The sequence below is a fragment of the Xiphophorus maculatus genome, chromosome 1, assembly GCF_002775205.1.
Source record: "Xiphophorus maculatus strain JP 163 A chromosome 1, X_maculatus-5.0-male, whole genome shotgun sequence".
Lineage (NCBI taxonomy): Eukaryota > Metazoa > Chordata > Actinopteri > Cyprinodontiformes > Poeciliidae > Xiphophorus > Xiphophorus maculatus.
This window is the reverse complement of record NC_036443.1, coordinates 15,096,109-15,219,442: the sequence shown is the minus strand read 5'-3', so window position 1 is coordinate 15,219,442 and position 123,334 is coordinate 15,096,109. Positions and strand designations below refer to the sequence as shown.

The 123,334-nt window shown below is 38.4% G+C and overlaps 3 protein-coding genes across 5 annotated transcripts; 2 read left to right on the top strand and 1 right to left on the bottom strand.

Moving 5' to 3' along the window:
- The first annotated feature begins 514 nt into the window (after positions 1–514).
- Positions 515–7,185, top strand: LOC102221171 (glycoprotein-N-acetylgalactosamine 3-beta-galactosyltransferase 1-A-like). Of its 2 annotated transcripts, XM_023325214.1 has the most exons (5): positions 515–752; positions 1,159–1,292; positions 3,040–3,295; positions 5,009–5,673; positions 6,296–7,185. In XM_023325214.1, the coding sequence occupies exons 3-5, from the start codon at positions 3,085–3,087 to the stop codon at positions 6,644–6,646; spliced, it is 1,227 nt and encodes a 408-aa protein (XP_023180982.1). In that variant the 5' UTR covers positions 515–752; positions 1,159–1,292; positions 3,040–3,084; the 3' UTR covers positions 6,647–7,185. The 2 variants fall into 2 exon arrangements, with proteins under 2 accessions (XP_023180982.1, XP_005815392.1); XM_005815335.3 differs by lacking the exon at positions 1,159–1,292.
- Positions 7,186–34,376: 27,191 nt separating this feature from the next.
- On the bottom strand, positions 34,377–106,165 carry LOC102224412 (zinc finger protein 385A-like). 2 transcript variants are annotated; one of them, XM_014469643.2, is made up of 8 exons: positions 105,487–106,165; positions 68,393–68,544; positions 59,723–59,833; positions 51,876–52,050; positions 43,826–44,179; positions 40,271–40,455; positions 39,911–40,003; positions 34,377–38,698 (listed from the first exon to the last, which is right to left on the bottom strand). In XM_014469643.2, the coding sequence occupies exons 1-8, from the start codon at positions 105,494–105,496 to the stop codon at positions 38,447–38,449; spliced, it is 1,332 nt and encodes a 443-aa protein (XP_014325129.1). In that variant the 5' UTR covers positions 105,497–106,165; the 3' UTR covers positions 34,377–38,446. The 2 variants fall into 2 exon arrangements, with proteins under 2 accessions (XP_014325129.1, XP_023192640.1); XM_023336872.1 differs by lacking the exons at positions 68,393–68,544; positions 105,487–106,165 and adding an exon at positions 63,974–64,396.
- Positions 106,166–118,340: 12,175 nt separating this feature from the next.
- Positions 118,341–120,802, top strand: LOC102224158 (baculoviral IAP repeat-containing protein 5.1-A-like). The gene is made up of 4 exons (XM_005801371.2): positions 118,341–118,575; positions 119,526–119,635; positions 120,425–120,545; positions 120,626–120,802. Exons 1-4 carry the CDS (start codon positions 118,450–118,452, stop codon positions 120,713–120,715), a joined length of 447 nt encoding a protein of 148 aa, XP_005801428.1. The 5' UTR covers positions 118,341–118,449; the 3' UTR covers positions 120,716–120,802.
- The last annotated feature ends 2,532 nt before the right edge of the window (positions 120,803–123,334 follow it).

Below are 123,334 nucleotides of genomic sequence, written 5' to 3'. Positions count from 1 at the left end.
TATTGAAACGCTGTCTGTGTTTATTAACCTTAATGTACCATTAGTTTATGTTTACAACCTTTTGCTAATGTTTGTGATTATCTTCTGCTTACAGACAAGACTTTTATCAGACCATTAAAAATAATACAGGAATATTATATTAAAAGCTGTCATTCAAAAGGTATTTAAAATCTGACAAGCGATTAATGTTACGTGTATTCTAATTTTTTAAATTATGATTTCACTGAAAGGTTTAATACTGCCTATTCCTGGATCCAAACATCAATTCGTGTTGCTTGAGGTTAGGGCGACCTCCAGCGGTAAAGAGTTGTACAGCTACATGTTTGCCTCCATTTCTTTTCCTTTTGCATCTCGCATTTCTAATAAAACGTGTCTTGTTTACATTAAACAAAACATCGCATATCTAAAGCATAAACGAAATAAATAAATCTATACATATATTATGTACATATCTTAAACGTTGAAGCCTTCTTCCTTATGCGTCACTGTCTGTTAGCCAATGAGAAACCGCATATGCAGAGCTAAGCCGTGTGGGTTTTGAATGGTGTAAATCTGGACGCTGTGTGGCTTTTCTCACTGTAATCATCTTATTCAGCCACGCAAAAAAACCGCAGAGAACCTCAGTCATGAAGAACTGTTCGTTGGCTGAACGTGTGCAGCATTTACCGATGCGTTGTGTGCCCATTCGAGGAAACACTCACAAGCTTTAGGAAAGCAGTCCGTGTGCACAAATGACTGATCCCACAGCGAAGGTAATAAAACACACACACTGGATTTATATTGGTCTTTAGTCATCTGTGCAAATAGAAACATGATACTTTTGCTATTTCTGATTATTTACGGCGAAACGTGGAGTTCATTTTGTTTCTTTTGTGAGCTCATACCGCATGTCAGATTACTCACTATATGTGTATTTTCTTTTCTTGTGTGAGGATTCAAGTAAAAGACAATAAATACATGCAAAATAAATCCTTTCATTCCAAGAAAAAAATTATAATTGGGTTCATTGTGTTTATTGGGCTGCTTAGTTGACAGTAAATCATAATATTTTTAATTCAAGAAGCATCAAAAGTGAAGCTGAATTACATAAGCCACCTTTTCAGTTGCAATATGCAAAGTTTTTTAGAATCTCTTTGTAAATGAGTCTCTTTCTTTCAGCTGGAAATATGTAGTTGTACACTATCAGGCCATGACTCCCTAAGCCACAAAACTTCACTGGATTCCTGAAGGTGAAGCGTGTCTGACAGCAAGATGTTTGCAGCGGAAACTTTTGGCCTTCTCATAACTATTGTGTAAGTGCAGATAGGATTTGACATTTGGGATGAATTGTTGCTTTACCATTAGTTCTGTGATATAAATGTAACTGCATAAGTACTACAAGTCAAAAGTATTATTATTTTTTTTTAAAGGTGAAGACACACTTGTATATTAAGTATTTTAAGTTGTAAAGCCAGTTGCACTTTTTTCCCCCTGCACATAGCCAATTACTTTTGCTGGATTGCCAATATATCTTCCATGGGTTATTTCTGATAGTCATTATGACCACTGCAGATCAAAAGGACTCCAATAAAGCTGTGGTTGTGGAGAAGTTCGACTTGGAAATGACCCAGACGTCTCGCCGTGACCATTTGACCCTTTCCAAACTCTAACAGCCAAAAATTTACCTTTACTTTTTTTTTTTTTTTTTTTTTTTGCTCCAAACACATAATTTTAAGTCCAGTTTCGCAATGTGGGGAAGGTCAACAGTTAGTGTTATTGTTCTTGTCATTGTTTGAAAACCTGTCAAATGCAACTGTGGCAGAAAGCAGCAGGTGAAACAAGAAAACCCAGTTTGAGTAGAACATTTTTCTCACCACAAGCCTAACTTGACATGAGGGTAGTGTATAGTTTCTCAACCTTGGGAAACTGTCTCTATGATCAAGATTACAGACGTTAAAGCAATACGAGTAGGCATTGTTGAAGGAACGGTAAGTACGCAAAGTTTACTTATAAAACGCCTCTACCGATAAAGAGAGTCGCAAAGTCCTGTACAAGAGGGTTAAAATCAAACTCCAACAGTATAAAAGTGGTGACTTGTTGAGTCAAGGTTGGATAGAGTGGGGGGTGGATACATGGATTTTACCTTGGTCTGCTCTCAGATCTGCTGCTCCAGTCTGTCATGGAGAAGAAAGAACTTTGTCACAAAGGAAAACTCTCAATTTACCAGTTGGTCTATATTTTGACCCCGACCTGTTATGATGAGATAAGCATTGTGGTTGTTCTTGTAGATTTTCTGAGACTATCCAATGAGAGAAGGTCATTGATTCAGCACTTTCTAAGGGGGCAACTTGTGGAAACAATTTAAGAGTTTATCTGGTGTGGGTAGATTTAAATGTTTGTAAGTTGGTGAGTAGGAGAAGAATGGCAGGGAATCATAATATCTTGTATCTTCTACATGCTCCTTTTTGAACAAATGATGTAAAATTGCATGCCAATGGGCTTCATTATTTGTTTTCACTTTCTTTCTTCTGTCTTTATTGTTTGTTTGTTCAAAATAAAGAAATTGTCATCCATTGCTCTTAACACCTTGGGACAATGAGACAGTGCTTACACACCGACGACCTTTTCATATGTTTTTACATTTTTTATTTTATTTTTTTTAATTATTTTCTTAGGTGCCAGATTTAACAGTTGCTGTTTTCATGGACCTCTAGAGCTTAGGTGTCCAGCGTAAGTTACAATTGTGTCAGACCGAGACAAAAAGTTAACTTTCTTTTTAATACTGGAAATCCTAAGCTGCACCTGAACATGGCTTGATAAACAGCTAATCTTATTTCATAGTTCTACCCAGAGTTCCAACCAAAGGCATGCTGGTGTTTGGATCACTCAGGAGACTGAGTGATCTGGTGCAAAACTACAGAATGCTCTAAAGATGCATCACCCTATGTTATTGTCCATTGAACTCTTTAAGGAATAGAGATTTGCCAGATGAGGGTTTAATACTAATGAAATAATAAGATGCTCATCAATCTGATTAATTTGTGCTTTTGTTCCATGTAGGCATGCAATAAGTTGGGACTTTGCAGAACAGGAGAGATTTTCACCATGAAGGGCCCCAGCTCCAAATGGGCCTTCTCACTTGGCTTAGTGGTGGGAACCTGCAGTATGTACTTCTTCCTGCATCAGCTGTGGTTCGAGCGAAGCTACCCTGTGCTCTCTGAGGCTCAGGAGACAGCCACAGTAGCAGGGGAGCGGCCAACCATTTGGAGGAGAGAAGGAGGCGCACTCATCAACCTGCTCCACCCTCACCAAGCAGGTGCTGTGCATGCATGTTGTGGTAGATTTAAATGCTAAACGGCCATTGTGGTTCTTTTCTGTTGCTTTTTTAGTTAGCAAGACTGTCTACAGAAGGAAGCACTTGGTAGTTTAACTGTACAGACAAAATAACTCCTTTAAAATAAATAATCTTCTGAAGTTATCCAACTTAAGAACTGCAAGCCTCTAATTTGAACAAACACCCCGAAGCAAAGTTTAGAAAATAGAGGCTAAAAACTACTTAAAAATTGTCTCGTTGTAGAGTAATTATGGTCATCCCATTTTCCTGTTAGTCAATGAAAATATTATAACTGAAGAATTTCAGAGTACTGATTGATTTGACTTAATTAATAAAACATAAGATGGTGTGCTGTCTTGCAGAAGAATTGAACTACTTACCCTTTTACAATTTAAAACCACAAACTTCAGAGTTATTTATTGGGATTTTATGTGATACCAACAGAAAACTGTAAAAAAAAAATGGTTACATAGTGTCCTTGAACATCTAGACACCAATATCATTACCAATTTCAAGCTTAGTCAGATTAGTTAGAGAGCATGTTTTGTTCTCAATTAGATTTTGACCTCTGCTTTGACTGGGTCACTCTAACACATGATCTGAACGCCTGAATTGTCGCTGTGGCTGAATGTTTAATTACTTAATCTGCTGGAAGCTGAACCTCCTCCTCTGTTTGCAGCGTTTTACAGTCTGTAATAAGTTTCAGGGTGATGTGTTTTGGCAATTGGTTGCACAGGATGTAAAGGTAAAAAGGGCTAAACACATTTTTGATGAAAGGTTGTACTGTATATCTGCTGCCTTGCATCAAGAAGTTCCTGGTTTCAAATCCTGGCCCCTCATTCTGCATGGACTTTGCACGTTCCCCTTATGCATGCATAGGCTCTCACCGCCAGCTTCCTCCCACAGTCCAAAAACCGTGGCTGTTAGGTTAATTGGTCTCTCAAAATTCTCAGTAGGTGTGAGTGTGTGCTTGCATGGTTGTTCGTCCTGTGTCTGTGTTGCCCTGCGATGGACTGGCGACCTGTCCTTTGACTGCAGGAGATAGGCACCAGCTTCTCTCATGACCCTGCAAGGATAAGCGTGTTTGATGATGAATGGATGGATTGTTAAAAAATATTTTCCACTTCACAATTATGCAATACTCTTTGTCGATTGGTCACAATAAAATCCAAATGATATACATAAAGGCTGCTGGTAATAATGTGACTAAATGAGGTTAGGCTTAAGGTTTGCCTTATGAAATTGTAGAACCACACATACTGTGCTTACAGAGTAGGATTTGTCTTGGAAAATACAATTTTGGCTTATTTACTGGGAAGAATGAACTAATAACAAAGGTTTTTGAGCAGGAACTGATAATGGAGGTTTAAGTGAAGATGTTTTTCTTCTTTTTTTCACTGAAACTCCTTTGAACCGGGTAAATGAGAGAAACTCCCAGGGGAGAGATGGTTGGGAGGTGCTGTGTACATGACTGGAAAGATATATAAGAGTGCTTTAAGTTTCACTTCTGTCTTCCTTTTCTTAAATCACACGTTGATTTCTGAGCCTTTTTCTGATTTTCTAAATAAAATATCTAAAGACAAATGCGCATTTCTCTGATTGATTCAGCATTTCTCAGCGTATCTCCCTTTATCAGAACAAAAAATAATTTTCCTAAGCAGATTGTAACACTGGTGTTTTGTTTTCTGTGTCTAGATGAAGACAGCAAGGTGGCAGACATGCTGTTCCAGAGGGTTCGCATTCTCTGCTGGGTAATGACAAGGCCATATAACCTCGAGAGCAGGGCCAGCCATGTCCGAGCCACCTGGAGTCGGCACTGCAACATTGTGGTGTTCATGAGCTCCGTGGAAGACCCCTCCTTTCCCACTGTGGGGCTGGGCACCAAAGAGGGCCGCGACCAGCTCTACTGGAAAACCATCCGAGCCTTCCAGTATGTCTACGAGCATCACGTGAATGAAGCAGACTGGTTCCTTAAAGCTGATGATGACACCTTTGTGGTGGTCGATAACCTGCGTTGGCTTCTGTCCAACCACACTCCTGAAGAGCCTATCTATTTTGGTAAACGCTTTAAGCCGTACACCAAACAAGGCTATATGAGTGGAGGTGCGGGGTACGTGCTCAGCAAGGAGGCCCTTAGAAGGTTTGTCGAAGGTTTCCAGACCAAGGCTTGCACACACACCACCCCTGTTGAAGATCTGGCCTTGGGGCAGTGTTTGGAGAAGATGGGTGTTCTGGCAGGGGACTCTAGAGACACGTTGCATCGGGAAACCTTTCACCCGTTTGTGCCGGAGCACCATCTCACCACAAAGTTCTCCAAGAGCTTCTGGTATTGGAGTTATTGTTTCTACCCGATTGTTGAGGCAAGTCCCTTCATGTGCTATATCCGGTACTAGGGTTCAACGCTGTAAAGTGGAACTGTGGCAGTAACTCTTAGTATAACTAATCAACATGAAAGCCAATTACTGATAGTTCTCATTAGGCAGACATCCTCTGAGTGGATTATCCTTATTAGGAAAGGGCATTTCGGGTGAAGAAGCCATGCGGATGAGAGACTGCATGGAGAAATAGAAAGACTTCATAAATTCATTTGATTATAAGCTGAAATTCTTGGTCTAGCTTTCACTCCAATTATTTTCTGTGAAAAGTCAGATTTGTTTCTGATGAATGGAAAAGAACAAGCTGTTCAGTCAGATGTGAATCAATTTATGGAGGAAGATGCCAGTTTTTCTGTTTTCTTCAAACTAAAAGTGCAGTAACATGAACACAAACCCCACAGAATATTCATTTCATGCAATAATTGTAAGCATATGTTGGAGCAGCATACCAAAGTCTTCCTAATAGGAGAACGCCAATGCTCACTTTTGCATCTTGCTCATAAATTGCTGTTCTCGTGTGAGATTGGCTGACATTAAAATGCTAAGCATGATGTTTGTTGTGTATTCTATATGCTTGATATGCACTTTTCTTTTTGTGTTTTTTCAGGGTCCACAGTGCTGCTCGGACCTGGCCGTGTCATTCCATTATGTGGAAGCAGAGCTGATGTATACTCTGGAGTATTACACCTACCACCTGAGAGCTTATGGCTACGTACCACGCTACCTGCCCTCCGCGCACCGCAGGCCGAGACTGCACCCGCAGACGAAGATGGCCGCTGCTGTGAGCGTTACAATGTCTCAGGAGGTGATGGACACAACCAATCGCACAGCCCCTGTTCTGCTTGTGAACAGAAACCGAACCATAGAACCGACACTAGCAGAGAGGGGCAGGAAAGAAGATGCTGATTTTAATTTACCCATAAATAAGACTGTAAGCGCACAAGGCAGCCATCACTGATTCCAGACGCTGCTGAAGAATCTTCAACTGCTGTTTATCTGCTCTGGTTACAGCTTCTTCCACACCATGACAAGGTGATCAAAGCCAGAATGGAGACTTTTTGCCCTCAAAAGGTTTGCTGCTCTGTGAAGTATATTGGCCACGGTAATATTATAATACCCCCTTGGATATAATCTCAGAATATTTCACAGTATTTCTCAGACAGCGCTCCCAGTGGGAGTGGAGACAAATTAGTTACGGCTCAGTGGCAGCTGCGTATTGCCTGGGTATATTTTTACCTAACGTAAAAACATGCTTTTTGCTTAATCATGTTTGACTGCGCCTGGGTTTGTGACCAAATCAGCGATGTTGTAGTGATGCAGAAACATTTTCACTTATGTCATCATTAATTTTATGTTATTTTTCTTATTAAATGGAGAGCAGCAGTACATTGTGAAACTGTGAAGTATCCAGGATTTTTATGGACACTTTGATTTTAACTAATTAATTATGAACTTCTTTTTCTATTTTAACCTTTTAAACCACAAGCACAAATAAACTTTGAAATATTATGAGATCATGGTCATCTTTTTGTGTTGAATTCTAGTTTGTTTTCATTAGCAGCTCAATATTTAACGTGCAGAGCGATCGTGTTTGATACAGCAGCAACTGTGCTGCAGAGATGCTTTTTGACTGATGCAAAGCTCTAAAGTCCTAATGTGCATTTAAAAGCAAGCTGTTCTGTTTCAGGGTGGTGATAAACATAATTACATATTTTCAGTGAATCCCATCATGTGATGCCATATTGTTTGAATTTCCAAATCACGAGCTTGCAAAAAGATCACCATCATTAAATAATAAAAAAAGTAGTACTGCCAATGGATAAATAAATGTAATCAGATTAATCACATTCTAATGCTGTGATTAATCACTATGATTAACATTGTAAGCCTGAAATACATTATGCATACAGTTGTGGATCTTGCAGGAATGGTGCACATAAATGCGCAGATGTAGGTTGTGAAGCGACGCAACACAAGAAAGTTGAACAAAGTTAAACCTTTGTTGCTGTCTGGTATTGAGGAAAACGTTCACCTTTCGCTGTCGTTTGTCGCTCCGCGCTGCTGTGAACAAGGTAACCCTCTGTGACAGAGACGCTTTTAGGTCAGCATCATTAATCTGCATTTATAAGATTATTATTGTAGCACATTTTTAGATCAATCGCATGTGTTATCAGGTTAATGTTGACAGCCCTCTAGAAAATATGTGAAATTTATGTTTATTTTCAACTTTGAACAACAAAAGAGAGAACAATAAAAACTGAAAATATGACTTGTAATCAGTGGCGGCGCCAGGGGGGCCCAAAGGGGTGCTATAGCTCCCCCTGGAGAAGTCATAGCACCCCCAACAAAATATCAGATTACCATTTTTCTTCTTCATCCATGTCACTATTCTTTAGTATGGGGTTGTTGTGATATTTCCCTCACAAAACACAGCTAATTAATAAAAACAACAACCAATAATCATATTGAGTAAAAAAGAAAATCCCATCTTGCAACAGGAAATGAACTTGTAAGACTATTTTCACTCCCGGTAAACAACTGAAAGGAGCAAGTAATGGAAAAATGGATTGTTTTCTACTACTCAATTTTCCAAAGATGGGATCAACAGCTCAAAAGAAAGCTGTGGAGAAAACCGGGAAGGTCACATTACCAATTTGGCAGTATTTCAGATATTTAAAACAAACAAAAAAATTATCAATAATTATTGATATCGACTGTTAAGATATCATGACATGTTTCTCAGCTGTATTGTCAACCCCTATGTATGCTTTAATTAAAGCCGCAGCGTGTAAGTTTAATAAAAAATGTGTATTTTACATATTTGTTAAAACTATTAGCATGTTGTGACAGTTTAAAATGAGAAGATCTGAAAAGAACAATCTCTTCCACCTCCTCCCTGAGCTACTATTGCTGTTTGTAGCAATGGACCGCTCCTGACCAAAAACAGCCAATCAGAGCATAACGGAGGGTCTTAGCTCTGTTGACTTCACATACTTGCTTCTCAAAGTTCTAATGGCGGAGAAACAACTTACCGCTACAAGAAAATTGTGTATCTGCCATCATTAGCGGCTATGCTAGCTAGCATAAACATTTACAACAGGCTCTGATATGTGGAAGGAGCAGTAGCAACAAGAAGGAGCTCAACCATGGATGCATATCCATGAGATGAGCAGCTCCATGGGAGATGGTGATTGACAGCACTAAGACCTTCCTCCTGGCTTTGATTGGTTGTTTCTAGGTAGCACTGGGAGCACTGGGAAAAGGCAGAGGAGCTTGATTTTTTTTCACAGATTATCTGTTTCATACCATACTGTCATGGCATATTAACAATTTCAACAACAACAACAAAAAAAAAAAAAAAAAAAAAAAAAAAAAAAAATATATATATATATATATATATATATGTAAAAGTTACATACTGCATCTTTAAATAGCAGATTACCACATATTAACTATACACTTTATTGGTCACTGGTGAATATATCTGAGTTTTGAGTGCACCTCTGTTTGTGCTTGCTTCTGTGTGTGTTGGAAACTTTAAGAACAAATGATCCTTAGCAGCACCCTCAGTAAAAAAGCTTAGCCCCCGTAAGCACCTTCAGAAAAAAAATCTCTGGAGCCGCCACTGCTTGTAATTATTCTTTGTCTTTCAGGTAAAACAGTTACAATCTGCTTGGTTTATGGTTACTTTCATCAACCAGCTGCTTGGCTGTTTTTCCATCAGACTTGTTGGCCGTTTGTGCTCCTCTGCGATTTTCAATTGAAGCCAAACTGAAAAATGTGTGACTGAGTCTCTACAGCCCCTGAAGTGACCTGAAAAAGACAAACAAAAAAACAAAGATATATGCAGAAATTATAAATCAGCCAACTATATATATATATATATATATAAGTTTGGACACACCTCTCTAATTCAAAGGGTTTTCTTTATTTTCATGACTATTTATAAGGCAATAAATCCCACTTATTAACCTGACAGGGCACACCTATGAAGTGAAAACCATTTCAGGTGACTACCTCTTGAACCTCATCAAGAAAATGCAGAGTGTGTGCAAAGCAGTAATCACAGCAAAAGGTTGCTACTTTGAAGAAACTAGAATATAAGGGGTATTTTCTGTTGTTTTACACTTTTTTGTTTAGTGCATATTTCCACATGTGTTATTCATAGTTTTGATGCCTTCAGTGTGAATCTACAATGTCAATAGTCATGAAAATAAAGGAAACTCATTGAATTAAAAGGTGTGTCCAAACTTTTGGTCTGTACTGTATATATATATATATATATATATATATATATATATATAGATAGATAGATAGATAGATAGATAGATAGATAGATAGATAGATAGATAGATAGATAGATAGATAGATAGATAGATAGATAGATAGATAGATAGATAGATAGATAGATAGATAGATAGATAGATAGATAGATAGATAGATAGATAGATAGATAGATAGATAGATAGATAGATAGATAGATAGATAGATAGATAGATAGATAGATAGATAGATAGATAGATAGATAGATAGATAGATAGATAGATAGATAGATAGATGCTTTCCTGAAACTCACCGCAGTCTGAACTTGTTGAGAAAAATTCCTCTCCGTTCTGGATACTCTCTTCTCCAGGGACTATTATCTAAGAGAGCAGACGAAAAGGTTCATTATAGGAGCACACATTACAAGTCTCATATTGTCTACATACTAGAACCGGAAAGAGGAATTTAGATGGCCAATGAAAAAATCAGCGCAGCAGCTTTTGTGCTCCTGAGATCTATAACACTCACCAGAGTCTGAGCTTCTTTTTCCCATAAGACCAAAAAACAGCTCATCTGTTTCCCCTAATAAAGAGAAATCAAATTATTGTTTTTATTCCACATACACACTCATTGGTTTATAAGGATGCAGTTATGTTGAATCTCACTTTTTGCTGCAGTTTTCGAATCTTCATCTGTAAGACACAGAGGAAATACAAAGTCAGGTAACAAATTCTTCCAAAAAAACCAAACAAAAAAAACAACAAACCTTTACAGTTTACAATTTGATTGACCAAATTTGCCATTTTATCTTCAGTTGTTGATATTATAAAAAAATAGTAAAAAAAAGAAAATACATAAATAAAATCAGCTAGACATATTAACAACAGTCTAGCCAGTATTTCTTTTGCCGTCAACCACAGAAAGCTCTCAGGATCTGGTTCTGTCTGCTCTGCTTCAGGTCTTCCAGCAATACAATTTTCCGAAAAGAAATTTACCATTTGATTCACCAATTTCACCATTTTATCTTTAGTTGATTATATAATTTTTTAACTAGTACAATTGAAAATACATAAATAAAGCCAAGCAGATATATTCACAACAGACTAACCAGCATTTCTTTTGCCCAGCATCCCGTAAAAGCTGTCAGGATCCGGCTCTGCCAGTCTCCTTAGAATGCTCTGCTTCAGGTCTTCCAGTAACAAAGTTTTCCAAAAACAAAAATTTACTATTTGATTTTACCATCACATCTGTAGTTGATGATATTATATAAACAAACTAATAAAACAGAAAATACACAAATAGAATCAGCAGATATATTCACAACAGACTAACCAGCATTTCTTTTGCCCAGCATCCCGTAAAAGCTGTCAGGATCCGGCTCTGCCAGTCTCCTTAGAATGCTCTGCTTCAGGTCTTCCAGTAACAAAGTTTTCCAAAAACAAAATTTACTATTTGATTTACCAGTGTTACCATTTTCTCTATAGGTAGTGATATGCCACAAACAAAGCAATAAAACATAAAATACATACAATAAAATCAGCAGATACATTCACAGCGGACTAACCAGAATTTCTTTTGCCCAGCATCCCGTAAAAGCTGTCAGGATCCGGCTCTGACTGTCTCCGTATGGTCCGCTGCAGATCTTCCAGTCTTACAGTCTGCTGAAGATATATGAATAAAATAGTCAGTTTCCCTGAGAGGGGGGAAAAATCATCTGTGAAAATCTGCTTAATTTACGAGTTTCAGGGAAACCTACGTCTGAGGAGGCTGTGCGCGATCCGGTTTCTTCGCGTCTGGAATGACTGAAGTGAAGTTTCATGATGAGGAACAAAGTCACCAGGAGCAACCCTCGTTTCATTTTCTGAGCAGCAACTGTCCGAAAATATTCACAGTTACTCTTTTGTTTGTTTATTAGAAGTAGTAGTATTGAGGAGAAACGAGACTTTTTTTTTTAAAGAACACATCTAATTGTTGCGAGCAAAAAAAACACCAAAAACTACTGCGTAAAGGAGCGCAAATAAAGGTTTAACTGACATGACTCATCCAGGTTTGCTTATTTTTGACATAATAAAAAAACATAAAACAGCATAAAATCAGACTGCAAACATAAATTGTACTTTATCAAGAAAAATTTCAAACATTCAGAAATGTATATTTACCTGTTGTTGTTTTTTTTCCTCTGGCAGATTTGTTAAATGCGTCAGCTGCGTGCGCCCTGGTGCGGAGTGGAGCGGATATGCGCTAAGATCCAGTCTTGATAAATGAGACGTCCGCGCTTTGCTGTATTAAATATTAGCCAGAAACCTACGTAAAGCCAATCAGCAGCTGGAGCGTAGGAAGGGTAGCAGGTCTTACGTCACGTCAAGCTTTCTCCTTGATGGTTGGGCACACCTCGCCCCTCCGCACCCCTGGACATGAAATAATAAACAGTGTTGGTAAGGTAAGGGGAATGGGTTTAGGAGCAACCACATGTAGGGACAGAAAAGACGTTAAATGAAAGTGGGCTTACATATTTTACAGCATCCTCTAGATCTTTGACTTTTAACATATGTATGAACAAAATTTTTAACAATGGCTTGTTCAAATTATTTTCCCGAGATATTTTCTTTTTCTCAAGAAGCATCATCAGAGCTAATGATGCACATATCAATCAAATCAGATATGGAAGTGGCCAACTTTGTTTTATTTGACTTTGGTTCTTGATTAGCAGACCGGAAATAAACTTTCTTTGTTTGTTCGTCAAATGCACGAAAAGTATGACCTATCATTTTTCAATATATTAATTAATTAACCAACAGCAAATACCCTGCCACTATTTAGATCTAGTGCCACACAAGGTAGCAAATAGGCTGGCCTTGAGTTACATAACAGCTGCATGTTCACTGGGACTTTTCCACACAGTAGACATAGCCCTCTGTCTATAGGGTGCCCTGGCTCAAGGGTGCCATGAGGCAAAAAAGAATATGTTAGCTGAACATTGAAGGAGTTTCTATTTGTTATTTGTGTGTCCACTCAGTGGACACTGAGCAACAGAATGAGGGGATCACCTAGTGCAGCATTCGTGTCTTTTCTGCTTTGATTAGTCCAGTGGATAAGTAATAAAAATCAATTTTTCTTTTGATGCCAACATCTATTCAGCCTGAGAAGGTCATTATAGGGCTACATACCCATGTTTCCTGGTGTTTTCACCAGGAAAACATGCAGAGTTTGCATGTTTTCCTGGTGAAAGTATCAGCTCTCTCTGAGTGCTTTGGCTTTGACACATAATCCAAAACAAGTGTATGTTTGGTTGTTTGACCTCTAAGTTAAGACTGAGTTTTTGAATGCCTGGTTGGGTGTCTCCGTATGTTGGTCCTGTGATGAACAGACAGCCTATTCAGGGTGTAGTGAATCACTGTGCAACTAATGGAATCTGCAGTCATATGTTTTGACTCCATCTCCGTCTGTCCGTCCATCCAAAGTCAATGCGCTTTACATGAGCATAACACAATAACAGATTATGAAACAAGCAACTAACATTACATTTGACCAATTTCCACAATCAAGAATAATCACCAAATATACATCTAATATAATAAACAACGTTCCAGTTTGTATTAATCAAAGTGGGATTTTAGCTGTGATTTAAAAACACTCAGTGTTTTGGGTGTTTTTCTGTTCACTTTTCTGGAAATTTGTTCCAGGTTTATGGTGCATAAAAACGGAGAGCTACTTCTCTATGTTTGATTCTGTCTCTGGTGATGCAGAGCAGGTCAGAGCTAGAAAACCTGAGTGGTCTGGAAGGTTGATACAATAACAGTTCTTTATAAAGTCATTTATAAAATAAGTATTATATTCTAATGTAAAGACTTCAGACTTTAGAACTGGGGTGATGTGCTCTATTTTCCTAGCTTAATGAGGACACATCCTAGATCAGCTGGAGCTGTCTCACTGACTTTGTTAAGTTAACTGCTCAAACACTACATTTTAAATAATTTTGCTTATGAAGGGAAGGTTGGATATTGGCCTGTATTTCTGCAGTAGTGACTTGTCCAGATTGTTCTTTTTTAACAGTAGTTTGATAGCTGCTATTTTTAAATCCTGATGAAAGGAGTTTTCTATTTGATGTAACAAATAACAGGCAGAATATTTTTAAGGAAAGTTGTGGGTATTTCCTTGATAGTTGAGAATCTAAAACACCTTGACAAATCTGAAATGAAAGTACATCATATATCTTTTTGTGCCACTTTGCACAACAACATTTGACTGAGTTTAGTAAGCACTGCAGGAAAGGCTTTTTTTAAAAAAAAAAATCATTTTCAGGGAAATGACACTTAGTACTCATTTAAATATGGAAAAGACATTTTAATGTTTTCAAAATAAATAAATATTGAAACCGACAAAATTGACACTAAAAACACCATCAAACAATTAAGAGTTCAAACCAAACCCATCATTTTTTTTTGCAATCACGCATCCATTTACAGTTGCGCTTGTGTATGTGCATTCATTGGAAATGCAAATGAGTGTAAATACCTGAGTAAAGCAAACTTTGATAACAGGCAGGTGGAATTATGTTGCAGAAATAACTGGCTGCAGCCGCTGGAGATTTACACCAACAGCTCAACAGCAAGCGAATCCGCATACGTAATTTTACTAAAAAGGTTATCGACTGTTTTACCAATGGCTTCCTTTTACTGTATTTGTTTTCCTCCTGCATGTAATGGTGCTGAAGGTGTGGTTGAAATGAAGGGACAACAGCCGTGTGGAGGTGTGGGAGGGGAGATCTAAAGGAAATAGTGAAGTCATTAATGGCATATTTACATTATTGATGAAGATTTTTTTTTTCATCTCCCGTGGTAATCAAAGTGACTCTCCTCTTGGAGCACAGTGTCAGGGGGCAAAGAGCGCCAGTGGCTGTTTATCCACAACGTACGCTTTCATCTAACCAAAAGACAATTGACTATGAGCTACAGGGCTGGAGGTGCTGCAATGCATCACAGATATTGTCAGCTGCCCTCTGGACGTCTGAACAATATGACGTGAATTCTCCGCTCGTATGTTGCTTGGATGTCACCTTTTCTTGGTACCTGACTCACTATCACATTTGTTGCACTCGTATTGTGTTTGGATTCCCCTCGGAGTCCCAGACAGCCTAACATGTTGGGGGGCAATCTCTCACCTTGACAGGTCAGCGGGATGGTCAACAAGCACTGTTCTGACACAGTATGAGATTGTTTTAAGTACTTTCACAGCAGGCGTGATATATTTTTAGGGAGGACTATTACAAGATAAACCTGTTGATTAGGTTTAAAGACGGTTCAGATTTTTTTCACAAAGATTGTGTGTGGTCTACTTTGTTTGATTAGTATCTTACCAACAGAATAACACAGAAAGACTTACGTCAAGATTGGGGGTGAGGGGAGTCTTGTTTTAGGTTTTAAGGTCTGTTAAAAGATACATTTCTGTATCAGAGCACCGCCACCTAAAATATAAAAAACTGTGTAAAACAATGCAAAATATCCAGCAATCTTCTGTGAGGTCATTAACCCAACATTACGCATGAACAATTGATCGGGTTATAATATTAAAATAAACAATGACACAAAGGAGTACACAGACATACCCATATTGATTAGTTGGGTTAATTAACAGATTGTGAGCTGCTAAGGACTCCACAATTAGCACAATGATTAACACTAAATATTCCCTTCTAGACATCTTTAATTACTTCAAAAACAAGAAGTAGCAGCACAATCGACACAATTAATTATTAACACAGAGAATCTGTGAAAAATCAGGCTCCTTTCCCTCCTCTCTGTGTTTCCTAAGATCTTAGCACTGCCAATCAACCTTAGCACATTAGCAGCTGTGCTAATGGCAGAGAAGCTACAGCTACCCTCTGCCATCATACTAACTAGCTTGCGCATTGATGCAAAGTTCTGTTGTGGGGAAGTAGCAGTAGAGTAGTAGAAAGTTAGAGGAGGGATGTGAGCAGCACATACATGAGCTTGATTGGCAGCAATACGGTCCACTTCCTGGCTCTGATGGGTTGTTTCTGACCACGATGTGTGTTTCTCTAGATGGCTGTGGGATCACAGGGAGAAGGCAAAGGAGCTCAAGTTTTGGTCACAGAATATCAGTCTCATATTATTCTGTCATATTTTTAACAAATATGTAAAAAACATATTTTCTATAAAAGTTTCCTTCTGCAGCCAGTTCATTCTGCTGCAAATCACCTCCATCTTGTGATTCTATCACCACTATGCTTCACTGTAGGATCGGTGATGAGTCGTACCTGGTTTCCTTTAAACATGGCACCGGACGTTCACACCAAAGAGTTCAATCAGACCAGAGAATCTTGTTTCTCACGGTCTGAGAATCATTCTGGTGCCATTTGACAAACTCCAGACGGGTTGGTTATATATGCCTTTTGTGAAGGAGTGGTTTTCGTCTGGACATCGTGTCATACAGATCCAATTAGTAATTTTCTGCAGAGATGGTTATGCTTCTGGAAAGTTCTCATCTCAGAGAAATGCTGGAGCTACACATTTAAAAAATTTTTTTAAACATGCTGCAGCTGCAAATAGAAACTACTTTCTTTATGTTGTAATCCATATGTTTTTATTGAAATTCCACCATGACTTGCCATCAAATAAGAACTCTTTAATGTCTCTCCACTAAAAGGTGAAGAACTGCAGTTTTCCTTTACCGTTTCAGGCACGGTGGTATCTATTGGAATAGATTAATATTAAAATCTTATTGCTTTGTAGGAATAGACCAAAGCTGTTCCACAACCTGAGCAAAACAATTTTCATCTCATCAGAATTTCACAATTTGCATAAGATTACAAATAATTGGATTCTTCAAATTAAATTTGGTGAAAATTAATTCAGAAAAACAGCTTGTTCCACAGTTAGTGTTTCTTTTTAAAAATCTCAATAACTCTACAGCTGCTGTTGTCATGCCCTCTTTGAGATGTTGTTAGTTTTTATGTTAACACAAAATTGCATGTTTGGATCAATATTCATTTTCCGAGCTTCCAATTTAGATTTGTAGTGCCTTGCAAATCCACACAAACAGCTTGAATTTCTTATTTTTCATGCTAAACAAGCTTGACTTCCTGGCATTTACATGGTAGATGATACCAATTTGAATTGGAGAACAGGCATAGTTGTACATATAGTACATACTTAACCCCTTTTACTTTGATATTCTGAAATAAAATCCTCTGCAACCAGTAGCAAGTTCATGCAAATGCAACCATGAAAGCAGACGCTCAAACCTTTTTGTCACACTTCATTTGATGTTTTAAAGCAGCAGATAGAGCCTGCAGTACCACCACACCGTGATCCCTCTCTCTGATTGAGCTGCCAGTCATCCATTGGTGCAGACTTTAGCAGCAAGAGAGTGAAAATATAAAGTAACTTCCAGTCTGGACTTCCAAGGAGAGAATAACGTAGTGGCCCCTGCACGGGAAAATGCTATGAAGAGACTGTGCAAGCCAACGCAGCAAGAGGCATGTGTGAAGGCGCGAAAACACAATAAAGATGCGAGAAATCACAGTGCAGATTTAGCTATATTCATATACAATATGGCGCTTTGAACAAAGTGCAGAATCTCTGGCCAATAACTCCAAACGGTATCCTGAAAGTGTGAACCCTGTCACAGAAAAACAGTTTGTCACACTCTTCTGAGCCATCTTGCTTTTTTTAGCCTTCATGTTGCTCATGGCGACGTGAGAACTAAAAAAAAAAAAAAAAGCAGGTCTTGATTCAAAGCCTCACCATGGTAGATCATAAGAAACACCTGACAATAATTGACTTAATGGGTACTAATCAAGTGGGGGAGTTTTAACTGTGAGACCACTTTATACCCCTCCCAGGGGGCACGCAAAATGACTTTGATGGATGCAGTTTTTTCTGCTCGCTCTCCTCTGGGATCTTTGACTCACAAGGTCCTGAAGTGTCACTTCCATCTAAATGTTAATTTGAAGGCTGCTTTTTCAAAGCTGCCATGGACGCTGATGTTTTTTGATAAGTCATTTTACATAAGATGATATTTTGCATAAAACCAAATAATGGCAATGTCTGAGCTATAATAGTTTCTTTTTTAGTGTTTTAAAATTTGTTTTTTTAGGTCCATACTGGGAAAGAAATCTTTTGTTCCAGTCCCACAATAGCTGGCAACAGAGGAAAAAATAAGATGCTTTGATGCTTTTGAGACCTTTGAATCTCTATTTAAATAAATGACCTTTTTTTGATCTGTTTTGAAACTGTATTGCCTATTTTTCAGCCACTGAGCACACTCTAAAAGACACATTAGTCTCCTGTCCTGGTTATCACAGGCGCAATCAGCGTGTCTTATACTGTCTCCCCACTTTCTTATTTACACTTCAGTACATAAAATTGCTGCAATCAGGATGACTCACATAGGAAATTGTTTCAAAACTAGAAAGTATCATGTTTGAGTAGAAACAGAGATCTGATTCAAACAAACTTTTGGCTTTATAGGTTCTTTGCTTTGGTGGCAAAAGTTTGTCTGTAAACCAGAGGTGCTGTTCTCCACATCATAAAACTCAGGGAAAGCCTGGACACCTTACATTGCCATAAAGTTAATCAGTGAAGTGAAAATAAACTTTCAGAGTATTTGTTACCTGGTTGTTTAATGTAGTTTAATGTAGTCAATTCAACTCAGTTTATTTACATGCAGTGCCAATTCACAAAGTCAAAGTGAATTCAATCATACAGAGATTCCAACATCTATCCCAAATTGCAGTCAAGTTCTGTTGATTGTTCAAATTGGTTTAAAAAATAATATCCAAGGAAATCCAGCAGATTTAAGCAAATCATTCACTTCGTCATAGCATTTCCTTTTTTATTTTACAAGTATGTCAAAATGGTGGACACAGAAGAATTTTTCCATATTAATCATTGGCAATAGTAGTTCTTTTGGTGGCTTCATCTAGGACAGAAACAAACATAAGCAGAAAAGCTCTGAGCCATTTTTCAAGTCTATGGGATAAAAGACAGTACATGCAGTTGATCAAAGTAAAGCTCAGCCAATAGCTCTGTATGAGACACAGAGTTAAACAATGAACGATATTGACCCAGCCGATGCACTGGGAAGGTGTCCCAACCAAATTCAATATAGAGTAAAAGTCAGAGCAAATATAAAATTAAAAGTTTAAACAACAGCAAATAATGCAAAATTGGAGAGAAGGATTAGAATATAGCAGTTAGGAAAAGCGCCTATTTGTCATCCAGCAGTCCAAGTCTGCAGCAGCATGACTACAACTTAAGCCAATATTAGTGAGATTTATCAAACAGGAAAGTTTTTACACTAGTCTTAGAAATAAAGTTTCTGGCACATGGGCTAAAAGTGAAAAATAGCTTGGTCATTGGTTAATCATTAATGTTTCACACATTAACCCATGTTACAGAAATATTTATTCACCAAGGTGCATAAATCTTGGTGAATATGAATTCTGAATTCTGTCCAGTTCAGGACAGAATTAGAAAAAAATCTAATGGAAATGCACAAAGATGGTTTACATATTATAACAGCAAGACTTTAACAGAGACCAATATAATGCATTGTGATCAACATAATATTAGCAACTGAAAATGTAAGAAAAGGCAGAGAATTGTACATAATCACTTGCATTGATTAGTATGCAAATACTTTGCATTAGAATGCAAAGTATTCAGAGAAACGAGAAACTGCTTTTTGGTGTGCACAGGTGACACGATGATTTGAAGATTGTAGTTTTGAGAATGTCCTTTTTTTCTAAAAAATGCACTAAAATGACTAAAAAAACCTGCAATTACCATGATTATAAATGCTGTAACATTAACAGAGTAACTGTTCTTACTCTTGTTTGATCTGTCCTGCCTGCTCACAAATTGTGTCAAGTGCAATTATGTAGTCAAGACAGGAACCATGAACCATGCTTACATTTCTCACCCTTTGAATCAAACCAAACATTTATCACTAGGATTTAATGATCTGCCCCTTCTCCGTTGGAACCAAGTACGTTCTTTTGTTCCTATATGTAAAGATGTATTTAAAGATCAAGAAGATCTTTACTAACACCAATGTACGAATAGAAAATTTTCCGGAACCATTCTAGAAATATTGTAGACCACACTGATAGTTCTTGTTTTCAAAGCAGATGATACCAAAAGGATCTGAGATAGTTTGTTTTTCCCATTTCTAAATACACACCAGTTTAATTGTAATATTAGGTACATAAAAATGTTGATGTGTTTTGAGTGAGTGATCTTAAGGTGGCTCATTTCAAAATGTATACATACGACTGCAGACTAAAGACACAAAACAGCATCGCTGCCAGATCCAAAGGTGAACTCGGCATGAAGGCAATTTCAGTGACAATGATAAACTTTGCTGTGAATAACCCCTTTTTACTGCACTTCGTCTTAGTTTCTCAGGAGACCAAGTCAAGTCAATGAAACATATTATTCATGAAACAGTCACCTAGAAACTGCTGTTATTGCTTTCACATTGAATGAAGGGTTCGCCCTCGATCAATACTGACATATCAACACTCCAGCACTTATTTTACAAGGGAAGCTGCAATAGTTATTGACAAGACTTGAACAAATTTCTGATCAGGTCTTGATAAAGAAAATAAAAAGTCATTTTCGACCTACACACAGCCTGCACACAAATTTTTGAATGGTTGTCCATTCTGCACAATCAAATTTTCCTTATGGGTCAAAAGACTAATATGTTCTACTAGAACACATTCCTACTGGGATTTTAAGAACTGGAGTCCATATTAATTTAAAATGTAGAAAACTGACAGATGAAGCACAGAAAACATCTTCCTTATCTTCGCTTTTGAGGGTGCAGCCAATCAGAGCCAGGGAAAATTCATGATGCTGCTAAACGCCGGCTGTCCAGTTATACCTAGGCGTTTCAACTTCCCAAATTGTATTTTCTTTGGAATATTTTTGATATTCTCTACTAAAAAATCTGCAAATATCCAGATTTTCCATAAAAAAATTTGAGTTACATTCCTGATGAATCCATAAATACTGAACAGGTTGGAGTCCATTCTATATCACAATTCAAAATAAAATGAGTTCCAAACCAAAAATCCTTCACTTGAAAATATTCATGTGCTCTGGTGTCTTATGTGTCTACATCTTAAATCTATGAGGCCAACAATTAATAAGCTTGAAAATTATGACAATGTAAAAAATAAAAGTTCAGCCAATCATTTTCTGAGCAAACAAATAAGTTAAACCACGCAGAAATCTCTTCCAGTTCTTAAATCCAAATAAACAGCGAATGAAAGTAAAAAAACAAATTGAAGGAAATTACTAATTACAAAATTACTAACGTAAATGGTAAAGAATATTCTTCAGGCGTTTAATAATGAATTTGCATTTTAAACTACCAGAGTGTGCCACGAGTGTTTTTTCTATAGACTATTTTTATCTTTTTCTACCAAAAAGGGGTAAACACCAATTTGCTTCACATCTCAATATTTTTCCGGTTCACAACAACAGACTGACAACCTGTACAGCGTCTATGCTTTATTGTACAAATTACTCTACCGAGATGCAGCTTGTTATGCCAACTTATAATGAGCCATTATATCACTTTATACATACCCTAATGATGTTGATGCTCATTAAGCAATAATGAAGTGCATGGAGACTCTATTTAAAAACACTTAGGAAAAGGAGGGAATGTAAACAAATTTAGATTCATCTATTTTCTTTCTGTTTAGCTGATAAATCATTACATTAGAATAATTTATTGTAGAATTGTGAAAGATTGACTGGAGGACAAATGCGGTTGATGCTACTTTGTGATTTGTTTTTGAAATGAATTTAATTCAGCTGTGGCTACTATAAAGTAGCTCGCCCATGAGCATGTGAATTGGTGCGGCATGAATGGGAATCACTGAATGTTGTATGAATAACGTTGGGGTCATCTGGACTTGATAAAGTGCTACACAAGTAGAGGTCATTTACCATGTTCAAAAAGCTGCCAAACATCTTGAAGTGATTTGACTTGTTGATCATTTTCGAAGCAGAACAAGTGACATAATTCAATTTCACCTGGTCATTACGCTCTCCTAGCACAATCTTGTTTCTTTTTTTGGCAATTCATTTCAAATTTCTTGTGAATATTTGATACATTTTTTTTTTCTTTTGCAACTTTTATCACTCTGCTCTGTTTCAATGAAGGCACATACAGACAGATAAAAGCTTTACCAACCCCGCCCCCGTAACACCTAAACACACACACCCACCCACATCCATGCACACACACACACACACACACATGACTGATGGCCTTGGGCTCTCCTCTGTAAATGACAAGTGCCATCCATAACAGACAGGCAGGGCTTGGTAAAGAGATTAAGCTCATAATACAAGATGTCCTGGTAAATACAGCTGGCACCACTTCTATAGACACGAAGGCAAATATCTCTATCCATATCGGATTGTTGATTATGTTGCAGGTTTGACTTGGGGGGTGGGGGAGTGTCCTTGACTCGGCAGATGGGCTTCACCTTTATTCCACCTCACTTACTGGAGAAAGTCTAAGCGAAAGGATGTAAGAGAGAGCTAACTGTGATAAAAACTGATAAGATACCAGGAGGAGGAGACTTACAGTCTATTGTGAGCAAAGCTAGGACATTATAAACTCATTATACATGACTATCTGATAATCACATACATTATAATTCATTATAAATCTGGCACAACTGGGTAATGACGGTTTTATCTGTCGGGGCCATCTCCTGATTATAACAATCATACTGTGATTTGCTTATGAAAATAAAGCATCCAGAAATAGACCCACAGCTGTACGGAGCAGCGCCGTTTTCAGCTGTTCAATCATTTTACCTTATTAGACGTTATGTCGCCGTTAATCGGAAGCCAGCATCACTTCAAGTAAAGTACTGATCAGCACATCTTTGGAAGCATCAGTGAGCGACGGCTGACTAAGGCTGTCTGTTCAAAAGATGAAAGGCAAAAGACAAGTGCAAAACCTTTTCATAGCTGAGCCGGATAAAGTTGAACAGAACTTACAGTGTTCGGTGTCGCACTGTTAAAGGTTCTTCTTCAAAGACTTCACACCTCGCGCGAAAAGCCCTTTGACAAGCTTTCAAACTGCGATTTGTTGACTTGCTGTCACTGTAGATTGTAATTCCTTCACCAAGGTGAGAGTCGAGGTGGAGGTTGGCGGTGGGTGCTGTTTGTGCCTCTTTCTGTGTGTCCGTCTCTGTTTGCCAAGAAAAAGTCTGAAAAATAAAAAAGTAATTTTTGTTGAAAACTTTGCAGATATGTGAGGCAGAGGCCAAGGACAAAATCATGAACACGCTTGTTGCTCTAACCTAAGCATCTCCATGACGTAGCTATGTTTGACTTCAACGACATCCATCATCAAAATATTAAGTTTTGTTTAATATTAACAGTTCTTTCTTTATTATAATTGGCAACCCTCCTTACAGGGGCAAAAATTGAATTACATTTTTTTGGGGGGGACAATGAATAGAAACATTTTTGAGTGAAAAAAGCTCTTTCCATCTCTCATCTCTGCTCCTTTGTGGCTTGCCTTGTAGGGTTGAGTCCTCAGCACGTTAAATACTGTTATTAACAGTAATAGTAGTAGTTATAGTACAGTTCTGTACAGCGCCATATTCTACCTGCGTAGTTCTATATGTTAAACCATAAATGTCAACAATGTTAGTAGGTGGAAGGTGGCAGTGGCCCACCTGTATGATTACATCTAATATAATTTAATTGCACCCTGCTCTAATATTTGCTGTAGTCCATCAGAGCTCCCTCATGAGAAATTGAAGCTCAAAGTAAGTTGCAAAACTATAAGGAAATAACTTTGAGAATAATCCAACAACATCAGACTACGTGAATGAATGCATTTATTAACAAACTAAAGCAAGATATTACAACTATGCCGGAAAATTTGCCAAATTATAAATTTGGCAACTTATACATACTTAACTTAAAGTATAAGCACAGTGCTTATACTTTGTGTGTGCATGATTAATAGTAATAACAATAGATAAAAATTAAATCTTTATTTTTTTCCCAAAGAAGCAGAAGAATTTATTTTTTATTCAAAATGGATCAATCTTTGACATTAAAAGAAATTTGATATCTGTCAAACTCTAAGTCATATGACAACTACCAGCTTACAAAAAATAATAAAAAATCTGACCTCAAGCTCTATTTAGAAACACTTTTATAAATCTGGATAGTACATATGGCTCTGTCTGTCATCGAAAATTAACATCCTTAACATCCAATGGACATTTTTGAAAAATCTGTCCTCATTATTCGTTTTTTTCTCCTTCATCTGTTATTCTCTCAGTCCTAAGTGATCTCTCGCTCTCTCTCTCTTTTTTTTTTTCTCTAGCACTTTGTGGAACAAAGGTGTGTGTGGTGATCTTTCACTAATTAAGGAGCACATGGTTTAATTTGACAATACTAAGCTAGTATGGTTACAAAAATATATTTGTAAGTGTTTCCTGGGAGGAACAACTTTTTGAAGGAGGGGTGTATTCACGCCCCCTCTACAAACCCAATTTTTTTTTCTAATTTTTCCATCTCTATTTAAAACAAATAGCTGAAAGTCTAGAAATTGTATTTTTACTTTTTTTGTGGATTGCCAATTGTTGATTTGCTCTTGTAAGATATCCCAAGCAAACTGGATGGAGAGTGTTAATGGACATAATTTTTGAAGTCTTGTCACAGATCCTTAATTGGATTTTTGATTTGAACTTTGACTGGACCGTTCTAACAGATGAACATGATCTTCCCTCTCTAGCTGGTCCTTCATGTTTGAGTCGTTATCTTTTTGGGGCTATTATTGTCCTCGCATGTGAATCTATAGTCCAGCTTCTAACATGTTTTCATCCATTTTGTCTGCATTTACTTCCATCACATTCACATCACATCTATAAAGGTAGCCAGCTGTACAGGCCTTTACTTAGTTGTATCAGATTTTAAAAAAAAAAAAAAAGGTCCCATGCAACTTTTCCAATAGAAACATTAAGTTTTGTGGCTGTGACATGGAAACAAGACAAAATAAATTAAAAAAAGAGACAAAATAAGACATGTGAGTATCTTTGCAAGGGGAAATTAATCAGATGTTGTATATGGTTCACTTTACATGCTGCTGCTCTCATTTAAGACACAGAAAGACAAATGTGGCAAAGGAATGACAGATAATTAGCGAGTGTCTGTCAGATCAGGATACTGCTGAATGACAACATTATTTGTTTCCTTCAGTCAGCAAGCCATCGCTTAATTAACAGTGGCACCCCATCTTTCACTTCATCTCCAGCGTCTGACCGTCAAGCCTCAGTGTCACCATTTCTCCCATCTCCCACTCGCCCCATGATCATTTTCATCACCCTCATTTCCTGAGATGCTGCAAGGCTTTACACTCAAGCATTATGGGGGATTTAAATAGAACAGTCACGGGAGGACATCTGTGACTCAGTGTGCCTTTTGGCCAATCACAACATGAAGGAGTTACAGTACGAACAGTAAACCTGCCGTTGGAGCCTGATTATCAAAAGATGTAGTATTTTGTTAAAGGAAAGTTGTAAAACTAAAGTTAGGAACTTGAAGTTGTAGAGATTGTTGTTTACATTTACATCCAGCTCCATCTACAACAAGCTCTGGGCATTAAGCTCACACTCTTCTCACCTTAAAACGCTACAGTCTGCCCCTAGAAGAGGCAGAGTAGAAACACACGGAAATCATGATATTTACATTTTTATCAGTACTTAGAGCAAAGAATTGTCATTTTGTTTATGAATTTAATGAATTCAACCTATTCCCACTTAAGGTAAAGATCATTTTGACTTGACTGCTCTCATGATGTAGTGCACACATACTCTTCAACAACTAAGCTTTCTGTCTTAAGATGATGCAGTGCCACAGCAGCTGACAGCTCAGGTGCAAATTTTTGTTTATTTGACAGACTCACTGCTGACAGCAAGTGATTTAATGCCTTTCTGCAGTTTTCCAGTAAAAGAAAATATGTTTCTGGAGACTCTTTACTGCATTTTTTTCTGTCACCTGAAAAGCTACTGACAGACAGGTCGCACTCGTCTCACCTCAAGTGTCATGAATTGGTGCGGTGGATGTGGTGAGGCAGACGCAGCAGACCCAGGATAGGTAAAGATGGTAATTTTAATACTGAAAAATGTTCAAAAACAGTCCACAAAGATTCTGGCGGCACAGCTGAGCAGAAACCAGGGCTCACACCGGTAGCAACAGAAAGATAGCGTGGCAAATGAACGGGCAGACAGAAATCACACAACACGTGACGAGGACCCGACAAAGACGCAGACACACAGGTGGCATTAAATACACTGGGGGTAATCAGGGAATAAGAAACACCTGGGAGTAATCAAAGGGAGACAGGACAACACGGAGACTCAGAACACAGAAAACTCGAAATTAACACACAGAAAACACAGAACACGACATCAAGACTTTCCAGTTGTGACAACTTTTGCAAAATCATGTCCACTCTCTAACTATTTACCTCATGCTCTCACTTAGGGGTTTGTGAATATCATACAATGTTTAGGATGCTTTACTGCTTTTTAAAATTGCACCAAAAGAAAAATCCATGGATTGTCTGGTACTGCCGAGGTGTGGCTGGTACTTATCTCCGGTAGTCACTGGGTAAGAAGGAGGGAACTCCACAGACAAGTCACCAGTCCATCACAGGAAAACACAGAGAAACACAGAACACACACACACACACCCATCCCCCCACATCCACACCCACACCAGATATCACAGTAGACAATCAGATGATGAGTTCCTTTACTTGTTCAGTAGGTTTCTCAGATGGACATGCCTTAAGATGAAACAAGGTATCACAGAAGCAGTTAAATGTATTTTTATTGCTGTGCACGGATTGCATGTTATCAAATTCATGAATAAATATGAAGGCAAATAAATATTTCTTAGTGAACTTGTTTTTGCTAAAAACTTGACAGCAAAACTAAACTAAAACTAAATAACAGTTTGGGTTTAGTACTTGAATTTAATTTATTTTTAATAAAGCATATTACTTAAAAAATGTCTTAATGGAAATTACAAGAACAGCTTCCAGAGACTGTACTTGCAATGACAACTCTATCAAAAACACAAATGTGCTGCTAAACTTTCCTTATTTAACAGGGACGTCCTGTTACATAAGGAAATGCAGCCCGAGAATGATTTTGAGTGGCCCCAGACAAATCCAACAAATTTGGCACATCAACACAGGCAAACAAAGTAGGCTGACAATTTTCCAACACGTTTCAAAAAGAGGCAACAAATGTAAGACTTAATATGAACAAGCGTTATAAAGCAAACTGTCTTTTTCCACTAGTCCAAATTCAGAGTCCAGAAGCGGCTGCTCCACACTCATCCCCATGGTTATCATCAGTGACTTTTCCATTGAATCCAAATCGCTGTATGCCTCTGCCACTTCCTGCCACAGGTCAGGATAAAACATCACACAGATGGGTTTAACTGAAATATAAAATATCAACTAAAATATTTAAGGCAGCAAAGACATAGAAATTCTGTTTTATCAGCATTACTTGCTGTAATCCTTTACACAGTTGAACCTGTACAGGCTTCACTGCCACCATCCTGCCATCTGGACCTGGTTCTACACCCAGTAAAATCCAGAACCAGAAACTTTGTGTTTATAATGAATGTTCATTACATGATCGAGGGTGAGGGTCAAGTACAACTTAAATTTTGATGGAGAAGAAATGACTTACTATCTTGAATGAAACACATCTTTAACCCTACAGTTCAGGGTTTCCATTGAATTGCTGTTCTGCTTCAGTAACAGCTGTGAACAGGAATAATGATCGGCACACTGAGCTGGGAAAAGTGTGCCGTCTGGAACAGAAGAGCCACTGTATGGCTGCACATAGCAGTACCAGCCACACAGCAACAGCTGAACGTCACCATTATAGCTCTGAGGACTACCTGTTGAGAGATCATTTTCAGTCGTTATGCATTTTATTAAGGCTTTCAAACTGTTGGCATGAAAAGGCATGTCCTCCTTAAAACTGTTAAAAATATTGTGTTCAAATGGAACTCGTGTTTAAAGCACGGGAAGTGATTTACAGCCATAATCAATGAATTAGAATATGCTTGTTGTGAGATTGGTCGAATTAACCTGATGTAATATTCTAGTCTTTCTCCAGCTGTAAGCAGAAAATCATAATTAACATAAGTAATAAGTTAAAACTTTCCCTTCTGTCATGTATAAATAAACATACAGAAAAGCATTTATCCATTTATCCATGATTATCCAAATGAAATAAAAATGCACTTATTTTCCAAATCTATCTGGTAGGACATGTTTGAAATAATGGGATAAAGTTATTATAGATTATAAAAAGCTTAAGCTTAGCTAAATAAATAATGGTTTACCGCTTCATAATACTTCTTCACACTCCTGTTACCAGTGAAGCATGACTATTGGGTTACAAATTATTGATCTCTCCTGACCATGATGAACAGCTTTTGAGTTGATTCTTTCCATTATTCCTTTGCTCTGGATTCATAAGCAATAAACATTAAAAGAATTATTTCATATTTAATTTTTACCAATCTGCATCTATCCACAGTTTGTGCTTGATAACATGATGATATACTGAATATATGTGCCGTTTGATACAAATATCAATAAACACATTAAACACTTCATAGCACACGTTCAGCAGCTATGAGCCGATAACTAGTACCAGAGGACTTGCCAAGTTCAGGCCCTAATTAATGGGGAAAACACTCCACATGCCCATGGCCTTTCTTCCAAAGTTTTGTGAAAGTGAATGTTAACATATTAGTCAGCAGTCCTTTTCTGCAGTTAAACAATAGAATTTTCTGAGGATACATCGCACTTTGTGTGGGCAATATATCTAATGGATATATTGTACATAAGTACAAACAAAAAGTTTGTTCTTTAAGTTTAAATGTGTTACAGCTGTAAAAGAGTTTTAGGCTCCAAAGACCAAGTTTTTCCCATTTAAATTTAATTCTAAATTTTAGACTTCTAACTTCTCACTCATTTGTCAGTTGTGTGGTTGGAAATTTTATTGTTGATGCATCATTTCTGTCCAGTATGGATGGCAACATTTCTGTAATGCAGCGCTCAGGGCCAAGTGGAGGGTGAAGCAGCCAGGCTTGGGCTGGATTTTCTGAAGCCCAAAGGTATTCTTCAGTTTCTGTCTGGGTTGAATGATGGAAGAAAAAAAAAAAAAAACAGACTATGCCTGAGGAACGGCGCAACGTAAAATCTTTTAGAGAACCCGAGTTTCTGAAATGACTGTGTAGCTATATGTCAGCGGCTTTATAAAGAGTTTCTGCAGAATGTGTGTCTTTTTTGAGATTACAAGCTAAATTTATCAATGACATCAGGTGCAGGAGATGCCAGGCTGTGGCAAAAAAAATAATAACTTGCCTGACAACTGCCAATCAGATGTATTTGTGACTCAAAGGTGACCTTTCTTTCTCTTTTTCTCTCTTTATCCTGCTTTCTTTCTCTCTATCTTGCTACCATTACTTCCCTCAGAAAGTTTATTGTCTATAATCCTATAACAATTGGATTATTTTGTGTAGTCTGCTGTTTGGAATTGACTAAATTTCCCTAAAGAGAGCATGATATTAGTCGGTGGATTCATCCCCCGATCTTTATGTCTGCAGTGCGTCTGGAGGTTTCCGCATTGACAAATGTGGCAGGATATTGCCTGAAGTGGTACCAAACAACAGAGGATATGAATGAAACTGAGATCGCTGTGATTCACTTCGAAAGAGAGAAGTGAATCGTCTAAGGCTGATGAGAAGCACCTGTTTTCCTCGGAGATGATATGCCAACGTTTTCTCTTTCTTTAGAGAAATTAAACAGGTATATATATATAAAAAATGAAGCAGTAGCATAAACATTCATCAAAATGAATATTGAACCAGACGTCAAGCTCAACTAAATAAACTGAGAGCTACATTCAGTTTAAAAAAAAGTAAAAAATTTTAACCGCTCAAGAAAACAGAACAACAGGCACATTTTTCTCCACTGTTTTTTCTCCATCATCTCCAGGACTAATGATCTCCTCTGTGATGCACCTGTACCTGCTGTCTCCTGTTTATGGAGGCACACAGTTAAAATAATCTCCGCCTCAACACTAAAACATCGACTTTCGTGCAAAGGGGCTTCTGTTGCCCTCGCTCTGTGCCTAATGTGTTGTCATATGCAAGTTTTAACGATCTGCGTTTTAATCACGTGATTAAGCTTGCTCACTGTGTCAGGATCACAGGCTGGACTATGTGGTACATGACCTGCTTACACATTTCCTTCAATATATTTAGACACCTACGGAAAATTTTATGCAGAAATAAGTTAACTTTCTATTGAAGCTGTACAAACATCAGTTTGAAAAATATGAATATAAATGAAGCCAGCAGGTATGATTTAGCGCTGTTAGTCTGCTGGAAGAAAAGGAAAACAAAAAGTCAAAAAAAGGTACAGCTTTTATTTTAACTATAATAGCATGCATAGTTGGAATCTAGTCACTCCACCACCCAATACACACTTTTAATGCTAAATATTTCCAAAAAGACTTATGCACACAGATTGCAAAGAATCAACTGCCTTCTTAGGCAACAACTAAGTAAATTTTAAATGATTTTAAAATAGACTTAGCTGAAGTGAAAACCTTTATGAGATCTTCTGATTCACAGTTTAACATTCTGTTTCAGACATTGTTACCTCCAGATAGACAAAATGAATTTCATCTGGTTTCTTATTAGTGCGCAGATTATTGGCCAACATCAGCTATAAAGGGTATTGGTGTTAGCCAGATGCCAACCTGGGCAGATGCCAAGGTTAGTTGGTGGCATAAAAAAGGGAAGTGTACAAGCACATAATAATAAAACTATAACTACAGTATATCAGTTGTGTCCTGAAAATCTTTCCTGATGCTTTTGTGTTTTGTTAATCCCCTCACTTAATCTAGGGGATTAAGTGATTTCTCTTTTTTTGTGGGACTGCATTTTGTCAAATGTCCTGGATTTGGAAGGCCAGCAAAGGGAGGGCCTCGCTCAGAGTGCTAGTCATGTGAAAACTCATGTTTGGGTTCCATCTACGTCTTAAATGACAATGACAGTAATATGTACAAGAAATTATTTAGAATGTAATATAAAAACAGAAAGTGGAAAATACCCATATTTTAGATTACACACAATCATCATAAATGCTCTTCTAATGCTTCAAATATTAGAGCATAATGAAAAATTATTGAAGCCTAAAGCAACTTTGTATTTACCTGCTTTGTACTGCCATTTTTTAATCCTGTCATATATCTAGGAGGCACATCAAAATGTATCAAAAGGTTCATAATAACTGAATATATGTGAGAAACCATGAATGACTAATTCAAAAAGCAGGGCGACTTCTCCCAGAGATTATTATTTCAAAGTCTTCTACATTGTGTCTCAAAAACAATCAGGACCCTTAAAATTAATTGGATTCAATCATAAAGTTAAAATTTTACACACACACACACACACACACATATATATATATATATATATATATATATATATATATATATATATATATATATATATATATATATATATATATATATATATATATATATATATATGTAAAAGGTGCTTTTATTTGTTAGTAATAAAGTAATACGGAACTATTTCCGAACTTTGACATTTTATAGGAAAGGTACATGCTTTTTATTGCTTTAAGTTGTAAAGATCAGTGTTAATTACACACGAATACTGACACAAAAGCTGTAGAAAATTCTAGCACCCGTTTGCTCCTCTAAGAGGCAGGCTTTTACTTTGAGGTAACCTCTGCCAAACATCAGAGCATCTCTTTCTCTTCAGTTTCCATTTGAGCACTCACAATGATGACGATCTCGTGGCATTATTGCCACATCTCAATGCATCGAGCTCTCAAGAGCTGCAGGCTCTCTTTGTAGTGCAAGACAAGTCCTGCCGCTGTGGCTTGCAGACAGGAAACAGGGGTTACAAACATGAGGTAAAAGAGAAAGGTGTGTTTAGTCTGTCATTTGTTATTTTCAGTGTAAAATATTGTATATTTATCAAGAAGTAATTACATTAGTAATAATCCATGAATGTATAATTGTGATAGATTATCAGTAGATTTTAAATGTATGTTCTTTAAAATACAATTTTAAATAACCATAAAGAATAAATGTACCTGTATTTCAGTATATTTTTATTCACTACCCTCAACATTATAGGGTAGCGAAAAAAGGGGACACATGAAGAAATAAACACACAACACTGCATCATTTCGTGAGAGACAACCACATTTATAATCATCTTTGAGTGGTGACATTTTAGTAATATTTTTTGCCTTTAAGGGTTGCAGCTTATATGCACCATTTAGTTTTACAACGCCTTTGATGGCTCAGCAACCATCTGGCCAGTTTATCCAAGGCCCATTCTCACCGAACAGCATAGAGATCTGAAAGTGGAGCTGCTTGTCAGGCACGCTATGCATTCAGTCCTGCTCTTCTGTGTGCTGTTTATATTAGTCTGTAAGGCCTTTTATCATTAGTCTTCGTTACACGGTCCGCCTTGTCACACAGCTCACTACAAACGCCCCGCTTTGTTTTATTTCCATCGATCTCCCAGTCATCACAGTAGAGCCATCTAGTGGTTACGTTTTGTATTGCTAATAGGGGGAGTAACCTGCTGATAGCGAAGGGTCCAGTGTACAAAAAAAAAAGCAGAGAAACAGCACTAGTGTATAATTTATTATTAGAAGTTAGTTACTCACCTCTCACTAAATATGTAGGCTGTCTAAAGCAGAATAAACGGTTCATGAAATTTTGTCATAGCCTACCATGTAAAAAAAAAATACAGTTGGTATTAGATGTTAAAAAAAAAGTACACAGACTGAAAGAAAAATTAGAGCAAATGTTCCTACTAACACCATCAGTCTAGATAGTGATGTGTGTGTAAAAGAGGTGTTAATTACATATTTTATCACTTATGTCAAAGTGCTGGAGTACATGTAGCAATGACAGTATCGCAAAAGCCTCAAGGAGAAATCTATCAAGCAGCCAGTGAGTAGATATTTCAGAGGGAATATCTGGAAAATAGTTTATTCTACTTATTTCTTTTAATGTGTAGAGTATGTTGTTCCACCACTAAAACTAGTGTAAACTGGTGTCATTTAAACACAAATTGTGGCTAAATGAAGATAATCAAATAAAGAATAGCAAAATAATGCTTCATAATGAAATAAATACATCAAGGGAAAACAAAAGTATGCTTTCCCCCTGACTAACATTCTCCCTATTATTGGTTTCATAAAACGCTGTACGGACACATCTATGTAAATTTCTACTGTTTACTGTTTACTTCCTCTGAAGTTGATCTGTTACAGTTTATAGGCTGTGAGATATTGAAAAACAAAGATAAATTTCTTGCTTGTGCACACAATCTTGGAAAATAAACCTGATTCTGAGTCTGTATGGTTGCTTACAATTTAAAGATATGACCCGGTAAATTATTCTTAAACTAAAAGGCCACTGACTGCATAAACACCTCTGGGTAGAATGGTTCAAAGTTTCAGCCCAGGATTTCCCAGAAAAAATAAGTTTTTTGTTTTTTTTTAGATGCACAGTTGCGTTTAAAAAATGCAATATTATAGAATCAATAATATTGATTCTATTTTATGCCTATGTGTTTGTTGAAATCACAAGAGACACATTATCAAAATTTAACAGCTGGTTATTAATAAATATTAAAATGGACAAGCAACTTTTTACTAAATTTCAGCATAAATGTTTAAGTTTTCCAGTAGCATGTGGAGTGCTTTGGACGAGATTCTCATCTGACTCATTGTTGGAAAAAGTTTTATATTGATGACCCCAAATTCATAGAGGATATTGTTGTGGATGGTAAAGTTTAAGTAAACAGCGACAATGATAATGATCATCTTCAGAACTTTAACATGTTTGTGTATATTCCTGCATGAATTTCTCCTTTTGGTTGAAATCCATCCACTCCTAAGATATTCTTTCTTCTTTTTGGTACTGCTTGAAATGATGGGAATGATATGGTTTATGACGTCTGCCTGAAAATGATCTGTTGAAACGCTGAAAATGGACCAAATGTTTTCATAGCAACCTGACCCATGAAAGAAAGGTCCATCTCTACAAAAATGCATGGTTGAACCTTTTGTTGAAGAGGATTGAATCTTGAAATATATGTTACCGGCAAACTAATAAAGCATAGATGTGTATAAAAATTGGCTAATTCACCATATGTCAAAACTAGCATGTGATTTGATGAATGTGTTTGTTATTTTTGAAGAGCTAAATAAACAAATAAAACGATAAGACAACAGTGAGATTCTGCAGACAATATCATTTCATGATTTATTGACATTTACTTTTTTCACAATAGTTTTGCTTGATATCAATATTTTCCATAAAGTTTTTTTTTTATTATTATTTAAAGTACATTTATGTTTTAATCACATACACATTTATTGTTTCATTTTCTTATTGCAATAAACAAGAGTAGCCAGAATGAGTCAGGTATTGCTACAGTTTGCCATCCAAACTCTTTATCCCTCTGATAATGAAGTTCAAAAATAATTTTATTGGCAAGACAAAATTACACCAAAGCCTCTTGGGCTCTCTCATTCTATGGTTCTGCTCGGAGAGAGACTGAGGGCAGAATAAGGCTAAGGCTAGGAGCCTAAACACAGCTAACATGACGTCCAGAAAATGAGAATCGGTTATTTATTTCCCGAATGTCAAAAATGAGGAGGATTTAATGGCTGTTTCCACTTTGTGAACATATCTAGGACAATTTGAACATTTCAGTCATGCTACTAGAATGACTGGCCTAACAGGGATGCAAACACTTTGAAATAGCCGAGTTATAAGATCAGCTCCATGATAAAATCCTTTCCGATTCATCAATCTCCTCAAATCAAACAGGATTTTTGTCTCCGTCACGAAGTCAGGACACTTTTTAGCTCCAGGTCACCTCCGTACGCTACCGGTGGAGGGTCAGGAGTGAGGATATACCATCACACACTTGAATATACATGGTACACACACCAACAGGAAGGCAAGCACAAATCTTGGAACAGCATCTCACTCAAAGATGAACTCAAAGATTACTTTCCACAACAAAAAGAGCACAATGGTGGAAGCTGACACTGAGACAACTTCTTCTTTAAGTAATGGCATTAATAATATTCTTCTGCATTTTCACTTGTGTACGCTACTCACAAACAGGAAAAAAAAAGCAACGTAGGGAATCCAAATAAAACAATTAAAAAAAAACAGCCTATTGAACAGATCGTCGAGCTGAAATCCTTTTACACCTGGTGTTGTACCCTGTTCCCCAAACAGAGATTCCCAAAGTTTAAAGGCCCTTTAATATGAAGGGTCGGTCTCTGTGCTGAGCTATGCATCTGTCTTTTGCTACTCCTCCCTTGCACCATTGAGGGTCCACGATTCTTATGGAAGGAAAAAAAGGCCTGTGATCTGGCATGCTCCCACTCTAAACAACTCCAGACATTGATGTAACAATGATAACAAGTCACTTTGATATAAATTGCTCATTGCATTGCAATATTCAGACAAAAGTAAGACATTAGAGCTCATTGTTTCTCAATGATAGGGCACAGTGTACATCTTGTTCAAAAAAAGGGGTTTCCGTTCCAAGCTGTCGAGCAGGAGCCAGTTGTTGCTTAGGTAGCTTCATCTGGCTCCTCATCTTATCTACCTATTGGTAATTCTGTATTCCAGTTGTCTCGGAAGTCGGAGCTCTGATCTGGGAATAGTGTCATAGCTGAGTTGGGAATACTACAGCTAAAAGTTGGAAAACCAGTTTTTCCAACTAAAATCGAGATACTCCTACCGGTACTTTAGGGTTGCAGCAGTATTTCTGATTTATGCCAAAGAGTTGCAGTTGTATAAACTATTTACATAGCCAAGTGAGGATATGACATATCCAAGCTATAACCTGCTGCTACTGAACGACGCAGATGACAGTTATCACTTTATGTTGTTGAGAATTGACCCCTTATATTTTTCGCCCAACAGGCATTTTAGATAATTTATCCAGCAACATTAACCCCTTCAGGTGATGCTCTTGTTGTATTTCCAACCAACTTTAGAAATGCAACATTTCTTCATACCTCCAAGTATGAAGGAAATGCTTCAAAGCTGCAAGTCAGAAAATTTGCAAATGTTTTGGCACTAGTTACTGTGTGTGGCGCTACCAGTGGAAGCCAACAATGATATACTTTTTTACTTTTTTTTTCATTTAAACGCTAAAAGCTGTTTATTACAGTGTTATGTTCCACTGATTAAATGAGAAAACTGTCAGAAATGCAAATAAATGATTTGCACAAGTTATGACTGAATGACAGCTTTATGGGACATTAAACTAATGAACACACCAACTTTCCAAAATTGGACTAAAGAAGACATTCCAGACATTTCTGTTGAAGCCCAATTCCAACACTGAGAGGGAAAAATTAATGTGGTCCTGTGATTATGAGATAGTTCAGTCATAATAATGAGATACTATCTAACAATTATTGCTAATTCAAAATGATGACTTATAAGTCAGATCTTCCAACTTCCGAGAACAAATAGAACGCACAAGTGTGTCAGGCTTGTTTATGACATCCACCAAAATAATTTCAACCCCTTTTATTCACTTCCTTCTCATGGATGCATTGATAAACATTTCCTACCTACAAAAATATTATATGTTTTATTTCCCCCCGATTTTGCTCATTTTTTAATGTGCAGTATAAACACAAAGCAACAGTCCAAACCGAGATAAAACAAAGTGCTCACCAGTCTTTGTAAAAGAAAACAAATCATGGTGCGTGTCATGGCTTTCATTTGTAAGACAGGAAGTACCAATGGTTGCCTCGAGCTGGACGTCTGGGCTTTTGCTTCTGGGCACCTTTATCGTATGACTCCTGCTCAGTATCATCTTAAACTAAGAAAGCATGCTTTTCATCTGGTTCCCTTTCAGTTTTTTTTTCATTGACCCGAACAAATAAACCTTTGGGTATCAGCCAGGTGAGGAGGAGGAGGACTTCGCAGGAACAATAGGATTCAACCCAGTGGTGCTAAAGTTTGTCCCTGAAGAGCCTTATTGTAAGGACGCATGCAGGAACAACATAAACAGATCCGAACATGAGGTCAGGTTTAAGTCATACCTGACCACCTACACAGTAATTCAGCCTGAGAGGAAAGAGCGTGATGATGATGTAAACGGAAAAGAGAACGCCAACTATAACCTATGCTCTTTTCAGTACCATAAACCACAACACCATAGAACATCCTTTACTTGAACATATTATGAGCTGTATAGGACTGTCATGTGTTAAATACAGCAGTGCAGTATGTTCACAAGCTTGACTCCAGCTGTTTCCGCCCTCCCCTTTCGTCTTCTTCAACGTTGTTTTCTGACTGTTATGAAAGCTGGCAGACATGCCCTGCAGCAGTGTTAGTTGGTGCGATCTATTTTAAAACACAGATTTGTTCTGGACTATACGTGTGTGTGTGCGTGTCGGGGTGTGCGCGCGTCTGCATGCTTCCTGTGGTCAATCCATCCACTGACCCGCACAGACCCTCCTCTCACCTCACCTTCTCTGGCAATGACAGGGGGCTTAGGCTGCGATCCCCTACAGTCTCTCTTCTGTTCTCCTAACCTTCTCCGTCTGATGTGTTCGGCTGTGAGTACCGCCTGCCTGTCAGACAAAGTCATGTTGCATCTAGTGAGGACCTAGTGTCACAAATGGAAGAGCTGCTGGCTGCAGAGAAGGACAGTGTACAGCATTGTGGAGAGCGCCACAGCGAGCTGCGGCGGATACAGCGAAGACAGAAGGAAGCAGCTACCCTACTGACGCAACACTATTGTCCTGGTTTCTGAGGTGCATAGGGTGACGAGAAGAAGTCGAGCCGTAACAACAGGAGAAACACCCCCTGCGCCAGAATAGTAATGATAACACTATGCATGGTTTGACATTTCTAGAAAGATCTGTGTAGTCTGTGTAGTGTTTTGTTTTGTTCTTTTCTATATTGAGGTGGCCTCGTTTTGGCCACAGTGCAAGGGAAGGACTAGGGAAAATGGGAAATGTACAAGAGAGTACGATGCATAATGAATTCTCTCCTTCACTCATCTTTTCTACAGAGCCATCAGAAGTCCTTTGAAAAAGAAGGCGAGTGAGTGGAGAGTTTTAGGTAAAGGGAAAAAGAGACACATAATACTTGTACTCCTTCCCACTGTTCCTTTCCCTTGCTATTCTATCAGACATTTAAACTACTGGATGTTTCCCCCCTTAGCAATTGCTGTTTGTTGATCTTTTTTTTTTTCTAGCTTCACAGTGTGCTTTTGGAGTGGATGTTTCTGACGGGATGAAGTCACAGGACAATGTGTCAGTAAGGAGAGAAGAGGATTGGCCCATGGGTGGTGCGGATGGGCCCAGGGGCAGGTCTCAAGATGGCGTGGCTGAGAGGTGGACCTTGCAAGAGGTGGTGGTGGTGGGGGTGAGGGCCAGGGGCAGCTGCGCGGAGAGCCAGCGGGTTCGAGGATGCAGCCGCGGCCATAGCTGCGGCAACGGCCAACGGGTTGGGCAACAGCCCCGCACCCAAAGCTTTGGTGAGATCCTTAGAGAAGGTCAAAGAAGACTGAAAACAGAAACCAGAGGGGGGAGAGACAAGTAGGACAGAAATAATGTGATCAGTTCAAAAGCATCAGTACGTTATAAATAATCAGATGTTCTCCAAGACCTTGTAGAAATCTAGTTTTTTTAATTCTAGGAATTTACTGTCAGTAATACTTCACCTCATTTGACTTGCATCTACAGATGACATATTAAGGAGTCTCCATACAAACTGAAATGTTTGCATCTTTGGGAATGATAAATTAGCAGTAAGGATGGATGAGATGAGCTTCCAATGTTATCATGATTTTTTTTAAACATATTTATTGGGATCAGTTATTGCAATAGCAATAAATGTGACAATACAAATCAAATAAGTCCGTTTTCTAATAGCATTTTTTATGAACTACTTATTGGAATGGCATATCTTTATAACAACCATGTGAAAAGTAAAGACACAAAGTATATTTTCAGTTTTGGGGTTTATAGGCAACATCTAGAGAATTTAGCTTTTGCACAATAAGTCCAAATTTTTATCATAACTATATTTTGTTCCACTTCATTTTTTAAACAAAATAAATAAATGTCCATTATTAAATGTCAACACATTCACAACACTTAATTTGGCACAGGCTTAGCTAAAAATGGGCTGGGCAGATTTTTTTTCACTCTATCTCAAATATGGTGGGTGAAAGACCTAAAGGAGTAGTGCAACAGTTTAAAGGCTTATTCAAATTCAGCTACTTTCCCGTTCTTCTCACTGGCTGCAGATTGTCTGACTGAACTGACGCTAGTTGATCAGAGAGTTAATTGTAGAGATTCTGCAAGTGTGTAGTAAATATTTGGGTTTTCCAACAGGCTATTTATGGTTAGGTTATTTGTGCTCCAGTCTTGAAGCATGTCATTGGGAATAGAGAGCATAACAAACGTGTTCATCTGAGAAAACGGCAAGAGTCAATGGTCTCATGAGAGAAAGCATGTCAAACACTGATGTGTCTCACAGAAATAATTGCTTTCAGTTCAAGTTATATTAAATTCATAAAATCAGTTTAAACCCGACTAGCTGACAGTTTTCTGTAAACTTGCAATATGGGTCACAGTTCCTTCATAATACAGTATGACCTAGTATTATCAATAGCTTCAAGACCTCCCTTCAAAAAATGAAAGAATCTATCAATTTTCAGAATCAATGTTTGTTTGATGAAATGTGTAACGGGGACAGAAGTCAACGCGTTACCGTCAGATCCGCCCCCCTGTGCTTCTTATGTCGGCTGAGGAGGGGGTTAGGCTTTCCTGCCATGCCGTCCCGGTGCCGCCGGCTTGATATGTGCTGAAAACACACAACAAAGGAGACCAAGTTTGTGGTTTGGATACCTTTTCTTGATTATGTACTGATTCAAAAATATTTCATTCACCACTATAAGTTGTGTTTAAAAAAATTAACTTTACTGACTGCCACAAGATTTTCTAATGTTGTGAAGTCTGAATTTAAATTCAGGAAATGTATCTTTTTTTTAGATTCAGTGTATGGAAAACAATATAATTTATGCTTCTCAGACTCAAAGGGAAGGATGATAAAAAAAAATCTTCCACCTACCTGTTTGAGTTGCAGTTCAGAGTTCACCCGCACGTTGCAAATCTCACAGTGGAAGGTTCGTTCCTGAGTGTTGGGGTCCACTGGCCCCCCTCCCTGCTCTCCAATGGGCTTTGGACCTAGGCGAGGGTATGCCTTAATAGGACCAAGCCCGCTTCGTGCCTCCAGTATGGTTTTGTGTTTAGTGCCTGAAGGCAGATAAACACAAACAAACAAACAACAACAACATTTTTTTAAAAGTCTTCTGGATAGAAAAAATTTTAACACAGAGGGTAAAATAATGCAGATTAGCTAAATCTCCATAATCACAAAATGACTAGATATCGTCTACTTCCTCAATAAAATAAATTAAAACATGATGCATCACTGTTCAGCTCAAATTACAGATGCAGAAACAATGAAATAGAAGAAAAATAATTAAACTTGACAAGAGTGTGAAGTACTGCGTGGCTTCATCAATAAATCAATAACCATTAAAGTGGAACAGAAATCTGAACTCTTCAGTTGGATAAAGCTTTTGTCCACAAGATGGCAGTAAGAAGACAGCTGTACAAATGTCAGAGTGAGAAATCAGATAAAAATATCCTCTTATGTTGATACTTTCGTAACTTATTAAAAATAGAAAAATGAAACATTGCGAACCACAACACATTATGTACCATCTGTGGTTTGAGAAAAATATATATTTCCACAACAAAAAGAAGAAACGATACTAAGAAAGTTAAAATATTGGCCATCTTTCTAAAAAATTTCTTAAATATTTTAGTCATGAAAGTACTTGATTATATAAGCTTTTAATACTGTTAAATTGGGTCAAAATACAGAAGATGTGATGAATTAGACATTAAAAATAAGTAAAAAATAAATAAAAAATAGAAATAATACTACTACACTCCTCAGAACTGAAAGAAAACCATTCAACTCTCATCAGCTCTAACTTTGACACAGTCTGAATTGAATTTGAATAATTTTTTAAATCCCTTTGAACAAAGCAAAGGTCACCCAGAGGAAGGAGAAATTTTGAGAGTGGGGTGCAGCGTGGAGAACGTGGAGGCGTCGTTGCAGGGACGCAACTGCACTGATAAGTTTTACTCGAAGCCAAAAATGTGCGCTCTGTTTTATTTTGGTCTGAGCACTGAGGATGGCCCTGGAGATCCGTTTGTCTTTGTAAGCTTGACTCACTTTATAAACACAAGTGTGGATGGCTTTCACTCCAAGAATCAAAAACAGGAAATGTTTGGAATAAAACAAAATGTTGAAATGAAATTACTTTGTAATCTTTTTATTTTTTTGCCATTTTTGCGTGTTTGGCACTTAATCCTTCTGCCACGCACTTGGTTCAAGCATCTGTCTCTGCATGACTCATGTTTTATTTTTAAACTGTGAAAATGTACAAGTTTTTTATTTTAAGAATGACTGAGGGTAATTGTTTCCATATTGTCTTCCTCCAACTTTCAGCTGGTTTGACTTTTAGTTTTCCAGGCCCTGAACTCTAGAAATACCCAGCCGGATGAGACCCAGGACTGTGATTAGGAGTTAATAAATTAAAGCACTGTGTGTTCTTTTACTTTAAACATGCATCTGCATTTTGATGAGAAACACTACTATTCACTGGCTCTAGTGGAGATAAGCAACACCAACTGGTCTGTAGATAAATGAAAAAGGAGTCAATCAAAAAGGGGTGAAAAATAAAATCGAGGAAAATTGTGCTATAATGCTGGTAGTGACCGTCTTGCTATTGCTTATCCCACATTAAAATGGCCTTATTGGCTGAGGAAGCTGGGTCTAATCACCCAGGATAAGCAGGGTGTAGTTTAATCAATAATTTGCCAATTCGTTATGGTACTGTGTCTCTTGCTGCTATTCAGTGCTGAGCATTTGCGGCAGCTTTAAGTTTTTTTGTACTTGGTTGCCTAAGTGTGAAGTGAGAACAATATGGTTTTTCAAACAAAAATCTCAAGAGTGTGGTGTGTATTTTCACCCCTGGCCTCTTTTACCCCTCGTACACACACATACTGAGAAGAGTAATCAGAATAAGGGGGGCTGGATACAAATGCACACCACTGTTTTATCTGAACAAAGTATAATTTCCTTCCACTAGCAATTGTGCAGTACATGTTTATTTATCAAATATAATCCCAATATAGTACATTGAAATTTAATAGGAATTAATGCTTTTGCACAAACTTTCTAAACTTCTAAACAGTCGTCTTACATGCAGACTTACTGTAAGTCGGTCTGGAAGGATTAAAGTGAGCAATTGGCATCTCAGGGATAATTGTAACAGTGAGAATGTGTCATGTTTCAGAGCTGTCTGGTACAATGTGTCCAGTGGTATTGTATATTCCTATTTACATCCCTCTGGAAGCGGTTACACAACCCAGCCATCATCATGAAAATGTTTAGATGGAGAACTTTTAGAGAGTATAGATAATAGACCTCATGGAAATGGCAGAAGTAATCTTGATTCAGTGGATTTGGGGTTATGACAAACATTACAGGCCTATGTGAGAGAAGAAAGTGAGCTTTCTGTTGAGTGTGAACACAAGGTTAGAAACTTTGACACGACTCTTGAGACCTAGAAAGAAGTTTTCAGTTACATGGGCCAGGAATGTCAGTGTCAAACAGATCATTTATCGGCTGATCAGAGCAGTTCTTAGTGTCCTCTGTTGTGTCACGTTCAACACTTCATTTAAAGCTTTCTTAATCAATTTCACATAAATATCCACATAGAAAGTAGCTACTGGTATGAACTGATTGAGTTTTTAGCCTAATCAACTCTAATTGGTGAGTGGCAGATAGAAACTTTGAAGTTGGAACTGAAGGAAGAAAACTGAGGCCGCCAATTTTCAAGATTAGGGAAGAATTTAAAAATTAAGTCAAAGGACATGCAGGTATCTGGAAGCTGTTTTGATGAAACCTTTATTTTCCATAATGTTAGCAGGTCACTCGGTCTGCAAGAGAGCACAGGTTTCCAGTAGGTAACAGGAAGTCTAGAAGTATGACAGCAAAGCTCCTGTATCTTATCGTCAAAACATGCTAGATTTGAAAACATACGTGTTTTGGGGAATTTTTGAGTTAAGTTAGGAGCCACATGTTCTCTACAGAGATAGATTGTGGTGTAAGTAATGCTAGCCACTTAAAGCATCCTATGAGAGTCTGAAGACATTGCAGTACTAGCAAAACCCTCGTAGGGATTTCTCTCCAACACCAGCAGTTTACAGCGTGGATTATATGACGATTCAACGACAAAAAGGCTACAAAAAATATTTTGAATGGTGAATCTCTGATTTACAACTGCTTGTAGGTTCCCATGTGCAGATTTCAAAGTTAAGAAAATCATAAAATTGCCTGTGAACATATTTGCATTTCTTGATGAATTCTATATGTTTAAAAAACAAAAAAACAAGTATTTTAAAAGAATTCAAGACGCTCACTAAACTTCTGAAGTTGTAAAATTTTAATTTCTATAAACTTTCACCTGAACTGCTCTCTGTCTACACATATTAAGCATGTTTTGGGGGTTTTCATTTTATTCAGAATTCAGCTATTACCCACCTTTGTTGTGGGCTTCCAGCTGTGAGAGTGAATTGACAGCCACCTTGCACAGTGAGCAGTACAGCAGCTTTTTGGCCTTATCTTCCTCCGTCTCCGGGTTGGACGGGCTGCTGGAAGCCGGAGTGGCTGACACTCCTGAAGCTGGTGGTCCAGACCCGGGCTGGTCTGAGCTGGCGCTGCCGCAGCCGGGGGAGGAGCTGGTCGGGGGGACCAAAGGGGGAGTCTGAGTTGGAAGAAGTGGGCACACTGACGTCAGGGGGGAATCCATGGGCGGGGTGGGTGGATTGGGTAGTGAGGGAAGGGGCCCTGAAGCCAGAAGGGGCTCGCTTAACTGCGACAGAGGTCGTGTATCATCTGGGGAAATTAAAGGAAAAATGAGAAAACAATGTGTCAAATACCCAATCTTATAGAGCCAACAGAGTAGCTGAAACAGTTAACTAAAGATATGTTCCCCCTAAAATATAATTTTATTAAATGTAACCACATTGTCAACCACTCCCTCTTGGATATAGCAGTTTTGGTCCGGTTCGTAGATCAAACAAATCAACAAAACGCTTTTGGTATTCTGTTTTTTTTTTTTTATTTACTATGCTGTAATTCATAATGGGTTTGAAGAAGGCCTTTTAATTAAAGTTATACAGTAAAGGAAATACCAGACTGCTGTATGTAAAGGGAGGAACGCAACATGTCTGAGAGCTTCATCGTTCCTTGATGTGGTCTGGTTGTGTTAACATTTACCAGAGACAAATAGGAAGCACAGACCACAGTATGTTTCTGCATCTGCCAAAACACCTGTTATTGTTATTTTTAAAAAAATTTGGTTAAAACAGTAATGATTCAGTTCATAAATTCCAGAAGCATTTTATTAAACAGTGGCGCCAGTATAGCAGCCTTGCTCCCGTCAGACTGCCGCAGGGCAGCTGTGGATACAATCCAGTAGCTGGCCATCTTGAATGGGAATGACTGATCTCATTGCAACAAGTCTTTGAGTGTCCTAATAAAGTGCTTTATAAGTCTGATGTCATTTTATTTCATTCTTTATCTTTGCCTGTGTGTGCAGTGGTGGTTCCTGCAGGAACAGTCCAGGCTTTGACCAGTCTATATGTTGAAGTTTGTGGACTCCCGTCAGTATATGGGGGGCTTGACTCTAAAATGATACAAAATTCAAGCTTTTGCGTGTTCACTAATAGAAAGGCTTTATAAATCTCAGATTCCTTTTTAATGCATCTGTTTTCAGAGCAGCATTTTCTAGTTTGGGTTTAATCAGTCAAAAATATTTGATTTTGAGCTAAAAATAATGGAAAGGCCCTTTAATTTAGTGCTGAGTTGGAAACTTTATCTCTTTTCTCCAGTCATACTTATTTTCCTACAGTCCTTATAGAATGCAAAACATTTCAGCGGCTATACAAACAAGGAAGTTGTTCATGGCCTAATCAAGAGGTAACATTGTATAATGAGCATTTGTGCAACTCCCTTATCCTGGGGCATATTGCCCCACATAAAAACTGCCTCTACATGTGTGAATCTATACTTCTGTCATGTTTTTAATCAGTTACCATATACAGTGTCCCCCCCACTCTTAGTTATGATGAATAAAAATCCTTAAAATAAAATCCTGCATTGGATCCATGCTCTTATACTGAAAATGTAGAATTTAATTTGAGTGTGCTCCATTATATTTGAATATTCTTATTTGTTTCCAAGTTAATAAAACAGGAAAGGAAAAGAAAAATAGAAAAATAAATCTTCTGGTGTTTAACCTAAATGTTGAGAATTAATTAGAAGCTTTAAAGAGCAATGGTGTCATTATCTGGGCTTTCTGTATTTTTTAAAGACTGTCCAGGAACTTCTAATTCCTGTGTCCCTTGCGGTATGACATAATCTAGACAATGGAAAATTGAAAATGGGTCACCACTGTGGTCTTTATTGGTACGATGATCCAAAACATCTGGTCAAATCAACATAGAAATGCTTCACCTGACACAAACTACACCTTCTACCAGGCCTAAAATTAAAGAAAACCTGTGGCTGTGGAGAAGAAAAAAGAAAATAAGAAAGACAAGAACTCTTGAGAAAAAGCAAAGATGAATAGTCATATATCCTTCTAGCTCCAACCAGGTGCCAATGACTGTGACACTGGTGATATTATACAACTATGATTTCTTAGGATTAAATCATTTCCCCTTGTTGAATAAAAGCACTTAAATTAAGGGTCGGGTTGTACGGAAAGTATAAATGTCAGATTAAAGGGCTGCAAAAGCAGGTTAATGTATTTGAAGGCATTTTTTACCAGGGACACCAGTAAGCAGAATAGCTGTATACATTTCCACACATGTGTTTCTGGTCAGCTACTCCCACAATCAAGACCATCGGTATTCACTAAATAGAGAGTGCTGAAAAAATATCCCCCCTGCATTTGGGTGGGGTATTCATACGCGCTCAAAAGCAGAGACTGTGTGGCCTGAACCCAAACTCTACAGAAACCAATCTGATGATCGGCACCAGAAAGCCTCCCATGCATGTAAAACCAAAGAGATGTTGTACAACATTTCTGGAAAGTAGGCATCGTTTGCTTTAAATGCTTAATTCACATCTGTGTGTTCTCATACAGCATTGGCTTTTGCGACAGACATACCACAATGATAGCTGATATGTTTATTTCATCTATAGGCTTATGTGATTATATTGTAATTGGTGCTTTTTGGTTAGTGTTCCCCTTTCAGCTGTCTTCAGTCAAGCTCTTGTAAGTTTGTTCCTATCCACTGCTTCCCAAAATCAAAATTCCTTTGTTCCATACTGGTTTCCAGTTGCAGGACTGCAATGAACATTTGTTCAACATATGTGTATTCAAGGAATAAAGGAATAAAAATATATATATATATCTATTTTCTGCTTTGGCTTCTCATGTGACATTGAGAAGTCCACTAAGAAATTCAATATTATTAGTTGTTTAACAGAACACGCAAACCCTGCACAACATATGTTTTGGTTCAAAATCAGTCAGGAAAAAACATGAGTGTGTTGCCAAATAATTAGGAATAATTTTAGAATCCAAGTCTGAGATTGCAGACAAACATCTCTCTGTTTCTCCTCATGCACTAATTAGATACACCCTACAGGGCCTGTATTAATATTTACAATAAAACAGCTTCACTTTCCAGCTTTTCAACACTGAGGACAAAAAAAATCATTCTGCAACAGTTAAAGCAATCAAAGAACAATTTTCATGAAATTCTATATAAAATGGTCATATATCAAGTGAAGTTAAGCCGTTTTGTTTGATATATTAATATTAAGCTGTAGACTCCAAAAGGAATGTTTTTCTTTCACACAATCTTTGTGCTAGAGTTATCTGACTCTCCTACAACTGTGGATGTTCTGTAAGTCTACTTAATCATTTACAAAGAGGCTCCCTCATGGCCAAGCATAGGAAGTTCCTATTATTGGGGGAGAGGTCATGAGGGGGAGATAATTCAATCCAGATGCTTTACACTTACCCTGGTGAGTCTATGCTGGCCTTAATCCACTTCGGGAAATTAAAGCAACCTATTGGATGGACCCAGGAGGAAAAGGATTTGTTGACCAAAGCATCTCATTGAATGCAAACAAATTCCACACAACAATTTGTTGTCAACAGACGATGGTTGCATACAGAGTACGTGTTGAAATCTGTTCTGAACTACAGGAAATGTTGAGGAAAAAATGTATGATTGCAAATAATATTGGGGCTGACAATTTATTTGTAATTGATGTATATTTTGCAAGTGTTAAATGAGAGATCATGTGGTAATAAATCCTGTGGAAAGAGGAGACATAAAGTAGTGATGCATAATTAATGAGAGTGAACATACGGCATCACCTTATGTCAGAAAATACCGAGAGAATATAAAGAGGATGGCAGCAAAGTTGTCCCTTGAAATAATTCTTATTTGTTAAAAATATTGGGATTTTTTTGTGATAAATTAAATACTGTGCGGTTGGTTGAACTGAGTAACCAAATTAGTGTATAGAGTCCAACTTTCTGTGATTGTATCTCATAAATGTGGCTGTTATGTGTAGGCCTCAAATGTTTGTTAGAGAACATCAGTAAACAACCAGCTGTTGGACATGGAAACGCTCAGAGCAGGATTTGGTTATGAACATCATCCCAAACTGTCACAGAGCGCTGTTCACTCCATCTTTATAACACAACACCAAGCCTCCAAAGTCATGGTCCGTCAACAGAAACTGAGACCAGGCAAGCAGAGCACTAATCCAAAAAAAGCAGCCAAGAGACTCATGTTAACGCTAAAGAAGCTACAGAGACCGCGAGCCAAGATCAAAGACTTTGTCGACAGGACAACTCTCACTGACATTTATAGAGTGGCGTGAAGAAAGCAATGAGAAGTTCTGTTCGCAGTTTTTCACAAGCCATTCCGGCTACAGAATATGCAAACATGTAAAGAACAAGTTCTGGTTAAATGGCATCAGAATTGAGCTTTTTGATGTTGATCCAAATGATGTGTAGCTGACTACACTGTTGCCATCTTGAAAGTTAATGGTGGAAGAATCATGCAGGTCAGATGAGCAAATGTAAACTTTCTGGCCTGCATGCAAAACATTACCTGCTTGCCAGTACATAGCGTTATTGGGAAGGAACATGATAGAAGCTGCAAAACGCTTGAAACTTCCAGCAAAATAGTCATCATAAACATAAAACCAGTATAACAGTTTATGGTTCAGCTCAAAGTACATTTATGTGTTGGAATGGTCCAGTCAAAGGCCATTCCTCTTTATTGAAATTCATGTTTAGAGTAGCAGCTGAAGCGAACATCAGTGTATCCAGTGTAAATATAAATGCATTGTACACTTTTCAGATTTTTTAAAGTTTAAATAAACAAAACAGCATTTTACATTCCTTTCCTCTTACAAACTATGCACTGCTTTATACTGAACTGTTTTATAAAACCTTAAAGAAATGCATTAAAGTTCATGATTACAACATGAAGAAAATGAGAAAAATTGCAGGATGTATTAATAGACATGCAGCGCAAATATACCTGTCAAGCAGGTGACTGTGGATTCTGCAACCATTATTAATTATTAAAGATCTATGGAACTCAATGCCAGACTTGCATCCATAATGCATCCGGGTGCATTTTCCCAGTTTGCTCTTAATTTGCTCTTAATGTCTTGTTGCATTCCAGCAACAAGACAGCTAGCAACTAACATGCATCTTGTTTTATTAGGTGCAACTGTCTCAGACAGATTTGACCCAAGAAACTCCTGCTGAAACAAAACATATATAAACAGACTTTGGCTCAACAAACAGAGCATGAAAGACTATCAGCTCTGCGTAACCCAATTCTACTGTCAGGTCCCCACTGTGCAACCCAAGCCATCACATGAAAGTCATCTGTTTAACTGACCTTGGGTGTGTGTGAGTGTTTGTGTGCTGTAATATGAGGGTGGTTTTAACGTGGTCCTTCATTAAAGTAGGAGTGTCAGACTGTAGGATGATAAAGAGGAAAGGCGAAGCAGGAAGGGGGCGGCCGGCAGAGCAGAGTTTCTCTCCAGTAGTGTAACAGCTGCCATGCTCTCTACTGCAGGCCTCGCCAAAACCTCTTCTCACCAGTCCAAATCCCTCAAAGCCAAGAGCCTCCTCTTTAGGGACAACAACAACCACAAAGCCTCTGAGGGATGTAAAACTCCCTCTGTGAACTGTACTGTTGAGCGAGTGACAGCATTCAGATCATAACCTCTCGCAGCTTCAGCCCTCAGCAAGGTCCCCAAATGTCATGTTCGCGGTCGTCACTTCTGACTGCATTTGATGTATTAATGAAAAATGATGGCGCACATAAAATGAAGGTCGGTGTAGACATGGTAGCCCAGGCCGTTACTGCTTTACATCTGTTTCTCTCTAAAGTCAAACAGATATAAACAAAAAGATCTTCTACAGCAAAAATAATCAAGGTCAAAAACAAAGGCAGTTAAGCCTCTGTGGGAACTTCACTCTTCTATCTGAATAATTTGCTTAACCGTATTGTTTATTTATGTTTACACAACTTTATGGCTTTAACCTCCTGTGTCTGTCCCAGAGTGGGCTCCACGTCCCACATCACAGTGTCTGTCTGTCCCCAGACAATGCTTTCCCAGTTGAGGAAGGGCACAGCTGCATGCTCCCAGAGATCTGTCTAGCCACCACTGAACTGAAGATCAATCTGAAGACACACACACACAAAACCCAGCATGCATGCTGCACAATCAGGAAGAGACAAGGTTCCAGGGTCACGAGAAAAAGGCTTGGATGGAAAAAGGCATTCTTTCACATGTTTCTACTTTCGGATCTCCATCATGGCAGGCTTTGTTTTGGTCTCTAGTTCAGTTGTTTTTTGTCTCAGAAAATCTCAGTAATGGGGACTGATTTAAGGGGCTGAGCCCATAAATCATTGAGGGGGAAAAAGACTAAAAAGAACTGGAGCTACAATTTTCTGGGACAAGCTAGAATAAAAAAAAGTGCCAAGGAAAAGGCAGGGAAATGCTAAGATGTTTACTCTGGTGATTTTATCAAACAGGAGTTTCTTTTCTTAATTTTTTTTCATTTGAATGTTTGCACTGAGGTCCCACATCAGTACCCTGAAAATGTCTTGTAAACAGTCAGCTACAGAAACCTTTGTAAATGTCAGTGAAACGTGGCAGGTCTATTCAATGCCTGGTGTTTGATCCAAACTGTCTGCGACACAGACAGAGCGGAAAACTTGACAACACAAAAGAAGATGAGATAAATGCAGACAGTACGGTGAATTATCTCTTGAAATAATAAGAAGGGAAGGAGAGCTAAGACTAAGGAAGCAGGGGGAAAGCTAGAAATGTTCTGCTAAGAAATGAGCATGCACTGTCCCTCCTAACCATTAATCATCTGTCCAAAAGTAAATAAAGTCTCATTAAAGTCAGATCAGCTGCTGTCACCGTCCTTTATGACTCTGTGGCGTCCATGTTTAATATTAGTCTCATCTTTATTTATAATCAATCAGTATTAGCACCTATTACCACCATGTTTAAACTAATAAGCCATGTTCTATTCTGATTCAGCAACAAATTACATAATGCCTTCCAGAAGGTCATTTAGGAGTGATACACCACCTTGAAAAAGTAATCACTCCCCCTTCGACCTTTCCACATATTGTCATGTCATATCTAACAACTTCAATGTATTTTATTGGGATTTTATGTAAAAGTATTGCGTAATTTTGCAGTGGAAGGAAAATGATACGATGTGTATTGATGTTAATCGTTCACTGGAGTCATAACTGCAAATCCTTTGGGTTGGGCTAGGTCTGAAATTACTGCCATTCTGAGCCTCAACTCAGTCTGACTGAACGCAGAGTGTCTGTAAACATAAATAAAGTTTGTGTTGTAGAAATAAATGCTTACTCAGTTGGACTCTGTTCGCTAATTCGATGATTATAGGCAGTTGGTTGAACTGGATTTAATTCAGGGGGTATGAGAGTAAAAGGTGTGATCACAAATGCTTTTTATATATACATTTTTTGTAAAAAAAAAAAAAAAATTGAAAATCATGTATCAATTTCCTACCACTACAAAGTTATAAAACTACCTTGTGCTGGTCTATCACACGAAAAGCCAAATAAATACATTGACGTCTGTGGTTGGAATGTGACAAAAGGTAAGACAAATATCCAAGGTGTGTGAATCCAGGCAGCTTGTAATAATTTGTTGGCTTGACTCTCAAGCTCAGTTTGATTTACTGAGACTGGGCTTAACTGTGAATCAGAAAAATATTTTACTGTATACTAATCTGTTTTCAGCAGGCTTTGTGAGGTGGCATTTCTGCAGCCAAATGCAACAGCACAAAAAACTTCCTTTTTTTTCAGCAAGTTACTGCAAAGCCACTGCGATTAAAATACTTTGTTATTCTCGCATATTTCCCATCATGCATAATGTGAACGCCAATCCCTGAACATTCCTGTGTGGAACAAGATGATTGTGTTTGCAATTAGAGAATCACACAGGCACTTTCTACGTCTGGTAACATCTTCTGCTCTCTCACCTGCTTTCCCACTATCACAGTCCTGGGAAATGCCAGGGGCTCCAAGTGGAGACGGGGATGAGGTCTGGGTCAGGGCATGAGGCTTGTCCCCCTCCTGGGGGCGACTCTTGGACGTTTCAATGCCTTTAACTCTCCTGGCATGGCGGTTCCCCTTGTAATGGGCCTCCGCCTGGCTCTGTGAGACAAAAAGGAATGCAAGTTTGTATGTTGAAAGAATACACCACTAACAACAAGTTAAGTTCAGGTAGGATTAGATTCTCTGTCATGCTTGCTGTTGAAACCATGGCCATTTGCTGCCACTTTAATTACTCTATTTAGAAGTCTATAGAGAGACAGGAAGCTTCAGGACGAGGCAGATTACAAGGAAGATAAGATAAAATGATGCAAGGATACTTTGATTATATATAAAGACAGATAGAGTTTATCAACCCAAAGTTTCGATTGGTTATGAATTTTAATATTAACATAAAACAGCATAGTTTTATCGAGGTAAAAAGAGATTGTCAACCTCACAATGTTGTTTTTCTAGAAGAGAATAAGAACAACATTTGAATACTATGTCATTTAGAGTTCATTAGAGTAACAACAAGTGGTGTAAGATCTCTCATTGTCAGAGGAGGAGGTGTAGTAGAAAGCTCAAGGACGCTGATCTGTTTCTAATCAGGTTTAACACCTGAAACCAGTTTTGATAGAAGTGTTTTGGTAATTTGAAAAAATAATGTGCACCTGCAGTGCCTCCACAATGATTGAAAAAAGCAGCTGTATTTTTTTGTTTTGTTTTGAATTTTTTCAATGTGGAAAAAAAACATTTTAGGAAATTATCTTGTCATATTATTTCTACAATATTCCTATTATATACTATTATACACATATACATTGCTTGCAACTGATTTGAATAGCTTTGTAGAGGCAGAAGAATGGATTAAGGTACACTGATACTTGCTGGAGCGAGCTGAAGTTTTATATTTGTTCGCATTTGAAAAGTTAAAAAGTTATAGTTGCTGCTATTTCTGTGGGGATTACATCAGACACAGCACCAAGTTCAGTGTTTCTGTCACTGCTGTGCAGAAACGCTCAAAGGCATGACACATTAGCACCTCTCTGAGTCCATCAGTAACAAACAGAACTTTGAAATAGAAAGGTGTCTGTTGGCAGACAGAGATTTGTGGACATACTGCGTAAAGATTGCTGCAATAATTTACAGATGTTCTAGCACACATGTTGAGCAGCCCTGATGTAGTAAAGCAGACCTGATATTTCAAAGATGAAAGGATTAGGATCAGTGTGCTGTGCAGACAGACAGGTCCAGAGAAAGCATGACTCAAAGTGTGATGAGAGGATCTGTGCTGCTTATGATGAAACAGCTAATCATGCTGCAGTTGGTTTCCTAAAACACAGGCCCGTGAGTTCACAGCTAAAGCGTTTGTTGAATGTTAGATTTGGACGGATCGAGAGAGGACTGATGATAATTTCAACAGGAAAAGATGTGTGTCAATCAGGTCTGAGCTAGAGCTCTGATGTCAGAGCTAAAGACTGCTGAAAAGAAAAAAAGTACAATTGAATAAGTGACAAAAACAACAGATTCAGAGAGAGGCTATGAAGTTGGAATGCAAACTCAATAACAGCAAGGTTTAGTTTTACCAGTATGGGGAGCAGAATTCCCCGCCGGCAGCAACTACACAGGAGAGTTTGTGTTTCATACAGTTGTTGAAAGGATGGAAAGAAGGAACACTTCATTAAAGAACTCAGTATACAGTATGAAATGTAAACATGTCAACTGTACATTTTATTTAATTTGTTCTGGACTTTTTCTTTGGCAAGAATACCACTGAGTAATGTCCAACAGCAGACGTGGTAGCAGATGTTTTTATTAAACCTGCCACATATTTTAAGACATATTTGGAATGCAAACAACGAAGGAGTTGTTGTAGCAGATGAGATTGTACGGAGTAGTACTTACACAGAGAAAGAGAACATGCTGGCCAGGGAAAATATGCTTAATCTGTGGCTCTTTAAGTGGTATTGTTATTGTTAGGTTTCCTTTTTACCTTCTAGATGCACTTTATGAACCAAGTCAATAAATAGGAGCTTGTTTTTTAACTGTAAGAGCTACTTACTTTTTCAGATTGGACGACTTGTTTAATGAATGAAAGAAAGTAAGATAATAATTTAACTACCTTTTGAAAGATTTTGTTTTGCAGCAATCTGGAGGTAGCTACCACATGTATGTTTATGGTGGAGTTTTTGCTGTAATTACTCCCAGCAGAGGACCTGCCTAGATGCACTTTGATTTGAGATTATAACATATTTGGAACCCTCAGCAGCTACTTTAAATTTTGGGTGATTTTATCGGATTTCACTTTACAGATGATTTGAATCGCTATGTTTTAGAATCATATACCGCCTCTTGATCATGCCCCGTGATTCTTAAATTACTATTTTTTTATTTCTGGTATACATTTACACAAGATTTAGGATTGAAATCATGTATATTTTTACCACCCTTCCAGTAGTATATTTGTGAGATCAGACATTGATGTTGGATGAGAAGACCTGGTTTACTCTTTATGCTCTAATTAATCTCAAAAGTTGTATGTGCTTAAGATCTGGGCTGAATTCATTCAATGAATGACTCAAAATGTTTGTCAAAACAGTGTAAATCTTTCCACATTCGCTGTCTTATATGCTCAAACGTGAAATTGGTTTTAGTGACAAAACGATGAAGGAAAACAAAATAAATATAATTTAAATATCATCATCACAATATTAAACAATAATATTGCAATGTAATTTTATCCTAATATCCTGCAGCCGTAAATCCTGGCTTGAACAAAATGGCACACAGATCATTTCCAGAAGCTAGTAAAGATGATCTCTTGATGACAGACTACGTAGCAGCTAATGTGTTTGTTCAGAGAGTCAATTGTCAGGAGATTACACAGACATTAAGACCGTCTGTCTCTAGCCACAGTGTTACTATATAGAGGTATGTGAGTCAGGAACAACATGCTGGGTGGGATGCAGTTTATGTGCAGAGCTGTCACCTAAAGTCTAAATATACAACATGGTGACAGTAAAACAAAACAGAAATCAGCTCAAAATGCACACAAACTACAACACAAAGTCTAATAATGCACAAGTCAAATATGTGTAAACCTATTTGCTGTGTGTCAATTCGTACTTATTTTATTCAGTGAAAAGCACAAACAGGCTCCTCGCTATATATATATATATTTGGTGCTCATGCCGGTTCTGCATTTGACTCCCCAAGTACGTTAAGTGAACTGATTCGCCATTAAGGAAGCTGGTCTGACCAGTTAATTTTCCCTGAGAGCCCAACAATGTCTGTATTGATTCAGGAGGCTGGATTACTTATAGTTGCCAGTGAGGGATTTGATCTCGATGAGCAGCTGACAGCTGCGATGAGCGCTGAAATGCTTAGACTGACACTTAGGACATCAAGCTGATAACAGGCTCAAGTGTGGAGATAGCCTGGCTTGGTAAAAGCAGGCAGGGGGTGATGAGTAATGTTACCAAGTCTGGTTGTTTATGTTAGCTTCATGTGTTACAGCATCTCAGACGGGAGCTGTCAGGTTGAACCGTAAAGGGATAGGCCACAAGTTCTGTTAAAATTTTATAACCAGTTAATTAAAAATTCATGTTTTGGAGCAGTTTTGCAGCAAATGGTGAGAAAATACTGACTGCTGTTTCTAAAACGAAAGGTTTTAGTAAACAAAGGATCAGCTTTAAAGGTGTGCTTGCTCATTCGAACAGTTATGTTTTTTTTTTAATTATTTACATTTTTTCTATATTAATTTGAACAAGGTGCATGTCACATTACAGGTGGGAAAAGACACAAACACCTGCAATCTTAACAGGTGAAATAACTGCTTTTTATGTTTTGACAAAATCTCCTCCAAAATCCTAAAATTGCCCTTCTGAACCTCTGCAGCAGTTTTTGGAGCAACGCATGTTTCCTGTAAATTCAGATATTAACTACTCCCTGTCAAAATGAACATGCTGAAGCACTTTGGCAAAGCCTGCAGATTAAGGTGGAAAAAGTTATGGAGCCTGCAAAGTGATGACTCAGAGAAAAAAGGGAATATAAGGAGATAGGGAAGTTTACAAATGCCATCTTATCCTCTACTATCAGCATCGTATCAGCTGCAAGAGATCTAAGTGCCATATAATGCAGAAACAGTGTAAAACTTCACCTCCACTCTTGCATAGAACTTTACTAAAATAGACATCAAATAACAGAAAAAAGTATCCCGGCTATGCGAATGCTGCTGTTCATTATAATAAAGTCTAAACAACAGGATTATCTGGAGATGTTGAAGTGTGGCTACTGAGCTCGGCACAAGACAAAGACGGGGAAAATGATTGGAAACATTGAACAAATGAGAAAAGAAGAGACGCAGTGAGGAGACAAGGACAAATATGAGAGATGTACATCAGCCTGTTTCTGCTGCAGCAACTGTGACGTCAGCCAATGCAGCTCCACAGAGACTGTGATGTCACTATTGCAGCATGCCACCAAGGTTATTCTGCATTACCCAGCATTTAGCACCTCACACCACCAAACAGCGCTCACACAACAGGGAACAAACCCCCCACTCTCCCCTCCCATCTCCTTCTCCTGTCCTTCTCTTCTACTCTCTCTCTACCAGTTTCCCAAGATGCAAAGCTGCTGCTGGAGCTAGACGCTAATCCATGCCCTTGACGAATGCATCTTATAATAAGTAGTGGCAGGCAATTTTAGGGTTTTCCACACTGTAAATAACGCAGTGTGGAGAGAGGGAGGAAAATAGAAAGACGGGGCGAAGGTTGCTCAAACAGGAAGCGAAAAACAGGAAGAGTGGAGAGAAAAGCTACTGCCAGGTGGGAGTGAGGGAGTCAGGGGTCGTGTCGAGGCAAAGCTGACAAAAATTTGTTCTAAAATTGGAAGTCAGGTTTGCTGTAACATTTGGCTCTTTTCAGAAGCAAAACATTTTGGGCAGAGAGCTGATCTTTTTCAATAAGGTTTGTTCTTCTCCAGCTTAGAGAGAAAACAAAGAAAGCATCACAGTAACAAAGTATTACTTTGCAGATGTACCGCAGTTTGTCCTCTTGTTCTTGATCACGGTTGAAATGATCATGTGAGGGAGGAGTCAGTGTATTCCTGCACAACATGCTCTTAAAAATGAGCTAGACTGACACCTAGAATTGACAAAAACTCAAAAATACTCAACATTTTTGTTTTTGTCTACAGAAAGTTTGAATCCTAATGATGATTGTTCCATATTAAAGTTAGTTCATCTCTAAATCTAGTGGACTGTTCATCATTTGAAGTCAGTTTAAAAGATTAGAAACATAATTATTTTCATCAGATTGTTGAGATTCAAGATGGCACAAATGGTCCTCCCACAATAGCTAATAACTTTGAAGAAACCGCTAACATTCTTTATATAATTAAATATCACAGTCAGTTTTATTGTTAAAGTTAGTTTTTAAATTATGACTTGCTGGATAAAATTTCACAGTCATAACAAAACCACTTTCACGTTCTATACATGTGATCCACAGAAGTCCCAGTTGGTTTTTGCCTTCAGAAAAGACAATGGACAATGAACACAAATTAAGATGATCTGAAGCGTCTACTCTTGTTTTTATCTCACATTATGTTCTACAGTGAAGTTCACTTGTATTCTGTATAGCTACAGAAAACCCCCTAGGCTATGTGTTGAGAACCCTGCTATGTTTCCAGACATTACATAAGTGAAAATTGAGTGGGAGTAGGTCATAAAGTGAACCAGTTTAGATAGGATTGATTGTAAAGAGCCAATCAAATATCACTTAGGAATCAATCACATTACATTGTAATTTCTTGTAAAGATCTCTCAACCATCATGACATGAGTACTTAAAAATAAAATTATTTAAGACATGAACAGAAGGGAGCATGATTTCCATTGTTTCTCATGAGAGTTTTTGCTCCCTGATTAATAAGTTGCTTTATACCAACTTTAAAGCAGTCATACATGTGAGTTTTGCAGCTGCATTAATGTATCTTCTTTACAGATTTGTATCTATAGCAACATCTACCATAACTTCTAAACTAAAGGGCCCCAGTGCGTGATCTCCAGCAGTGGGTCTCAAAGTATTTCTTGTGTAAACATGTCTGACTGCTTCCTGTTGCCTATGAGGAAACAAGAGAAGTCTACAAAGAGAAGATTACAGCCCTGCTGCTGCCCAACCACACTGAAACCATGATTGTAGATGTGCAGTGTATATATAGCAGCGGTCCACTCCTAAATGTTATGTACTGTGCACGGCTGGACAGTGGGGCCTCAATTCTCCCCCACAGAATCAGTAGAATCACACCTAAATTATACAGTGTGAACATATTTTGCACTGATGTTGTCATGTTTCCATCCTCATTATCCACATGACAAAATAAATAAATAAAATAAAATAGCAGATGGTTTAGCATCACTATTCGTAACACACCTCCAGTTTTGGCTTCATTCATCAGTTGGCAGTCACATATGCAGGTTGGTGATGGGGAGGTTTATAATATTTATCTGAAGTGTCCCCAACATATTTTAGTGCTCAGTCAAACTTCCTGCTGTTTATGCTGTCGTGCTTTAAGCCGCAGTGATTGGTGCTTCTGCTAACTCCATGCCGTCTTGAAATAAATTCCAGCGAGGTCAAATGAGCCAAAACATTGACCAGAGAAATGCACAACATCCTCTGCTTCACTATCTGCTATGTGGGACAGCATAATGAGACAGAGAGCTGTCCAGCATATTCCAATGGGAGACATGTGGAGAAAACAGTACAATACATTATAGCGCAAACGTAAAAGGTGCAAATTCTTTCGCAACGCAATATGAGATGTGTTGCAGTGTGTCATAACTGATTTTCCAAACATTAAGCTTCATTTAGTAGGCTGTATAACCGTAACAGTAACTGAAATTAATCAAGTTATCCGTCATTTGGATGGTCTCATTCCTAAATACTGTTTATTACTATTTAACAATTTAATGTTCTGTTAAGTGAGGTAAGTGCCTGGCTTGATTCAGACTTGATTCACTAAAGAATTTCACAAATATTTTTTAAAAATAGCAAGTTTCTTTCTACAGGTAAGCCCATAATTATTCATACCATTATTTCGGTTGCAGATTTAGATTTAAAATGAATATTTAAGATTGCTAACATCCTCCTTCTGATTGGAAGTAATATTAAAGTTTTGCAGCAGTTTTCCCAGAATACTGACCTGAATCTAATAATCTGTAGAGTGAGCTAAATATTAGGGTGAAGGCAAGGAAGTATGAAACACTTGTAGGTTATCACCAAAGACGTAAAACTTATAGTGGAAACATGTAAAAAAACAAACTGGGTTTCATTAATGTAACACAGTGAAGATTGTTCTATTGCTTATGAAATAGTGCAACAATATTTATTGACATACAATTTTTGAATAAAATTGTAATAACTCCTGACAGATGCCTATCTCATTACTTATTAGAGACAGATGTCTTTGTTGAAAGAAACGCCTTTTACATCTAAATGTGCCAAAGGTAAGAAAAAATGAAGGCTTAATTCTATATTTTATGTTTTATTTACCTAATTAAGCAAACCAGAGAAGGACCATGAATTTTCATAATAATTTGTAAAAGTGTACACCCTGCTTAATCTTACTATTTGTAAAATGCATTTACATTTTATCACAACCGTATATGTCACATGGGATGTATGCCATGTGACATATACGGTTATGGCATGGGATGTATGCCATGCCATATGATGGCATGGGATGTTCTTGTGAACATCATAGATGTTCCTCATAGAGGTAGGTTCCTCTACCTCTGAGTTGAAGCGGATCTGACAGACGTTGCAGGAGATGACCGGCCGCTTGGTCTTGACCAGAGGCACTCCGAAGGTGTGGTTTATCACAGCCTTCTGCACGGGGTCCATCTGGGACAGGAGAAGACAAAACAAGGGGGAAAAAAAATGTCAGCTGTAATCAAATCTTCCAGGTTTGAACTCCTAAAGTTCAAGAGCCATAAGTCAATAGGTCAGCCTTCCATCATCATGTGAAAGATGAATGTGACCTGTGACCTCTGCCTCTAATGGTTGAAGTAGGTATGGAGAGAAAAAGTCAGAACTTGTCATGTCAAAAGACCGAGCTGTAATGGTGTAAAAGTAGAAGAAATTACTATGTCATATAGTAATTCAGCTGAATGGAATGTTTTAGTAGCACTTGATGTAATCTGAATATCTATCTATATATATAAAGAAAACTTGGTGGAAAAAGTAAAACACAGGATGTGAGAAAAAGGTTTTCTACTTTTACCTACTGCTTTTCGTACATTTTATTTGACTATTTTCATTTGTCTTCAAAAATCAATCAATTATTAATGCCTTTCATAATTAACCGATTCTACTCTTAAACCTTTTCACAGTTTCTCTCAACACAAATATCCACATATTTAATTAGAATTTGATGCGACAGACCAACACGAAGCTGAATTGTAGTTGCCTTTTTTTTCCCAGTGGCTTTTTCTTTCCGCTCCTTCAAAACAACCCATTAAGTGCACAAAAAACAGCTGTTAAGAGTTTTCGCAGTTGTCGGATTTAAAACTTCTCCATCAGTTTAATACCAGACCTGTCTGCTGTGCTCCTTGGTCTTCACGATGCTGTTACTTTAATGTTGTCTGACACTCTGATGCCTTCACAGAAGCACCAAATTATGCAAAGGTCTATTTTCTCATTAAGTTTGAAGGGCGGCTGGATGCCCATGATTTCATTTGGGCATTTTAGAGCAAAATGGGGTGAATACAAATGCTTCACTTTTCAGATTTTATTTTTTATTTTTTTTTTTCATAAATAAGTGATGCACTTATTTTAGTGGCTAAACCTCTAGAAGCTGAAAAATATAAACAGTTTTCAAGGTATGAGCACTTTTGATAGGCAATACGACCGCTGGCAAAGATTATAACACACGCAGACACACGCCTGTTTACAACATCTTTTCTGTGTTTTCATCCAGCCCGTTGCTACAACCCAAACACATGCATCATGACCCACATTCAGTAACACATTGTCCCTGCAGTAATTATTTCAGCTGGGATGCCAGTCATCTGTTTGGTGCTAAGAGCGTTGTATAAATTTAACTAACTAGCTTAGCAGCACCTTCAACGTGTTAGCGTTTAAGCTGTCCTAAATAAATCTGTCCCCGACACTAAAGACCCTGCCTCCATTGATCTAAAAGGGGATCCATTCCAATTGTTTATCTGCGTTTGAAGCTGAATTTATCCAGCAATCATTGTTAGCATTAGTCTGGATTTCCAACTCAGACAACTGTCTGGAGCAAGCCCGCAGCTAAAGCGAGTAACATTATGAAAATAAGTGTCTGGGTTTATGAAAGCGGGAAAAATAAACTGCACTTTGTGGTGTGAAGAACTGAACTGCTTTGATGTTTGGTGTTTTAATGAGTATTAGGTCAAAAGATAATGAATGCTCCATCAGTGTTTCAAGTCTGACAAAAATCAGCTCTGTTGGAGATGCTGATAAATACCAAATAACTCGGCTTGTCATTTAATTGGACTGCTTTAAAAAAAAAAACCAAAAAAACAACTTACATTTCACTCTTATCTTATATACAAATGACTCAATAATTGTGGGAGTCACATTGAGTGAAATCAGTGAAATCAATTTTCTAAAGAGTTAAACTGAAACAAGATTTTCCTTGGAGCTTCTCACTTCCAACTCCTTAAAATGAATAGTTATGAGAATAGGGTAGGAACAGGCCAACAAATGCTCCTTCTGGAGGAGAGAATGAGTGATAGAGAGGGGGAGGAAGATTAATCGGAACAGATTGAAAAAATAAACCGAAGAAAAATTGGGAATAAGTCCAGACAGACAAAGATACAAAGAGAGAGAAAGAGGCCTGGTCCGGACATCCTCACATCACGCATTCTTATCTCATTTGGCTTTCTCAGGCGAGTTCCATGACTCCCTCTTGTTCTCTCCACAGAAACGGACTAAAGCAAGCTCTGCTCTATACGGGCCATAAATTCAGATACTGATACTCCCTTGTTCTAGTGCTCAGGGTTCCAAAACCTTTTCACCGTTTTTTTTCTTTTAATCACATTAAAATCACAAACATCTATGTATTTTGTCAAGATTTTTATGCACAGCCAACCCATAGCACTGCACAATTGTCAAGTAAAAAACAACAACATAATTCGCAAACTTTTTCACATGTACATGTCTGAAAGTGTTTTGTATTTAGCCTCCATTTGAAAAGAAGAGTGTAGACAATGACCTCTTTGTCTATTTTCAGCTCAATCTCAATATGGATTAAAAGAGAGCACTTATGAACAGACATTTTCAAATTCCATATTTTATATTTGTGTCTGAACTTTGACTGGGCCACTTAGACACCTGAACATTTTTTAACTAAGCCATTCCATTGTAGTGTTGGCTGTTTAGGCTTGTTGCCCTTCAGGATGGAGAACCCCCGCCTCAGTCTCAACTCCTTCACAGCCTCCAAGAGGTTCTTGCCTGTAGCTTTGAGTTGTTCAACTGATCTCAGCTCTGAGTAGCTCGTTTCCTTTTTTAAGCAACAGCATCACCACATCATGATGTGGCCGTTTGACCATGTAGGTGATTGAAGGTGATGTTTGTTTTGCACACACTTTGCTTTCATCTAATCAGAGCAGCTTCTTCCACATTTCTATTGTGTCTCCTACATGATTTATGGCAAACTGGAGGCAGGACTTCTGATGGGCTAAAGCTTGTCATGTTGACAGCTTCTCTTACCTGAGCCTCGAATATCTGCAGCTCCTCTAGAGCCACCATGGGCCTCTTGGGTGCTACTCTCATAAATGGCATCCTTGCCTGACCTGTCAGTTTAGTTGCAGTCATGTCATAGCTTGGGAGGTTTGGAGTTATGTCATCATCTTTCTGTTTGAAATTATGGATCAAATAGTGACATAATTTTCCATATTTTAAAGATTTTCATGACTTTCTTCCCGACCTGTCAGTTGTGTTTCTTGTGCCTTCACAATTCTGCTTGTTCTCTAATGTTTTCTAACAAACCTCTGATGATTCCACACCTCTGATGAATTTACACAGATTACTTTACACACAGATGGCTTGTAGGATTGTAAAGCAAACAAAACAACACCAATTCCTTCCACTTCACACAAATACCAGAGTCGATATGTAGAGAAAACTGTCAACTGTGTGAGCAACCCTTGAAGAAATAGCATCGCCCTACACAATGCACTTGTAAGCTGCACACCGAAATCAGTCTGAACTCTGCAACCTGGAAGTCAGGATCTGACCCATTATTTTCGTGCCTGAGCAGAGTTGAACATGAGGCTGAGCAGGCGCGGTCCCTGTCTCACATGAATCATAGGGTTTCTCCCCGGCTCGCTCAGGCCGACTCTCTGGGTGTGGGTCACCTCCGATCCATCAACTCTATTCAGCTGTTAAAAACACAGCTGCCAACACGCCTGTTTGGAAGGCGGCTTGCGTCTTTTCTCACCCAAAGAGCCCTCCAAAAAGCATGCTCTCATGAAATAGGAGCAGAACACAATGATGACACTGCGGAGGGATTTTCCAAAACCCCACTTGCACACAATTATGAGAAATTGTGGAAGTAGTATTTCTGGAATCTGATGGAAGTTAATAAATTGCACATGTTTTTGCCCAGTTCATGAAAGCTCAGCCAGATGTGGGTAAGCCACAAAACTGCCAGTTTTAGGACATCAACAACCCCACACGACTCAAATAGCTTTAGCAACAATTAATCATCTTCTAGTTCGGCACAAAAACATAAAACTCATAGACCTTTTACACTTTGAATTTTACTGTCATCTTCTCTAACTTCCTCGCACATTTGATCAACTCACTAAGACAAAAACAAAAACAAAGGAATTAGCTTTCTTCAGTGAAGAATGTACTATTTACTATCACAAGACCCATTCTGCCAGCAAGGGAAGCATGCAGCTTTTGAAGCATGGGCTCTCACACACTTTGCACTGATCCAAAACATCCGAGCACAGTTGGATGAAAGTTTGAAAGAAAAGGATATTTGGTACTCACCCTCTTCTCCTCTGTGTCTTTGGAGGTTTGAAGCTGCATTATTCCTCCTGTGTTTGTACTGCTCTCTGAGGTGAGTGCTTGAGTCTCAGCATGTGTGAGACAGAGAGTGTGTGGTGCACCTTCTTCACTCATTCAGTCTGCTGGTGGTGTGTCAACGCCCGGCGCCGACAAACTCTCAGAAAACAAGACTTAATGCCTAGTGATGCATTCCCAGCTCTGACCTTTCCTGTTTTTTGTTGTTGTTTTGTTTTTTTTTTACAACATTTCTGCTTCCCTTCAAGGTGCTGCACCAGAAATCCTTCTCTTCAACACATGTCCTATCAAGTGCCTGGATCTGTTGTTCAGCCTCCTCCTCCTGTACAACTCAACTACTTCTCTCAGAGACACGCTTCAGTGTTTTCTCTTCTGCTTCCCAGTTTTCTCCTCCCCTTCTGTCTCCGCATCTCCCACTCGCTCTCCTTCCCTTCATGCATTCTTCATCCAGCCAAATGCTAGGATTAAGTTTCTAACTGTCCCTTTGCCTCAGTCCTCCCCCCTCCACCTTGGGTTCACATCACAGATGTCGTCTATTTTTTTTTTCCTGATCCCCTAATTCTAGCTGTTGCATAATGAAAAAAGTGTGTTACTTGCCATTTAAAACATGTCCATGAATCTCCTAGTTTTTGTTCATATTATCAGTATTTCGAAAACAATCTTCATAAAATATTTCGGACATGTTTTTCTTTTTCGCTCTGGTTTGGCTATTTACATGCGAGAGCTCAGGAAAACTCATGGAAATCTACCGAGGCAAACTCAAGCATTTCTGGCACTCAGAGGGATTCAAATTTCAGGGTGTTTCACGTTTAAACTCAGACATTTTGCTTGAAAAAACACAATCCCAAGTAGGAAACGCTGACTTCACAACAAACAGAACAATAAGTGTTCATCTATTTTTCATCAACTTTTGTGTAACCAAGAACCTTCAAAATTCAGGGGCCTCACTTTGATTTTGTAAGAGGCTGACAGATGAGGTACACTAAAAATGTAGTTTTATTATCTATATTATCTATAGTGGAGCTTGAAATTTAGATGCTGTTGAGAAAAAGGTAATGAAGACAAACTGTGTCTAACCAGGTTGTAGACGTTCATGGCTTGAAGTACCTATTTAATCAAATTTAGGTGATTCGGTCAAATGTTAGAAATCATTTTGCAAGTTGTCTCATGATCATCTAAACTTTGGTTTGGCAGTAATTTTGTAGTTTTGGACTAAATGTTTTCTATGTGTGCTTTTTGTGAGTTTTAGCCTGAACATAGCTTTAAAAGAGCCTAGTTGTTGTTAAATTTTGGTAATTTGATTTCTTTTATTTGTTGTGCTCCATACCAGTTTTTCCTGTGAAACGAGTTAATGAGTTTGTTCTCCCTTTTTGTCTCGTAATCCTGTGCTAGGGTTTGGTCATGATCTTTTTAATTATTATTACTCATTCAGTACTAGCTGAAGCAGCTTAGATTCCTTTTATTTCATATCATCAATAGTGTCTGTTAAAACACACTTTCAGGTTCTGTTTGTTTTTTGTTCAGTTATATATAAAAAGGGCACAAACGTAACAGAAATGTACAAACAGAAAAAAAATAAATACATTTAAAAAAATAAAAGAGGTTTTGCAAGCAAATACTTTAACCTTTGGAAAATTTAAATAAAGATTATAAATTTTAGCCATTAGCTAGAAAACACTGCAAAAATGAGCTTCTACCACAAGATGATATAAAGGAAGAGTCTTTTGATTGCTCATTCTGAAAGCTAAGATGTTAAATGAAAATATTCAAGACTCACACTGTCACACATCACACAGTGTGAATATTGTGTGACAGTGAGATTCACAGAGCTGGGAAAGCATCACTAGGCATTAAGCCACTGAGAAGTCCTTTGGAGGAGTGAATGGAGTGATTTCCAGGAGATTTTTCTTCCTCAGTCAAATCTCTGTGATTATTTTGTCTTAAAACTCAAGTATTTTATCGCTCTGCTTTAGGAGCCCAACACGAGTGGAGGGTTTTCAGACCCAAAGTGAAATAGTGCGTGTCTACATCAGGACAACCTAGAGCTGCAATAAAAGTCAGCCTCATCACTGTCTACAGGCACATTGAGTGAGACAAGCAGCTAGAGGACAAATCCCATTAGAGGACAATTAAGGCTGTATTCGGCTTTAAGAAATGCCATTTCTCTGCTCAGCTATGAGGCTATAATAGTAATATGAGGCAGTGTGGACTGGAGTCCCATTATAGCTGTACAAACTCAGCACAGATCAAATATTTAAAAAAAAGACTGACAGAAGTACCAGCTATTAGATGAGCGGGGAACAATTCGCTTTGCTAAAGTACAACCTCTTCATTAAAAATATCTTTGTATCTAAAATTGTACATATGCTGCTGCAGAGGAGCATTTAGAAGTTGTTTAAGAATCCTGCAGATATCTCCTATACTAATCTTGCTGTAGAAATGTACTCATCTACAGAATACAGAAATACAAAACGTCTTGGAATGCCAAGGGCTACGACTTCCTCCGCAGCAAAACATCAGTAGTTTTCTTTTTTTGTCGGATTTCTTCTCACAAAACACCTGGTAAATGCAAAAGTACCGCAAGATCAGCTTCAGGCAATTAACTGTGTTCTGCTAAACATTCAAACCAAACACGTTTAAGTCATACTCTGTAGTAATGTACTGTAATTTTGGAAACATCTCCACAAGCCACTAGAGATAGTAGAGTACACAAACATTGTGCTCAAGAATAGAACAACTTTAACATATTTTTACTCATGTAAAAATACTTTGCATAAGTGCTCCACAAGGACTAAGTAATTAATCAAAACAAATTTCATTAACATAAAAACTATGTACTAATATTTACAGTATTGTATACAGTCTAAGAATAGGACAGGATACTTCTGAGGATAATATATAAGTATTTACTCTTTTTCCAAATGTCTCAGAAGACTCAGCAGACACAAAATAATATTAGAACAACAAAGCTTGTGTGTTTACAAGAAGGCCCACATTAACATTAACTTCAAGTGTCTCTGCATCTCATGGTACTGTGGTTAAATAAATAAATATCGCTCAAGTAAGAGTAGTGATACTTTGTATTACTCAAGTCAAAGTAAAAAGCTTGGTACTGTAAAACTACTCTGAAAGTACATTTTTCCAAACAGTTATTCAAGTAAATGTAATTGAGTAATTTAACTAGCTACCCACCCCTGAAAACTACTCATGTTGTTTTCTGTGAAATGAATGACAAGGTCCTGTGTGCGTTTGTGTTGGCAAGTCTGCCATACTAAGGTCAAAGTGTCCTCCAATCCTTCATTATGGCTCCCTCTCCTGGCCGCAGACATGAAAAACACCTCTGGTGTTGCCTCTCAGCTGTCAGCTGCAACAGCTATTAACATCCGTTGAATCCCTGTGGACCTTCAGACATACTTAACTCACAGAAGATGGGGATGGGGAGCAGAAAGATGGAACAAAAAGCTCAACTAAAGAGAGAGAGAGAGAATGAAGGATCCAGAGGGAGTAAGTCAGAGTAAAGAAAGAGGGATTAAACGGCTCTGCTAACAGGAACAAGAGGGCAGAAGAAGAGCTTGCATAATTCCAGTGTTTCCATAAATTCACATCTGCTGCTGCATAGAGCGCCATGTGACTTAGTTCAGTTTGGCAGTGAACATGCTTCCATTTCTTTTATTGCTCACCCAGGACTATTAAAATGACTTTATTATTAAAGCATGTTAAATAATGCACAGAATGTATCTCGGCATTGCCATGAATGTTTAAAGCGCATGTTGATATTCTGTCAGAGGGCGCTGCTGTGTTTCCCCTTTTGCAATCTGCAGCCAAATATCCCAGATGACACACGAGGACATGGCCCAGGAATGATTTTACACATTGCTGACAAGAAAGCTGTTGACATTGTTCGTTGGAGCCTAAAGGAGCAGACACTCCACATTATGCTGAGCTGGTGATATGCTGAATGTCTCTGCAGCCTTCTCAGACTGATGCTAGTTAGAGCCAGAGGGACGAGGGAGCGGGAAGATCCCTCTCTGCTCACTCGGAGTACACACCACTTCAAACAAACTGCATCGTTTGAAGTGCGCAGCCATAAGGATGACCTCAGAACTCCTCTTTAATTATTGCTCTTTGATTTTAGCAGCAAGGCAAAGTGTTTGCACATAAGGTATTAGTGAGTTGGGGAAGTCCTGCTAACATACAACTCTATCAGGCTGTGTATCCACTTTCACGTAATAAAATGTAACTGCTGAAAGACGAATTTCTGCAGCTGCATGGTGCAACAATATAGTCCCATGTAATTGTGTAGAAATTGGTTTATGTTCTGCTTGTAGTGGACGATTGAAAAGACTGCAGTATATTGTGTTTGCCTCGGTCTGTGTCGGCTCTTACGGTGTTGAAGTTGTGGAAGAGACTCATGCTGTGTGGAGGAGGTGGGCTTTCCATAGGAAACTGTAGGAACGGCTTCATGTCCAGGTGGGGCTGGATCATGGTGGGGGTCCGCAGGAACGTCGGCACTGCTGCCCCGGCCCGATTAATGCCTCCTGAACATAAAACAAGGACAAACACACACAAAACCATAATTATATGTTTAGGTTCCATTTTGTGTGAATGAAACAATTTCATGCTGCTTTTATGCTGCCTAATATTTTGTAAAATTACTATACAAGTATAGAAATTAAGGTGAGAGACAGAAAACTGGTTAAAGATGTAGCTCTTCCAGCGTATTCTGTGCAGTTTTTCTTATTCCTGTGAAATGAAACTACAATCAGACAGGCATATTCAGCTGGAATTGGTCAGCTTACATTTATACATTATATAGCAGATATTAACACACTATTTAAAGTTCTTTGGTTTGTAAACTTTCCCCTTTTTCCTCTAACAACTGGCCACACAATACATGTTTCCTAAATTAAGGTTTTGACCCTGGATCCATTAATGCACACATTTCCCACCCAAAAAAATCCAGCTTGCAGCTTCTCCTATACTGCCTAATGATAGTCGGAAACTTGAAAATCCAAACTTTTTCTGATCCAATAACACATCATAGTTAAGCAGTCAAAGGTTGCACTGATGACAACACTACTCTTTGTTCTTGGAAGTTGTTCTTGAGTGAAGTATTGAATGTTTTTTCCTTTGTTTAAAATGAGTATTGTATTTCCATTTTAAAGCTACTTGTTCCTCACACACATGACGTGACTTCGCTTATGCCCACAATATAAATAATACAAATAACTTTTAGCAGAAATGGTAAGAATGACTGGATTATGGTATCAAATGGAAATCAAATGTTCATGTCAAAATCTCAAATCAGCATCGAATCCCCTTTGAATCCATCCGTCCATTCACTAGACTTCTTGACTGTGCAGGGTGAAACTTATGTCTATTTCCAGCAGTCAATGCAAGAGTGGCAAAGAACATCCTGGGCAGGTTACCAGTTCATCACAGGGCAATACAGGGACGCACAGGACAAACAGGTACACACTAGACTAACCAGATGATCTAACAGATATATTTTTGGGCTGTAGGAAGGCAAATATACACAGGAATAACATGCAATCTCCTTGAAATCCAGGACCTTTCTGCTGCAAAGCAACAGTGCTATCAAGAGTGACTGGAGCATGTTTACACAAAACAAAAGTCTTTGTGCGAGTGACACAATCAATCAATCATATGCACATCAACCCCAAAGCTTCTTTGTGTAGATTTCCGTAATGCACCTTCCTGCCAGGTCATCTTCTCCCTTATCCTGGGAGATATCTGCAGCTTGATCATTATGAGTTTCATCTCAGCACAAGCTACTTTATGCATCAACAAAAGCTGTTTCTTCTGCAGCCTAGATGTGTCTAGTCACAGTATGGTAGTTGATTTGTGCACTCTTGCAGAGAGTTCAGGCTGCTCCTTAGAGAAACGGTGAGAAAGTGGGAGGGGCTTCGAGTAGAGCCACTGCTCCTTCACATCGAGAGGAGCAGCAGAAGTGGTTTGGGCAACTGGTTAGGATTCTTCCTGGATTAAGCTAAGGGAGGAAGAGAGGGACGGATGGATGGATGGAACCAGAGTGTAGATTAACAGAGAGAAAACCGACAAATTGTGAATTAAGCTGACGTCAAACTCTACAGATGACCTCTTACAGAAACTCAGCTCTATTTTCTCACCAGTGTTTCCATTTTTCTTCTGATTCTCTTTAGCCCCTCTCCCCTTCTCTAACCTCTGTCAAGGATGATAGTGATGGGCTCCACATAGCAAAACTCAGCCTCAGCACGCTCTTAGATTAAGCCTCTTAATATCCGCAACTGGATTTCTGTGGCTTTTAAATTCCTCTGAGACTTAAAGCTTTGCTGCAGTCCTTTTTGGGATCACTCTAAGCTACTCATCTGCTCGGTTACTTGCTCTCCTCTAGCTGCATTTGTAACTGCAATGCATTTCCCTCCGTGCCCTTCCCAGTTTCCACTGGGTAAAGTGGAAATTATTTGAAACCTCTGTGTTTTTTTGTTTTGTTTTTTGTTTCCCAAGGCAACATTCAACCAAAATCAATCAGAGAACATAACTTGATTCCTGCTTTGGCAATTACAAAGTCACCAGATGGAGACTCGAAATTTTGGATTAGAGAGTGTAAGGAAAAGAGAGGGGGAGATTGAATGTTGAACGAGGTAAAAATGCTGCCTCAGCTGAAGCTCGTCTGCCTTCTGCTGAACATCTGTAGGCCTGCAGGTGTGGAGGACTGAGTCATGAAGCATGAAAGAGTCCTTCACAATGCAAGCAATCAGTCTTCACAAGAAAACACATGTATCGATGCATAAAACTAGATCCCAAACATCAATAAGACAACATCAGTCACTGACACAGATTCAACTGCCTTCTGCAAGACCCTACTAAAGACCCTCACTGGAGATTTTAGATTTAGTAATAAACTCTTCTACAATGTAAACGATACCCTGCACCTTTAAATACTTATGTTTTTATGACATATGCCTGTTAGTAACTTTCAGTTCATTTCTTTTAGCCTTTCATCACTATGATACAGAATTGTTGGCGTTTACGTTTTGCTCATTCCACCTTTTAGTTTTATGAAGAGTGTAAACATACAGCTTTGGGACTTTAAAGCCTGTAACATTCGCTGGGAGTGATGCGAACAGATAGGCGATACTCTTGCTGCTCTGTCCTCCAAAACCTCCTTGGTGAGTGGTGACAGCAGCGCGCTCTCTGAGGTCGTGCCACTAAAAACAAGGCTAATATCACACTGCTAGAATGCATTAATCATGACACATTGTCGTGCCTTGACACATGGCCTGCATTCGCCTCCTGGCAGAAGCCGGTTGGGGCGGTTAGTGCTCTGCTTGAAGAGCAGCAACACTTTGTCCGCTGAATTTGCACAAGCGGTGATGTTTGCAGCTCCCCTGTGAGTCTGCGCTTGAGCATGGAGGCTGCTACTGGCAGCGGGTCAGGTTGTGTCTGGCAGGCAGACAGAGAGACGGGATGACTGGAGGACACAATGTGTCTCTACAGCTGCGGCGGGAGGAAGGGGAATCTGAGGATCTGGCTGAGGCAGGGGGACCAGACGTGAGCGAGACACGCAGACGTTCTCTGGGCAAAGACAGAGATTGTCCCATCAGGGACAAATGTGATTTGGATGTGCGCGTGTTTGTCAGTTAGATAAATCATACTTGGGCCACAGTGTATAATTACCCCATTAATTTAATCGCTCTTCAGGGATCTTCTTACGCTGTAAATCAAACAAATAGCTTTATAGAGTGGGAGATAGACTCTGGGGTGAGCGAAGAACTTCTCTACATTATTTGTGATATATGTTGGTACGTGTACGAGCTTTATAGTGAGAAGTCCGAAAGGGAAATTTTATGACAGCAGAGAAAAAAGGCATATGGCACAATAAACCACAAAGAGCTTTTATTTGATGTTTTTTTTGCTGCACACTGAAGAATTGGGAGCGCAGGTGAAAAACATCAGGATTTACTGACTGAACTCAAAATTTTATAATCTTTTAATAGCTAATTACAGTGAACTCCAGCTGCACACAAACAAATTCTCTCCAAGAACATTGGAAGGATTATTTACACCAATACTTTGCATGTGTGATTAATATTGGACAGTTATTAAGTTCACCATCTTCCTTTGATGTGGTAGGACATAAAGTAATACTTCGGTATAAAAAAACAATCATTATAGCAGGAATAAGTACTTTTGGCAGCAGAGGCATGTGTCAGCTCTTATGTAAAATTAAACCTGGGATATGCATAATGCATGAAAAGATAGTTGTGCTTTGAAATTGATGATATGACGCACCAAAATCACCACTTCATGCTAGACCCCAAGCAACCCGGACTCTTCCTCTCCACTCCTCCTCCTGACTTCCAAATTAAATGAGAAAACAAGATTCACTTTAATCTGAAGAGTACTTCAGTACACAAAGCAACATTTGGTCCTTGTTCTCTTCAGCCCACCTACAGTATATCTGATGTTCTTTCTGGTTCGGAGTGACTGGACACTTTAACCTATAACCGAGTCTTGAAATTAGCACCTAAATACATCTGCAAACACTTCCTATTTCAAGCTGCTTGTTTTCTTCTCTGCAGGGCCTGTTTGTGGCGCTGTGACAAAAAAGCTTTTTGAAGACCAACAGTGACCGATACATGCTGAAGTTTAAGCTGTTTCCATGTTAACTTTGCTCTACAAAAAGTATACATAAATTCATGTTTAATTTAAAATAAATTGGAGAATATTATTACCTTGCTTCAAACATGATCAAGTTTATGTTTGAGTTCACACTTGTTTGAGACTTCTACTTGTAGGCAGACAGAAATTATTTGGATTTACATTTGTTGTTTGATACTGATAGCTTACATGTGAATAGTAGCGAATGAGACAAACATGTTGACAATGTTATCAAGTGTACAAGTGAAAAAGACAAATCTGCCACAGGAATACAAGAAAATAGTAAAAAAATAGGGGAAAAATTTGTTTTGGTATAGATTGCTTAGTAGATAATAAGAGAACAGAACGCAGCACATTTTATTACATAATCCTGTTAAAAAAAGTCTATTTGTCTGGGCTCTTATGTCACTGACCACTCTCCTTACTCATCTTTGGGAAACATGTAAGAACACACTTATGCACAGATTAATAGGCTGTTCCAATGAGACACAACTTATTCCTTCGACTTCTTTCTGCTTGAATATTTGGTTCGTCAACATCATCTATCCAGGTAGGCACAAATTTCTATGTCTACCCCATGTGTTGAGTAGGCAGTTGCTCTCTTTGGAGTTCAGAATCATTTTTATGCAACACCCAAAAGCAATCTGTCTGGAGAAGCTGGGAATGCCTTTTACAGCTTGTCAATGGAGTCAAAATAAAGAAAAGGCATTCTGGAACTTTAAATATTGGGCACTGAATCAAAACAAGTGCTTCATTGATTCAAATTGGACTCTGGTTGGTTCTGGTTCTGTGTCTCATCCGGCCTTTATATGAGACACAGGCTGCATTTCAAGTGCAACATTGTACAATGTTGCATTAACAATATAGATTTGGCTGAAAATAGGTTAGTCCAAAAATTTATATTCATACCGAGTTCTTAGCTTTCTGATATAAATCATTTCCTTTAAATGTGTTACTTGACATGCTTTCATATGCATCTAAATGTTGATGGTCACAAGCAGTGCATATTATGATAGTTTCAGAAACAGTGTGTGAGAAAGAACACATGAGCTCTATCCAATGTTATGATGAAGCTCTTGTGCAAAGGTCTAGTCAGAGGAGCGATATGTACAGAAATTGCTATTTGTAAATTGCCTTGAGATTAAGTTTGTTGTGAATTTGTGCTATATAAACAAACTGAACTGAATTGAGTTAATTCACGTATTAGGTAACAAAATGATGTAAGTACAGTATGCAGTTAAACACTTTTTTTTCATGTTAGTGACTGTACAGTGCTGCTGAAATGTTGCTGAAATGTTGCTAAGGGTACAGCTCTACTTGGAAGAAGCACCAATGAGTGTTTTCGTTGTGGAGCTACAAGACAAAAAAAAAAGAAAAGAAGCTGTTTACAGAATCTAGGCTAAGAAAACCTTTTCATGTCTTTAGATTATCTAACAGCCTGTGTGGGTTGCGCCAGAATCTGTTCAGGCTGTTTTTTCCCATGGGCACTGGGTGCATTCAGGAGAAAACAATGGGAACTGGGTAGCTAGCACCAGCCATGCTGGGCAGCCACAGATGTGCCAGGATTACTGGCAGCGAGAGCAGAGAGAATGAGATGACTGCCAACTTGTATTTCTGCAGGGCTGTGATCTGCACCTGTTCGCCACATGTTATATAAGGAAAAAAAGGACTCATCATTAGATGCTGATTTGTTTGAGGCTGGCATATTACCAACAGATGATAACATTTCATAATCCCTTATTAGGATTAGCATAATTAAACTATGTCTAATGAATGTGGCGTTATACTTCTTGAAATTTTGCAGCACGTTTTAGGTTTACAGATTTACGACGTGCAAGTCATAATTTATTTGATCAACCAAAGGTTTTCAGCACATTGGGGATTCAGAATAATTGCTGCCTCTAAATCCTGAGAAAACCTGCTTTGGGCTTATGTATACATTATTGAGAGAACTCTGAGTCAGTGAAATGATTTAAAGAGGCCAGGAGGCAGCACAGGGAGAACCTCTCAGAATAATGCAACCATTTCTTCTCATCAAACCTCCTTTTCCCCTCACACACAGAGACTCATACATCACTGACATTTCCTGTCTCCTTTTAATGGTTTAGGATGTTCTTTTGCCCGTATTAACTTCAAGTGTTTAACCTACGTACACTGCCAGGTAAAAAACGAACATTTTCACATAAAACAAGCATCTTCATTTGAACTATACTTTTAGAGTCCAGCGCCAAAAGTATTCCTAACCTTTTAATAATTACTCTCACATTATCCCATGTAACAGTCACAAACTTCATTGATAAAGTAGCAGTGGAAAGAAAATGATACGTAGTTTTCATGCTTCCTTTTTCTTTCATTTTTACAAAGACAAAATGTGGTGTGGATTTGTTTTCAGCTCCTCTCTGTTAACACTTAACACAACCATTCCTTGGAGTGATCAGAGGTGTATTTTGGGTCATGCCTCTACCAACTTTGCACATTCTGAGACTGATTTTCTTTTTCTTAAAGGGAAAAAAAAGCTCAGTTTGACAGACAGAAAGCAAAAACAGTTTTCAAGTCTTTCCACAATTGCACTGGGTTGTTGTCCTGCATAAAGCCGAACCTCCATCCCAGTCTCACATCATTTGCAGTCGGATTTTAACTTAGCGTAGCCCTAACCATTGGCATATGTTTTCAAACCAAACTCTACTTTAAACTCAACAGCCTCCTTCCTTATAACCGTACGCTGTGTTTATTTCTCTTCTTGGTGGTGTTTGTTCACTAAGGTTTTCCAATAACACAGTGCTTTCACAGAACAGCTGGATTAATAAGGAATGGTTTCCACACACACAAGTGGAAACCATTTACTGATTGAGTGACTTCTGGTGGCAAATTGTTGCATCAGACTTTATGGGAATGAAAACTTATATACAGTATGTCATATGTTTCAAATACACATTATCTGAACAAGTTAGAGACAAGAGGAGCCAAAACAGCTTGTTTTGAAAGGAACTAAAAACATTTAATGAACATGTTTGTATAGCCTAAAGACCGATCTTAAATCCAAATAGGATGCTGCTGACCAACTCACCATTTACACTTGCACATGACTGCAAACAGATGTGTATTCATACAACCATGCATCTTTGAAAAGCAGAAGGTTCTGGATTATAAGTGAACAACAAAACACTTAGTCATTGAACCAAACATAGAGTGGTAAAACAAGCTGGATAAATGCACTGGAGATCCGCTTGGGTTGGCAGGTGATGGTCTGGGCTTTGCTGGAGTTGCTAGGTGAAGGGAAGTGCCTGGTGATTTGTGATGTTACATTCCGGAGATTTTTGAAACAGGTCATTTTTGAGACACCAAGAAACTTTATTGGCAGAAATCAGCTGGGTGGTCTTTTTAAGCGCTTTGAGAAGCAGTAGAAACCCAAAATGGAAATACAAGAACATTGTCAAGATGTGATATGAGGTGGTGGTAAGGCAGACGCTTGGAGACCCAGGTAAGATGAATAAAGGTGGTTTAATGATGAAATCCAAAATAAAACAAACAGTCCAAACCCCAGGCAGCAATGCTAAGCGGAAACCAGGGCTTAACACAGGTCGCGCTGGGTGAACGAATGGACGTCAAGACAGAGACCCGACGAGGAACAAGGAACACAAGTGGGGTTAAATACACAGGGAGTAATCAAGAAAACGAGACACACCAGGGAGCAATCAAAGGGTAAGACAGAACAACAGGGAGACTCAGAGACAGAAACTCGAAATAAATACACAGACCTCAAATCAACACAGGGATAAACCCAATCATGACAAACATGCCTTTTTTTTAATTAGTGTTAATAGGAGTACATTAATTGCCTATATTCCTCTCTCTCTATTCTCTCCATTTTGTTACTAAAATATTTTCTTCCTTTCCTTTGTCATGATGAGCTCTGAGTGAATCTGTGCTGTACACACCTGTGCCCAAGCTCAACGGAGGATCCAATTGCTTTCATTTGTGGAAGTAGGATGATAAGTCTGGACAAACAACAGAGGTAGAGAGAATAACAGCCTTTTCTGATCAGGTCTCCTCCTTGGTAGAGGTCCTGAAGGTCTCCATGTCATCTGACAAAGAGCAATTAGCTGTTTTAAAGGTTTTACACATTTCGCTGTTTCCACTTTAGAAAATAGCGCTAATTTACTAAAACTGGCATGTGTTTAATTAGATCTCTTTTAATGAAATGTTACGAGCTTCAGAAGTATTCAAAGTCATCATTAACTGGTGACTTTGGCTTTAATTGACTATTTTACAATACATACTTTAATTCTGAGCATGTGGCATCCAAACCATTTGTATCCTGAATAACACAGCTCTGTGGCGACAGCTCCATGTTGATACACAGTTTCCCAAACTACTTCAATAAATTAATAATGTCAGTCAGGGTTTCCAGCTCACACGAGGCAGTCTAGGTCAATAAATGTAAGTGTGAATTCAACAAAGCACAAACATATTCTGTACATACTGCAAAAAAAAATACACATGCACACACATATATATATATATATATATATATATATGTATATATATCAAATCTGAGCGAATAAAACCACCAGAGTGTGCTGCAGAGCCCTGAAGATTTAGCCCTAATATTAACTGGAAAATTGCAACAACCTTTATCTCCCTTAAATCTATCTTTAATCACTTTATGAAAATGTAAAGCTTCCTATGAATGTTAATTAATGCGTACAAGTTAAACAGAGAGAGATAAAAATCTATTTGAACTCCAGGTATGATAATGGGCTTTAACAGTAGACTTCTGCAGGGCAAAGCTAAAACTTGATTCATTGCTACAAATGAGTGGCTTCTGCGTTTGCATTTTGAACACTTGAGGAATGTGCACCTCTGTCTCTTTAGACGAGTCTGAGTTTAAAGTCTGAGAGGGTTATGAAAGCTCAGTTACCGTGAAGGGAAAAAAAGCTTGAGAAATAAATTTCCAACAAAGAAACCGTTTCCTCGAAGTTTGCAAAATGTGGTTTAGAAATATTTTCATTTTCAGTATGAAAAAACGTTTTGAACATGTTAACATTTTTTTAGTACATGTAGTTAAAATTAAGACATTAAATGTAACAAGGTGAATTTTTGCAACTGGATTTACAGCGGAGATGAAGGTTGAGGCAGAGTAAGGTGGAAACAGTGTTTAGTCATCAAGAACAGGTACAATTGCAGCCTTAAATAGACTCAGCTGTGAAGGACCAAACCACCTTCAATACACAGGAACTTCACCAATTTACAATTTCCTTACACCATAAGCACTATAATGAAACACCACATATAAAACACCACAAACAAATCCTCCCTGCCCCTCTTCTGGCCTCTCTCAGAACCTACAAATGGTGTCTGGACCCCTGGGGACGTACTTGTCCAAACATCCTGGACAGGCGAGTCACCCCATCTTAGCACCTCCACACTTTACAGATTCTACACAAACATTTGCTTAAGTTTTACTAACCAGTAGCTCTTTGCTCTGAGTAACAATTATCCTCCCTTCACACAGGCAACCTTCTCACTTCTCAATGAGGAGCAGCTGTGCAGAGCCCAGAACAAAAGGCTACATGTTAATTATGAAAATACTCAATACTTATTCAATGAATGATTAAAACGTCTTGTGTGCAAATGGTTATTGATGTGCAAATCTATGCTTAAAGTGCAGTGCTAAATAAAGTGCTAGTTTTATAAAAGTGCAAAAGGCGCTCTTAACGTGCCATACAAGTTATTCAAGTAAAAATAATACCAGCAATGAAGACCTCTTCATTGCACTAACATTAAATTCTCATCAGATATTTATAACAACCCAAATTGACTGATACAGTGGGTAGAAAATGAAAAAAAGTAGATGAATTAAGTGAGACAAAAGGGAATGGCAAAGTTCTAAAGTAATAAACTCATAAACAAGATCAGGTGCAGAAAGCCATCGACAACAGTTGTCTGTATTTAGAATGAGGTTCTGTCCCCTATTGTACAAATGAATATCAGCTAGTTTAGATCTTACAGATGGTCTGTATAAAGGGTTCTCATGACAAAATTATTTCACAAGAAGCATTTAATGAAGGGCAAAAGCAAATGGCTCTCAAGACCTTATTCCAAAACACTCTGATGACATTTACTACAGATGTATAGTTAAGGATCAGACTTTTCCATTCCGCATCATAAGCACCCCTATGTAGAACCAGAAAGGACATAATCTCAGCAGGTACAATTTTTCCATGATGTTTAGGAAAAGTATCTGCAATGGCCTCTTTTTACACATTTATTGCATAAGATCCCACTGCTGAAGAAAAAAGTAGTTTAAACCCAAGAAAATACTATAGTACATAGATCCAAACAGAACTTCTGGATGTTGTGCATATAATGTTTGGAAGAGGAGTCATCCTCTAAAAACATACCATTAGAAGTGTTTGGAAGTGGAAGTATCATGGTTTGGGACTGTTTTTCAGAAACAATTGAAAGAACCTGTAGATGGAACCAGTGTGGAAGACAGAACAACAACATGTAGCCAAAGAAACTTCTAATGATTTTCAAAGAAGTTTAATGGTTTTCAAAGAAAAAATAAACCTGTTCCAATGACAGTTACTTGACTTGAATCAAATTGAAATTCAATGAAAAGAACTGAAGACCAACATGAATAGACAAGGCCACCAGAACCTTCAAGACTTTAGGACAGTTTCCCTGGAAGAAGAAATATGGGTTCTCAAAAGTTTCTTATATGATCAACATTCTGAGCAGATCTAATACAGAGTTAGACTGTCCCAGATAATAGGGCCAGCTACTGCAAATGCATGATCAGCTCTGCTTTTTGATTTGGATTTGGGAATGACACTGAATATTTAGTTATTTGACCTTTAGTTTATTAATGGGCAATGGATATGTAAAAGGTCATGGGGTGGCTAAAGGCATCTAATTGCAGTAGAACAGCATTGACATGTTCTATGCTTATTTTCTCAGCTGTAGCTCCCTTTGCCATTGTACTGTAGCCTGACCACAAGCTAAAACTTGCATCTGCTCCATGGGTTGAATAAAGGCCCACAGCACAATGGTAAACAAAGTTAAACAGCTTCCAACAAGCAAAAATGGAGATAATCCATGGTTCATTTGCCTTGTTTACATTTTTTTGTGAAAGTGAAAACAAATTCAAGTCAGTCTCTGTCTTCCAAACATCCAGGAACCCACCAGAAACAATGATTAATTTTGTTTGCACTCTAATCATGGAAGTTTCTTTGTGTTAAAACCTTTACTGAATTTGATTTACTTCAAGACCGCAAAACATCTATTTTCCATTGGAAGCAGCCATATTCCTCTTTACGTTAATCTGCTTTTTTTATCAAACAGATTAAATGTTTCCTTCCCTCCCACAGGAGAACATTTTGTCTAATGACAGACTAGATGTGGCGGTAATGACACCCTAGATAATATGACGGTAGCAGGCCCTGAAAAGCCCCCCCAAAGGTTGTACCTTGATGTCTCCTAAGTAGCTGCATCAAGGCTGGGAGGATTTAATTATCTGTCTGTTTCGTCAGTCGACACTCACGGGGATGACCGGGTATTCCACAAAAGATTGAGAGAAGAAAGATGAGCCAGAGGGCCAGGGGGAGGCATAATGCAAAAATAATGGAATGGAATGTGCTAAACAGAGATGTCTTTACTCCCCTTTGCATTCCTCTGCAAACCAACCATTTACACCGAACTTAAAATACACACCAGCACTAATGCGCATGGTTGTATAGTAGAAGCAAGTGAACATTTTTTTAATCCTTCGAACAAGTCTCCTACTGCTCCTAAATGAGAAAGTGAATCTTTGTTTCTACTGGAATTTTTATCGTCTCCTGGTGGCCTGGCATTCACTCACAAATGTTTCTGACTAATCTCCACTAACTGTCCACTTTATTAGGCACGCCCCACTGGGTTTGCCTTCCGAGAATCATCAGATAGTCGAAAATATTCCTCAGAGATTTTGGGTCCATAATAGCAAAAGAACGTGACACTTGCACCAGATTTTAGCTGCATGCTCCAGTTCCACCACATCCGAAAAGTTTCCAGGTCGGTTTGAGTCCTGGTGACAGTGAAAGCTGCTGGATTACTGCCATGTTTAAAATAACAGTCTGAGCTGATTTGAGTTTTGTGACATGGTGCAATATCCTATTGCAAATAACCATAAGAAGATGATTACGTTGTCGTCACAAACTGATGAGTCGTCAGCCATGATGCTCCGCTGAGGCTGAAGGGTTTAAGCAATGCTCAGCTGGCGTTAAGAGCTGACACACAAACACCTTTACATCAACATCACCAGCAGGAAACATTGCTAAGAGGCAGAGTGAATAGGCTGATATAATTCAAATCTTATTGGAATTTCTATTCAAATTGAATCATTGAAATTTATATTGAGCCCAAAGCATTTAAAGTCAGTAATGCCAAACCATTTTGCAGTAAAAAGCCATGTAAGTGAGGGGCCTGTTTGACTTTCTGCGTACACATGCCTGCATGCGTTAGTGTGTGTGTTCTGTGCAGTGACAGTAAGTGTTTACGCTGTTTTGAGGTCAATAATGACAGATAAATAGCTGCCAGGGTTAATGGTAGGGGACAGCCAGGGATGATGAGAACACAGACAGAGCAGGGCTGAACTTTTCAACATGAGCAGACACTGCAGACAAGGCATGCATGGCTGAGACCGTGCTAACACAGGGAGCATCACAATGAGCTCATCATACATTTAAAATTACACGCAGTGTCCTCTATACTGTAACAAAATACTGTATATACCTTTGACAGTGCATACAGTTGGGACTTTATCTAACCTGAATATTTATGAAATATAATGAAAGTCTCCGGCTAAAAATAACAGCTTTAGCCACAGTAAAAAGAAGCTACACTTGAGTTTTAGCATAGATATGATATACTGTAGTTTCTAACGGGTTATTTAAATCTAACTTCAAGTGTGCAAAACCACTACATATCTGGGTTGATGTATCTCTTGTTGTCTAGAAAAATTTAGTCAAAATAAGGTTTTCATGACCTTGCTAGGTTTTTAATTTGCAAGGTAAGTTTCAAAGTACAATATGTGAGTGTATCTCTGAGTTAAGATTTAGCAATGGGTTTGATCTGAGAATTTTTGTTGGCAAATGCCTGATCTTAAAAGAATAAGATTAGTACCCAACACAAAAAATAAAACAAATCCTGTTCTGGACATAAAACTTTACATCAACTTCTAAATACATTGTTTTGATTTCAAACCCAGCTGTTCGTTTTATGTTTCGGCACATAAGAGGAAAAGTAGATACTTGAGGGACTCTCTATCACAAAGCCAAACAGCCTTGATCATCTCATCACTCTAAGGCGAAATTATATGCATGTTTTTAGACAGATGGGATGCTCAGTAAAACCTGAGTATGCAGAGAAATTCCTGCTCAGCTAAAGTTCAAAATAAAACTTTTTTTTTTGCAAAAGTGGTAACTACTGCCCCACTCTACAGAACAGCTAACTACAGCTAACTAACAAGCTAGTGTAAAATTACACACTATTAGTTTTAAAACAAACTGCATGCAGTTAGCAGTTTTTACATGTTTAAATATTTTTAATAATGTCTCATGTTGTTGTGATAAATTTGCCTTTAGGGTTAACATTTTGAATTAATAACCTGAAGCAAGTTTGATTTCTGAACCTCAATTTCAGTCATTAAAAGTATCTAAAGTTTATATTCCAAAACTTGAGACTTGCCCCTCAAGACTCAGACTTTACTTGAAGAAAAATAGCTTGTGAACATCTCTGCAAATGACACATAGATGTTCATTCAACTGTGACTATATGACTGCCTAGTGGCTTCGTTAACCACACCCTCACAGGAATGACAAAGACTGATATTCTAAGACAAACACCTTCACGGTGTTGTCCTGAAACCCCTTCAAACCCTGTGGTCTCAGGTTTCCTATCTTTTATGTGTTTTTCTTTTGGTAACGACTACTCCTCCCTTGATTCACAGGCAGCTATAGTAAGAAGATCACAGTTTTTTTTGTCCACTGTGACTATTGATGGCTGCAGGCCATGTCTGAGTCAGAGATGGATGGACTGCTGGAATGCTATGAGGAGGAACAAGGACTCTGCTCTGTTTTGTCTGCTGAGAGACAGTGATCCAACGCTGCAGCTGCAGCAGGAGCAGTAGGGGCTTAGCCTTCCACAGAAAAAGGGGACAAACTACAACACTGCACATTGAGGTTTTAAACAGAATCATGGGAATGATATGCTTCTTTTTTTACTCCTGTTGTGGGATGATCATGGTTTCTCTCCCCTCATCTTCTTCACATTAGCTCCCATTTGATTCCTGCAACCCAGCCCCCCACCTAAATTTAAAGGTGGGGGGCTTCTCATCTTCCCTTCTTCAAGGCAGTGATCACACACGCAGGAAGAACAATAACTGGGGACTTTATTCCCAAGCACGTCCCACAGAGCGATGCCCTCAGGTATGGAACTCTATCACTCTGCAGAAAAATAGGTGAACCAGCCCATTTACACTTTGTGGGACAATAACAATGGTGCCAGATCCTTTCAGAGATAAGATATCCAGCCTGGAGGAAACCATAATACAGGTGACATGGTGGCTTGAGGAATTTGGGAAGGATGGAGATTTTAGATAAGAAAATAAAAGACCATGTTTTTATTTTGCTTTGATGGAACATACTAGTGTTACCCTGCAACCTCGGATGGCTGAGGGTAATGTAGCAGATGATCTTCCCTCAACGTGTGGTGCTGTGATATAGAAAAGACGAGACACACACATTGAGCTCCTTTTACCTTCAACAGGAAGATTTATTCTTCTGGTTGTGCTCAATCTTTTCTTGGTCACTAACGCGTCAGCGCCCCTAGCGGCCATGTGTAGAATTGCACTAACTAACTGAAATAACACTACAGAACTTATTACGATGAGAAATTAAAGATACAAAATGAAAAATTATGTTGGGGTGCCTATTTTCTTACTTCTTGGTTTTGTTTACTAACAACATGTTTTTCACCCTCTACACTAGCAACCTAATTAAGAGTGGGACAACACAGCATTTCAGGCTTGAACTTGTTTAGTCTATCAAACTATTGGAGTTACCATGAAATTAAAACATCCTGTACCTCCATATGTTAATTTTTGTAAGTGCTGATGAGTCTCCTCTGTGATTAGTGTCACCACAAACGACAACAAGGAGTTGTGGTTGCATGAATGCTAAAGGAGCTTAAATAATCAAGTATGGTTTTGCTCTTGGAGTTCCAAAATGTTCCTACATGGATGCTATTTATTATTATTATTTATTATAAGGATACAAAACATCTCTGAACTAAAACTGAGCTCATGTGTCAAAGTAGAGATTTTCTTTTGCAGTTGGTGGTTGACTCAAACATAAAGCTAAGCCCTTCCTTCTCACACCTTTAAAACCAGCTGAGGAACACTCAGCACATTTTTCATAGATAACAAGTGATGCATTATTCAGCTCACTCTAGTTGATCTTGTCTGCTATGAAACTCTGCTTTATAGACATATGAGCTACGTTACGCACACATTCCTGCCTTTTCCAGCATTGATGGATGCTGAATAAAGAGTAGCTGAGGACTCATGAATCACACCTCCATGGAACAATCCTCAACAAAGCGCTGCATGGATGAAAGGAGCTCTTTTCTTTTCAAACGCTCGCCAAAGCAGCATGGTAATGAGAGTACTGAGGACATCAGATCGTAAACATGCCACAATATGCTTGTTAAATGTGACTACTGAATTACATCAGAGCTAAGGATCTCTGATGCAAATGTCCTGCTCCTAGTTTCCTTACTTCATGTTGACATTTAAGGACACTTTTGTGTTGATGTGCCCAGCTTTAATCTGTAACCATCAGAAAGAGATGGTGACTGAATGCATGGTCTTCAATGAAGGGGCTGCTTAGATAATCTAGCTGGGTCATGAGTTTATTGGCCTCAAATTGTTAGTCCCTCTGTGAATATTGTTCTATAGTTTTCAGTAGTTTCTAATGTGGGAAAAGCTAAGCTTTCAAATGTCTGCCTTGGAGCATAAGGATTTTTAAATAGCCTTACACTGTCTACCGGTGAGGAGGTTGGTAGACAATAAAATATAGCAAGAAAAATGGGTTAGGGGAAAATGAATGCTTGCATGTATGATCGCTGAATTATTAGGTTGATTTGCAAATCATCCACTTTTTTCAAATGTCATCACTTTACAACCACAGATTTTAATGCACAGTATTTTATTAGGCTTTTATATGGTAGACCGACAGAATTAGCCCATACTTGTAAAGTAAAATATGCATACATGCAATTAATTTGCATGACTTTTATTTATCAGGTTTAATATTATATAATATAGTCCTATTTGTGTTTTTTCTGATAAACTATGTTAATAAAAACAAAATTTTCTCCTATTTGATTCGTAAACAAATGTTACACAGTATAATTTGGTTTGTGAAGCTACTTAACTGGTTAATCATCAAAACATTTAATTCTTCTGTTTATAGTCAATTTTGGTGGAGCTTGATTAAAATGTTTTATTAAGTTAACTGCAGGATTGGTAATTAATCTCAATCGCATTTTTATCAATCCCTACGTCGACAAAATAAGCAACATTTTCCATTCAAAAACTTTTTGCTGCTAAATTATTGAATAAGCACAACAAGAAAAATATGTACTGTTTTTAATCTGTTATTTAGGTTTTTCAAATATCAGATTGATGCATAGTGGTATTATACCCATTCAGATTTTGACCTTTTGATGTTGTTTGCAAATGCTTCCTATGGACGTACCAGAAACATGTGAATACAAAGGTTCCAGCCAGAACCTTTTTTTTTTTAAAAAGTGATTGTGTCACAATCTTTTATTAATTAATTAAAATTAAGTCATTAAGACCTAATTTTATCATTAAGAAGTGCCATCATCCAAGTAGGACCACAATCAGCCCATATGTACAGTATATGAGGAGGGAAAGCTCAAAAAGGATGTAGTGCTTATTTTGCATAATCTCTTTTCTGTGTGCCAGATGATTCAGAGTCTGCTTCTTCGCTACGCCGACTTATTGAGTCTGATGATCAAAGGGTAAACAAGGGACAGGTTGCGAACAGAGACAAGTTTTTTTTTTGTTTGTTTTCCCAGAGTTCAATCGAGTCACTTAGGTGCTGCTTACCCTTGCAGCTTGGGCTCAATTGATATTATGATTTATTTTCTAATGAGCAGAGCTGCCCTCCCCTTTTGCCACACAATGCCTTGATTGAATCTGGCATTCCATTAGCATGTTAAAGAGGCTCCAGCTTCATCTTTGAGCCGCTGACTGACAGTGGATATCATCTCTCTAATTGCTGCATGTAGTGGACCTTGCGCCTGCCAGAGAGACGCACATGGAGTTAGAGAGATCTTTGTATATTTCAACTGGGAATATTTCTATTTCGATGGTTTTCTTCAAAGAGTACCAAGAACCCATAGCTCAGCCCAAACAGCAGCAGCGTTTCATAACATGTACAAAGATGCAGCACAAGCCAATTATGTCGCAGGAATGTTAAGTGGCTGCGTGCTGTAAGGACGTGACATTGTACCTGACATATTTATGTGGACGTCCTGTTCAAATCTCGCCCCATGTCCTTTCCTCTTTATGAACTCGCTCACTCCAATTCTTCCACGTTAACTTCCTCATCCCCTGCATCACTGAGCACATCTCCTCCTCTTCCTCCAGCAGTCTTGCTGCTGCCTCCCTCTCTTTCTCTGCAGTAAATGGTAACTGAACAAATAGAAGGGTGGAGGAAAGCTACAGAAAAGATGGTTATCCTAACTCCACATGCAGTGCATCCCAAATTAACAGATTCCCCGCCCTTTCTCCTTTGCTCTGCTGTGACATAAAAGATACGAATGCAATCGCACAACATTAGCAGCGCATGCAGCAGTTTAACATCAGAAGACTCCACAGCAGTGCTCTGGTGAGCACATCTGCACAGTGTTTTCATTGAAGACATGTGAATGAGGATGTAAGGAAAACCACAACATATTATTTAGCTGAAGGAACCTAAGCAGCGAGAGAAGACGCATATGTTTCAAGAGCAAACAGATGTCCAGAATCTGTGCATCACTGCCAGAGCTCAACCTCAATATTGTCAACATGAAACTTCTAATTTAGTATTCATCGGGACGCCGTTTTAACATGAGACAGATGGGAAGCGCATTATGTTACAGCATCAGTTTTAAATAGGCTGTATAGATTTACTGGTTACATAATTAATGTGGCAGGTTAATGCTTTCAGGTTTTACTGTCAAGCAGCAGAGCTTAATCCATCTCTACTGGCTGTGATCTGAACTTTGGTTATGCAAACAAAGGCAGGAATTGTGTTCTCACCACTGCAAGTTTTTGCGGATACGTATTATTATAAGACTTTTATTTGATCACATAAAAAATATGTTTACCCTACACTGGTGTGAGTTTAGTTCACTGAATGTTTTTCTTTCTTACCTACAGCACTGATGTTATTTTTTTTCCATCTCCTTTTATGTTTAAAAAAGTGCCCAAGTTGTTAGTCTTAGAAAATATTAAAAGCATCCTGTGGGAGTTTCTTTTGTAAATATAATTCAATGCATTCAGTAAGTTAAAGATAGTTCTTTTTTCCTCGGAAAGCCTTTTATGAATACTTCCAGAACAAGGTATTTCTTCTGTTGTTGCTTTTTTGTTACTCCTGAATATTTCAGATCAAACACATTTTATTAACAGACAAAGAGTAAATACATTAAGCAGTTTTTAAATCATGATTTAATTTATTAAAGCATAATTTAACATAAGCGCTATGTATTATTTTGGTATTATTTAAAATTGACTTTTTTATGCTCCGTATTATGTTAGAAGCATATCTGGAGTGTTGCTTTGATTTCTTCATGCATGTTTGAGAAAAAACTCGCTCCCACAAGCTTTCCACAAAGCTCCCCCTGGAGGAGACTCCAGCTGAACATTTAGTTTGTGATCTTATTAAGCTTCAGTGCACTTGAGTTGGGCAGCAATTCCACCTCTGAATGACTAAGCATAAACAAAATAAAGGTTTTTTAGAGGTCTGGTCAAAGTATGGATGTATGTCTAATTTAGTTGATATTGATTGCTTTGTAACCTTAGCAAATCATTTAGCAACTCCATGTTGCTCGTACTGATGTTAAAATTAGCTTGATCTGAAACTTTTAAGTCAGAAAAACATTTAAAAAAAAAAAAAAACAGAAGATTCTATAAGTTTTCACAGTACTATAAGTTGAATGAAAGCGAGATCATTCTTCCTTCAGGTCTGGCAGCTGCAGGTGAGATTTAAGATTTAGGTGTAATTACAATCCCACAGAAGCCCTAAAAAAAAAACATCTCCTGTCTTCCAGTGATTCAGGAATAGGGTCCACAGCAGGAGAAGACAAATGTTATAATTTGGAAAAGTGACATGTTGTATAATGCCGTGTTTCTATCTTTGATAACATTTTGTCACAAGCCTGATTATCTATATGGTTCACACCAGTCTCTCTTGCTACTGGTGAAGATAGTAAAATGTTTGCTCCGTGCTCTGCACTACACCGCATCAGCTGATAGGCTTTTTTGTTTGTTTGTTTGGATAGATAGGATAGGAGAGGGGCGGTTGGGGGATGTGGGGTGGAATTCATTGAATCTAAAGATAAGATAAACTTTTATTGTACTTGGACGATTATAGTTGACTGTTATAGAAGAAGCAGCACAGCCGACAGCTTTGGCAACCCTGTTAGGCTGCACAGAATACAGAAGAGACTGTGGCTTAAGCTGACCAGCAAGAACCAGGCAGAAGTCTGTCCTGTAGGTAACAGCATGGGTTATACGCAGCTGCAAACACACATGCAGCATTTACACCTGCAAGTAAAATACTGCTGTGGTTTTATATTAGACTGTCTCTATAGCAAAGTACAGTATCTGAACTGCACTATAACCACAGATGACAAAGCAATGGGTCCGCTTAATATATTTAGCTTGATGCTGTGGTGATTATCTGAGTTCAAATGTGCAGTGGCAGAGATGGCATCACCACCAACTGGTCACTACAACAGCTGGTTACCATGGTAAGTGTGGATGGAGGCTGTTTAGGTAACATTGCTAAACAAGTTGTCACACTGATACCTTGAACAATTTTGAATCAAAATATGTCACAGGGCCAGATACTATTTCATGGATATTCTCCTGAGAAGAAAAATTGTTTTTTAATTGTGTTTATTTCAATACATGCAAAATATTAATAAGTATCTCATACTGTTTCGCTCTATTGATCTAATTATTTCTCATTAGACCAGTAAAAGGATTCCACTGAACCACCATCTTTCATTTCATCCTGTCCTATACTGTCAAATAAATGTTCCTTGATTAGCAGGAAACTGAATATTAGCTGCACAAACCTGATTGTAATGTTATTCAGTTATACATGTATGTTTTTTTTTCTTTTTGAATTGGAGAAATCTGTATTCTAACATTTCTTTTAGGAAGGTCACCTCACTGGTATACTGGTTCCTTCTTTCTTTTGTCTCATCATCTAAGAACTGCAACACAAATGTGTATGTGTGCAAGTGAGTAAATCTTTGGGTGTGCAGGCGTGTGGCCGTGTGTTTATCTGTGCAGTGTGACTAGAAAGTAACTTGTAGTGTTTTATTTTCAGTTTAATTTTATTTTACTTTATATCCATTTTTGGAGCCTGACAAGGGACTAGTATAGCAAATAAAATAGTAACATAACATTATTATTATTGTAATTATTATTATTATTATTATTATTATTATTAATTATTATATTAAAATACTGTTTTATGACATAATCCCAAATCAGTACAACACATGCAGGACATCTAAATACTGTATGTTGCACTTTGGACATTTGCATATCCATATTATCCTTAAAGGTGTCCTATGAACCTACCATCAATTTTCATACTCGCAGAACATTTCGCTAGAGTTACAATCGACAAGCAATACAATTAGTGTCTGAATAACGTCTGTAGAGTTTTTTTTTAATTTTATTCCACCTGAATAGTACACATATAAAACACTAGTTTCAGCACAAACGAACAACTTCTTGATTCTCAGAAAGAAAAACCAAACCATAAGTGTATTTGACAGACAAACATGCTTTTCAGATCGTAATGATCTCCTTTGCTCTCTCTTGTGCTTCTCTGGAATTAGCAGCACAGAGCATGTTGACACACGCTGTTAGTCAGATTGATGAGTTTGTTTGAGCTGTGCAGGGCTGCAGTGCTTTATACGGTGACTGACTACATTAGCCGCTTGCTACTAATCCAAGAGTTAATGACTTTCCTCTGCAATGTTGTTTCAATGCAAAATGTTTTATTCAAGTGCCCGCTGGATCTGATCGTAAGTGTTGCGATGCATCACTGTTACTTTTCCCCTTGCTCAAACACTCCATCCAAATCAATGTAGTCAGGTTTGAAGAGGTAGTTTATCACCACCAATTAACCTCACAGTATCACAGCCTCTCTCAGGTGTCATGAACCAAGAACATTACACCAATAAGCCTTCAGTGTCAGTAAATATGTAGACTGTTCTTTAAGCCAAGGAACAACCTGAAAGCAAATGCTTTCAGACAGGTGCACCCCATTACAGGCACTTAAACATTTAAATTTTTCAAAATAAACATGGAAAACAAAAACATTTTCTAAGGAAAGACGATTTTAAATTATTTTAGGTAGGTTTACTTGTGTTCTGTACACCTGGACCAAAATATTAAAGCATATATACTGCATTAATTTCATGAATGTCTAAACTCATGGAAGTGGCTTATGAAGACAGACTAAGACTGAGCTTAAATACTTGAGCTCAGTTTTTAAGTTGGATTAAATTTATATCAAAATGAACTAAAGTTGTACTTAAAATGAAACTGGATTAAATTTCAATCGGAATTGAAGACACTTAAATTTCAATTGTATTTAAGCTAGCAGAACTGCCTTTTAACAGGACAGTCTTTAGCCGCATAGTTAATTATGGAACGTTTTGATTGTTTCTTTAAAGCAGAGCAAAATTCTATGTCTTTGTATCTAAACTTCACAAAACCTAAGGCAGCATAGCAGAAATTAGCTTACATTATTGCCATATAAGCATAACGCTGTTTGCATACTTGCATGTCTGAAATGAGTGTGAAGCCACTAACATGTGTTGCAGACAGGATGTGCTGCTGGTATGCCAGCTGGAGCTTTAAATGCAGACAGATGTGACGCTACAGTGATGGCGACAACAAACTATTACATAGCCTTTGCTGCTAGCGCCCTGCATGCTGCAAACCTCCTATGCCCAACCCCTTTATAGCCTGCCATCATAACCTCAGACTGCGGCAGCGCAGCGCATTGAGACAGAAAATACAGTGACGTTTTACTGACCTAAAGAGAGGGGGTTATTGAAAGGGACGCTTTTAAGGAGAGATGGAGAAAGTGAGTCAGGCTCGGAGGACAGTAGAGCACCGGGAAATAGAAAAGATATTCAAAGGTCGACATGCAGAAATGGTGAAAAGTGGAAAACATAAACAGCCCCACTGAGGACTTACGATTTGTGAACGTCTTAGAAAAAGTGCAGAGTGAAGAGAAAAAAAGAGGGAGAGAGAGGAATAGAAAGAGAGAGAGGATGCTTGATTGTACCATAAAGTGTCTCACCTTGTTCTGCACCATGCACACACACAGCACCCCGGCTGTCAGGCAGCCTCTCTGTCTTTTTCCATCAGGCCGGCTGGGAAAAATGCATCATTCATGAGCAAAAACTTTACTTATTTAGCTGTGTCATCTCCTATACGCTGTCAATAACTGTTTCTTCACTGGGACTCTGGCAGCAGGATGACTGAATGCAGACCGCACATTCATCCAAAAGACAGCTCCGGTGGGGACATACCTGGTTTACATCAGGATGTCCTGAGCAGTATCAGAACCACAGAAACAAGGTATCTGTTAATGAGCAATGAAATGAAGTCAAATATATCAAAACCTAGATGTAGTTTTACAAAATTAAGCCGATTCAAATGAGGATTTAAATTTGAACATTTCCTTAACACATAGCCTTAAGAGGAAAACTACAGCTAGACTGTGCAGTATGAAGGTGTAATTATCTAGAAACCAACATGTGCTGCCCCAGCAGCCTTTTTGTCCAGCCTGTCCTCTTCCCTGAGTGCATGCTGCATCACAGCCCGCTGTGAGGCTGCCTGCTGTGAAGGTCACCCTCCCTGTAGCTATGGATTACAGACGCAGAGTAAGGCAGAATATGACACTGCCCTCAAGGGGAGGTCTGAAGCTGGAGGCGACAGAGAAAGTCCTCGTCGACCAACCAGGACCAGAAAGTACTGCAAATGTAAATATGCCTTTCACCAAATGACTAAGACTAAAGCCTGAAAACAGATTAAAACTGAACAAAATCCAAAACCATTATCATGGCGACCATGGTTGACTCCGTGTAGATTCAAAGTTGACGGTCGTTTAAGCTAAAAACTGCCTTTTCTTCATGACTTTTGAATAGTTGCAAAAACATTGCTGATTGAACTGAGGTTTCATTTTTTGCTCATATGTCTGTGCCAAGCTAGAAAAACTTTTAAGAATAATTATAAAATAACATCGATTCTGAAAAAGTAATGAACTCTCCAGAGTGTTAGTACACCGCTAAAAGTAATCATCTGCCATGACAGCATAAAGAGGGAAATAAAATTGTCAAGACTACAGTGAAAATAACAGATTTCGTTTAGCCATGACTGCAAGCTATTCATCCATTAATCCATCCATCTTCTAAGTCCACTATGTCTTTACGAGGTCACAGGAGAATTGGTTCTTCTAATGATGATCAATAGGTGCAAAATTATTGTAAAATGAAATTATTACAATAAATTATTTTGCAATCATTTTATTGCAAAATAATAATTTATTTTGCAATAAAATGATTGCAAAATACGATGCATTTTCTTTGCAGGGTGAGTTTTTTTTTTTTTTTCCTCTGATGCATCAACACAGGCTGAGCTTTTAAATGTCCATTTCCGTTTTGATGTTTTTCTCTAGTTTACAGTCTATCAGCTGGCTGCATGTGGAGGACCACACATCAACACCGGGACAAGGAGAGAGAGAAGCTTTCTTCACCTCCACTCCAGGAAGTGGTGAATGTGTGCATGTCTGCACACATTCCTAAGAACAATTTAGAGTGACCAATTAGCCTGGACAGTAGGATGGAGATGGAATACCTGGAGAAAATCTATGCATGCATGCATGCAGAAAAGCTGGCATTCAGATTTTGTTGCAAGGCAGTGGTGCTACTAACCTCACCACTGTGCACCCCTAGTTGTTGTTTTTGTATAAGCATAAAAACTTAATGTAAATGAAAAAGCATGTTTTCTATAACAAAATGTCTTTTTAATGATTTTGCAAGATAAGAGCTCATTTCACATAAATTAAATGATATGCAAACTGCAGTGCAGCTTTTAGATTTTTATGACCACACAAAAGTCTCAGGCACCAGAGGGTCAATTCTTTCAACAATAAATGTTGCTTTTTCCTCAATTAAAAGCTGTCTGAGAGCCTCAGTAATTCTGTAAAACAATCCAATATAAGTCTGTATTCTTTTGGGTTTTTTTTTTTTTTTTTTTTTTTGAGTGAGACAGAAACTAATAGTTATTGGTTCTTTTTAGTATTCTACCATTGTTCCGAGGTCTATGAGATTGAAAAGCATGCCCTTTCAAACAACCATGAACAAAATTTGTCAGATCTTGTCATTTCCTGCCACGACTCTCCCTGCTGTGACTTTAATTTGTTCCGTCTTCAGTAAGACTTAACTGGATAGTTGATGCACCTTAGATGGAATCTAAGCAAAAAAGAAAAAAAAAATCATCCCTTTGAAAAAATGAAACACAAAGGGAGGGTAAAGGAGGCTCAGATCAATTGGATGCAGTGGACTTTGGTGTGGTACCTTTCCAATACTTATTTACTCCAGGTAAAAACTGGTGTGAGAAATCATCTCTTTTATTCAGAAATGCATCAAATTAGTGATGCCTCAGCTTCTCATTTTCTTCAAACGAGACCGACCCCTTTCTCTACTGATCACTGGTAAGGACACATAGCCTGTTACAACCTGTCCCAAAGCACTGTTGCTGGATGTAAAATTAAATAAGCACGCATTGTAAAAACTTTTGTGACCTTGTGAGTATTTATGATTTTTGTTTTACAAGACGTTCTGTCATCTGACATGAGTACTCACTTTCTCTCATCTTCTTGTTATTCTCCTACATGGCTTGGGGTAAACTGAGAACAGGACTTCTCATTGCTTAATTTTAGCAACAGCTTTCTTCTTTCCATTCTTCCATAAAGATCTGATTTGCAGAGTAGACAACTAAGTTCATTTCATTGACATAGGCTCATGCCTGAGTTGTAGATCTCTGCAGCTGCTGCAGAGTTACCACTGGGCTTTTTTCACTTGCTAGGCCTGTCACTTTTGGTGGACAGCCATATCATGGTAGATCTCCATCCATCCATCCATCTTCTTCCGCTTATCCAGGGTCGGGTCGCGGGGGTAGCAGCTTCAGAAGGGAGGCCCAGACTTCCCTCTCCCCAGCCACTTGCTCCATACTATTCCAATTTGTAGATAATGAGTGAATCAGGAATCAAATGCTCTAAGCTCAGTATGTTGGTTGGTTTCTGCCCTACTTATCTGTTGTGTTCTTTGGGTTAGATGATGCTATTTGTTCTTTGATATTCTCTGAGTCCTTCACAGAACAGGTCAATTTGTGCCAAGATTTCATTACACTCAAATACACTATTTACCAATTTGATGTCTTCTGAAGCTGGCTAGTTACACTGGATTTTATCCAGAAGTAGAAGAGTAATGAGTTGTGAATATATATGCAAACTACACTTATGATAATTTATTTGTAAAAAGAAAAAGGAAATTATCTATAATTTTTCTTCCCTTATGCCATTAGGTCATGCTCTGTGCAGGTTTATTACATGAAATCCAAGTAAAGTGCAACATAATTTGTAACATGACAATATAAAATACTTTTGCAAAAAACAAGGAAGGTTTTTCTTATCTCCTATGTTTGAAGAAAAGGAAAACTGTAGATATTAGCTCTGTGAAATGCTTTGTGCTTTGTGAGTTTTTTGGGATTTAAATTGTTCAAAAAGAAAACGCAAATCTTGATGCAGACCAAGCTGAACAAAACTAAATGACCATTGGTGCCCAAGCTTTTGCATCATATCATATGTGTTCATATCTGAGCATTTATGCTCATGTAATTCTCTAGTGAGCATTTAAGAGAAGGGAGGAGAACCCTGGCCTGTAAGCAGAGGACACAGGGACACCAATGAAAGCTAAAGAACACAAGCTGTCTCCCAGCAGGCTAATCCTCTAATGAAGATTTGTGGCAGTGGCTGGCTGGTGATTATTGGCCCAGCACAGGCACAAAAACCATCTTCAGAGCAACACTAAATGAACAAGCTCTCACATTTATACAAGCCGTCACAGGATAAACGAGAACATTTTGGGTGGGAAGCAAAAAAGTCGGCATTTTCCAGTTTGGACTGGAGAATATGCTGCGATGCTCCCTGGCTGCTCTTGATGAACAAAATGCAGAACAAGACTAAACATTAACGAGCATTATTCAAATGTCAGCAATTCGGCAAGAAGTCTGTCATGTCTGGGCTGTTAGTCTTGTTTCAACAGGGCAACTTCTCTATCCTGACTATGCTAATTTTATGGAAATAGTTGGTCTTGAACCTTCTCCTCTGACTCCTGTTTGTTGCACTCCATCGGTGCTCCTTTGAACTCTGTTAACGCTGTCTGAGCTTAGGAGGTGGAGGAGAGCCAAGTGTCAAGTTCATATTTGAGCATGCAAACATTTAATATTCTATAAAAGTGAGTTTATTAGATAGGAAGAGATGTGGACACACATTAAAAAATAATCAAACTGTCTATGATAAAACATTGCTTTGGAAAGTGCAGATAAAAAAAGAGAAGGATAAGCAAATGACCTCAGGTACCTCATCACCCCTGCGTCCCTTACAGCCTTCTAATCCACACCTATGGCATTTCAACCATCCCTCCTCCCCCATCTTCTCTCCCTCCCTTCAGGCAGTGGCAACGGAGGCGTGATGCAAGTCCTGGCAGAGCTCCTTCCACCCCTGCTCAGCCCCCACCTCCTCCCTTGCTCCTGCTAACTGAGGGGTAAGGCCACTTATTCAGGGGAGGACTTGTTTGGAGACAGGTGTGCATACCAGACGCCTGTGTTAAGCCCTGTGCCACACGGATCCTATAACTACGAGCAAGCAAAAGGCTTCCCCGGCTCCCGTCCAACACCGAACAAAGAGATTCCTTTAGCTGAAGCTGAAGGTATACCGTGACTACAATCACTGGGCAAAACACCATAGACAACTGGTCACCTTTGCATCAGCAGACTTTTACTGCATCCCAGCAGCCGAACATGCGCTTTATTAATCTGTTTCTGAAGAATTAGTTGGAGGCGAGAGGGTGCCAGGGGTGGAGATCGGAGCTATTTTAAGTTGTTCATGTAACATCAAGGATTAAAGGCAAGCTTAGGGATTCTTAGAATAAAAAAAACAAACCTTGGACTATTTAGTTAATTTGTTGAGTCTGGCAGTGAAACTGAAGTAAAAGTGGAGCCACTTTGACATATGAGATCACAGAGTCAAGAGATGTCCTTGTGGCTACAAATTAAGACAGCATGATAGGATGACATTCCTCACTGGGTTTCAGATATGCTGCTCATATTTTCACTTTTCATGAGTCAGATGATGCAAAGAAGCCACAGTTTAAAGCATGCTCATAAAACATAATTGGCTATAGCCTGCAGCCTCATTGTAACCATAATATTACCAGGCAAACTCATTTGTAAATATTTCCCCTCTTTTGAGTCCCTATCCACCTACACGATTCACTCCAGCCTCATTCTATCACTGCTTCCCAATAACGTTCTCCTACACTTGTGTTGCCCCTCTCCACCCCCCCCCTGAATTGACCTTGCAGCAACTCAAGGAGAATTGATTTTTCTTTCGGTCTTTGTGTGAAACCCTATCTCAGTCCCCTGAGCTGGATGGAGCTAGTTTTCTTTCATGATGACACTGTGCACTCCATTTTACCCTCTGCCTATTTTGCTGTCTCTGGTACCACCCTCCCCCCGCACCCCATTTGCTCATCTCAACTTCCTTCATGAAGCCAAACAAACAGAGCAAGGATGTTTAATGTGGCACCTATCACTGCCAAGCATCAGCTCTGCTCAACTGTTTTACATTGAGATCCAGTTTGGGAGAGAATTAATCATTGGGCCTTCTCCTGCTATTATATTAACAACTTAAGTATTTCATTATGATTTTTTGGAAAAAAGAAAAACATGGTGGTGTCTGTTACCAAAGTGTGTGTGTATATATATATATATATATATATATATATATATATATATATATATATATATGTTTGTGTTTTTTTAACATCAAATTAGATTAAATCTTTCCTGTTAGAATTACCGAATTACAGAATTTTTTTAACTTCTCAATAAGAAAGTAATGAAAATATTACAATATAACCCTAATGTTAGACAGAGCGGGGGACAAATTATGTTGTTTTTTACAGTATATGTAAATATCTAACTTGAACTGCTTGATTACTTGAACAAAAGCCAAAGCAAAATCAAAAATAAGCACATGATGATGCATAAATAAATTAATCAAATCAAACCAACCAACCACATTTGTTATCTCCTGGACAGCAAACTTTTAGATAATTCCTCTGACTATTTTTATTCTGAGGGTTTTTGCAAAGAAGGGTATTTTTTGTTTGCAATTAAGAATGTGCACCTGAGAGAAGATTGTCTAGTCGGGACGACTGGCAGAATTCCCTATGAGCTGACACTGATGTCTGACATTTGGGCTGCAAGAGCCGGTTTGTTGCTCTTTTTTTTATTTTTATTCAGGCAGGTGTGCAGTCATGGCGTGGAGTTGACCACATACGCTGCTGCTGCTACTGTCCCTGGGATGCTTCCGCCTCCACGAGCAGCTCTCCTTTTTATTTAGTTTTGTTCTGGAGACACACCCTGATATAAAACGCTAGTGCACTCCTTTTATGTCACAGGTGTTTAAAAGATGGAAAGCAGGATAGTAAAAGTAGAAGGGTGCCACAAAGAATGCTATAAATAAACAGAAAAAAGCTCCGGAGAGAGAAGATGCTGAACGTGTAAAAATTGGCAACCTTTTCGAAAAAGTGACTGCGCACTTCGTAACGTAAAGTAAGAACAGTGAAAAGAAAATAAGACAAGAGGCAAGATTGATTTTGCAATCAAGTCAATGAATTGTGTGGCATTTTGCCATATAACATAATGTTGCCTAATTTAAATATTTTTATAATGCGACGCCTCATAACTGCCTCAGTCAGAAGAAAGATACAGCACAGAGCAGCCATGAGCCCTCAGGTTCAGAGGGGACAGTTATGGTTATTCACTGAGTGAACATTATTGTAAGTAATATAGTAAAGATTTGGTGTAAAACTGCTTTTTATGAAAGGTGGCCTGATGATTCAGTTTATTAAAGTGACCAGAATTTTAATATGTGATTTAGTGACATGAGGCAAAGAAGATATTCTTGCGTATTCTGACAATCACACTGCAATAAACAAAGTTGCGGAGACCAGTAGACGGCTCAGGCATATGTTACTGTTTCAGTGTTGGCCATGTTTCTCAAAAACGTCTCTTATGCAGAGAGAAAAAAAGATAATAAGGTCATTAGAAAGCTATACTGGAAATAACAAACGTGCAGAGACCAGCTTTTGTTCATTCTTAAGATATCTATGAACACTAATTTGCTTGATATTTGATATTGCAGAAAAGGACATTCTGATGTAAAGAATAGTATTGAAGATTTGCCCTTTAAGGTTTTAATTTGTGAATTCAGTTGTGATGGAACCATATTGTGGCTAACAAAAGAGAGCTTACAGTGTGAAAAGAAATAACAATCTTCATATGTTTTTTTTATATTTATATTTATATTTACGCTTTTATATAATTTTTATGGTTTGAAAATCTCCAAACACTTATTTGAGCAATATGTAGATTCCGATATTGTTGAAAAGGATGTGCGATTAAGATTCCTATTTATGATGTGCATTCATGTTGAAATAAATATACAAAGAACTGAAAATGTTTCAGACTCAATTACAAAGTTTTACAGAACCCTGCGCTAATTTAATAATAATTCTTTTTAACTGAAGTGGGAAGGTCAAACGCTTTAAACTCCAAGGCTGAAAATGAGATGCAACATAACTGCTGTAAGTCATAAAGTATTGTGATAGAACGTGCTAGCTAGTGTTGCAAAGAAGTCTGTAAAGGCAGAAAGAGGTTTTGGTATTTTTCCAGGCTGTGCTGAAAGAATTCATGCAACTCGCTCTGAGGAACATTTACAAGGCAAAGTTACAAGGTTATGAAGAGTACAGAACAAGTGTCTGATCTACTGATGTGGTTGAGAACGTTGGTTTTATTTGAAGCAACAGTGCATCCTCCTCGACACCAGACAGACCTGGCAAACAAAGCTCATCATAAGCTGCAGGGTATGTTATCTGATATGACTGCTATTATCTTAACTACAGACATTTGGAGGTCAGACTTTTGCCTAATGTCAATGCTTAGTCTCGCAGTACAGTTAATTGAACAGTCTGGAAATGAACTCAGTTTTATTTCCCTGCGGTAAAAGATTATGTTCACCAGGTATTTTTGTTGCTGTTATTGGCTTTGGTTTGTTTAACTAAAAACAGAGCAGTGCTCTATTCCCACACAGCTGTAGGGGCATCAAGTATTTAATTGTCATCTATTTACAATAAAAATTACTCTATAAAACACCAGTGAACTGCCGTTTCAACCAAAATGTACTTGGCTTCTCACTATTAAACCATTCTGAATCTTTTGCAAACTTTATCGCCCAGGTGTCATGCGTAACTAGTGAATGCAATACTGTAACACCATAATCGCGTTCAGTTGCTTTAAGGAACAGCACTGGGGGTTGCTGAGTACATGGCATGTTTTATTCAAGTTTTTGCAGGCACCAAAAGCACCCTGCACATTTAATGTTAGGCGTTTTAAGAAATCAAGTTCTCCAGTGTCCCCTTGGCTTTGCCTTTAGTAAATGGTCTTTGACAGAGGACACTGCAGAAAGGGTGATGGAGCTGTTGGAGCCAGAGGAACCTCCACCTCCCTCTTCTCTGCAGTGTTACACACACCAAGGGGCCACACACACGCACAGATGCTCTAACAGACACAATGGGTTACCTTCCCACCAGTCCAATAACAGGCCTATTCATTAAAGTCCCTTACAGACAGTATTGACAGCCTGCTGACACATAGTCACTCCAGCATAAACAAATGGAGGAATAGCTAGGAGCAAAGGCGGGATGGGAGGAGGGAAAAAGACCTGTTATAATGGCTTTTTGACCGAGGAAAAAAATCTCTGTGAGCATTTAGTGAGTGAGCCACACAGAAACGGGGGTTGGGGGTTACTTCGTCCAGAACACAAACACGTATTATAGTTCTCCCTGAGGCTTACTGGAGTTCTCCCTCCATTGTTTAACGTGTGAAACTATCATGTTAGGTCACAACTAATACGTGTAACTTATTTTAAGGGGGCGGTATTATGCAAAATCAACATTTTGAAGGTTTATATCATCTTATAATGCTACTCCCTTATCAAAAACATACCTGGAGTGTTGGCTTGATTCTTTTATACATCTTTGAGAAATTTTTTAAGCTTCTATGGCAGCCGTTCAACTGTGCAAAATGCTTTGGTGGACCAAGTGCTGCCTTCTGGTTGCAGTTCCCAAACTTCTGAGCTTCTGCCTCACAAAGCAGCCCCCCCCTCATTATTCATGCTATTTCTCAGTGAAATGCTGACAAAAATGTTGTCAAAGGATTAAGAGCAATGCCATGATTCAAAAAGTGCATTTCCATTATGTCATATTTGTATACTGGATTTTATAATGACTTAAGGTAACATGCTATTATGGCATAATTTTGGCCTGGAAAATACATAATACTTCCCCATTTAAAAACAACTACTTGAAGCAATGTTTTCATTCAGGGCCTTATGGGTAATGGATCCATGGAGACTGCAGTTGCAGAAATTGGCTGATTTTTAACTCGATCAGTCCAGACCAATGATTAAGCAGGCCATAACTCAAAAATTCCTTCTTTTTCTGGTTGATGAATGCACCATCGTACAAATTGAATCCTAATTTATACTCCTTAGTCATCCTTCCAAATGCAAAGCGTGAGGTATTTTCTGTCAATTGTACCCCGACTTTCTACGGACATCTGCCGAGGGTTTTGCAACCACATTGGCTGGTGCATCAGCGGGGACAATAATATTCTGTAATAGACATGCCAAAGAGGAGGAGAAGAAAAACCAAAACAGGTTTATTTTAAATACATACAGTAATGAGACTGATTGTCTTTTTGGTTATCAAAAATTTTAATTAAGTTATTTATAATTTATTCATCCAAAGGTTTGTTGCTTTGGAACCTATTTTTATCTTTGAAAACAATGAATCTGCTCATTTAGGAAGGAAATACAAACATGATTTTGTCAGAGTACATCTTCAATAATAAGTTTACTTCTGCATCAAACAGGAGCAAAAGGTAAGCAATGATATTTTGTGCATGTTTACATTTTAACCATGATTTTAAAAATCTAGCTCACATCAGGAAATAAAAATTTTTCTGACTGGAAGTAATTTTTTGAAGAGACTCAGCCAGAGCCCCAACTTGAATCTGATAGAAATTCTACAGATGAAGCTAAATATTAATGTGATGGCAAGAAAGCTTTCCAACCTCTAATACAGATAAAACATAAAAATATCTGTGGACACACGTATAAAGCTCGTGAAAACAACTTTAAATCTATATCTACCACAGATATGAACATTTGACGAGTTAACTTTAGATTTTTTAGTCTTGCTAAACTGAAAGACATAAAGTGACTGATATGCTGTGGCATCTTTATTTCCATCTTCAATAAACCTCTTGAAAGTATAAATGTTCTGTATATATGTAGCGCTTTAGCAGAGACGGACAGAGTGGGGGTTAAAACTGGCAACAGAACACATTCCTACCTTGGCTTAGTGCTAGCTTCAGCGTGTATTCATCATGTTTGCATTTTTTGTTTCATTTTAAATTTATACCACACTTCATGCATACCAAATGTCTGGCTAAAACTACTTTGTCCTTTTAGTCCAAAAAAGTGAACATGTGACAAAAATGGGGGGAAAAAAAACTCAAAAAACTGCAGACTTTCTAAGAGACACTTTTTTCAGTGGTGGAGAGGTGGAAAAAAATAGGTAAATTGCAGAAGCAACAGCTATGCATGCAGGTCAGCACAGAGGCAGACTTCATGAAGACAGATTAGGGCTGGTGGGCACACAAACACAAAGACAAAGAGACAGATAGACTGGAAAGCCCTGAACTCAGAGTCTGATTCAAACAGACAAGACAGATGAGACAGGGAAAAAACATTCAAACATGAACTGATCTCGACATGGTGGAGGTGTGCCCCCAGTCCCCACCCACAAAACAAGAAAAAAAAAACACAATGTGAAGAGGTTTTAAATTGAATTTGTGAGGGAGAATATTGTTAGACAGCTTTATGATAGCACATCTGGTGCCAGTGGAATGACATAACGGAGAGAGAGATGTTTTAACCAAAAGTTAGTGTTATACCATAACCTCCCATATGGCATTTATCTTTTCTGTTTTCTAAGAGAGCATGTCAGCTCATCTCATTTCTCCAAACCTTTTAATACACAAAAAAACTCTACAACGGAAGCTGCCGAACTTGCTGCAGAGTGAATGTCAACCAGTTGGCTAAGCTCATCAGATAGCCGCTGATGTTATCTGCATCTGCACTGTCGTCACCGTCAGAGCTGCTACAAGCCTCTGCCAGGTCCTAAGAACTACTGCAGTGCTCGTCAACCACAGTCACAGTGTAAGTGTAGAACCTTGATGGTCACGTTTTTTTGCTCAAGGTCAAAAAAACGGAGGGCAAAAAAGGTTGATGGCCAGAGTTGGTGAAGCATGCAGTTTATTCAGGCATATTCACATCGTCCAGGGCTCACACACAAATGTCTCAGTATTCTTTTGTTACAAAGCGTACATGCCATTTATCTTGAAAAATGTTATCATACCTTACAAGGTGGATATCAATGAGCCCAATTAGGAAATTTTCTGACTGGAACTGGAAATCAACTTGTAGCAGAAAAGTAAAGGTCATTGCAATGACATTATCCTTTCTTGGCAGAGAAGAACCAGAAATGCCAAATAACTCACCAAGGCATTATGAAAAAGCATGTTTCCCCTGTGCAGATTTCTTCTGTATTTGTTAATTTGTAGCAGTATTTATAATCCAAGTTATAAAAAAAAACTGTTAATATCAAACTAACAAATGCAACAGGAATAAACAGGATAGATTTTTCAAATTATGATTTAATTTAGTGAGAAAAGAAAAACTTCCCAGAACATCATGCCAAAGGATCTCGTTTAGATTTAGGTCCAGGCTTTGACTAGACCTCTACAAAACTTTTCTTGAACAATTCAGATGTGCTTCAGATCATCATGCTTCTGCATAAATTTAAGGTAAGCTGGATATTCTCCTACAGGATGTAATTGTAGAGACCAGAGTTTGTTTTTCACCAATCATCCTATAGCAAATTATCCCTAAGATACAAAGCATTTCTGATCATCAGACTGTTGGTGTGATGACCTTTTCTGAAATGTGTGTTAATTTTACACCACATGAACACCTTCTAAAAAGATCCAGTTCTGTCTCAATACACATTTTTTCCACATGTTTTGGGAAACATCCACCCATCTCAAATTTATGCCATTTATAAAATTTGACATGGGTGTTTGAGTTCTTAGCTAATTATGATTTTGGTGTTTTACCACTGATGTGTTTGCCAAGTCTTACTACTTCTTACTGTTAAATCCTGAAAGGTGACTTTGACCAAATCCAGTGAGATGTTCAATGCTTCAGATGTTGTCCTCGATGATCGATTTGCACCTGGAGCAATTTTGGTAGGCCAGGATTGTCTTTATGTTTCTCTGGAATCCAAAGACTTGCAAATGGTTCTTCTTGGATGATATTTTTTTTAATCTGTTTTTTAGATTGGGGAATTATGTGTTGCTTTATGAAAACCTTTTGCCTGTTTCATATCTTCAGGCAGGTTCATTCAAATTATGTTCTTGATCATAAATTCTTTTTTCACATTTGGACTTTGAAAAAGTTTTTTCCTTAATAATTGACATAATAATTTAAAATGTGCATTTTGCATTTACTCTGGTTTACTGTACCAGAACTTCACTTCAAAAGACCATATCTACCTCTTTAATCAGCAGACGCTTTGGTTTGCGATTAGACATGAAGTTAAAGTGTTTTGCAATAATTTACAGGATTATAATTTAAATGAGGTCAATATGCTGTAAAAAAAAATCTGCAGTGAAAGCAACATAGCCTGAGTGTGTTTCTGCAAAGGGCCTCAATGCAAAGATAAATTCCACATTTTATTACTTTTGCCTAGACTCCTTAACAGTTAAAACTGACAGCGTAATAACTACCTTAAGCTAAAACCATTAAAGTGGCGTAGCTGTGCTGCCGTTAACACGTCCAGGTCGAATAACATTTACTGCAGTTGCTACCACCTGCAACCCAAACAAGACAGTACTCGTCTAATTGCCAAGTCAAAATATTCACTTTTGACCAGCTGCAAAAAAAGGAAGAAATTCAGGGTGCAATTCGGTAAAACCCAACTCTTTTTATATATATATATTTCATAGTTTTCGCTAACTCTCCATGCACGCTCTTCAACATGCATACTTCTGCCAGCACTCACAGCCGAGAGTCTACACGAATCCCTATAATCATTAAAGATGTCTGCATGAAAAACATGCCTGCCGGGTGGGCAGAGAAGCGGAGCGGTGCCTGAATCAGCCCAGGCATGCGTTAAAACAAAGTGGCCTCTCCTTCAGAGCACATAGCAACACAGAGAAACACACACACACACACACACACGCACGTTCGCAATGTTGAGTCCCCCTCTCAGAACTCCCCCCCCAAACACACACAGTCTCATAGAAACGGCCAAACACAAATGAGAATACTCTCGGACACCTATATCCATCATATTTAAACAGTAGCTGGACTCATCCTCTGTATGAATGCACACAGAAGTCCCTCCTTCAAGAATGGCCAGTATGAGAGCAGCATACTAAAGAAGAAACTGTTAGCAGGCTGACTCAAGGCAAAGCAACAGTGCAAGATTAACTGCAAACTAACATGTCCTGCATGCTGGAGACTGGCTCATTCCCTGTAAATGGTCGCATTAGTCTTTTTTCAAGAAGCTGTGTTATCTCAAGAGATGAAATGCCCCCACATGGTCCTCTCTATTTGCATAAATTTCCATCCCTTATCAGTAAGTTTGACCGAAAGCATCCCTGTCAGCTCTCTTCCTCTGGCACCACACACACAGGAATGGTTGAGTCTGGTCATGTGACCAAACAGCTCCAAAACACTTTGACCTTCACTGTCATCACTCACACCTGCCTCAGTAATGGCACACTAATTACGCACGCTGACCATGACTTTAAAGGATTTATCCAGGCGCAGCAGACGGAGCAGAACATGGCATTAATCAGGAGCTGCTGGTGGCCAAGTTTAAGTAGGGATTAGTGGCTGACCTCACCAAAAATCCCATGCACTGAAAAAAAAGAAAAAAAAAAAAAGCCAGAGACAACTCACCCAGAATCATGCTGTGTGGGTTTGTGTTGCCTTTGGTATCCTCTGGGGTTGGCAGGTGTTTCCCCCCACTTGCCCGAGTCTCTCCTGCTTTCACCGAGAGACAACAAAAATGCTCCAAAAATAAAAAATAAAAAATTCAGAGTCGTCCCCCCCCCCCTTCCACTCTCCGGAAAGAGGCAACTCAGAGAGGCAGTGCTGGATGTGGAGACAGACTGCTGCTGCTGCTACTGCTGCTGCACATGTCGTCCCTTGCGCCTGCCCTCTCCAGGTGAAAGACTGTGTGTGTGGAACAGAGAGAGCGGGCGTGCTGGCGTGGGTGTGTGTGTGTGTATATGTTAGTGCGCGAATGAGGAGGAGGGGGGGGGGGTCCAGTGTTTCTGCAGCGGTGGCTCAGGTATGCCTGAGGACAGTGTGAGGAGCAGAGGACGGTGAAGGGGAGAAAGAGAGAAGAGCGAGTGGGGTAAGGGGGTTGAGCCTAAAGTGTGACAGCCAATCACAAGGGGGAGGGCTACAGTGCCCTGATCTTCTACTCCACAGCAGCCAAGAGGAAATGCAGTGGTCTCCAGCAAACAGCTGACAAGCACTTTCCTTTCATCTGTATCATTTCACAGGAGGCTTCAAAAGAAGAAGAAAAAAACTGGGGAACGTCCTCCTTGCTATGTAAAGTCAGCACCTGCTTTGGTCTCGCACAGAAAAATACACACACACACACGCACTCTTTTCCCAGTCTCACTTTCTCTCTGCTTCTTGTTTTTGGGGCTGGGTATAACCTAAAGGCACCTTACATGCCTCTGCTCTGATTGGTGGCAGACTTGGCCAATGGGAGCGACGGCACACACTTGTCATCATGCAGAGTGGAAGTCATGAAGGAGAGACGGAGCTTGACTGAAAATGCCATCTCCCTCTCATTTTTCACATTCACCCCCCTGTAAGAGCCCAGTCTCCCACATCTGTTTACAGCACTTGCTCTCCACCTCTTCCCTCTCCTGCCCTCCCCTCTTTCTCTGTCCTTTGACTCCACACCTATGTGAACTTGTTAAAGGATTAACCTTTTATTTGTCCTTCCCTCCTTCCATCGCCTGACCCTTTCAAGCAAAGTTAGACGTTTTATCGTCTGAGCTTTTGTCAGAGGGATTGGAATTCAGACTGGGAGAGCGGTGGGGAAGAGAGGAATGGTGGGTGGGAGGGACGCCAGGCAAAAAAAAAAAAAGAAAGAAGAGATGAAATGGGAAGCGACAGAGCGGAGGAAGCAGAAAAAGGAGGGGGAGAGATTAAACTAAACACAAACTGACAGAGGGATGAAGAGACGTGGAGAGACAAGAAGAGACGACCAGAAGGAAACGCAGACAAAGAGAGAGGAAAGCTGTCAGACCCAGGAGAGAATTAAACAGGACCTCAGCAAGGCAGTCACTAATTGAAGAGGAGATTCACAGACAGTTGTTTTATGGTCCAATTCCACCACACTAAGAAGCCACTCAGAAAAATGTCTGCTGTCATGTTCCCGGACTGCTCTCTCCTTCCAGTTTCCCCTTTATGAAGGAGAAATCATAGGACAGCTTGGGAGAGACGTTTTCTAAAATCACAGCCCCGACGTTACAGAGTAGCTCGGTGCGTTAGAGAAGGCTTAACAAAACTGTCAAAAAAACTAATCCCCTTGGGCAGGCCTGCTTGCAAACACAACAGATGTAACCACGTGAGCCTGGGGCGACAGCAGAAAGCTGTCTGATGTTCATGGAGTCTCCCCTCATCCTGCTTTCTCTTTTTGCTTTTTTATTTTCTAACTGTATTCTCCCACTTCAATTCTCCCACTCTCAGGCTCAGGCTGTGAGTCAAAGGATGTTGGAGTGAATACTAAGGAGATGGGCTGACACCTCCAGTACCTCTCTGCGAAGGAGCTCCGCTGCATACCTCCATGGTACCTTGGAAATGTCTTCGTATCCCTTGAACTTTAGTGTGCTTTGTTTTAATTATACGAGATATACAGTAGACTGGAAGAAATGTATGATGTATGATTTTTTAACTTTTGTCAAATAGACTTTAGGAAATTATGCCATTCAGTATATTTTACTTTGATACCCCAAGATCAATATAGTGCAATTAATTGCACTATTGAAGTCACTTTATCACCAAATTAGAAAATTCTAATTCAATTCAAATTAAAAAATGCTTTATTGGTCCCAAAGGGAAATTAAATAATGAAATGATGTCAGATTTATACAGACTTTTTCGATCCTCAAAGGGTTCTCAAAGTCGCTTTACAATAAAACCAGTCATTTCCATTCATACACTGATGATCGATTGTAAGCTACTGGATTGTAACCACAGCTGGCCAGCCTGCCACAGGTTTCTGCCATCGGCCCTTCTGATCAAAACTAGCAGACAAGGTGGGTCAAGTCTCTTTCCCAAGGACACAACAGAGGTGTATGGAGTGGGAATTGAATTGTCCACCTGCAGGGTAAACTCCTACCGCCATCTCCACCATCGCGCCCGAAAAGGAAAAAGTCCACCTGTAGTTTAATTTCAGCATCATTCCAGCTGTTCTGTGTGTATCTCAGAAGTTTGATGCAGTGAATTAGAGAACAAAAAACCTTAAAAGATCATCTACTTTGGTCGTTTGTTTTTGGTATGAGTGAAGAAATTTCTGGAAATTTTTGATGAAGGAGAAATTCTAAAATTGTTTTTTGAGAAACTCTTATTGTCTAATATTAGCCAGGTGGGGCCGTTGGTAGCACATTTCCCTTTAAGCCAGAAGGTACTAGGTTTGAATCAAGGCCTGGGGTATTTCTACATGGATATTTTATGTTCTTCCAATAGTCAAGAAACATTATTGTTAGTTGTCTGCGTGTTAAAAGGCCGTCCGTTCGTTTAGCACTACATTACCCATGATGCACCTGCTAATTTTGTAGTTCCAATTTCACATAGCTGAGCAAGTTGTTTTCTGTGCTTCTGTGTGGCTCGGTGGCATAAAAATAGCATCCACGGATAGCATCCACCATCAATCCTTCCTTAATCCCGTGTGGATGAAACCTGTGTGCGTTTTTATTATGCAAGTATACATTTTCATGTCCGATATTTGTGTTTATGTCGGTTATTAGCCCAGGAGGTGAAATCGTCCTCTTGTTTCGTTGGCTACCGATAATGCAAGAGTTACTTATAATAACTCTAGTTCTATGCTATACTTTGCCAGATATATATTGTCATTATAGTAGTATATGAGGAAATTTACCGTTAATTCATGTTTTCTGACGGTTTTTGTCATTTGTATGTTTATTGCATTTGACCCATAATTCATGTGTGGCGTTATGGTGCCCTCCAGTGGATTTCTGTGATACTACAGGTTATATTCATCCTGCATCTACGTGTAACCGTTTTTGACCGCATGGCTATTAATATGCACCTTTATTGTTTCTTCTGTTTCAGATGACCACACACACACATACATATACATACAAAACCAAATATAAGCACCTCGTTACTATTTCCATCTCATCATCATCTGTACCATCATCTTCCATGAACCTGCTATTATTCCATCAATAAACCTTCTAAGCTGCACCAGTGGAGTTGACCTATTCCTTCTGACTGAGGAAGATTCAATTTATGAGAAATCTGAAATTAGCGCATAATAGACGCACACAGTCTTCTACAGCAGTGGTCCCCAACCCTCGGGTCGCGGACCAGTACCGTTCCGTGGACCAATTGGTACGAGGCCGTGCAAGAAATAATTAAATATTTCTGTTTTATGTATTGAGTCTGGATTATCTTTTATTTTGAAAAATACAAAATAAAATACTTACATCAGATCAACAACCCTAATCATTGCAGCAAAATGTGAATGTCAATAATTGAAATGCTTCTTACTGAGAAAACACTTTGAAAACCTTGCATCATTTTCCTAACACTTCACAATTATGCAAAAAATTTGTGTAAGTTCTTGTCGTGAAATTCAATGTTTGGCTGCAATGGGACACAATGTAAAAGGATTCAAGGGGTTTAAATTGTTTTGAAAGACGCTGTATGACTTTGTACGTAAACAGAGGCAGACTTTAATGCCACAAACACCCAATCACCCTTATCAGAGACTGTATAAAATCCAATGTCAAAATGCTCCTGGAAACAAAGCACCTGTGGATATACAGTACAGACCAAAAGTTTGGACACACCTTTCTAATTCAATGGGTTTTCTTTATTTTCATGACTATTTATAAGGCCAGAAATCCAACTTATTAACCTGACAGGACACACCTATGAAGTGAAAACCATTTCAGGTGACTACCTCTTGAAGCTCATCAAGAAAATGCAGAGTGTGTGCAAAGCAGTAATCGCAGCAAAAGGTTGCTACTTTGAAGAAACTAGAATATAAGGGGTATTTTCAGTTGTTTTACACTTTTTTGTTTAGTGCATATTTCCACATGTTATTCATAGTTTTGATGCCTTCAGTGTGAATCTACAATGTCAATAGTCATGAAAATAAAGGAAACTCATTGAATTAAAAGGTGTGTCCAAACTTTTGGTCTGTACTGTATATGCAAATATCACCTAGAATCAAAGAGAAAAATATCAACAGAGTCCTTCACCAGCTGAACAAACATTTTGTTGAAAAGAACAAGAATTCAGGTCTTGAATGAACCACAAACACACTCTGTGTTCTGCAGGAACAGGACTGACCACTGAGAATATGTGCTTCTCAAAATGGGATGCAAGCAGGTGGACATCAATAAAGCTGGGTGTGTATGTTTCTCTGGCCATTCAAACTGTGGGTGTGTGTGGGGGGGTGTCTGTGTGTGAGAAAGAGAGAGATATAAAAAGAGCTGAGATAGGGTTTCTTCATTAGTTGTGTTGGTATCAATAATTCAGAGCTGGTCCTTGTTGGCGTTCAATGGGCCGAGGGCTAATGTGCTGTCAGGCCAACCGGGGCCCAGGACTGAGCGCCACTTTAATGGATGTCATGATGAGAGGGTGAAATTGGAGCATGGGTATCTTGTATCATCCATAGGCAAGAAAACAGGGTAAGGAAAACGCAGGGGAGGAAAGTCAAGGGACAGGGGAAGGGTGAGGGTCACTGGGGAGGGGACAGATGAAACGACTGGGCAGGTAGAAGAGCAGAAAGTTGGTAGATGAATGAACTGAGATCAAGTATAGAAGGTGCACTACTACCATATAATGAAACAGGTAATAATAAATTATTTTGAGGCAAAAACTGCTTAAACAATTCAATAGCATTATTTATTATTACAAATATTCTACATTATTTTTATTTCTATTTTAAATATTATGGTTTATGCCAGGGTTCGCCAACCTTCTACAATGTCTTTCAATATAACCAACTAATTTAGATTTAACCGCAAATACAGGTTTTAAAGATTTTTTCAGTTTTTCAAGGATTAATTGCATTTTCACAACATAATGTCAGTAAAAGTACCAGTAAATTTTTTCTGGATTTACTTTTTCTACTTTAGGTTGGAAACTATATACTTTTTATACATACAATTTTACCGATTGTATGTATAAATGATGGGATGAAAATTGATACATTTTCATCCCATAGAAGAAAATGTATCAATTTTTTATTTTTGCAAACATTTTAGAGGGTTTTCTCTTCCAAAATATATATATTTTTTAAACTGATAACATCTATTTATCAAAAAATGATAAACAGTTATAAAGGTCATGTGATATTTGTGGCTCTAAACATGTTTTATTTTGCTGAGAGCAAAAATGACTCATTAGATTGTAAAGACTGCAGACTCCTGGGACATGTTTTAGAAGTTTTAGATATTTGTATCATTTCTGAATTTACTCAATATAGAAATATGTTTCCTCAGTTCTTTAATAATTTGATTTATGTGTCTATTGATTTTTATTCTCTTTCTCAATGGGCTCTTTGCATGTACGGCGCTGACATCACATCCGCATGAGCGAAATACTGCTTTCTTGTTTCCGCTTTGAGTTACCATGACAGCTAGAAAAGACAAAGTCATATTTCAGACGCACGAACATTGTTGTTTTCCTAATATAATGGACTTTTAAGTTTTTATGGACCCTGAATTAAGAAGACGGTGGCCTGTAAATATTCGCCGCACAGGAAACTTTGCAGCCTTCACTCCGGATCAGCTTCTTCAGCCTAAAACTACCGGGGGGAGACGGATGATAAATAAAGGAGCCGTCCCTGTGTTATTTTCATGGAATCACTTCTGTATTCAGCCTGAAAGAGCGAGTATATGGGAATGAGTGGGCAGACCAGAGCCAAACAGTTGAGCAACTGATCCGCCTGTACACACTGCTGTAAACACCATGCTATTTGAGCTCTTCACAAGAAGCATGCAAAAGTAATAACACTAAATAACATGGAGACCTTAAGGAACACGTCCATATTTTTCTAAAAGCAACAACTTTGAACCTGAACAAAGTTCCCTGCCCTACTTTTAAGCTATGTAGCTTGTTGTGCTTCCTCATGCTTCAGAAGCAAAAAGCCCGAACCATAATCCCCCCGTTACTTGGTCTCTGTTTAACACTAACGACAATAAACACATATAATATACTTGAAAATAAGTACAAAATAAGGTAAAAACATTGTCCATTAGAATTGATTAAAATGCCTAGATATTTATAGCACAATTTTACAAGAAAAATGTCCAAGAATATTGCCTACTAGCATAAGCTAAAGTTAATGTTAGCCACAAGGTTTAAAGAAAGTAAAACTCACCTTCGTATCTGTGAATGTATAACAAGGCATACATCTTAAAACCCTTCCCCAGCTTACTTGTTGGGGCTTCGGGTCGATGTATATCATTAATTGTCACCTTGGGCAAGTCCTGCAAGCACCTATAGCGTAAAATGCCATTTTCAATAGACCGGAAGCGACCGAGCCGCTTATCCCCGAACACGGAAGCTGACGTGCAAAGAGCTGCGCTGTGATGGACTGGAGACCTATTCAGGCTTTATCCTGCCTCTCATTCAATGACTGCTGGAGAAAGGCAGCAGTCCCTCCTGTATGGATGGATGAATGGATGGATAAACTTTTTTCTGTTCGCATATGCCTATATGCGAACAGAAAAAAGTTTATCCATTTAACCTGTGAATAAGCTATGTGATATATTCCTCTATATATAATCAATCTTGTATATGTAATCTTTGTAATCAAAAAATGTAGTTGCTTTAAAATTCAACTGCAATTTAAAGACTCCTCATTGACTTTTTGAGGATTTTAGAATTGATTAATTGAGGTTCTTCTTTAAAAATGTACTGGCGTTAGTCCAACAATCAGATTTGCTTTTATCCAATAGGCCCTCCAGATCTCTGATGTGAGAATTGAACCTGGGCAATACACCGGTTAAGAATTTCAGTACCTTGCCTGAACAACACAAACAAAATGCTTAAGAGAAGTGAGTTATTATACACCTGACCTGAAGAACAACTGAACTACCTAGAGTTTTTGAAACACCTACAGTACTCCGTAGATCCTTTGCTGTTGTCCATTTTCGTGTGTGGTGGGGAAATTTTATCAGAGTTGTTTGCTGTCATTTATCTAAATTTCTCCCCGAGCTGCAGGATACATGAGTCACCTCCTCATCCACCCACTCGCAGTCATGTTCCAGAAATGCCTATTTTGATTTTAAGTGCCACAGGGACACCATATTTTAACAATTTTAGTTGACCAAGCTCTGATCTTTACATCTATTGTTTAACATAAAGTAAAATACTGATTTTTACACACCAGTTTTATTCCTAGAAAGTCGAGCAAAGTGCAACACTGGGCTTACAAGCTGAATTGAAGTTTGCTGCCCTCTATTGGTCTGATCAGGTCTACACAGGAGTAAATACTATGCTCAGGAATTCCAAGATTCCTAAAATTATTCCCACAGACCAGTGAGACTGATCCCAGCATGTAAACAAAGAAATATTTTATTTTCTCATAGTCAAGCTGACACTCTTAAGGGGAAACAGGGAACAACAGAAATGAGAAAACACTGGTTACGCCCCCTAGTCAGAAAACCTTATATAAGCAGGAAAAGTCACTCTACAAAAGAGCCATTGTGGGTTAACAGATTCTGCTACCCTCACTGAAACGTTTATTCTTTTTTTATCAGTAGAGTGGGATACTTTTAATTACCTTGCCGACATATAAGAGTCTTTCAGGGAGAAGTCAAATTTGAAGGAAAAAGTGCAAACTATTCCAATAAAGGCAAGATATATCATCTTAAATCTCTCCTGTCAAGGAAACAGACTAAATGTACATTCTCTAAAGGTCAAAAGACATGTTTTAACTTATTTCCACGCAGCAGATTGAATTCTCTGAGAAGTCGCAACATAGATTCTGCTCATATATCAGCAGCTACACATCCGAAGACTATGTGACTTTCCACAGATGTTTCTCAGTTCATGTCTCTTCTTAAATAGTACACTGACACATAGTCTGCACTATGACCATATATTATGCATTGAGTGTCTTTTGGCACTGCTGTGATGAATTTAGAGGCTGCCCATGAAGGTCAAAGGTCAGCTGAACAAGCAACATGTAACTCAGCTCTGCATGGAAACAAGCACCTCTCCATTCCCCTTGAACTGGTCTGAGTCTGTAAGTCTGACAGACATATCAGTTTGCCACAGTGAGGGATAATTGTCCCACTAAATTTAGACTATTGATCAGGTGTGGAAATGTGCCGGAAACACAGTCAGCAGGTTGAACGTTTGCATCCGTGTTCAGCTTTTCCTCAGGAATAAATTACTGTGTTGCTGAAAATGTGACTGCTCGGTTGGGATTCATAAAGGAAAATTTGGACAACAAAGAAATCTGTCAGTGTGGCATTAAAAAAAGTTGCATGATGTTCCTCAATTTACAAAGAAGAACAAATCTGGCAATCCAAAACTACCTAGTGCAGAGATGTTCAGCATTGTTGAATGGTACTGAAGTGGATATTTACTTTCTGAGGTTTGCAGGGTTGGTACCCCTCTGAGAACATTCACAGTAAGTTGGAGAATCATCATGTCATGAAGTGTTCGTAGGGTGAACCAAAGACGCAAACAGGAGCTGGGAGTATTGCTCATATTGAATGTTCTTTAACAATAATACTGAAAACTTAGAAAACACAGGGATCCAGAGCAGAACAAAAATATAGATCCAGGGGACATACCAGCAAGGAAGCACAAGTACAAGTAACTAGCGAGGAGTGAATGAAAGTGGCGTGATTAAGTACTGGGAGAGTGAATGCTGGAACAATAGACCTGGGCTGATTGACAAACTGATTGGAAGAAAATTAATCTAACAAAATAACAAAACAAAGAAACATAAATAAACCAGAATAACTAAGAAAGGACTAGACATAACAAGTAAGCATAATTAGAATAACTAAAAAGGAACTGGAGTGAAAGTAGAAACAAAGCAGAATTAATAGAGATAAGAACTAAAGATCACAAATAAAACCCAAAACAAACTCAAAAACCCCAAGATCCTAACACATTATGCATGCTAAATTTATATCCCTTCATTTGTTAGTTTAGTTTCATTGCTTGTCTGAGTTGATTTATATTTTTTTTGAATAAAATTTCTCCTTATTGTAAACCTTAAGTCATGAGGACAGGTAGGGAAACTTAGGGATTTCCCAGGATGTGCTGATATGTGCGCACAGGAGGGTTTGGCTGACCTGTGAATCCACACTTGCCTGCAGAAATGGAGAATGTAGATGTTGACCGTCACATTCTCACACACCCCTGGCATTTTTACACCACTGCTGGTGGACAGCATGTCCTTCTTTCTAGATGGACTCACAGCACACATTTAGCGCAAAATCACTCATATAATTCAAACATTTCTGATTGCAAGACATGGAAAGTGAGCTGAAGTACATGTAACATTTATGCTCTAAGGTGACCCTTTATTTTAGTTTGTGAGAGTTTTTATGAAGACAATGAATGCCTTTCTTATGCTCTCCAAATATCAACCTATTTTTAAAGCTCTGACATTCATCACATGAGTGAAAACCAGCATCAGAATTTTTCTTACGTCATACTTTAGTTTTTATTCTTTCAGACTTGCCTCAAACCACATATTAGTTAATTCTATGTGATTAGAAAACAAAATATTAGTTAAAGCTATAATATAAATTAATGAGACTAACTCAGCATGCTGGTACTTTTCAAAAACACTGATGGCACAATTATTTAAACCCTAACATTAATACAACCCCCTTTCATTAGTTGGGCTGCACATAGTCTTCTATCGCATTTCAGCATTTGACCGAGCAGCAATGACACTTCTCTTTCTAAGCTTCTCTAGGTCACTAAGAGAACCCTTTCTTTATTTTTCTCCTCACCTCACCCCTCAGCTCTTTGAAAGAATCTCGGTCTGAAAACTGACCTGACCATGGAAAAAGAAAGAAAGCCTGATTCTGTGTTTGTTTTCACATTTCTGTCTTGATTCGGCTAGCTGTTTTGGGTCTTGTTAGTGAAACTTTTTAGTTTTCTCACAGACGCTATGAGATTATTATTTAAAATGCTCTGACAAATTAAGGAGTTTATGATGCTGTGCAGTTTAGCAAGATTGCAGAGGCCTTTGTAAGACATACAGGCCCATGGCATCACAGATCCAACACCTTACCTAACAATGAGCATGGTGAACTTTTACAAATATTTATTATTTATTTTCATTCACTCCCATCTGGAGCTTTTGTTCACAAAAGTCCAATGTTTGTCTTGTCAGACAGGAAAGTCCCCCCCACATATTTATATTTGTGAGGGCAGAAGGGTTTTTTTTCTGGCATAGTTCTTATGGTTATTATGGAAACTTGGTAACCATAGTTTCTTCCAGTTAGTTTCAGAAATTTTCTGTGATCTCACAATGGAAAAATAAATGTCGGTTACAATCTAGAGGTGTTACCAGTGGCAAAACAAAATCAAGTGCTACAGGGAAGCACAATTTTGAAAAAAAATTAGACTAGTGTAAGTTTCTACTCTTCCACTAAAAGATTAATTTGCTTCAGTCCTTTCAACACATCTTTACCAGGTGTGCCAATAGTATGGCAAGCACTTCAGGCATATTTTCTTGTCAACACAAAATGTTCTGAGTCCTGTCTGAACAGGAGACTTTTTACAACGTCAAAAAGATTTTGCAGCTCAAAACTTGATTTTTTTTTATAAAGTAAAGAAAACTCCTCAGAAAGAAAAAAGTGTGAAATGTAATGTAGAAACCACATGTAGACACACACACAAGCATTGGAGGGTGACAGAATGAGTTCATCTCCTACCTGTGCTCCACATTGGCTACACCTTTGACCCCCCGGTCCTGTGTGACTTAATCAAATGTCCAATCCTTGCAAGGAAAAGCTGGTAAACGTTTATAAATCCCTGCCCACCAGCAAAACTGTGTGGACCTCTGCAAAGAAGAAAGCTCAAGTCTTTATTGATATTAAAGGCTTCCAGATCGGCACATGCAATCGGCAGGTATGATGGCTGTCCAAGAGGACATGTGGACATAGAGACGGCATACACATAGTCACCTCCCATCCACCTCTCTGCATCGTACCTCCTCCCTTCATCCTCTCCCTCCCCCTCAGTGTCGACTCTGTGTGAAAACAAACCCTGTGCAGGAGATTCCAGCAGCTTATCTTAGTAGACCTTAATAGGTGAGGGCAGGCAGTTATGTCAGAAGATTGTTTAATGCAGAAGCAGGGAGGCTGCGAGGACCGGATATCAAACGTCTGTGAGGGAATGAGAAAGAAAATCGTGAGGAGATAAATAGAAAACTACGTAGGTATGATCTGACAGAATCTCTAACAGTTCAAATGTTGTAAATATTACATTTTTTCATCACACGAGAAAGTCTAGAGGTTAAAAAATCTTAGATCTCATAAACATGTTTGCCTCACACAAAGTTTGTAAAACAAACACAAGAATAACACGGAGAGACCTATAGAAAAATGTCGTGACACAGAGATGCAGGAATTCATAGGTGAGCGCTACCTTCCACGAGGTCCGAAAAGCAAGGAGGCCGCCAACCTGATGACCAAACTCTAAACTGGCTGCTCAGTTCAGCCCTATACAGCATCACCTGTAAGAGTAAAGTAAGGCATTAAACCACCAACCCTGCGCCTTATGCTGCAGCCATGCTGTGTCTCAGCTCCTCTGCAGTCTGGGAGGGGGGCGGTGGATGGGACACCAGCGTACAGCTGTAAGCACATTTCAGCACTCAGAGGTCTAAAGGGTAGTGTTACAGATACTCGCTGCAGACGGGGTCATCGCCATTTCTCACAGCAATAAACAGGCTTGTAAAAGCTTACACTGAAAACAGTTGAACCACTCGCTGTTTGGATTTTGTGTAAATATTTATCCTGCAGTTGTTTTAGCAGCATTTGGAAATCGCAGCTCATGCCTGACAAGTCCATTTCAGAAAGTATAAAGTCCTTTGCAAAAGCATTCAAACCCCATAGACCTTTTCACGTCACGCTGGAACCACAAGATTCAATGTATTGTGATATATTGTGAAGTGGACGAAGAAGCATACTGTACATGTCTATAATTTGTCTTTGCAAATGAAAAAAAGAAAAAAAAAACATTTATTTGTTTTTAGACTTGTTGACTGTAACCAACTGCCTTCAGACGTGGCCCAATTTATTAACAACTCAGCTCTTTTTAATTACATGCAGGTGGGATGAATAAATCAGTTGTTCAGACACACACACATTTTTCCCAAAACATACAAAACTGAACTGAAATGGCATTTTTTTTATTTGATGGATATTTATATGTCACAAATGTTAAAAACTGTCATCTATATAAAAACCTGACAAGTAGTAGGGCCTACGAAGCAGAGTGAATTTTGTTTTCTCTGCCTCAGCAGTATTCTATCAGGCCAAAATTGAAAACATCTGTGGAGTTGTGCAGGGCAGCTTGAGCAAGATCTACACACAGTACTTCTTACTTTTAGAGTCAATTCTATGTTGGACTGAGTCTTGTATTGCTGGAATAATGGAAAGTGTAGATATGCTGACGATCAGGTATACGACGTTTGACAAAATGTACAGCTATGATCTGCGGGAGCAGAGCTTTAGAGACTGGCCATTTAGAGAGGAATGCAACTGCACACCTGAAAAGGTAGGAAGGTCTTGGTTTTTTCAGACTGCTTTGGATGGGTTGTCTTAATCCTTATGAAAAAAATCAACAATAATAGAAATATTAGTTTGCAGCTCTTTGTATTTGTTTAAGAATGGAAACACAGAGTTTTTGATGATTACTACAAGGGGACAATGTCTATGGATTTTACACACTTACAAATGTAAACTTACCCTAATTTGAAAAATATTAGTAAAAGCAGTTACTGCTGGTACATTTAGATGTTCTGTAGACTTCCTCAATTTTGCTTGTGCAACACAGAGGATCAGTGGTTTAAACCCTAACTACTTGGGACAATGAAAAAAGTTTGGAAAATGCTCATGTGATTAAATAACATTTTAGTAAATTCATCAAATAGAAAACATATACAATTATCTTGTCAATAGTTCAATTCACAATTTCATGAAAGGATCATTAGACAGGTTGCAAAAGTTAAGTTGACATCAACAGCAGCTCAACTGCAAACCAACCAGTGTTTACTCCATCCACTGACTTTGGGTAAAGATCTCTAAAAATAATTATAGATGCCTTAAAATGTAGAAGTATGAAATTAAGAAAACATTTAACCTGGAAGTTGTGTACATTTACAGTACACAAGTTGTATTTAAGAAAAAAATCGTGCCAAATCCAGTAATATGATTAAGTCCTAACTTAACACATTATGAGCCATCCTTTGATCAAAGTCATTTACAGCTTCTGATTTATAGCTCAGCAGGCGCAAGTTTCAGACGCTTCCCTTCGCCCACCCGGCTCATAGCATGATTGATGCTGACATTTGACTTCATGAGTAACGTTCTGTCATGCAACCTCACTCATTCAAAGGGAAATTATTGCTTTATCCCCACAACAACTAATCCGGAAGCACCTTTTTTTTTTTTTCTTAATGTTGTTTGAGTTATGATTTCAGCTTTTTCTTTTTTTTGTCCGTTTAGATGGCTAAAGCTGGTTTTGTCCACTGCCCCAGTGACAATGAACCAGACGTTGCCTGTTGTTTCTTCTGTCTGATTGAACTTGAGGGCTGGGAACCAGATGATGATCCATGGTGAGGAAGAAGTACATCATCCTGCAGTCTTATAAGTCTACAATCCTGGCTATAAAAGATGAGACTAACAGAACTCTTCTCTTTTGCATAAACTTTACTGCCACGGTTCTGTTATCTAGTTTTAGATGAGTGATCACATAAAAATTTTCTAAATGGAAACTTATGAAAATCTAATCAAGCACAAAAACTTATTGCCCTTTGTTTCAGCCTATCTAAAATTAACTCTTTTCTATGGAAGAACAGAGAAAGCATTAGTCAGGAAGAATTAGTCAGGATTAGATGGCAGAAAACAGAAATAATATCATCTTCTCAGATGAAGCCTCTTTCAGAATATTTAAGGCAGCTGGGGAAAATGATTCTTCAGATACAAAATGTGATGGTTTATATTAAACCAGAGTTTAATATAAAATGACCTCAAAATATTTGGGAGGTTACTTCTTATCTAAGAGGGTTGGTTTACTTGCATCTTGGTCTAAAAACACTGGAATAATGAATGAGGAAACCTCCACCAGGAGCAACTTTGCTCTTGGAGAAGAATGGAGAGGAAGTAAGTTGGGGATGAACAGTAGGGAGCTTTGGGTCAAAATCAACCAAAAGAATGCAGATATTTAATTGATTTCATTCACTATACTTAATCTATTAAACTGTATGCTATTTAAATAGTTGACAAAATCATCCAGCAACAAAGAAAAGAGAACTTGTGAAACAATACAAACTTTATGTCTGTCTCTTTTGAAGCTATTCCTTAATAATGGGCACATTGTTCTAAAACATTGTTTTTCTTATCAGGTTTGAGCACAGCAAGCGCTCACCCACTTGTGGATTCCTAACCATGAAGAAAGCAGATTTCACAGAGCTGACCGTGTCTGAATACTGTCAACTGGAAGGTGAAAGGCTAAAGATCTACATTGTAAGAGACTGTAAATGGAATATGCTTTAACAGATACTTCTGCAGTTTTGGTTATGAATATTGATTTTCCTTCTCTTCAGAGGAAGATTTCTCATAAGATGATGGCGTACTTGCGTGACGACATGGATAAAGTGCTTGATCGCCTAAAATCTCAGCTGGAGACGATATAATAGCTGTTACTCATAAATATAAAGTATAAATGCCAACAAAAAGTGTTCCTATGAAAATGCATTTTAACTAATAAAGTTTTAGTTTGCAGTACTGTCTCTGACCACACGGTGGGGCCTTTGAGCTTTATGTATGAAATCACACACTGTCAAATAGTGCTTCACAGAATTCTCAATGGCAAACCTTGTAAGTGTCATCTGATATGAAAGCCTACATTGAGAAGGATTACAATGTGGGCTATATTCCCCTGTTTCCCTCAAATACTTACCATTTTCCTGAACACACCACCATCTCTACCACATCCTTTCAAACCTTGACCCTGGACAGATGGCCCGAAGCCCCTCCTTTTCAATACCAACTGTTGCCCCAGTAACATCTGTTACATATTGGGGGACAGTGCACACTAAGAGGCCTTGCCAGGACACTTGTCTTGCCCTGTGAGGGAGACCCGGGTGGGAGAAGTATTGGAGGACGTTTCCGTTGCCAAGGGAAATTGCAGGAAAGCTGTTTGTGCAACAAATCCTGGACTGCACTTGCACAAAGTACCACCGTTCGCTCTGGAGTTTGCAAATGTATGTAATGGATGGGGTTCTGGATTAAATTTGCCTTTCCATCTCCAACCTTCCACAGTTTTGGATTAATGTCTAGTGTAACACTCTGGCCACCGAGCCCAGATCAGCTGCTTAATTCTCCTTGATCCGCTCACAGCAGAGCAAATTGAAGAGAGTATTTTTAGACAAAAAAAAGTAAAATACCCCCTGGGTGATGTAACAGTTCTAATGAAACTGATGCATTGGATTTAGGAATTTATTCCTAATTCTGTTGTGAAACCCTTTTTTTCCAGCAGTTTTTGTTTCTTATGTCAAAGTTTGACTGCATTCTGATGAATGTAGTGTCAGTCTATGTGTTTTATGTTCTCCAGTAAATTACCAAAGATTACAGATCTACAGAAGCACAAAAGTGATGGCTGTGCCTATCGATGGGAATGGTTCCTACCAGTTTGTTTGGTAGGAACAAGCCCCAGGGTCCTCAATATAAGCCAGTGGTTTTCAAATGTTTTCTATCAAGCACCTACTCAGTAAATGCTGTTTCCCAAGTGCTGCCATATTGTGAAGACACTTTGTAAGAAAAGGGGTGAGGGAATGCACTGAACAGAATAGGAAGGCTCCCTAGAGTCAAAATTTGTCAAGAAAAGAGAGAAAATAATACTTAAAGAAACATCTTAATTTAAATTCAGCATTCAGTTTTATTTAGTCAGAGTTTGCCAGTATCTAATGATTTGGTAGTATTTTGCCTTCTCTATCTGTAGAAGTTTCCCAAATCTTCTGAGAGACTTGGGAAACATTTAGTCCAGCATTCATGTAAAACATGAGATATTAGGAAACATTGGACAGTGCCCTCCTGCAACTCCTCTGATGATACTCTCAGCTCATTGCAGTCTCTCTGATGAGTTCTTGTCTTTTCTTATCCTTAAATTTGGTTCAAGATGTATTTTTTCTGTTTTTATGTCTTTTTTTGTACTATTTCTCCACTTTATGGATGACCTTCTTTGTGCTTCATAGTACCCTCCTCTCACTGCAGATCATATATTTTAAATTGGTTTAATTTGCAGGATAAATATCACAAAAGTGGAAATGGTTCCTAAATTATTCATTGTTTATTTTTATATTGTGCAACCTAGGCATTTTTACTCTGTGTACACTTTTTATTCCATTGTAAATGGCTTCAATTTGTGAATCTGTTTATCTGTCCTCACAGATACTTTACTGCTAGGTTTAATTGCTAATGGTAGTTAAGACACTCATTGAATACAAAGATTACCAAATAATTTTTGTGTAATGTTATTGTCTGCTTCAGTTTTGACTCTGAGGTTCTTGTACTATGTTGAAGTCCACTTCAATTTTGAGTCACATCTCTTTGAAGCACAGGCCAAGATGCTTAGCTTACAAGTAATTTGTTAGCTGTAAAATGATACCTAAATCCCTTACAAGTACCATCAAGAGGAGCCAATGTACTGAAACTAACTTCAGTAACTTCAAGCTTATCAAATTAACTGGGGGACACACATATTTTTGCCATTCTCTATTCTAAAACTCACTGTGGAAAGGATTACATTGAGAACCTCAAGTGCAGTTTCCTAATTACCAAGTTTCAGCAACACAAACTGTAAACAACAAAATGTAACAGATGGACAGGCAGATGTTACCAACAGAAACTTCACATGCCGAGCTTTGCATCAGGCCCCATCTGTTGCTTCTACCACTCGGACCTCCCTCGACCCTCCTCCAGCTCTTGTCCACAATCATCATCAGCATCCATCAGCCCCCTGCCCCTGACCCCTGTATAAACTAATCAAATAATATTAACATTTTAATGTCTCAAGGACCACTGTGAAAACAGATTCAAGTCAAAATTTGAGGTTAAGTTATATCAGTGAATATTCAAAAAACTTTGCATTTAATGGCAAATTCTCCCCAAAATTCTTTTTGCTCCTCGAATTTGTTCAATTAAGCGCACTCGTGAACAGCAAGCCAACCCATTTTAAATATACAAAGGTAATGTGACACACATAAGCCATGACTATAAAGGGGGGTAGACCAATAATTCAGACAACTTGAGCT

Excerpts from the sequence above, each read along its gene's own strand:
- LOC102221171 (XM_005815335.3), top strand. The coding sequence starts at position 732 with ATGACTGATCCCACAGCGAAG. Across the intron at positions 3,296-5,008 it reads GCTCCACCCTCACCAAGCAG|ATGAAGACAGCAAGGTGGCA; the intron begins GTGCTGTGCATG and ends TTCTGTGTCTAG. Across the intron at positions 5,674-6,295 it reads GTTTCTACCCGATTGTTGAG|GGTCCACAGTGCTGCTCGGA; the intron begins GCAAGTCCCTTC and ends GTGTTTTTTCAG.
- LOC102224412 (XM_014469643.2), bottom strand. Across the intron at positions 52,051-59,722 it reads AGATCCGCTTCAACTCAGAG|AGCCAGGCGGAGGCCCATTA; the intron begins GTAGAGGAACCT and ends TTTGTCTCACAG. Across the intron at positions 40,456-43,825 it reads GCTGGAAGCCCACAACAAAG|GCACTAAACACAAAACCATA; the intron begins GTGGGTAATAGC and ends ATCTGCCTTCAG.
- LOC102224158 (XM_005801371.2), top strand. The coding sequence starts at position 118,450 with ATGGAAAGTGTAGATATGCTGACGATCAGGTATACGACGTTTGACAAA. Across the intron at positions 118,576-119,525 it reads GCAACTGCACACCTGAAAAG|ATGGCTAAAGCTGGTTTTGT; the intron begins GTAGGAAGGTCT and ends TTGTCCGTTTAG. Across the intron at positions 120,546-120,625 it reads AAAGGCTAAAGATCTACATT|AGGAAGATTTCTCATAAGAT; the intron begins GTAAGAGACTGT and ends CCTTCTCTTCAG.